Source organism: Phascolarctos cinereus, unplaced genomic scaffold (assembly GCF_003287225.1).
Source record: "Phascolarctos cinereus isolate Bilbo 61053 unplaced genomic scaffold, phaCin_HiC Scaffold_3;HRSCAF=262, whole genome shotgun sequence".
Classification (NCBI taxonomy): Eukaryota; Metazoa; Chordata; class Mammalia; order Diprotodontia; family Phascolarctidae; genus Phascolarctos; species Phascolarctos cinereus.
The window spans coordinates 85,732,397-85,854,292 of record NW_027555736.1 but is presented as its reverse complement, the minus strand read 5'-3'; the positions used below and the strand labels follow the sequence as shown (position 1 = coordinate 85,854,292).

The 121,896-nt window shown below is 39.9% G+C and overlaps 1 protein-coding gene across 1 annotated transcript; it reads left to right on the top strand.

The window, feature by feature from the left end:
• The first annotated feature begins 10,438 nt into the window (after positions 1-10,438).
• On the top strand, positions 10,439-81,414 carry HTRA1 (HtrA serine peptidase 1). The gene is made up of 9 exons (XM_020979244.2): positions 10,439-11,343; positions 40,596-40,695; positions 41,198-41,402; positions 69,892-70,086; positions 72,337-72,369; positions 76,860-76,974; positions 77,230-77,287; positions 78,876-78,971; positions 80,702-81,414. Exons 1-9 carry the CDS (start codon positions 10,854-10,856, stop codon positions 80,868-80,870), a joined length of 1,461 nt encoding a protein of 486 aa, XP_020834903.1. The 5' UTR covers positions 10,439-10,853; the 3' UTR covers positions 80,871-81,414.
• Positions 81,415-121,896: the final 40,482 nt, after the last annotated feature.

Below are 121,896 nucleotides of genomic sequence, written 5' to 3'. Positions count from 1 at the left end.
TCTGGTCTTTTCATCAAGAATGCTTGAAAGTCCTCTATTTCACGGAATGTCCATTTTTTTTTCCCCTGAAGGCTTATACTCAGTTTTGCTGGGTAGGTGATTCTTGGCTGTAATCCTATCTCCTTTGACTTGTGGAATATCATATTCTAAGCCCTTCCAGTCCTTTAATGTAGAAGTTGCTAAATCCTGTGTTATCCTGATTGTGTTTCCACAATACTTGAATTGTTTCTTTCTGGCTGCTTGCAATATTTTCTCCTTGACCTGGGAACTCTGGAATTTGGCTACAATATTCCTAGGAGTTTTCCTTTGGGGATCTCTTTCAGGAGGTAATTGGTGGATTCTTTCAATTTCTATTTTGCCCTCTGGTTCTAGAATATCAGGGCAGTTTTCCTTGATAATTTCTTGAAAGATGATGTCTAGGCTCTTTTTTTGATCATGGCTTTCAGATAGTCCAATAATTTTTAAATTATCTCTCCTGGATCTATTTTCCAGGTCAGTTGTTTTTCCAATGAGATATTTCACATTGTCTTCTATTTGTTCATTCTTTTGGTTTTATTTTACAATGTCTTGATTTTTCATAAAATCACTAGTTTCCAATTGCTCCATTCTAATTTTTAAGGAAGTATTTTCTTCAGTGACCTTTTGGATTTCCTTTTCCATTTGGCCAATTCTGCTTTTGAAGGCATTCTTCTCCTCATTGGCTTTTTGGACCTCTTTTGCCATTTGGGTTAGGCTATTTTTTAAGGTGTTATTTTCTTCAGTATTTTTTTGGGTCTCCTTTAGCAAGCTGTTGACTAGTTTTTCATGATTTTCTTGCATCACTCTCATTTCTCTTCCCAGTTTTTTTCCTCTACTTCTCTTACTTCTCAAAATCCTTTTTGAGCTCTTCCATGACCTGGGACTGATTCATATTTTTCTTGGAGGCTTTAAATGTAGGAGCTTTGACTGTTATTTTCTTCTGGTTGTATGTTTTGATCTTCTTTGTCACCAAAGAAAGATTCAATGGTCTGAGGTTTTTTTTGCACATTTTGCTCATGATCCCAGCCAATTGCTTGAGTTTTAAATTGTTTGTTAAGGTAGGGGTCTGCTTCCAGTGTGGAGAATGTACTTTCCCAAGCTCCAGGGGTTTTGTGTGTTTTCAGAGATATTTCTAGGGACCTGTAAGTTTTCAGTTCTTCCAAGTTGGTACAATCAAGGGTGAGGTGTTTACTCCTTTCCTGGCCTGTGCTGTGGTCTATGAGTGACCACAAGTGCTCTTTTCTGCCGTGGAACTATGAGAAGGATTCCTTCTACATCGCCACTACAAGCTCCACCATGCCAGTGCTTCTCCTCACCCCAGCATAGCCACCCACAACTGTGACCCAGATCAAAGCATAGGCAAAGCAAGAGAATCCTGCCTCAACACCAGCAAAGAGATCCATGCAATTCCCTTCTGATCAGCACTGGATTCCCTCTCAGTCTGTGGGCCAGCAGCTCAGGAAGCAGCCACTGCCCGGGGGCTGCAGCTGGGACTGGGGCGGGGACCTAACTTCTCTCTTACTGTGGTCACAGACTTTTCCTACTGACCTTCTAAGTTGTCTTTGGCATTTGTCGGTTGAGAGGTCTAGAAACCGCCACAGCTGCCTGTGATTCAGTCCCCTGAGGCCTGCTCCAGGTTCACTGAGGCCTGGTCTTTGACTGTGCACCCTTGCTGAACTGCATTTCTCTCCCAGCCCAGCACAATAGACCTTTCTAACAACCATCCAGGTTTTCTTGGGCTGGACATTTGTTTCACTCTGTCTTTTTGTGGGTTCTGCTGCTTTAAAATTTGTTTAGAGCCATTTTTTACAGGTATTTGGAGGGGCTTGGGGGAGAGCTCAAGCAAGTCACTGTTTTTACTCTGCCATCTTGGCTCCATCCCCCCCCCCCAACTGTTAGGAAATTAAACCATATACCAAACTTAAATTTGCCTCTTTGCAACTTCCACTCATTGCTCCTACTATATAGGAGGTTATGGTTGAACCACACAAGAAGTCCGGTGAATAAAAAATAGAGCAAAATTTTACCAAAGTGTAATAAGGCCCAGAGAGTTTAAATGATTTACCTAAGATTCTAGGTACACCTAGGATCTGAACTCAGATCTTTTTGGCTCTGAATTTAGTAATGTTTCCATTATATTTTATCTACCAAGTTCTATCCTGTAGCAAAGCAGGATGGTCCCAATTTCTTCCCCACTTGATAGTTGTCTTTGAGTATTTGAAATGCTCTCATATCCTTGTCTAAGTTTTTTCTTTTCCAAGGCTAAACATTCCTAGTTCTTTCAACTCTTTGAATGGCATGGTCTCTGGGTCCCTTTGCATCCTGTCTACTCTGTTACAGTTTTTAAATGTCATTCTTAAAATGTTATGGCCTAACTAAATACCATACTACAGATGTAGTCTGAGTGAGCCAAAGGACAACAAGTCTATCACTTTTCTTATCTTGGAATTTCTGAATTTCTCTTTTTTTTTCTTTTGTGAGGCAATTAGGGTTAAGTGACTTGCCTAGGGCCACATAGCTAGTAAGTGTCAAATGTCTGGTCTGAGACCAGATTTGAACTCAGGTCTTCCTGACTCCAGGGCTGGTGCTCTATCCACTGAGCCACCTAGCTGCCCTAGAATGTCTAAATTTCAATGTAGCCTAACATTATGAGTCTTTTATTTTGCTACTAACTCATTGAGTTAGCAGCCTACTAATGTCTTTTTTTTCATACAAAACTAGCCATACTTCATCTATTTGGTACGTGTTAAGTTGATGTTTTGAGCTCAGATGCAGGTCTATATATTTATCTGTATTACATTTCATTTTATTGGATTTGGGGTCATTGTTCTAGATTAGCACAATCTTTTGGAATCTTAACTTATTCAATGTCTTAGCTATTCCTTTTGGTTTTGTGCCATTTGAAAATTTGATAAGTATTCCATTTATACTTTCATCCAGGTCATTGATAAGAATTTTGAACAGTAGAGTACCAAGGACAGCCCTGGAAAAATACTCCATTAGAGACCTCCCTCTAAGCAGACACTGATTCCTAAATGACTACTCTTTCCATTTGGTCACTCAACCAGGTCCAAATACACCTAATTGTATTATGATGCCATCCTCTAGTTGGTCCACAAAAATAATGGGAAAGATTTGTCAGATGCATAGCTGAAATCTAGGTAGACTATTTCTGTGTATTTCCTTGACCTATCTGTCAAAATGGGTCAAATGGGTCAAAAAGGAAATGAGGTTGATCTTACTCGACCTCATTTTAACAGTCACATGGCCTCTTAATCAACATTTCTCTTTCTAAATGCTCATAATTTGTTTCTTTAACAATATTGTTGTGAACATCTTGTGAAAGGTGACAATATTTGTACTTTTCTTGATACAAATTCAGTTCAACAAACATTTAAGCACATACTGTTCAATGACCCTGTAGTTGGACAAAGCTTAGATAAGACAATTTGACACTCTCATGGAGTTTACTATTTATTTGGTGGATAAAATACAAATGACTTCATTTTTTAATTAGTATATTAGGCACAAAACAAAATGCTATCAGGTCCCAGAGAGGGAAAATGTTGTGAGAGGGCAGAGAGGAGATGAATCATAGAAGGATTAATGGAGGAGGAAGTGGTATTTCAGCTGTGATTTAAAGAGATAAGGAGGAGATTCCAGTCTCTGGAAACAGCATGAACAAAAGCAGAGTTGAAAATGGTTACTGGGTTGGTTTTAGGGACAGAGAGTCTTTCCATTTGGCCAGAGTCTAGAGTATGTAGAGAGAAGTAATATGAGAGAAGGCTAGAAAGGTGAATGACAGGAAATGGGCAAGCTTCAGTTGGGAGTGCTGGTTCAGTTGGCCGATAGTATCATGTGAGCTTCTGTCTCTTCCAGTGGACCAGCTGTGAGCCAACCTTTTTGATTAGTGACAATGAAGAACATGAATCATTTCTGCAGCAGATGTCAGTGGGGAGGTTGTCTTTAAATAAGAACCCAAAGCTCTTATAAACTTGCTCAAGTAGTCATGTTGGAAGTAAAAGATGGCAGAGAAAAGAAGTTATGGAATTGGGAGGGGAAGAGAGAGAAGGGTAAAAACAAGGGGAGGCTTAACACAAGTAAGCAAAGGGCTGACTTTATAGAGGTCCCCAGAGAGCTCTCTATTTAATGAATTGAGAAGGATGGTTTGTGGTTTAAGTATTACAAATAGAAATTGGGGTGGGGGCAGCTAGGTGGCACAGTGGATAGAGCACTGGTCCTGAAGTTAGCAGGACTTGAGTTCAAATCTGTCCTCTGGCATTTACTAGCTGTGTGATCCTGTGCAAGTCACAAAGATTCCTGATTGTCTCCCTCCCCACTCCCTACCTCTCAAATACAAATAAGACATAATAGAACATTGTCAATAGACCTGACTTTCAAGTCTCAGCTCTGATGCTTACAAACTGAGAACCTTGGGCAAATTAGTTTAATCATATATCAAATAAGGTCAGTTAGATCTGCCAGTAGATCCTACTTCACAAGGTTGTTAATAGGATTTAAATGTAGAAAGGGATCCCTAGCTATCAGCTAGTCTAACCCTCTCATTTTAGGGATAGGGAAATCAAGGACCCTGAAGTAAAGTCACATAATCTTGCAAGGAATTAAATCCAGGTCCTCTCATACCAAATCCATTGGTTTTTTCCCGCCTATACACCCCACTGCAATCAACCTAATGTATGTGAAGTGCTTTGTAACTGCACTATTAGCCAAAAGTAATTTATTATAATTTCCAAAATGCTTTAAAATTGTCCTCTCAAGCACTTTGTATATTGCCATTATAATATTAATTTGCACTATCTTTCAATAGTCCTGCTCCAATGCCTCATTATGGTGTGGAGGTGACTGGGTTTTTCTAGGTCATGCCAAGCAATGTAAAAGCTCGGATATGCCGGGTCAAGGTCGAAAGATTTTAAGGTGCAGTCTGTTGCAGAGCTTGTCACTCAGTTGAGAAAGATCTAGTCACTAACAGGTTGGCCATCATATGAAGAATTTTTATCTTTAAATTTTACTACAGCAGTTCTTGAAGACAGTCTACTAGGGCTAGGAGGGGTTTAAATCAGCACCGATGGGAGGAATACTCATGTTGATAAATCTCAAATCATTTAAGTATCCCAGTGAGTTGTCATTATTATTCAAAGATACCTATATTTATATAATTAATCCCGCTACAGGTTACGAAGTGGTTTCTTGTTTCTTCCTACCCAATTCCCAAAGATCGTTATCCTTTTTTGACCAAGGCTCAGACAGGTGAAATGCCAAGGCCACCTGACGGTAAGATGCTGAAGTAAATTAAGAAATGCCTTTTTGAAATTAAGCAATGAAACAAAGTTAACTTTCATTTTTGTGCCCACCATTTTACAATATGGTATCAAAGACATCACAATTTATTTTTATTCCCCCCAATAGGATACATCTCTTAGCATTTTTCTAATTCTACAAGAGATACGTTAGAGTGGGCTAACAACTAGTACAGAGGCAAACAGTGCTGGACAGAGTTAGAACACATGATACCCACTCTTTGTGTGGCCTTGTAGTTGCTTCTTGTCTTCTGGGCTTCTATATCCTCATCTGAAAAATGAAAAAGTTGAGCTAAATGATCTCTAAGCCCCTTCCAGCTCCATAATTCTAAATTCCGAGACTACTTTATCTCCCTCCATCCTTCTTTCTTCCCCACCCATTCTTTGCAGCTCTAGATTATACTCCCTTCTCTCCTCTGACATTGCATCCATCCCTCTGGGGCAGGCCCTCATCACCTCAAGTCTGGACCATTGCAATACCTGCTGCGGGGAGCGGTCTGCCACAATTCTCTCTAATCCACCTTTGATTCAGCTGCCAAAAGTTATTTTCCTAAAGTGGAGGTTTGACCATATCACCTTGGTGCTCGGTAAAACTCCAGTAGCTCCCTATCACCTCCAGGATCAAATAAAAAATACTGTATTTGGCATCAAAAAGTCCTTCATAACACCCCCACCTTTCCAGTCGTCTTATACCTTGTTGACAAGTCATGTCCAACTCTTTGTGACCTCATGGACCATACTGTCCATGGGGCTTTCTTGGCAAAGATACTGGAGTGGTTGGCCATTTCCTTCTCCAGTGGATTGAGGCAAACAGGTTAAGTAACTTGACCAAGGTAATACAGCTAGTGATTGAGGCTGTATTTGAACTCAGGCCCAGCTCTCTATTCACTGAATTAGCTAGCTGCCTCTCCTCTTAACCCCACAATGTATTCTTTGATCTAGTGACACTTGCCTCCTTGCTGGTCCATTACATTTTCTCTCGCTATCTCTGCTTACTGGCTTCCTTTGCTTTCCTTCAAATTCCAATTAAAATCCCAACTTCTACAGGAAGTCTTTCCCAATCCTTCTTAATTTTAGTGCTTTCCTTCTGTTAATTATTTCCTATTTGTCTTGTTTACAGCTTGTTTATACATATTTGTTGCTTGTCATCTCTCTCATTAGGTTGCAAGCTCCGTCAGGGCAGGGACTGTCTTTTGCCTTTTTGTACCTTCAGTGCTTAGCATAGTGCCTGACACATTGCATGTGCCTAATAAATGTTTATTAACTAGCTTGTTATGTTTGACCTTCAGTAGGCCATGTACCTTTTCTATCATTATTTCCCCATGGGTATGACAGCATAAATCTTTGAAGTACTATATAATTCTTGGAGGGAAAAAATATTAAATCAACATATATTATTGGTTGTGATTCTACATTGCAAAATATATAATTTCTACATACTTAATTCTCCAATAGTTTCAAGGATATTCCAGAAGACTCTAGGCACTTCCCATGTCTTTGTGGGATAACCTGAATAATAACTACCATGTATACAATGCTTTAAAGATTGGCAAAACACTTTACACATATCTCATTGATCCTCACAACAATGCCATGAAGTAAGTGTTATTATTCCCATTTACAAATGAGATAATTGAGGCTGAGAGACAGTGACTTGGTGACACAGGAAGTGTTTGAGGCTGGATTTAAACTTCAGTGTTCCTGTTTCCAATTCTATTACTCTATCCACTATGCTACCTAGTTAGACTTTTTGGCCCGTTTGGAAAGCTGGGAGATAGTGAGGCATAATGGATAGAAAATTGGACTTGAAGCCAGACCTGAGGTGAAATCCCACCTATTCCATATCCTGGCAGTATGACCCTGAACAAGTCAATTTATCTTTGTTGTTGTTTACTCGTTTTCAGTTGTGTCCAACCCTTTGTGACCCATTTGGGGTTTTCTTGGTCAAGATACTACAGTGGTTGCCATTTCCTTCTCCAGCTCATATTACAGATGAGGAAACTGAGGAAAACGGGGTTACGCAACTTGCCCAGGGTCACAAAGTATGTCTAAGGCCATATTTGAACTTAGGAACCTGAGTCTGTCTGACTGCAGGCCCTGCACTCTATGGATCCACTATGGTGCCACCTAGCTGCCCCAATTAACTTTTACTTGCTACTAACCTACATTAGGAGTTTTCTCACCCCTGGAGTTCACTGTACTAGTGAAATCCCAATTCTCCTATTCAAAAGTGGAGTAAAAGCAATGGTTTCACTTAAGCCTAGATACTAACCTTACTCCACTTCATATCACCCGGACTGTCACTGTCTGTTTAATGGTGGCAATCCATTCCTGTTTACCAGTGTGTGGTGTGGAGCACTAGTTCTTACCACTAACTCTGCATAAGACCCCCTCTGGGCCTCAGTTTCTCCATTCTTGTAAAATGAAAGTGGTTGAAATAGATCACCAAAAGCCAATTTCCTTCTAACTATCTATGACAGGGGTGGGTGAGGAGGGTTTCTTGGGTTAAGTACTGTTACTTTTTTGTTTTTCATACATTTTTTTAATTATTGGTTTTTTCCCCCATTGTTTCAAAACATTTCCCTCATACCACCACTCTGGGAAAAAAAGAAATACAAAACCTTCTTAACAAATAAAGGTAGTAAAATAAAACACATTTCCGTACTGACAACATCCAAAAATGTCTCATTCTGCATACTAGTTGATCTTCTCTCTGTTATGAGTAGGGCAGCATTCTTCATCATAAATCTTTTGAAATCATGGTCATTCATATCACTGATCAGGGTTCTTAAGACTTTCAGAATTGTTCCCTTTTACGATGTTGATGTTATGGTATAAATTGTTCTCTTGATTTTGTTTACTTCACTCTGCATCAGTTCATATGAGTCTTCCCAGGTTTCTCTGAAACCAACTCTTCATTTTGTACAGCAGAACACTATTCCATTACATTCATACAACATAGTATCTTTATACTATTTAAATCCTGCTCCTTTCCAGATCTGGGAATCTTACCCTATGACTTTTGTTGAATAGACTAAAGTAGTTTATATCTGTTATAGATTAGCCCAACAGCATGTCAGCATGCTGAGGCCCAGGGGACTTCAGATTGTTATACAACTAATATTGTCTGTGTTCAACTTACTCAATATTTATTAGGCACCTACTTTGTTCAAGGTGTATTACACCCACCTTTCTCCTTTCACTTTGCAACACAGAATATGTTATATTGTAAATAAACATTTATTATATGGCTGTTGTGTTCCAGGCACTGCAATAAGCACATCAAGGATTTCACTTGCTTCTAATCTGAAAACCGTTTAACAGTATTCTTTAAGAGTACTCTTTAAGATGCTTAAAAGCTCATGAGCCCCCATCAGTACAATCACGTTTAACGGTCAGACAGTAGACAATTAGATCAAAGCAAAGATGACGTAAGAACTATAGCTACAAAGCATTTCCCCATAAATGTTGGAGGGGATAGAGTTCACAAATATGCAGTGTCAATGTGAAGGGGTGCATAACCTTAAAGTATATTGTTAGTGAAGCAAAGATATAAGGAACACAATGTGGACAAGGCAATTTGGTCAAGTATTGCAAGGCCCCCAATATCATCATCATACTGCTCCCTTAATGTATGGCAGCTGGGCTCCCTTGGTCTCCTCTTCCTCCTGTCTGCTTGAGCTAATTTACTCTTGGATTCCTGGTTACTTCCCTTCTCTACTACCAAACACACACTCGCTCACTCTCACTCACTACCACGTGCTCTCTCTCTCTCTCTTCCCCTCCATCCATCCATCCATCCATCGGTACCGTAGCTAGGTGTCACAGTGGATAGAGTGCCAGGTCTGGAGTCAGGAAGACTTACCTTCCAGAGTTCAAATCTGGCCTTAGGCACTTACTAGCTGTGTGACCCTGGGCAAGTCCCATAACCCTGTTTGCCTCAGTTTCCTCATCTGTAAAGTGAGCTGGAGAAGGGAATGGCAAACCACTACATTATCTTTGCCAAGAAAACCCCACATGGAGTCACAAAAAGTTGGACACAACTGAACAACAAAAATATGTTCATGTATATTTATATTTATTCTTCTCTCTGTCCTGTCACTAAATAGGTCTGATGTCAAATTCCATTGCTGATGGAGAAGCCCTCCTCTCTTCTGGTATAGGATGAGGGTTTATACTTCACAAAGATTTTGTTTTTTACCTTCATTGTATCTGATCTCACTCTCCTGGTTGGCAAGCTTGCTTCATAAGGGCCATCAAGGGTATGGCAAAGCTTCAGCTAGCCAATTGCAAGGTTGCTTCTCTAATTCCATTAGGGAGAAATGTTCACTTCGTAAAAGGGCCAACTGTGTCCTACATTTTCATGCCTGTTTTAAAGGACATGTATCTATCCAAAAAATATGGAGACTAAAACAGGAATTTTTGAGGTGGATAGTCTATTGACATTATGCCAAGGGAAAAATTAACTTTGTAAAACACAGATGTCACTTCTATTTCCCTGATTTGCTTTTCTTTAAGATTTTAGGTAAAGCATTCATTTATATACCACCACGTAACTGATCACACTCAAGCACGGCTCAATGCCGTGTATATGCTTTTAACTGAGAACGGCTGTGAGAACTTTTCTGCCTCCCCTTCTTGCCCCACCCTTCTGACCTACTCACGTTTTTCTTTGCCGAGAAAAAAAACTTAATTTTTTTTTAAGAGCCTGAGTCATGGAGAAGATGGAACTGGAACCGCTCTAGAAAGATAAATTGGAGCCGAGGTTGCAAAAGTAAAATCCAATTTCAGGTTGCATTTAAAGTGTGGCGTCCCTACCTCTTAACCCCTTTGTCTCCCCACACCTCACCGGTGCCCTTCCCCGTTTTATCATCCCCGTCTTCCCTCCCCCATTCTCTCAAGGTTCTCACAGCATCTCACTCTGGTTCAGCCCTACCAGTCTTCCCTTGCTCAGACTCGCCTGGCATCCCTTCCTCTGGCGCTCTCTCTCTCTCTCTCTCAGTCCCTCCTCTTCCTTCCCCCTCCACCCCCTCCCCCGCCTGCGGGCGCCGGGCGGTCCTCAGCCGAGCCAGGAATCTGGCCGGCCCCCTGGCCAGCGGCGCTTTAGGCTTCAGCCTCAAGTGCCCTTCCCAAATCCTAATCGTCACCGCCCACAGAAGCCAATGAGCTCGGCCCGGCTCACGCAGATATACACACGAGATTGTTTCCCCCCTTCTCTTTTCAGTCGGTTTAAAAAGCAAACGCTGTCCCGATTCGGAGAGATTTGGAGTCTTGTCCTCTCCACGACTAGTCTTCCTCTCCTCCTCCCCGGCGCGCTTGGCGCAAGCGGCTCTGCTCTTTGCAGGGGCCTCTCCTCTACTCTGGGAGAGTAGGGAAATTCTGAGTTCCCGACGTCTTGCCTGCCCAAGCCCTGGGACGCCTCGCAGATCCGTGCTCTGTGCCTCCGTCCAGCCGCTTCGCCGTGCCCCCTCTACTCGCTATCCGCAGCGCTTCGCATCTGCCTCCTTTGGGCTGACCATGCCTACCCGCGGTTTAGGGGCTGCGCTGCCGCCCTTGCTCCTGCTGCTGCTGCTGCCTCCAGTGCCCGGAGCCGCCCAGCTCTCCAGGAGCCGCTACGAGGCTGACCCCACGGTCTGCCCTGAGCGCTGCGACCGCGCGCGCTGCGCCCCGCCGCCGGACGACTGCGAAGGCGGCAAGGTTCTGGACGCCTGTGGCTGCTGCCAGGTGTGCGGAGCCAAAGAGGGCGAGGCTTGCGGTGGGGGCGCGGGAGGCGAGGGCCCGTGCGGCGAAGGGCTCCAGTGCGTGGTACCCTTTGGTGTAGCAGCTTCGGCCACAGTAAGAAGACGCGCCCAGGCCGGGCTGTGCGTCTGTGCCAGCAGCGAGCCGGTGTGCGGCAGCGACGCCAAGACCTACGGAAACCTGTGCCAGCTGAAGGCAGCGAGCTGGCGTTCCGAGAAACTCGGGCAGCCTCCAGTCATCGTAATCCAACGGGGCGCCTGTGGCCAAGGTGAGCGCACACCGGCAGACGCAGAGGTGGACCTACAGTGAGGAAGTAGGGGAGAAGGGGAGACCTGCCTCCTAGTCGCCCCCGATGTGCTAACTAGATGTGTGGTTGGTCACCTGTGGTGTGAGGCCCCTGTTTGAGACATTAATGACCCTTTTATAGAACTATAAGATTTGGGGCCCTTATTTTCGTAGGAATTACATATCTATCTAGCTCAGTTTTCTTGGCTTTACAAATGAAGAAACTGAGGCCCGCAGTGTGATTTGGTATGAAGGTACATAAATATCAGAGTTTAGATCCAAACTCTGGTTCTCTGGCTCCAAATCCAAAGCTCTTTCTGCTCCTTTATTATCAATAGCAACTTACATTTGCATGGCACTTTACAGTTTTCCCAGGCCCTTCTTATCTTTTATCTCATTTGGCAACAACCTTGGGAGGGGTAGGTGCAATGTGAATTTATGTTATCCACATTTTTCAGCTGAGATTTAGAATTCGTGTGACTTGTCCAGTCTTTACAGTTCAGTGGTAGAGTCAATACTAGAACTCAAATATCTGCTTCTGGCTCCTAATGTGATGCTCTTCATTACATTGCCTTCTCATTGGAAGGGAGCAGAAGCGTTAACTTTTGAATTGGTCCCTTGGCAGGCTATGCCAACCTCTGTGGCATCAGCCTGGTATTGGGTAATGAGGAATGAAAGGAGATCAATGGGGCAGGCTCATGGAGGAATGTGGAGGGTAAAAGAACAATTAGAATTCCCATGTTTTCATTCAAAATGTTCCTTGCTCCAAAACGGAACTCATTTTAGAGGGGACACCAATTTAAAAGTTGTGATGGTTTAACAGTGGAACTACTGTGTGCTTTGCTGTTTTTAGCCCTCACTATGTGCCCTAAAAAGAAGAGGGGAAAAACTGCCCATTTGAATATGGAGTTCTGGTTTAGAATAGCTGATGTATAGAGAATTATGGAAAAGGAGTGGGTTTAACTCCTTGTCTTCTGCCCCATTTTCAAAGTAATTTGAAACAGAAAAGTTGGAGAACAAACGTGGGGCCTGTTGAGCAGGGGGTGAGAAGGGAATTTGAGAAGAAAAAGAATTTGCATTTCCATGTGGGTCCTTAACATGAAGTGTTCTTATGGGGGGGGGAGAGGAGAATGTAAAGAAACCTCATGGAAAAAAATCCATAAGCAACATAGAGCTGGCAAGCTCTCCTCTGAAACCAGATGTTTCTAATTGAATAAAATCTGCCAGTCTAAGTACAGTTTGGCAAGAACCTTCCTGTTGTCACCCAGAACCAGATTTGCTTGTACCAACTGTCAAGAAAGGGGGATAGAGAAAGGAAATAAAAATAAGAATATTTTGTCCAAATTTTCTTTTTAGAAACATAGTTCGGTATGGTAAACCAGGAATATTTAACAGTGTGATCTACCTAAGAAATCATTTTGGGATTGGGTTTTTGAACTTCTTTAATCACTTTATAAATGAGTATAAAACAGTTCTTGCCTTCAGTGAGCTTACAGTTGTGGAGAGCGAAGATGGATTTACAACGAAGAGTAACTAACCAACTTAGTGTGGAATAGGTGGTACAGAAATTAAATATGATAGGAATTTAGATGATCAGACAAAGAGGCTGTGGGGGGGGCAGTTAAAAGAGTGGTGGATTTGAAGTCTGAAGACCAGGTTTCAGTTCTTAGCTTTGAGCCTCAGTTTCTTAATCTGTAACAACAAAGATGTCTGTAGTGCTTTAAGACTTGATCTCTAAGGTCTCTTCAAGCAGCACAGATCTATTTTAGGAGGAGATTTTAGCTGAATTAGAAGGAAAGAGAAAAAGGAAGGGTTTTCCAGAGGTAGGGAACAGCATGGACAAAGGACTGCAAGTGGGAAAACACAAGAAATGTTTGTAGACTACAGTGAGATGACTAGTTCAGTTGAGCAGAGAATAGTGAGTCATGGGGATCATTCGTGAGATCTGAGTCTGGAAAGGTCTGCAGTTTGGATTGTGGATGGCCTTGAATTCCTGGTCAAGTACAGATGTTGGACTTGATCCTGTAGGCAGCAGGGAGTTATCAAAGATTTTTGAGCTGGAGAGTGACATAATGAAAGTGATGTTAAGGATTAATCTAGCCAAGTACTTAGAAGGGCTGGGGTGGGTGGGGCTTGGTGGGACCTGTGGCCAGTCTGAAGGAAATTATAATAGTCTGAGTGTGAGGCAACAGTTTTGAAAAAGATGTTTTTAGAGAGCAAGCCAACTGTCACTGTTTGTATTTTAATTGCACCAAGGCCTTAAAAGTCTCAAGGTAGCAACAACACTCAAACTATTTCTAATTTATCCTCAGCTGGGAGTATTCACTTAACAAGCTTTGGAATTCACCTAGTTATTAACACTTGGAAGCAGAGAGCAGCCACTTGCTTACCTAATTGCCTTAGACAAACACTGGAGTCCCCTTCTGCCTGCAGCTTTGGAAAAAGAGGTGTTACAAAGAGGCTGGGGAAGTGTGGGAGAGTCAGAAAGACCTAGAAGCCCCAGGTAGTTGTCTAGACTTTAAATTCCCCAAAGGCATGGATGTGTCTGCTGTCTTGCATAGGCAGGAAGGCGGATATACCCTGTTAATTGGTGAGATAAAACAGGAGATGATTGCTTTTCCAGGAGTAATGTGATAAATGTATAGCCAAGGATACCATTTGAGCTGGGACTGGTAATCAAGTGGTAATTAGAGGAGTTCTGGTGAAGCGATATTGGTCGGGGCACTGCCATGCTGGGAATGTTCTAAGAATAAAAATAATGGCTGGAATTCATGGAGTGTTTTAAGGTTGGCCAAACACTTGACCTCCATTTTGGCCTGTGATCCTCTCAGCATCAGCTTCAGGCAAAGTTGGCTTTGTCAGTGTTCACAGAGTTTGTTTGTGTTGAAGGGAGAATTTGAACCCAGTTGTCTGGAAGAATGTAGAATTGCTGCAGGGCTCAGCATGGTTTTGTGTATTCTACACAGTCATTTAATGGAGGCGGCAAAATGATGGTGGAAAGGGGATGGAACTTGGAGTCACAAGACCTGGATTTGATTCCCAGCCCTGCCATGTATTTGGCATGTAATCTTGGAGGCAAGTCACCTAGCCTTTCCTAGCCATTTTTCTCATCAGTTAAAACAGGGACAAAAATACCTTTGCTGTCTCCCTCACAGGGTTGTGAGGACCAAATGAGATACTGAATGTCAAGGGCTTTGTCACTACAAAATGCCATATAAATGTGAGCTATGATGATGATAATTCCCAAATTTCAGTAATTCAAGGAAATTTTTTTTTAATTTCATTGGTTTGGGTACTCCCAGTCTTACTATAATTTAGCAAATGATCTTTGAGAGTTTTTAGAGCAAAAATAATTTATCACCCTGGGGCAAACCTGTTGATAAAACTTTCTACTACCTTTCTACCTTCCACATTGCCTGTGATCCAGTGAGGTTGGCTGGCCTTCTTGCAGGTCTTCAAAGAGGATACTCCCTCTCCTGAGTCCAGGAATTTTCACCGATTGTCCTCTATGCCTGAAATCCTCTACCACTGCATCTCAATCTCCTGGTTTCTTTCAATCTTCGCTAACATCCAACCTTCTACAAGAAACTTTTCCTAGTCCCTCCTAATGCCAGTGGCTCCCCTATAAGGTGATCCCCAATTTATGCTGTATATAACTTCTTTGTAGATAGTTCTTTGTATGTTGTCTCCTCCATTAGACTGTGAGCTCCTGAGAACAGAGACTGCCTTTGACCTTTTTTTGCATCCTCAGCACTTAGCGAAGATCCTGGCACGTGATAGGTGTTTAGTCACTGCTTATTGAGTTGACTCTGAACTTGGCTAATTCAGTCTCCCTACCTTGGTGTAGGAGTTGTGAGAACTTATGCCCTGCTGGCATTGCCTGCAGGAACGTTCAGAGTCACCTACTCGCCACAATGAGGCATCAGAGGAGAGCTTTAGTGAAAGATCATTGCTATTATTCCTAAATGTTTGTTGAATGAGTCTGTTCCCTGGGTGGTAGTGGATGGGGAGGTAGCATTTTGTAAAACCAGGAGAACTTCTAGCTACTTTTGACATCAGCTTGCATGCAGAGGAGCATCACTTAACTGCCTTCTATATGCCAGGCACTGGGCTAAAGTGCTGGGGATACAAAGAAAAAGTGAAAAACCAAAAACAACACACACAGTCCCTGCACTAGAGGGTCAGTATGAAGCTTTGTCTTTCTTGCTTTCCTGTCTATGTGCAAGTTTTGGTTTATTCTTGAAGGGAGAGAATATAAAAAGGTCACCCTGAATTTTACGTTAAGAATATTTTCCCTAAAAGAAATCAAAGAGAAGGAGGGGGAAAGGGAATTATGAATCCAAATGTGAGACAGATGGGGTGGAAAAAAATGGGATGAGAAGGGTCTGAGAGATCCAGACTGTATTTGGAGCCAGCATACATGCTGAGTAGTGGGAAGAGAGTTTCAGAGGAAATGATTCTGGTTAGTCTCTAGGTACATAACTCATTGGGAAGAACAGTGATGGTTAAGAATGTTTAGATGAAAAGTAGAAGCATTGACCTTAGGGGAATAAATTGTCCTGATCCATACACCTTAATGGATCTTCTTTCTGTTGCTCTCACTCAATATTAAGAGTTTTATAAATTAGTAATGGGCTTGAGAAAATATCAAGTGACATCTACTTTGTTGCTTTTGAAATAGCTACAGCAGTGCTCAAAATAACTATGTGTTCAATAAGCAATTAGAAGGCGTCAGGAGCTAATTGTGGTCAGAACTAGTGGCAGAGCCAAGGATTTGGGGCTAGGTTTTGACTCTTTTTTAGATTTATGTGATCTAGACACCTCCGGGCCTCAGATTTGGTAAATAGATTTTCCATGAGCTTATATTTCAAATGAATAAATAACCCTGATGCCCATGCTTAATATGTTTTTCTTTAACGTGACACATCTTGGTGGTGCTTGGGATTTCTTGGAGGACAGATAAATAGCAAGCAGGAGTGTTGAATGAACAGTGGGATTGTAGGATATAAATTCCAATATAATAGAAATAGTTTACACATATCTAATGCTTTCCTTCTAAGCAAACCTGTGAAGTCCAAATGAGGAATCATAGGTTGACTCTCTCAGGGTCGCACGTACCATCTAGATTGTGAGCAGCAGAGCCAAGATTTGAACCCAAGTCTACTAATTATATTCAATGTTCTGTTCATTATATCATGGTACTTGTGTGTTAAGGACTGAATTAATGCTTTCTTTCTCCATACAGATAGCTAGGGTGGTACAAGGGATAGGATGCCAGACCTGCAATCAGGAAGACCTTGGTTCAAATCTTTCCTCAAACACTTACTAGCTGTGTGACCATGGGCAAGTCAGGTGACCCTGTTTGCCTCTGTTTCCTCATCTGTAAAATGAGCTGGTGAAGGAAATTGCAAACTATACCGGCATCTTTACCAAGGAATCCCCAAATGGGGTCACAAAATGACAGACATAACTGAATAATAACCATACCAAATTCAAATCACAAATACATGTAATAAAATATAAATGTAAATATTGAAGATTTGTATAGATGCATATGTAATATTGTTATATTATACAGGTTTCATATTTATATATTTTGGAGAACGGTGTGATGTAGCCAGTAGAGAACTGGCCTTCACATCAGGGGGACCACGTAGTGGCTGTATGGCCTTGGGCAAAATTAACCTTTCAGTGCCCTGGCCTAGGGAACTCTTTAAGACTTTAGATTGCAGAGGAGATGCCAGCAGGCATTGATAGAAGGAGTTTTCTAGTCCAGGAGTTCTTTATACCAAGGAAATCGCAAGTCCAGTCCTAATCTCAATATTTTAATGTTGTTGATGGTTGAAATGACATTTAACTTTGAGTGGATATGACTCATTTCCTGCCTGATTATATTTTTAAAGATTTTTTTGCTGGCAAGATAATTTTTGATTGACATTGAAGGCTCTCTTATGCCCCATGTGTTATGGTGACCATATTTTCCAGAACAAAATCTGGACACATGGTCTGATTAAAGGATATTCCTTTTGGAAAGCCTCATTAAAAGTGCAGCTGTTTTCTTGGCCTTGGGACTCTGTCTAAGAAATCTGGGTACTTAGGATTATTGTAAACATGAAAGGAAGGGTACTGTAGCAGAAAAAAGCATTGGAGTCAAGTCAGGAGACATGAGTTCTAAACCTATTTCTGCTACTTTTTAGCTGCATGGCCTTGGACAAGTCATTTCCTCTTGATGAGCCCCCACCATTTATTTATTATCTATGAAATGGAATTAGATAGTCCAAACTAAACATTACCTATGACTTAGTCTAGCTGGAATGCTATATGATCCTAAGAGTGAGGATTCCAAGTAAACACAGGAGGGAGATGAATGAGAGGGAGATGCTCTCCTTCAGGCAGTGCATTGTGCTTTCTTTCTAAATCACAAACTGCTTGGCCCCTTGCCCCAGTTTCTCCCAAACCCTCTCTGCAGCCTCCTTCCTTGGTAATTAGTAAGATGTGGATAACTTCCCCCTACATGAGTTGGGGCTGGGATGGTGCTGAAGTCTGACAGATGAAGGCTATGGACTATTTGAGATATTGAGACTGTTTCTCAAAGAATTTCCTCCCTCCCCCTTTCCTTATAGACAAACAGCTTTGGGAATTCAGCTCTATCATATGGATTTAATAAAGACAGATGAGTAAGGTAGCCTTTGGAAACAGATGAGGGCACCCCATCAATTTAAGATACCTGGAATTAGTTGTAGAACATAGTTATTTTTTTAAAAAAAGTAATCTCTTATCACAGAGTTCCCAATCTGGGGTTCGAGAATCTATGCTTCCTTCCTTCCTTCCTTCCTTCCTTCCTTCCTTCCTTCCTTCCTTCCTTTTCCTTCCTTCCTTCCTTCCTTCCTTCCTTCCTTCCTTCCTTCCTTCCTTCCTTCCTCCTTCCCTTCCTTCCTTTCTTCCTCCCTCCCTCCCTCCCTCTCCTCCCTCCCTCCCTCCCTTCCTTCCTTCCTTCCTTCCTCCCTTCCTCCCTCTCTCCTTCCCTGCCTCCCTTCTTGCCTTCCTTCCTCCCTTCCTCCCTTCCTCCCTCCCTCCCTTCCTTCCTTCCCTTCCTCTCTTATTTCCTTTTTCCCTCTTTCCCTCCCTCCATCTCTTCCTTCTTCCCTCTCTTTCTTTCCCTCCCTCCTTCTTTCCCTCCCTCCCTTCCTTCTTTCCTTTCTCCCTCCCTCCTTCCCTTCCTTCCTTCCTTTTATCCCAAGGTTTTAATTCTATTTATAAATTAATCTCTTTTTTAGTTCTTGTATGCATACGCATAGCAAATTCCAGAACTTATTTCTTTTTATATTGAATAGCAGGACAGGAAGATTTACTTGAAGGAAGGGGGGATGGAGACTAGAAAAAGTTGGGAACTCTTATGGCCTGTGGGTGAACACAGAAATTAACAGGAAGTCATGATAATCATGATTCCCTGGTGGTCTTGGTTTACTTCTGGAATCTCTGGTAATTTCCAAGTTTAATAGTAAATTATTCAACAAGCATTTATTAAGCACCCACTGTTGTGCCAGGCATTGTGCTAGGTGCTGGGGAGATACATGCAAAGTGAAATAATACCTCCTCTGAAGGAACAATAATTGCTATTATTTATCTAGCACTTTAAGATTTTCAAAACATTTTATAAATATGATCTAAATTGATCTTAACAATGACCCTTATGAAGTAGGTGCTATTATTATCCCCCTTTTACAGATGAGGAAATTGAGACCACGTTTGCATGGCTAGTGTGTGGCTGAGACAGGATATGAACTCAGACCTTTCTGCCTCCAAGTCTAGCATTATCTGCTGTACTACCTGGCTGCCAGGAGAAGCCTGCATTCTAACCATAATGCATCAACATGTCTTGATCAGTCAGGACTTTGTGCATGATTTTCCAAGCTTTGGAAACCCTTTCTTGCTTGTTATGCAATAGAGTTCTGCAGAAAGAACAGTGATCCGCTTATAATAAGCTTCCTTTTCAGTTTTGTTATGGGGCTCATTGCATGGGAGAAGATTTGATGTGGACTTCATTTTTCTAATATTCTCCAAGAGCTGAGTCATCTTTGTTCCATGTAAATTGGAGGGCTTTCAGTAGGCTGCCAGGATATTAAATGGCTAATCAATTCTCAGTGGGGGGAGGGGAGATGATACTTACAGAAATTCCTGCCAGTTTTGATCCAACTGGAAAACGACTGCCATCTGGAGACTGTAGGAGAAAGTAGTAACATTCACTCACAATTTCTTGGCAGACAGGGAACCCCAAAGAGGAGATCCTTATTCTATCACACATCTCCCCAGCAGTAAATTCCTCATGGCAAGGTGTGGCAATAAGATGAGTAACATGTCAGGATTCCTACCATGAAGCATATGTGAATCAAAAGGTTAAATTATAAAATATTCCTGTTACTGGTGTGTCTTAGTGTCCTGGGGTTTTTTTCTTTCTTTCTTCTTCTGGATAGTGTGAGGTTTAATAGCCTGTGAGAGTCCTTGCTTTGTTGATTTGTCATTAGGTTGTCTCTCTCACATATGCTCAAAACTAGGAGTAGAATTAACCACGGTCATCCAGAAAGAGCCGTGATCAAAAAAGTTCATGAATCATTTATTATATTATATATATGGTATAGAGTTAAGGAGTTAGATCTGGGATCCAGCTTTAGGCTGGTTGACTTTGAGCAAGTCACTGTGGTATGAGAGGTTTGAACAAGAGAAATCTGAGGTCCCTTTTCAGCTCTAAAAATCCATGATCCAGTGAAAAGTCCCTCCATTTGACAGTAAGCTCTTGGCTGAGAATAAGTAGGGCCAAAGCCACAGACTTGTCAGCAAAAGAAGGAAGGGCATCATAGACATCATTTGGGAAGTTCCAACCTCAAAGTCCCTGAAGCTGTTTGCCTAGTGAGAGCTATGATTTTCCATGCAGTCTTTAAAAGGAGAAAAGGAGCTGAAATGGCTTTTAAAAACTTCCTTGACCTGAAAGAGTTGTAAAAAGCTATTGGTCTATGGGCCAACTCTGCCTACCCCCCACCCTTCCCCCCACTGAAAGTTCTAAGCTCAAAAAAATGTCACTGAACCATAATTACAGTGTTAGGCTGGAGAAGAACAATCAGCACAGGAATTATAATGAATGTAATAAAGTTAGTGAATCAGGGCAGAAATGTTTCAAGTTCTTCTATAACCTCATCAGCCTTTCTTTGGGACAAAATGACCAACCTCTTAAGTCACTGAAAGCCATGATGACCAATAAGAAATCAGTCTTAAACTAGAGCAACGGGTATAGGATAAAAGTCACTCTATACTCAGTTATTAAATCGTCTTCTCCAGCTTACAAGTCTTTCCAGTTAGTGGTTGTTCTTGACTTTGGAAAGACAAAATGTGGTATGATGATCTGTGGAAAGAAGAAGGCAAATCTCATTGCATGATGCTTTGGAGCAGGGTAGGGTTTGAATAGAATCAGAGAATGTTTAAACTGGAGGGGACCCTTAAGATCATTTAGTCCCACCCATTCATTTTACACATGGGGAAACTGAGGCCAGAGAAGGTGACTTGCCGAAGATCACAAAAAACTAGTGAGTGGTGGTTGTTGTTTGTCCTTCCTTTTTGAAGAGGACCAGTGACATCATGGGCAATGTCTTGAGCTGCACATGAATTGGATTTATGTGAGGCAGAGTTGCACAGTCATCAGCCCCATTCTCTCTTCCAAAGCCATCCAGTCCAGTGTCAATTGTCCAGTGAGTGGTAGAGGCAGTGTGAGAGCTTATATCTGATGGCTGCCTGTCTCCCAAGGCTTCTTCTGTTATACCAATGCAGGCATAAACTTGTTCAGAACAACTGTTTACTAAATGCAGTGGAAGAATATAGGACAAGTTTTTTTTTTCCTTCTTTCATCATCTTACCCTAAAAGTGGTTTTCCATTAAGGTCCCTGAAAGCAGTTTTTGAATTCAATGTTGCTAAGACTTTTCTCTTAAATAATTGGTTCTTATAAGGAAGAAAATGAATGTAGCATTAAAAATGAGAATATTTTAGAGAAGTGGGAATTATGCATCAGGTAGATAAAAATAACTGGACTTTTACAATTTGTTAAATCACAGAATGTTAGATATGCATGGGACTTTCAACATATTCTAAACCAATTTTTTTAAATATTTGGAAATTAATGCCTAGAGGGAGAAACAACTTGCCTATGGTCACACTAGGCAATAAAGTATGACCTTGTGTGACCTTGGGTAAGTCACTTAACTCTGTTTGCCTCAGTTTCCTCAACTACAAAATAGGGATAATAATGGCATCTACCTTGCAGGATTGTTGTCAGGATCAAAGCACTTAGCACAATGACTGACATATAGTAGGTGCTATATAAGTGGTTATCCCCTTCCCTTACCCTTAGTGGCATAGCAGGGACTAGAACCCAGATTTTCTGACCCCATTAGACTAAGGAGGTTGCTTCTACTACATCACCTTGGTTTTAATTGTTCCTGAGCTGATTACTTGAGCCAGAAATTACTTCTGGCATTTGCCTGCCTTTTGCTAACTTCCTCTTCCATTCCCTGCCTCCCCCGCCCCAGAACCTCACCTTGTTCCTTTCTAAATCTCTGTTTTCCCTGTCCTGAGGATATCTTATCAATCAAAACATTTTGCTTCCACTTGTACCTCTGGCTCCTCACCATTGCTGAGCTTCACTCTGACTCATTGGCTTTGTACTAACTGGAGAGGCAGCATGGAGGGTTCCAGGATGGGGAACAGATGACCTGGCTTTATCATTTACTACCTTGGTAACCTTTAGCAAGTCCCTTTAGCCCAATGGCTTCTGCTTTCTCATTTGTAAAATTAGTGGTTTGAATTAGATCAAGGGTTCTAAACATTTTTTGTGTATTGGACCCCATTAGCAGTCTGGGGAACCCTTCTCAGAATTGTTTTTAAGTGTATAAAATAAAATACATAGGATTAAAAAGGAAACTAATTATATTTTTTAAAAAGACTTAATTTATTTCCCATGAAAGTTCTTGGATCCCATGAAGTCAACCCACAGACCCCAAATTAAGAACCTTTGGATTAAGCAGCTTAGAAGTCTGTGCTCCTGTTATGTATCAGGCACTGATGTGAAGCCTGGTCATTCCCAGCATCACTCTGTCTGCACTGGACCCCATCCTTCGCAACACACCCCATTATCCCTAGTTTCTCCTCACCCCACTTGATCTAGGGTTCTCATTCCTTCATCCAAGTCACTGATCCTTACTTCCTCCAATCCCCTTAAGCAATTGATGTCTTTGGAGTTTAGGCATCCTACTCTGGGCCACTTCTCCTGAGGAAAGAGAATTCCAGAGGGAGGCTGTATGATTTTGGCAGAGCAGTCTCACAACAAGGAGTAGCCAGAGCAGGAAGACTGCTTAGCTGAGAAATCTGGGAAGGTCAGGAACCGAGCCAGATGCTTATCAAGGGGAAAGTTGATAGTGTTTTTGTGAACTGAGCTTTCAGCTGTTTCCCTGAAGATAATAATAGATACATCATGTTTGGCTGTTGGTGGAGATTTTTTAAAAGAACTTGTATGGGCAGACTTGATTTGAAAACTTAAAAATAATTTAGCCCAGAAAAAGGCTATTATATTAAAAGAAAACAGCAGTTCCCATCAGATACCTCCAATTACCCTGATGAGGAGAATGATATTGAAAGAGGGTCTGAGTCTTGATTTTAATTTTGCCCCTGGCTTTGGTTCTGTTCCAGTCTCTATGACTTTGGGCAAGTGTCTTCATGTCTCTTAGCCTGACTTCTTTCCTTTGTGATGTGGAGATAATGGCACCTCCTCTACCTGCCTCCAAAGACAGAGTTTCTGCAAGTACTTTTGAAGCCACAGACTGAGAAATTCAAGTTAGGTACTATGGTAATATTACTTTGGGTGCTTTAGCATCAAGGTGACAAGTAAAACTGAATGAATGAAAAAGCATTTTTTTATATACTGTGGACAGGAACTATAATAAGTGCTGAGGAAGCCAACAGAAGTGGTGTGATGGTCCTTGCTCCCAAGGAGGTCACACTCGAACTTGGGAAGAGAGGATATAAAAGAACATTCAGCTGTGTGGATGACAGAGGCTTGTAAGTCCGAAGAGCTCTGCAGCAGGGTCATTGGAAGCAAGACCCAGGGCTCCGTAGTTTTCCTCAGTATGTCACATGGGGTGAGGCAGGCCAGATGGCTTAGAGGCAAAAAGTCTTGGTGGTCCTCCATCTGACAGGAACAAGAAGAATGGGTCACTCCGGTCTCATCCAAGCCTTATGAGCAGTCAAACAGCCTAAATGGGTCCTTGGTGACTGCGGGAGGGGATGAAGGACAAAAACAAAACAAAACAAAAAACCAACCCTTTTGTGGCTGGAAAAACCAAGGGGACCGAAGAAATAGATCCAAGCTGTGGCTCATGTGTAGAGGTTTGCTGTCTGTCTGCCCAAGTTGCGTCTAGTTTTATTGATCCTGAGTTTTATTCTCAGGCTGTCCTGTTGAGTTTTTTGGTCCTCTTTCACCTGCTTTATGATCTCTTTTTTTAAGGTTTAGGCAGGGTCCCTGAATGAAGTATTCTTTTATGTCACCAAGTAAATGGTGGCAAGATTTACAGTCCAGTCCTACAGCTTGGCATGTGGCACATTTCCCTCACAGTAAGCACGCTAAGCTGTCTGTGTGACAGGACCAGAAAGAGAGATAGTCAGCACTACTTGGAGAGACCACTTTCCTCTCCTCTTTTCCCCATTTAAGTCATTGTACAGTTGTACCAAAAAAAAACCCCAAACCAAAAATCAAACAAACAAAAAAACCACTCGAGTTACCTTTTTAACCAAAATGGGTCATAAGTAGGACCAGAACAGAGTGGCCATCTTCAGCTTAATTGTAAAGATCTGTTGTCTGAAGTCCTCTGGCTGAGAGAACATCTCAGCATGGACCAGAGGTCCTATTTTTGCCATCCTCTCCCCAGGTCCCCACCCACCCCAAATCACCATGGAATTTACAGTTGCAGCCGTGATTAGGATGGGGACTGGTTTCTTGGACTTGCTTCTGTCTTTGTTTTTCTCCCTTCCCTAGACTGTTTTGGGATCAGACTTTGAATTGCAGCTGTTTTTGACCAGTTTCCTTGAAATTTAAGTCATGGGGCAGACAGATTGCAACCACTCTAGTTAAAAGTGAGGCAAAATGAGTCTTGTGGGGTGTATCCACTGGCTTGTTATTTCTGTAATGCACTAGACAAGTATTACTCCCCCCCCCCATCCCACAGCAGTAGTTTTTACACAAAAGACAATAGTATCCCCACTTCACACCTCATTATTTCTAGTGACAAATTTAAATCAGATTCTTCTGTGAGTCCCAGACTCTGTTTCCTGAGACATGACCCACAGGGAGAAGGGTGGCCAGAGCTCACTGGAGGAGGAGTTCTAGGCCAGACAACAGGTTCTATGTGCGTCTGCGCTGTTCATCTCTCCCAAAATAGCCCATTTGAAATGCAGCTTTCCTGGTTCATCATTTTCTCTTCCTCTCCCTCCCCCCATCCGATCTGGCCTTTTCTCCTTCAGCTTCTCACAATAATTCTTGTATTTAAGCACGACATCCCACAAAACAGGCTTTTCTTTTAGTAAACATCATCTTTGCTCTCACTGAATATGGCCCATTGCTTCTCTCTACCAGCTGCACAGTTAAAAGGGACCAGTGTCAGGTTGAAGTTAACATTCTAACCACTGTTCCTATTGTTCATGCATAGCCATCCCACCTCTGACCTCCTGGTTTTCATCCAGGAGGTCCATCTGCACCTCCACCTCTCCCCAGTTTCTTTCTTCATTCCCAGTTTCTCCTCCTTCTCCTTCCTTTCCTTTTCTCCAATCTCCTATTTTCTCTATCTCCTTTTATGCTCCGTATCTCAAGTCTTAGTTCCCACACTGACACAGACAGGCATTTCTTTGACCTATGAAGGCTAAGAAGGTTGCAGAACCTGAGGATTATAGCCGAGGGAGGCATTGTGGTTTAGTGAAAAGTGGAATGAACTTTGAATCAGGAAATCTGAGTCCTTGTAGTAAGGCAACGAATAAATGTTTCCGTTGAATGAGCTAACTTCTGAGAACTGTGAGGAAGTTGTATCACTCAGAGCTGAAGTTTTCTGTAAATGAAATAGGTTGAATTAGGTGATCTGAAATCTTGAGAATTACTGAATGGTAGAACTAGGAGGAGCCATAGAGCTCAGCTAGTTCAGCCTTCTTCATATTTCACTGAGGAGAAACCTGAGGGTCAGTCAGGGAAGGTCAGAGAGCCAGGAAGTGGCAGGGTTGGGACATGTCCAGTGCCTTTTGGGCTTTTTCTACTATACCGCACTGGTTAGTGAATCTCTGTTGAATGAATGAATTGAAGACAAAGATGGCAGACAAAGATGGTGTACTTACTGAGCCTGGTGTAATACAAAGAACATGAGACTTGGAGTCCAAAGTCCCCGGACTTCTAGGCTCAAGCTTGCCACTTGCTCTATGACTTTCATCTAACCAGTTTAGCTTTCTATAAACCTTGGTTTTCTCATCAACATAGTGGGATTAATAATACATTCACTGCACTGAGTGTGTCTCACAGGGTTGTTATGAGCATAAATTAGATAATATACATACATAAATCCATCCATCCATCTATGTAATGCTTTGCACCTATAAAACCATTAACTTAAATTCCTGGTAGAGTTCTAGAATATGCTATCAAAGGGATGATTAATAGACATCTAGAAAAGGAAGTAGTAATCATAAAAGGGGCAGCTATGTGGCACAATGGATAGAGTGCTGGAATCTGGAATCTGGAATCAGGAAGACTCGTATTCCTGAGTTCAAATCTGGCCTCAGATACTTACTAGCTGTGTGACAAGTGTGGGCAAGTTATTAAACCCTGTTTGCCTCAGTTTTCTCAACTGTAAAACGAGCTAGAGAGGGAAGTGGCGAACCGCTCCAGTATCTTTGTCAAGAACACCCCAAATGGGGTCGTGAAGGGTTGGATATGGCTGAAATGACTGAACAGCAATCATGAATGAGCCAGCATGAAGAACTAGTCCTACTAGTCTAATCTCCTTTTCTTTTTGGTGGGGAAGCCTAGGGAATTCAATAGAATTTACATAGATTTTAGCAAAGCACTTGATAAGCCTTTCATGCTCTGCTTTTGGAAAAGATGTTGAGATAGAGGCTAGATCAGATCCTGAAGATCTGTTTTTTTTTTTTTAATATTTTGATTACTGTATTGCCATATGGCTAATTTCCTTTGTATTTTATCTTATTCGTTTAAAAACATTGGCCTGAGATCGACAGAGTCCCTAGATTTCATCAGACTACCAGAAGGGTCTATGACACCCCAAAGAGGTTAAAAACTCTGTGCTAGGTGATAGTATAGTTTGGTGGAACTAGTTGAATAGCCAGACCCAAAGTGTAGTCATTAATAGTTTCGCATCATTAGATTTAGAACTAAGTTGCTAATTGAGTGCCCCAGGGACATGTGCTTGATCCTGTAATGTTTAAAATTTTTATCATTGAATTGGTTAAAGGCATGTATTGCATGCTTATAAACTTGCAGACGACATGAAAGTAGGAGGGATAACCATGTGTTGTGACACAGTCATGAATCCCCAAAGATCTTGACAAGCTAGAATGCTAGGTGGAATATGATATGATGAAATTAAATAAGGATAAAGATAAAGTATTGCATACAAAGTATGGAAACCATGGTGAGAGAAGAGTTATTTTGAAGAAGATCTGAGGGGTTTAGAGGACTGCAAGTTCTAGATGTTCAAAGTGTGATATGGTAGCTAAAAATCTAATGAAATTGGGTTCCATTGAAGGGGAGGCATAGTGTCCAGGACTAGGGAAGTAATAGTCTTGCTTTTCTCTGTACTTGTCTTTATCAGACTACATCTTATGTATTGTTTCTAGTTTTGGGTGCCATACTTTAAGAAAGACATTCACAAATGGGAAAATTTCTAGAGATGGACGATCAGGATTGTAAAGGCTTTTGAGGTCACAGCCACGTGAACAGGATCTGCTGAAGAAACTGGGTACATTTAACCTGGAGGACAGAAGTCTTGAGGGGAAATGATATCTCTTTTTGACTGTTTTAAGGACTGTCTTATGGGAAAGTATTAGAGCCATGCCTGGCTTCAGAAAGCAGAACTATAGGAGAAATAGAGGCAGTTTTTGGCTTCATATAAGGAAAAAACCCTTTGGAGCTCTCTAAAGTGAGTGGCTTGCCACAGGGGATGGATGAGTCCTCTCTCAATGGAGGTCTTAATGTAAAAGCTGTGAGTAGGTAGAGAAGATATAGGTAGAGAAGATTCTTTTTTAGGTATGGGTTGTACTAAGTAGATGGTCTCTGACTTATCTCCTAACTCGTGGAGTTAGTTAATATTAATAATGATGATGATAATAACTAGCATTTACACAGCACTTTACATAAGTTAACTCATTTGATCCTACAATAACCCTATAAGGTAGGTGCTATTATCATCACTCCCATTTTACAGATTAGGAAATTGAGGTACGGAGAGATCAAGTGACTTGCCTGAGGTCACACTACTATTTAAGTGTCTGAGGTAGGCTTCGGATTCAATTCTGGGCCTGAACTAGTATGGTGGTGTGAGTAGAGAAAGGGGATGGCTGTGAACCCATTTAGGAAGTAGAACTGACAACTGATTGGATGTGGCGGGTGTGAGTAAGTCTGAAAAGTGAACGTGATTCTATCTTGCAGTTTGGGTGGTTGAATGATAGGGACTTCCAAGGAGGAAGATAATGAATTTGGTTTTGGACATATTGAGATTGAGACACTAATGAAACATCTAGTTCACTTGGAGAGAAGAAATTGGATGGAGGTTAGGAGAGAGATGAAGGCTGAATACGTAAATTTGGGAGTCATTGACTAGCATTTTTTTGGGCCCTTGCTACATTCCAGGCACTGGGGGTACAAAGACAAAAATGAAATAGTCCCTGTCCTCAAGGAGCTTACATTTAATTGATCATGAAATCCATGGGAGTTTTTGGATTTCATTGAGAGAATGCAGAGCGCCTAGGACAGGGCCCCAAAGTATAAACATGTAGCAGTCGAGAAATGGATGATGATCCTTTAAAAGGAATTGAGAATTTGTCAGATGGGTAGACTGAGACCTAGTGTGACGGAGCCGTGTTGTGAAATGTCAGGGAGGAAGCAGTGTCCAGGAGTGAGGCTACCAGCAATGGGCCCTACAGAGAGGCCAAGGGCAAGGAATGAGAAAAAACACTGGATTTAGCAGCAAAATCATCGGTGGCCTTGGAGAAGGCAACTTTAGTTAAGTGGGGTGGACAGAAGCCCAAATGGAAGGGGAGAAGAGAAGTGAGTGGGAGGTGGTAAAGTGAAGTCAAGGAGGGTAGCCAGATTTTTTTTTTTTTTTTGCAGAATTTGGCTGTGAAGGGAAGGAGAGATATAGGACAAGAGCCAGAGGGGATATTAGGGTCAAGAGAAAGGTTTTTCTTCTTTTTATTTTAAAGATTGGGGAGATCCAGACATGTTTAGGAAGCAGGAAAGAATTTAGTGGATAAAATAAGATTGGAAATTAGGTCCCAACAGGGAGAGGGAACCTGGGTTGAGTGCAAGCTGAAATTGAATTGTCCAGAGTAAAAATTCCTTTAGCTGTCTGCAATACTTAGGGAGTACATAGGTCACCCTAAATTTCCCTGATGGGTCCCCGTGACCCATAGAACAATCCAAATGGATTGCTGTCCTCACTAGGACAAGCAGGTACTTTAAAAAGAAATCAAACAAACTGAAGCCTCAAAAAAGTGCGAGTTTCCTGGAAGGAATGAAAACTTTAGGTTTCTTTCAGCTTGGGACTTTTAGGCCCAGGAAGTCTTCCTTCCTTCCTTCCTTCCTTCCTTCCTCCCTCCCTCCCTCCCTTCCTCCCTCCCTCCCTCCCTTCCTCCCTTCCTCCCTTCCTCCCTTCCTCCCTTCCTTTCTTTCTTCCTTTCTTCCTTCCTTCCTTCCTTCTTTGTCAGAGACCCCTTTGGCAGGTTGGAGAAGCCTATGGGCTCCTCAGAACAATGTTTTTAAGTGTATAAAATAAAATACGTAGGATTACAAAGAGAAAACATCCTTAAGGACAAGCTACCTGGATCCATCAGGATGAAGTTTGTCATTTTTTATAACTTAATTTTATAACTTAATAATATTCTGTTTCACCTGTATACCACCATTTGCTTGCCCCAATTGATGGGCAACTACTTTAATTCTCATTCTGCTACAAAAAAGTACTGTTAAAACTAATTTGGTTCACTTGGAGACCTTCCTTTTGTCTTTGACCTTGAGGAGGTTCTGACTGACTTGGGGAGGGAAGGGAATACACATTTATATAGTTCATTGTGTTAATCATTTTTACAAATATTATCTCATTTGCTCTTCATGACAACCCTGCTATTATTATAACTCCCATTTTACAGTTGAGGAAACTGAAGCAAACAGAGGTTAAGTGACTTTCCAGGGTCACACAGCCAGTATTTGAGGTCAGATTCAAAATCAGGTCTTTTTAAGTCTGGGTCCAGCATTCTATCCACTGGGACAGGGAAGCCTCTTTTTCAGTCTCTAGAAGTTGCTGTTGAAAGGCAAATGTGTATTAGGTAGCTTGTGAAGAGATGGGGAATTAAAGGAATCTTTAGAAGGAATGAGCATGGTATAGTGAAAAGCACTGAACTGGGAGACTTGGGTTTTAGTGCTGGTGTTGGAACTACCTAGCACTGTAACCAACCAATCAATCAATAAACATTTATCAGGTATCTACTGTGTGTCAGACACTGTGCTAAGTAAGCTCTGGAGAGAACAGAAAGAGGCAAAATACAGTCTGCCCTCACGGAGCTTGCAATCTAATAAATGAGAAAGCCATTTCACTTTGGAGCCTCCCTCTCTTCCTCATCTGTAAAATGAAAGGGTTGGATTAGATTATTACACAAGTCCCTATCAATTCCAAAATCTTGTGATGGACTAAATCCTATAGGCCAGCTAGTCCAGGTCAGGAGAAAATAGTGGAGTGGTCCAAAGACCTTGAAATAGGAAGAAGGGGGTGGGATTTGAAAAGAAAAGGTACAGAAGCAGAGCTGGAAGAGTCATAGGGTAGATCCAAGATGGTGGCTCAAAAATGCACAGGCTAGAATCACCGGAGGATCAAAGTCTGTGGAGGAGCTGGTGGAAGAGTCAGGATTTCATAGGGTTGGTGCCAGGGACACTGGTGGGTTGGTGAGGGAACAGGCTATGATGTCAGAGTGGTTTGGATCAGAAGCTGAAAGAGTGGACTTGGGACCCAAACATAAAAGAATCTTGAGGACTCACTGAGAGTGATGACAGTCAGCACTTGGTTATTTAGTACTTTTAAACCTGAGCCGTCATCTGTAGCAGGAGTGGGGTGACTGAGATCTCTGAACCTCAGGTAAGAATACTACATCTGTTCTTCAACTTCCCCTTGCTAGCAACTCAGATTCCTTCAAAAGCCACCCAGTGGGGTTGTAATGGAAAACAATACAAAAAGAAGTCAGCAGGACTGGGAAGAGGCTGACAAGACAGATTTTTAAAAATCTTCCCTTAAAAGGTTGAAGGGGGGCAGGTAGGTGGCACAGTGGATGGAATAGGAGGCTTACAGTCAGGATCATCTTCCCGAGTTCAAACTGGCCTCAGACACTTCCTATTGGTGAGACCCTGGGCAAGCCACTTAACCCCATTTGCCTCAGTTTCCTCAGATGTAAAATGAGCTAGAGAAGGAAATGGCAAAGCACTCTAGTATCTTTGCCAAGAAAACCCCACATGGAGAGTTGGACATGACTAAAAAAAATGACTGAATAACAACAAAAAGGTTGAGGACTTTTGAAATACCTTTGGGCTGTGCAATTAAGAGATAATTGGCAATTTAGAGAGAGCAGTTTCATGCTAATGAGGCAAAAGTTCACTTTGCAAAGGTGCTGAAGTGAGGGAAAGGAGAGGAAGGGGAGATAAGGATTCTAGATGGATTTTTTTCCCCCAAGGAGTCTGACTGTAAAAGGGGAGACAGGTTGGGATAGGGGTAGGGTCTGGTGAGCGTTTTTTTAATGATGCCGGAGACCTAGGCAAGTTTGAAGGAAGCAGAGGAGCAAATAGAGAGAGATGAAAGATTACAGAGGAAGGGGATGATTTCGGGGTTGAAATGCCTAAAGGAATAGGAGAGAATGGGATCAGGGGAAAGTAATAGCGATATGATCAGAGAGAAACATAAAGGACCAATAAGTTCCCCCTTCCTAATTTCCTGCTTCTCTTCCAATTATTTACTTCATTCTGTAATACTTGAAAAGACTTGGTATTTCATCAGTGTGAGGACTTCTCCACACTAAGGAAGACCATCTTCATGGGTTGCCTTGGCCAAAAATCTTCTTCATTTGGACTCTGACCTTTTTGCGGAGTAAAAGTGCAGTGTGTGTGTGTGTGTGTGTGTGTGTGTGTGTGTGTGTGTTTTATTTCTTCCAGAAGCACACATTCATTTCCTGATTACCACATCACTGATTGCTTTTCCCTTATGTGCAGAATGCTTTGGGTCTCAGGCATAATGTAAGTCAATTTAGAATTCAAACATATTCCTTATAAAACTCCAGGGATAGGAGGCTTGTCCCTAGGATTGACATTGATGAATTTATGTAGTTGACTGATAATTTATAATGAGAATAGAGAATCCTCAGTGCTTTCTTCAGAATGAAAGCTAGCAATTAGTAAATTCAAAAGACTTAGATAATGTGGGCATCTTAGCTTATTATGTTGGATCATTTGAGCTCTCTCTGGCTGTGGGGAGTTTAAAATTCTGTAACCACAAACATATGTTTATGTGGTATGTGATGTGAGTTTTCCCTATCCAGAAAGTGACTTGTCTCAGTTGCTGCTTAATGTTTCATAGAACAAATTGTTAGATGCTTTCTATTAATGATAATGATGACGTTAGTCTTTTGTCTAGATTCAGAGTAATCTTAGCTCTTAATCATTGAATATTTTATCATCTCCTTTTTCTATAGGTACTTATTGTGATACCTCAAGGGATTCATGACGTAATTGTTTTAGCTACTTCTTTCTTTGGTTTAGGTTGCAAACCCATCCATGCCTCATCCTAGTCTACACTTGTCCTTCTCACAGTCTCCTATAAAGGATCCACCCAATATTCCTTTATGTTCCTCAAACAAGGTACTTTGTCTCCCAGCTCCACACCTTTTCAATGACAGTCTCCAATGCCTGGAATGCTCTCCCTCCCCAGCTCTGCCTCCAGGCTTCCCTTAAGTCTCAGCTAAAATCTCACTTGCTATAGGAAGTCTTTTTGCAGCCACCCTTAGTATTGGCTCTTTCCCTCTGAAATTGCCTTCCATCTACCTTGTATACATCTTGTATATACATAGCTGTTTACGTGTTGTCTCCCTCCTACTCAGAGCTCCTTGAAAGCAGGAACTGTTTTTGCCCATCTCTTTATCCTCAGCACTTAGCAAAGTGACTGGAAAGTAGCTGGTGTCTAATAAATACTTGTCGGCCAACCTACTGAAGCTAGAGCCTTTCCTCTGTGTGGCTACCAGTGTGACACTTGGCCTGTCCAGCCATTGTCTCCTACTTTTGCTGTCTAACTAGCACATTTCCTTTTCAAATCAATCATTGTCTTTGATGACTTTTGCAGCACCTCTGACCTTCAGGTCGTCTAGGGGCACTCAGAGATGCCGTGTGGTTTTGGAGCATTCAGAAGGTACAGTTGTTGCCCTCCAGTTGGGTGTTCCATTAATAATAACATGATGTGATATTGGCTCAGTTCTAATCAAAATGGCAGAGGAAAAGTGGGTCTCTCCCTTTATGGAGGTACCTCTGTATAACACCAAAGTGCTTCTCTTTGGCCACCCCTCCCCATGTGTGTTTTCATGTGTAAGAATGTAATGTCTTTGAGATCAGGAACTGTTCTTTTTCTCTTTATATTTGTATCTTCAGCCTTTAGCACAGTGTTTGGCACGTAGTAAATTTTTTTTTTTAAATTAATTTATTTGTTTTTAGTTTTCAACATTCACTTCCACAAGATTTTGAGTTCCAGATTTTTTTCCCCATCTCTCCCCTCCCCCCACCCCAAGACTTTGTGCATTCTGAATATCCCTTCCCCCAATCTGCCCTGTCTTCGATCCCCCCCCCCCATCTCCTTCTTCTTCTATTCTCCTGTAGGGCAGGATAGATTTCTATACTCCATTGCCTGGATATCTTATTTCCCTTGTATGTAAAAGCAATTTTTAACATTCATTTTTAAAACTTTGAGTTCTGAATTCTCACCCTTCTTTCCTCCCCATCCACCCTCATTGAGAAGGCAAGCAATTCAATATAGGTTATACATGTGTAGTCATGCAGAACACTTCCATAATAGTCATGTTATGAAAGACTATTTCCCTCCATCTTATCCTGTCCCCTGTTATTCTGTTCTCTCCTTTGACCCTGTCACTTTTCAAGTGTTTGCTTCTGATTACCCCTCCCCCAATCTTCCCTCCCTTCTATCATTCTCTCCTCTCTTACCCCTTCCCCCCCCTATTTTCCTGTAGAGTAAGATAAATTTCCATACCAATTGAGTGTGTATGTTATTCTCTCCTTAAGCCAAATCTGATGAGAGTAAGAGTCACTGATTCCCTCTCACTTCCCCCTCTTTACCTCCACTGAAAAAGCTTTTTCTTGCCTCTTTCATGTGAGATAATTTACCCCTTCTACCTTTCCCTTTCTCCTTCTCCCAGTACAATCCTCTGTCACCCCTTAATTTTATTTTTTATATATCATCCTTTCATATTCAACTCACTCTGTGCCTTCTGTCTATGTGTATATATTCCCTCCAAATACCCTAATACTTAGAAAGGTTTCATGAGTTACAAATATCATCTTTCCACGTAGGAATATGAACAATTCAACTTTAATAGGTCCCTTATGATTTCTCTTTCCTGTTTACCTTTTCATGCTTCTCTTGTCTTGTATTTGAAAGTCAAATTTTCTATTCAGCTCTGGCCTTTTCCATCAAGAATGTTTGAAAGTCCTCTATTTCATTGAATATCCATTTTTCCCCCCTGAAGGATTACATTCAGTTTTGCTGGGTAGATGATTCTTAGTTTTAATCCTAGCTCCCTTTGACCTCCGGAATATCATATTCTAAGCTCTCTGATCCCTTAATGTAGAAACTGCTAAATCTTGTGTTATCCTGATTGTGTTTCCACAGTCTTTGAATTTTTTTCTTTCTGGCTGCTTGCAATATTTTCTCCTTGACCTGGGAACTCAGGAATTTGTCTATAATATTCCTAGGAGTTTTCCTTTTGGAATCTCTTTCAGAAGGTGATTGGTGGATTCTTTCAATTTCTATGTTACCCTCTGGTTCTAGAATATCACATAGTAAACTCTTAATAAATGCCTTTTCATTCACTTATTCATGGACGACTCCTTCTTCCTCCCCACCCCTGTCCCCTTTAAAAAAAAATAGATTTCTGCTATCTTCATGAGATGGAGAAGGTAGATTTTGTTCTACTTAAAAATCTACCCCAGTTACTAAAGTTTACAAGTGGTGGAGTGCTCTTTAAGTCTGGTTAATATTATTATGATCTAAAACTGTGTTTCTTAACATTTTCTCTAACATAGACTACCTTCCTCCCTGCCTGCTCTGGCAGCCAGGGGAAACTAGGGTACCTTTCCTCAAAATAATGTTTTTAAATGCACAAAATAATAAAATATATTATAGAGGAAACCAATTATATTGAAATGGAATCATCAAAAAATTAAAAAAAAAACACTTCACCAATTCATGATTAAGAATCTCTGACCCAAACTAATGATGATAGCTGCTGTTTCATTTTATGCTTTGCAGAATACTTTCCAATATAGCAACTCTATGAGGCAGGTGAGAAAAATAAACTGGAGCTTAGAAAAAGTAGGTGACTTAAGATGTACATACTGCTAGTAGATGTTACAGCCAGAATAGGAACCCAGGTCTTCTGACTCTAGACATCCAACCAATGTTCTTTCTACCTTATCTTAAATTGATAGTAACTGTGATGAAAGATAAATTTTCCTGTACACAAGGGAAGGGAGGCATCATTAGTATTTTTTTTTTTAGTTCAGAGCAAATAGACATATATCTGCTATGCTGCTTCCCTGTAAAAGACATTGGCAACCTAGGCAAAGTGCTTAAAGGCAGGGCAAGAGCCACTGTGGGCTGTCAAAGAGACTTTCTTAAGGCACATGTCTGATTATGCAGTACTCTAACTCAATAAACCTGTTACTTCTGAGTCAGGTACAAACCCTTTTTTTAAAAAACTTTTAACAACTCAATTAAAACCTACATTTTTAGCCTGTTTTCCCTTCTTGATCTCAATCAAATCAGCCTTCTTTTTATCACCCACACAGAGGAGGCCATCTCTGGCTCTGTCCCTTCCTTTGTCCAGGTTGTCTCCCATGCCTGGAATGTACTCACTCCTTTTAGAATCTCTAGTTTTCTTCAAAGCACAGCTCAAGAGCTATCTTTTATACGAGGCAGGGTTATAGTTCTGGCAGGATATCAATCCTTGTGGAATGCCCAGTAGGTGGCTGGAATAACAAGACTGAAAATTTGGAGGGAGGAAGTATTCAGGGCTAGAGATAATAAGGACACAAGAGTCAGTTGTTTAGAGGTGATTCTTGAAGCCCTGTCCATTCACCACCCCTGAACCCTAGCATGGGCTCAGACATAGGATACTACAATTCTCTTGACACAGTTTCCAAAGGGAGAACAACCACCAGACCGTCCAAACCCACACAAGACATACATCCAGGGTGCCTCACTACAGTGAGAGTACTGTCCTGACCTGCCTCCAAGCCACATCTGACTGCTCCTTTGTTCACTCTACCCGTGTCTCTCACCCCAGCATTGGAGTGACCACTTTTGTCCAAAGATGCTTCAATAGCATTCTCTATGTCTGCTTCCCTTAAAAATCTTAGCCCTTGGAAGCAAGGGCAGGGAAGCCAGTGTGAGCTGAGCCGCCTCACCTCAGCTGCTCTCTGTCACCAGGACATGGTGGTAGAAAGCTTGCCAGGGCAGTTTCCAGTGCCTGGTTTCCTTTCTTCTTTCCTACCCTCCAAGCCTTGCTCTGCTTCCTCACCTCTCCCACTCCACTCTCCAGACTTAAGATGAGGAAACTGAATCCTGGAGATGTTAATTGACTTGTCTTCCTCTTCAGCTTTAGGAAGTTTATTTTAGACAAACAGTTACAAGTTCAGTCACAGTCAGTCTGAGCCCCCAGTTGGGAAAATTCCTAGCATGTAGGCAGAGGTTGGGCTTTCTGCCTAACTTTAACATTTATATCTATCTCTAGTTCATCCCTAGCCTCTTTGTGGTTGAGGGAAAATTCAGTTTACTGGAAACATTTGAGTAATCAAGCAGCTGATTATATTGTAGTGTCTGTGGATAGACAGATACTAGAAGGGAAGATGAGGAAAGAGGAGACATTTTCTTGGACCCTGGCCTGAGATTCTGGTACAGCCCATGATCTTCTTTGATATCTCCCTTCTCTGACACATCTCAGTCATACTTTTGCTCCTCAAAGGTGTGTTGGAAAGTCACATGCTCTAATTTATGGCATTCCTCCTCCTTCTAGCTAACTCCATGGAGTAGGACCCGTGCTGGACCCAGAGGAAGCACCCAAATCCTCCAGCTTGTTGGAATTTAGACTCTGTTTCTCTTCATCCAATGGCTTTCAGATACTTTTTCACATTTAATTTAAGGTCATTTGATTGATTGACATGTATTCTCACCTTACAGTTAAGTTATCTGAGCTAAAATGGGGGGTTGCTTTTAATCCCATCCTTAAACATATAAGCGTTATAACTGGAGTAGTTATCAAACACTGAACAAAACTGTTTCTCTAAAAAAACTTTTCATTCCAAATGATTTCAAAGTATGTCAAACTTCTTTGCTCTACTATTTTGCTATTAATTGTGTTTGAGCCTGAAACATCAGTAAATTTCCTTTTCTCAGTTCATTGATATTATGCTTTATCATCTGCTTGATAATACCTCTGCCAAGGTTTGTCAGCTACTATATAATTTTTTTTTTAATCTGTAGTTGGGCTTTTGGAAGTTTTATCATTTAGACTTTCTTTTCTGTTTGCCTGTTGTTTCTTTCTGTAATAATTTAACATTATCGTGTCCAATACTGAATTACACACTGAAGTGTGCTGATCCAGTTTGAACAGGTTCTCCAGAGCTGATTGTTAAATTTTCACTGTGAGCATTTATGTCTCAGAAATCATCAAATGCTGCAAATCAGGTCTTGATTTATTTTTTTTTAATTGTCCAGATTTAAGAAAGTGATGGAAAAAATTCAGATTAAACTTAAAAGTGTGTCTTGGTATGTACCCTTCCACCCCTAAAACCTGGTTGTTTGACATTTAACAGCATATACATGCCTCATATCCAGTAAGGAGATGGAGTGGAGGATAAACACAGGCGCAGGATGTTAGACTCTTAGAGTCTATCTGTAGAGGTCATTATCCTTAGAGGTCATCTAGTCCCAACTCTATATTTTATAGATGAGGAAAATGAGAACCACATGTTGGATCAGGATACTTACTGACCTTCTTGGGGAGTTGGGGCAGAGCTTGGCTAAGACTGGAAAGATCATACTGCCTCTCCAATTAGGGCTGTGTTTTACCCTAATTGGAGTTAATTAAGTGGATTTGGACTACAGCAGCTAGGTGGCACAGTGGATAGAGTGCTGGCCCTGGAGTCAGGAGGATCTGAGCTCAAATCCAGCCTTTGACACTTACTAGCTGTGTGACCTACAATTGGTCAAGTCATTAACCTGTTTGCCTCAGTTTTCTCATTTGTAAAATGAGCTAGAGAAGGAAATGGCAAACCACTCCATCATCTTTGCCAAGAAAATGCCAAAGTCACAAAGTACATGACTAAACAACAATTGGATTTGGAGTAGTGGGAAGTTGAGGAATCGCCTCAGTTGGAAACAAAGCTCCTGGAGACATGCTCTAGGCCTCTTTTCTGATTTGTAAATGTGTCCTAGAATCACTAAATGATCTCTATGTCCCTTCCAGCTGTATAAATTCTACAAACTTAAGGGTCCCCTCTCCCCTTTTTTGCTCCACATTGGATTCTAGTGTGGCAGTTTTACAAGTGTTAATGTAAAAACAAACAAACAAACCCAATGTGAAGTGTTTGAACTCATTCCTTGGGCAGGAAGGTCTGGATATTAGAAGGATGTGGCTCTCGGAGGTGTCTTTATCACAGAATTCCAAAAACCCTAGTGTCTTCTAGCACTCCTTCAGCCTTAGTGGAGTTAAACCTTCTTCCTTCTTTTCCCCAAAGAAGCAGGACCTAAGAAAGCCTCTAATGTATTTACTTGCAAATTTCTCTGGGTTAGTCTTTTCCAAACCTTGTTTACAGAAGGAATATTTCCATTCCCTTTATTTATATTGCCCTCCAACAGGACAACCTAAGCAGCTTGCAGACGGAATAAGTGGAAATACCTGGAAAAATAGAGAGAGAGGAAATCTAGTCAGTCACAAGGAGCAAATGTGGTAGAACTGCTGGTTTCCTGGGCCTTGTTCATCTTCCTCTTTCTACATCATCTGGGTATGAGTTGTGAGCAGTTGGGGACTAGAAACCAGGAAACTTGCAGGACCTTGGCTAGATCTCTCACTGTTCTGGGTCTCTTTTCCCATCTTTAAAATGGGAGCCATAACATTCACTCTGCCTATATTTCAGTGATCTTTTAAATGTAAAGTCCCCTAATGAGAAGAAGAATTTTGAAAGGCTAAAAAGGGTTACTTCGATTTTAACTGCTATTAATTGGACTTTTATCATAGCACTTGACTTACATGGTTTTATTTCTTTTTTTGGAGGGGGAATATACTTTTAAAAAAAGTGATTTTAAAAGTAAAAAAAAAAAGTTGAACCTTCCCTCCCCTGCAAAAGAGAGACCTGTTTTGTTCATGGAGTCAGGCAAGAGACGTCTTGCCAACAAGAAGGTAAACAAAAAAGAGATACCACTTGGGTCCCTGAGAGATGCCAGAGAAGGCTCTTCCCTGAAAAAAGGAAGATGGATGCTTCAGACCCTGGCAGCAAAGCTTTGGACAATGACTCTTTGAGGAAACAATTCCTACAAAGGTTTCTCTGTTGCTGGAAGGGACTGCTGATGTGCAGCTGGGATGACTCAGCGGCACTCCCAGATGTCCAGAGGTTTTGTAGGTATCCCAGCATCTCTGTTAATAGCTGCTCACAGCACAACAATAGGAGCAGTGACACGTGGGTGCTAGTAGGAGAAAATCCTACCCTTTCCACCCCTTTTCTCCCCAGTAAAAGTGATTGTGAAATTGAGAGTCTTCCTCGGAGGTAAGGAGGTAGGGAAGTGTCTGTCTATATCAAGGTAGAAATGCAGGGTCCTCAGTTTTTTCAGATTTTAATTAAATTTTTTTTTGATGATTTTTGTTTATTTTTCAGTCTTGTCCAACTCTTTGTGATGCCATATAGGGTTTTCTTGGCAAAGATACTGGAGCGGTTTGCCATTTCCTTCTCTAGCTTATTTTACAGATGAGGAAACTGAGGCAGAGTGAAATGACTTGTCTAAGGTCACACAGCTAGTGTCTGAGGCTGGATTTGAACTCGGGAATATGAGTCTTTCTGACTTGCGTTCTATCCACCTGCCCCAGCTTACTTATTTTCTATAAAGCATACATCATCTCTCATTGGAACCATATCAGAAGCATCACCAGCTTTCGTCGGCCTTCTGCTTATCTCTAGCTCATTTTCTTCCCCTTTTCAGAGGTCAAAGGGAGTGCATGAGGTAGGGGTTACAAAGTGAGTCTACAAAAGTCTGAAAGTTACAAGATAAGTGCTAAGGAGCTATTGGTAGATGGGCATAATTGTAGGTCAAAGTGGCTTGTGGGAACCCCAGCTATCACATTTTTGTGGAGAAAAGATAGAGAAGAAGGAAGCCCAGAATAGCAGTTAAATTTACTAGGTTCCGTTACCATATTAAAGCAGGATTCATTCCTCGAGAGTTATTTCTGTTGGGGAGAATGTTCAGGGTATTGTGCTGAGAAGTACAAAAGATTTCTTTCCTCCTTGGGAATTTCAGAGATCTCAGCTGGTAGTTTTGGCTGCTCGTGTATAACCCTTGTCTTCGGACAGCCAAAGCATGGAATTGTTAAGTGTCTCTTTCCATTTCTGTTTCCAGGGCAGGAAGATCCCAACAGCTTGCGCCATAAATACAATTTTATCGCAGATGTCGTGGAGAAGATTGCTCCCGCCGTGGTTCACATCGAGTTGTTTCGCAAGTATAGCGAGCGTTGCATTCTTATATCTCCATGGGGGCTTCCACTCAATACACACACTTCAGTTGAATGTTGTAGTTGAGTTACTTATGAGATTAGAAAAATGCTTAAACTGTCATTTAATATACATTATTATATATATGTATACACACATATCATATGTGTGTATGGATGTACGCACATACACACAAATATCCTTGAGGGAAGACAGATGAGGGTTTTCAATCAGGAAGCTTTTCTATGTGATCTCTCTAAAAAGACCCACTGTTCTAGATTTTTTTTCCCTAATAAAATTTCTAGTAGTTCTTGCCCTGGAAAGTCCCCTAAACTTTTATTGCATGGGATTTTATTTTAATCCATTAAAACATTGGTATAAAATTAGGTTGCTGCGTTTCCAAATATTTGAAATCACAGTTATAGGAAACGTATTAAAGAGCCAAGAAGTTCATGGTTGGGCAGTCTGCTTTGAGGCTCTGTGGGCATAGCCGTTTGCTTTGTGTTTCAGGCTACCCTTTTCCAAGAGGGAAGTTCCAGTGGCCAGTGGGTCCGGATTCATTGTGTCTGAAGATGGCCTGATTGTTACCAATGCCCACGTAGTGACCAATAAACATCGGGTTAAAGTAGAGTTGAAGAATGGGGCTACATATGAAGCCAAAATCAAGGATGTAGATGAAAAGACGGACATTGCGTTAATTAAAATTGACTACCAGGTGAGTCTCCTAAGCTGTAATTACTCCGTATCTGGCCCATAATACCTTTCTTTTGAGATTTAAGGGGTGAATAGGTTTGCAGAAGGGGATTTCTGCTGTCTTGCTGGCCACATTGCTAACAGCATCCATTTTCACAATTATATCTAAATTGTTTAATGAGCCGCCATGCTCAAGAAATTCATCAGTTGCTGGCCAGTTTGCTTTGGTTGTTGGGTAGCAGACCCAGTCCATTTCTCAGACCATCCTTGAAGCTTTTCAAGCTTGGTAATATCTCTGGTAGCTAATACTTCACTAGCACAGCTCTTTTTAATTCACAGTTATCTCCATATCACAATGAGTTATCGTTATAGTATCCTAGTAGAGCTGGAGTTTCTGAAAACCATTTATGCTCTAATAGTTTACATACAGTGGCAAATGAGGTAACCAGCTTTGTAATTGTGCTACATGAATGCCAGCTATCGTCATGATTTTCATTGTAGTATAAATCCCCATATAATCTTATTTATTGTTGATTTGCTTTGTTTTTTTCCATGAAAGGCAGAGATAGAGGTTAGTCAGCCCCTGCCTTGAAGGACCACAGATTCTGAATTGGTGGAGTCTGTCTTATGGAGGCAGAAAGGCTTGAGAATCAGGAGACGTAGGTCCCTAGCTGAAGGTCTTGTACTCTCTCTGAGTGAACTTAGCCTTTCTAAGAGTCATTTTCCTCATCTGTAGAGTTTGAACTGGCTCCCCTTCCAGCTCTATCAGGCTGTGATTCTGTGGCTTGATGTATTTGGGGCATACTTGCATCTCCACAGAGAGTGCATGCTATAACATTCTTTGAACAATCATAGTACATGGTGTTCTGGGCTCTGTATCAAATGGGAAATTAGGCACTTAATAATAATAGGTAGCATTTATATGCTGTCTACTAGCCTGTGCTATATACTTAACAAATATTGTCTCATTTGATCATCCTAACAACCCTGAAAGGTGGGTACTATTATTCTCTCTGTTTTCCAGTTGAGGAAACAGAGATTAAATGACATGCCCGAGGTCACACAGCTAGTGTCTGAGGTGGCATTTGAGCATAAGTCTTTCTGACACCAGGTCCAGCACTCTATTCATCATACCAACTAACTCGGGGTGGGGAACCTGAGGCTGGTCACGTATGACCCTCCCGGTCCTCGAGTGCAGTCCATACTCGAGGACCTAGAGGGCCACATGTGACCTTGAGACCACAGGTTCCCCACCTCTGACCTAACTATTCAAATTAAGCCAGTTTGAAACTAAGAGAAGATTGAGATCACTACCCGGGGAAATCATAGTCATAGGTTGGGAAGGGACCCTGACGCCTATTGCACTTGCATTCAGACTTACCCTGGATATATCAGCAGTAGAGTCTAAAACTTTCAGGAGTGTGTAGGCTTATTTAGTGCCTCCTGTAAAAAAAATAACATTGGAAACATTTCCCTCTAGGAATGACATCATGAGCTATTTGTTCAAAGGTAAAATCCTACTTGAATTGAATTATTTTTCCCAACTGCAAGTAAAAAACAATTTGTAAACATTTGAATTACACTCTTCTCCCTCCCACCCTCCCTCTTCCCCTCCTTGAGACAGCAGACAACTTGATATAGGTTACAAGTGTGCAGTCATGCAGAATGTATTTCCATATTAGTCATGTTGTGAAAGAAAACACAGACCACCTCAAAAACACCCCATGAAAAAAATAAAGAAAGTGAAAATAGTATGCTTTGATCTATGTTTGGACTCCATCAGTTGTTTCTCTGGAGCTGAATAGTGTTTTTCATCATGAGTCCTTTAGAATTCTCTAGGCTCATAATATTGCTGAGAATGGCTTAGTCGTTTAATCACAATTCAGTCTTGAGTTTTTCTGTTCTATTTACCTTAAAAAGCTGTATAGATATGAGTGGCTGTTATTTGTAAATGTTGCCGTTTCAGCAGATTGGCAAGAGATATGCACTTTTTGCCCTTTTTTAAAAAAAGAAAAAGAACAAAAACCTGTCTAAAGCAGACTCATTCTTTCTGCCACTTTCTTACCACTAGAGTGAGATAGTGATCTGGCATAGGCCTATGGACGCCTCTCAACAAAATCAATCTGTCTGTGAAGTTGCTGGTAATCAGTGAGGTGGTTATGGACGCGTATAATCGATATATTGTACATGTTGTATCTCCTTGGATGGAATATCAGATTCTTGAAAACAGGGACGCTCTAAATTTTGTCCTTGTATCACCCAGACCCTGGCACATAGTAGGAATGTTTGTTGGTTGAGTGGGTGGCAATAATTTGTAGTAACAGTGATAGGTAGTAACAGTAATAGATGGCATTTATATTAAACTTGAAGGCTTGCAAAGTACTTTTCACATGTTATCTCATTCATTTCTCACAACAACCATAGGAGGTGGGTAATATGATCATCCCCATTTTAAAGATTTAAAGGAGGGAAGTCAAGTGACTTATCCTAGATGGTTGGGTGGTGCAGACTCATCTTCCTGAGTTCAAATCTGGCTTTAGCCACTTACTAGCTGTGTGACCCTGGGCAAGTCACTTAACCGTCTTTGCCTCTGTTTCCTCATTTGTAAAATGAGCTGGAGAAGGAAATGGCAAACCTCTTCAGTGTCTCTGCCAAGAAAACCCCTAATGGGCTTATGAAAAAGTGGAATTGACTGCAGGAATGCCTAAACAAAAAGTATCTGAGGCTGGATTTGAACTCCAGCTTTCCTGTTGGTACTTTATCTACCAAGTTGCCTCTGATTACTTTTGATTAGCATTAATGTATTTTCTGTTTCTCCCCATCACAGGGAAATAAAATCTTGGCCTTTGCTCATGTGGTTTTGGGTCATTGAAGATGGTTTTTAGTGGGAGCAGATATTTAGCAATTTACTTCAGATGCAGTGAATTGTATCTCTATCATACTAAATTGTTAGGCATCTTATTGATTTCTTTCCACTTAATCAGAATTAGATTGAGAATCACTTTTGAGCTGGGAGGGGTCCTGACCTGTGATTTCATTGGTGGTGGTGAATTCCTGTGAAGATTTCCACTACTGCAACTGTTTTTCCAATATATAGGTGGGCATAAAGAATTGTCAGAGGCACTAAGAGGTTAAGCAATTTGCCTAGGGTCACAGTATATGTCAAAGGTGAGACTTGATTCCAGTCTTTCCGAATCAGAGGTGGAGTTCTCTATGCAAGGCACCATGATGCCTCTCAAGAATCACTCAGTCCTTTGAAAATATGGGTTTTTTTTCCAGGTGGAGTTAATACTCCTAAAGCATCCAGACCTAGACTACGATAGTTATTAAAAAAAAAAAAAACAAGTGCCAAGATGTCTTTAGGGCCCCTTTGAAATATTAGTTAACATTTTAATTAAATTTGTACTATGAGCACTCTACTAGGCTCTGAGGAAGGAAGATGGTAATTTCAGCCAGCCAATCAATAAGCATTTATTAAGCCCTAACTCTGTGTCAGGCAACATGCTGAATTCTGAGAAGAGATTAAATAGTCTATCATTTTCCTATTAGTCTTCCCACTTCTTTTTTTTAAAAAGTATTTACATTAGAAGCAATTACAGATTACTCCCACTTTCTGAGAGATTTCTTGTAACAAAGTAAAATAGTTAAATAAAATTAATAATACATGATATAATAATAATAATAATAATGACCTTATCTGAAAGAGCATACAACATTTCATATCCCACTTCCCTATTAAAAAATAAATAGAAATCTTTTATCTCTCTGTTCCACTCTATTGGGTGGAGGGGACAAGTTTCTCATGACACAAATGCGTAGCCAAACAAAACCAATTCCTGCAGTGGCTTTATTCAAATACACACACATATCTATCTGTCTATCTGTCTGTCTGTCTGTCTATCTATCTATCTATCTATCTAAAATTCTGTACCCTAAAACCGTCACTCCTCTAATGGATAAGATGTTTTGTTATCTTGCCCATTTCATCATTTATCCTTTGTTTTTACCTCAGTCATCTTCACTGCTAGTCCATCTGCAATATTGTACAATGTTAAAAATATTTTTGTGTAATATTGAAAAATGAGATGAGAAAACGTACCTTTTCTTTGTTGTAACCTCTTTATCTTCTAGCATCTAACTAGCATTTTTAAAGCACCTGCTATGTGCCTTGGCACATTGCTGTCTCAGATGCTTTAGATACAAAGACAAATGGAGAAAGTCTTTACCCGTAAGGACCTATCCCTCTATCAGGGAGAACAATATTCACCCACAGAGATAAATACAAATACTCGAGTGTACACACACACACACACACAGAGTAAATCCAAGGTAGAAGTAGGCGAAATGTGCCTTAGCTGGGGGACTCTGGAAGGATTTCATGTAGGAGATGGAACTTTAGCTAAGTTTTGCAGAAAGCTAGGCATTCTAAGAGGTGGAGGTGAGGAGGCAGTGCATTCTATGTAGATGGAAGATGGAATGTCATGTCTGAGGAACTCTAAGTAGGATAGTTGGGCTGGAATGTAGGAGTGACTACAGGGGAGCGATGTCTAATAAGCCTTGGAAAGGTGAGCTGGATCAGGCAGTGAGGAGCTTTAAATGCCAAACATTCTTCCATAGTTGGACCAAACTTGGATCGAGTGTCTTCTCAGAGCTCACCTCGAATGGATTCTGACACGCTAGGAGAGTGTTAGCATGAGGTTTGCCCTGTAGGTCAAGTCATTGTGTTTTGTACTTGCTGGGTGATTGTAAAGACCTCTGGGATATGTTTTGGTGGTAGACAGATGGGAGACCTGCCTGCAATGATGAAGTAATCCCAAGGCAAATATGGGAGTTTTAGAAGAAGCTGCTGACCCGTCACTTGATAATATACCTTGGAAGCTGGCCATTTGTATGGTATTTGTGATGAAGATTTGAGTGTATTTAAGTTGGAAAACGTAGTGTTTGTTTTGAGTGGTGTATAAGCAGAAAGATGAATTAGTTAGGGAACACTAGAGGAGATCAATTAATGATGGGGCTGAGTGACTATTTGTGGATGCTGGAGAAGGGATTAAACGTCTGTGTGTCTGGGTGAGGATCCCTGTGTAATTTGAGGGTGCATTTTGTGACTTAGCGCGCCCCTGGATTGTGTGTTCAGGATATGTAAGTAGTGAGTCTTGAGCTGGGGTGTGTGGAAGGAGCAGCTTCTAAGGGCAGGGATATTATGTCTCATGCTTTTATAGTAGGTCAGACAGGCTATTTGGTCCCAGGTTTTGATCCCAATTGTTCCAATTCTGAAACAGCTAGATGGCACAGTGGATAGAGAGTACTGGGCTTGGAATCAGGAAGACTTAACTTCCTGAGTTCATATCTGGCCTCAGACGTTTACTAGCTGTGTGACCCCATGGCAGGTCCCTTAACCCTGTTGGCCTCATTTTCCTCATCTGTAAAATGAGCTGGAGAAGGAAACAGCAAATCGCTCTAGTATTTCTGCCAAGAAAATCGCCCAAAAGGGATCACGGAGAGTTGGACATGACTAAAATAACTAAATAACAAGATAAAATTGATCCCAGTACAATATCTTTATTTTTGAAGGGATGATCACAAAATACCAGCAGATAGTATATATCTGATTGGCATAGTTTGGAGACCCTAGGAGGCTCTGTATGGGAAAAGGGAGTGCTTGGTGGGGAAAGGATGAAGAATGCATGTATTCAGAGACTGAGCATGAGAGTGTGTGTGTGAGAGGGTGTATGTCCTCAGGTAGCCGTCGCCTCTTTCAGTAACAACATACAAAACAAACATAAGCAAAAGTCACGTCTGAAGCATCGGGAATCCCTCTTCTTATAATCTCAAACTGCCATTTTGTCATACAAACTCCTGTTCTGGACAAGAGTAACTGAATTCACTTCAGCAAATTTTTAAGTGCCTGCTTATGTGTAAGACTCAGAGTTAGGGACTGGGATTACACAGAAGGAAATGAGAGTTGCTTTCAAGAAACTTATTTATTGGGAAAGATAAAACATATGCACGGAGAAGCAAATATGAAGTCATTTCAGAGGGGATACAGTACCATCATCTGGGGGGGAAATCCAGAAAGGCTTCCCATAGGTGATGGCAGAGGTGCTTAAGCTGGGATAGGCATTCTAAGAGGGGGAGATGAGGGAATGTGGTTCCAGTTATAAGGAGACACTCTGTGCTGAGGCCCGAAGACGAGGGTTGCAAACTGAGTTCAGGGAACAGTTAGCAAATAGACCAGTTTGACTAATGCCTAAGTGTGTAAAGGGGAATAATAGGAAATAACTCTGAAATGATAGATGAGAGCTAGATAAATGTCAGGCTGAGGAGTTTGCATTTTATCCCAGAGGAAGTAGGAAAACAGTGATGATTTCTGAGTAGGTGAGTGACACACTCAGTCCCATGTCATTTGGAATCTCTGTATAAGGGGTAGGTCAGAGAGGGGAGAGAGCCCAAGCCTGGAGACCAGTTAGGGGCTGTTTCAGTAGTACCAGGTGATGAGGGTCTGAACTAGGGTGGTAATTGTGTAAGAGTAAGTAATTTATCACAGGTACTAGAAAAACAAATGCTCATCCTTATTGGTGGCTGTTTTAAAATCTCATTTCTAGAGAGTGAGCAGCCCTGTTTAGGAAGACACTGTTTATTCCAAAGAACCAGAAAAAAAAATGGTGCTGTAAATATGGTTTGCCTCACTCATCCAAGTTAACCACATCCTGTACATGGGAACTGTGTGGTTGGTTGCATATCAGTTTTTTTTTTCAGCCTCCCTTCCCAGATGCATGAAGTGAGCAGTGTTTTTTTTTTTAAATTAGCAGTATGTTTATGGACGTATATGCAGTGTGCTTATTATGGGTCTCGTGCATTAAGAAATGTCCTTTCTGTATCTCTAGTGAGTTTCCTCACGCTGCAGTCAGTGTAAATAGAATCTTGACACCCACTTGCTGGGAATATTGTAGAGGACATTTCCAAATGGGAAGGTGTTAAGACCAGAATCAATCAAGCAGATATTTATTAAGCACATATTAAGTGCCAGGCACTGTGCTAGGCAAAAGTGAACTGATCTCTGCCTTCAAGGATTTTATAGTCTAGTCGGGGAGACAGCATGTACATCCATGGGTATGTACAAAGTAGACATAGGATAATGGCCTCAAGGACCCCTTCCAGGTACAGTGTTCTGCTAATCCGGCTTCTCTTTTTGCTGCTGCTCATTATATGTTGGAGAGGCAGTTTGGGTTTTTTTTTTTCCAGTTTGAAGCCCAAGTGAAAACTCGATGCTGGTACCTGCCCTGGCGTGTCCAGTCAGGGCCTGGAAGAGCTTAGCAGATGAGGCTTCATGTCATATTTCCGACCCGCCTCTTGCTACCCATAAAGGTTTAGTTATTCCAGCAGCATGCACGCTATTGACATGTGCTTCGGGCCAAAAAAAAAAAAAGAGTGCCTAAAATAATGTGGCTTTTCAAAATGGAATAGGAAATGAAAGAGGATATTGAAGCGTAGGCACCTACACAAAGGACTGCTTTCCACTGACTAAACTGCTTTTCTGCTGATAGTGCTTGGAAGTAGGAGGGCAAAAAGACCTCATCCAGATTTTTCCTTTTGTTCTCTTGCTTGGGTAATGGACTTTTCTTGATGGGCTTGAAATTATTTTGCATTCTTTGTGGGCAGGAAGATCCCACCTTGGTAAATAGGGATTGACACTGAATTTGTGGCTTCACGGGCAGAGAGAGCCCCTAGGGGATGAGACTTCCTCCACCAATTCAAATCAATACCTTTTCTGTAAGTTATAGTGTTGAAACAATGGTGGAGAGCAAGGTCACAGAGCCAGTAGGTGTCAGAGGTAAGGTTCAACACCCCCCCCCCCCCCCCCCCCCCGTCTTCTGGCTTCCACACCAGCTCTTTATCCATTATGCCACAGTGCCCTGTTGATAAATACAAGCACAAATGTAAAGTGAGACAGAACATACCAAATAGAAGATGGTGAATTGAGTATGACCTCGTGGGGTATCTCACAAACAACAAAAACAGATGAATTGGGTAGGTGGGCCCGAAAGTTACTACTGCTGCTGTCAGTCATGCCCAACTCTTTGTGGGGTTTTCTTGGTAAAGATACTGGAGTGGTTTGCCATTTCCTTCTCCAGCTCATTTATAGATGAGGAAACTGAGGCAAACAGAGTTAAGTGACTTGGCCAGGGTCACACAGCTAGTAGGTGTCTGAGACCAGATTCAAACTCATGAAGAAGAAGGACTCCAGGCCCCTACATTCTCCACTATGTCAGCCAGGTGCCCCATAAATGGTTGCATTTAGCAAAGAAGTGTTTAGGGTAAATAATGAGGTTCCCTTCTAAATTGTGCGCTGTGATGTGAGAAGCAGAGTCAAGGGACACCGTAATATCAGTCAATTAGTCAATAATCAGTCAACAGGCATTTATTAAGATTCAGGGCACTGTGCTAAGTGCTGGGGATACCCAAAAAGGCCAAAAACAGTCCTGGATCTCAAGGAGCTCCCAGTCTAATGGGGGAGAGAATTAAGGGTCATGTGAACATTAATGAGACAGAAGTGGAAACTACAACACAGACGTTTTTCTTTTACTGCCAGATGGGGTCTGGATGGTGAATGCATTGCTCCCAGCTCTTCTGTCCTCCGTTTCCCTTATGGACGCTGCTCTTCCAAATAACTCCTCTGAATTAGAGATGATTTGTATTTATCACTCTGTGTGTGTGCTTTTCCCTGTTGTCCTGCATTCATTTTTCCAAGCCCAAGTACTTTAGGAGAAGCTTATCTTTTGAGGCTGTTTACACTTGAGGCTAACATTCTGCTGCTGTCTGTCTGGGCTTGTGGAAGGAAACAGGATGTGTTTAGGCTCCTTCTCCTCGCCTTTAGTCACAGAATAGTCACCTTCCTCTCTCGGGCTAGGGTAGGAAGTGTCATTCACTGTGTGTAGCCAAGTCCCGCCCCAGGATACAAAACACATGTCCCTCTCATGCCTCAGCGGACAAGGACCTGGGGGCAAGATTTTTGCCTAACTTTGAGAACTGGAGCTGCAGGAAGCAGAGGCAGCATTTCTGGTGTGCATGTCAACATTTTAATGGGCAGCAGCTTTGAGAGCAAACAAATTCATCTTCAAATGCACCCTGCTTGCAAATGTGCCTAACAGAAACCACTTGTGGAATTGGCAGGTTATTAGCATTCATTCAAAGCCTTCCAGTGGAGACTTTTCCTTTTCTTTCTTTCTTTTTTTTTTTTTGGTGGTAGGCCATTAAGGAGAGATTAAAAAAGGGGGAAAATGTGTTCCAAATGAATGGAGAGGCATTGTTCCCCCAGGAATGCAATCTGAAGTGCTAGGGAGGTTCTGAAGGAGATAGGAGAGAAAATTTAGTGCAGGGCTTCCCAAACTTTTTAAATTTTTGTTTCTCTGGGCTTTAAGTAAGCCTTCATGTATCCCCTGTTCAATAATAAAAGAAATGAATTCTAAATTTTGTCATGTATATGAATGTAAGATAAATCTTCCTTTATCCCTCTTCAATACAAAAAGAAATACATTCTAGAGTTACCACACATATGAACACAAGATAAACCTTCTTATACCCCCATCCAATATGAAAGGAAATAAAAGACAAACTTTTTGTACCTCCATTCAATATGAAAGGAAATAAAAAACAAACCTCGTATCGCCATTCAATACAAAAGGAAATCAGTTCTAGGATTTACCATGCATATGCATGTAAGAAATACGACAGAGATGCATTTCAGTGGGATAATATAGTTATTTACCACGTATTCCCTCCCTGACAAACTTGTCATAGCCAATAGGAGGGAGGAGAGAGAATAATATGTACCTTCAGGTTGGGAACTCCTGAATTAGAGTAATTAGGATGGACTGTCTTATTCTGACTCAGTGACTTACTAACCGTTGGCTCTACTCAATTTTATTAGGTAATGTTACTGCTAGGTAGGGAGCAGGTGCACCGTAAACATTCTTCCACTTTGCCCTTGGAATACATACCTCTGCAAGGATTCCATTGGACTTTCTAAACTCATCCATTTTAGAAGAGAGGAATTCTTCAAATCTTAGAGCCGATCTATTTTAGCAGCATCTTATCCAACCTCCTTGATTTTCAGAAGGGGATACTGAGGTCCAGACACGTGAAGACTCCCTCAAGGATACACACTGAGAGAGGTATAGATACTGGATTAGAACCAGGGATTTCTGACTCTCTTCCCCGTGTTCTTTCCATGACGTGGCGGTCATGGGGATTGATCATGGATGTGGCTTTGCCCAGAAATGCAACAAGATTCCTGGTGTTTGTAGCTCCATCAGTCCCACATGGTGGTGTCATTTCCTGTGGGTATTCTGTCCAGGTGCCATCTTCGATGAGATTAGCATTTGACAAATAGCTGGATTGAGGCTTGTGTATTTTTCTCTTGGTGCGCATAAACTATGGCCCCTTCAGCTCTAGTGCCACCCATAGGTCTGTTTGAAGTGGCTGCTGAGAGGTAACCTCCAAGGTGGCATGTGGTATTTTTTCCAGAGGGCTGTTTCACTGCTGAGTCTGCTGGCAGCAACAAGGTGAATTGCCTCAAGCAGGCACTGAAAGTTGTGGGGAAAAAAAGGGAAATGAGGAAGGGGGAGAAAAGAAATCAAGGTAGAAGAGGGAAAATAAAGGAACCTCTGCCGTATGTTTGTGAAATGAACTGGAGATGGCTTATGGCTAGTGCTCACCAGTGAGAGTGGCTGTGTCCTCTTAGGATTGACCCTCTAGAGAGATCACTAACAATGTATATTGGCATGGGGGAGGGAGACTGTATTAAAAAGCCCGGGTGTTCAGGGTTCTGCTTATCATTATAATAACAACCTTAGTCTTTCTCTGTAAATATGATTGAGGTATGTGAGTACTGGGGACACAATAGTGACTGGTCCCTCAAATCGAAAAGCTGATATAGGCCAAGGCAGCAATTAAGTTTAGGCCCTCCTACATTGAACTTTCAGATAGCATTCCTTTAACCTTTGTAATCACAAGGGAGACATCTCTAGCCCCTCTGCTGAGTTTAACTGAAGTGGGAATCCTAAGGAAATTTGACTTTTTATAGTGCCTTTGAGGTTACTAATAACTTCCCATAAAGGAAATGTTTGTTTCAGGCGTGCTCATGGACCTTAAATCATCTTCAGTAGCTCCTTTCTGCAAGTCACCAAATCTCCCAGTGCATTCATTGGTTAGGAAACATTTTGGCTTTAGACTCCATGGTTTCACTGGTGTGGACACCCCTTTCTGTAGCGAAACTTACAGCCTCTCTATGCCTCTCGTCTTGTGTGATTCTAGTCCACATCTTTCTGTAAATGCTCCCCAGGATCTGCCCAGTGGACTGGAGGGCTACTTTGGGGGATATGTACCAGGGCAATGCTTCAGCTGCCTATCTACCATCCCTCACTTGTGACACACAACTGCCTCGTCTTTTCCTTTAAATTAAATTTTATGGATGTCTCATTTTTATATCACAGACTTTCCCAAGCATCCTCCTTTGTCCCCTTTTTTGAGAGCTGTCCTTTATAATAAAGAAAACAATGAGAAGATAAAAGTTCAGCAAAACTAACCAAAATATAAAAAATGTCTGATAGTATGCATTCTTACATGCTCATAGCCCCTCACTTCTGCAAAGAAAGGGGAGAATACATTCTCATATTTCTTCTTTGGGGTCAGGCTAGGTCATTTGTTCTGCCTTTTCTGGTCAAATTCTTTCTTGATGATGTCTGCCTTTTATACCAATTCTTGAAGGAAAGTTATCATTGGAAATATGTGCTGGGGTACTTTCATTACTCTTTGGGTCACTTATGTGACCTGGAGTTAGGAAGACCTGAATTCAAATGCAGCCTGAGACACTTACTAGCTGTGTGGTCTTTCATAAGTCACAGAAAACATTTTTTTTAGCTTCAGTTTCCTCATCTGTAAAATGGGAATAATAATAATAATAATAATACTTAAGACCCAGGGTTATTGTGAGGATAAAATGAGATACTATTTGTTGAGCAGCTTGAAGCACTATATAAATTCTAAGCATTATTGTTATTATTGTTATTATGGTTGTGATTGTCTGTGTAATGTTGAAATGGTCTTGTTGAATTATTCTCTTGATGACCCAGAAGATTTCTTGGATCTCTTTTGAGATGAAGATTCATTTATTTATTCAGTATTTGTTGGTCACATTTGCTAAGCATTGAGAGGGGTATAAGGCAGAATTCCCATTACTGTAAATATCTGGAATTACATGTGGAGGGGGATGGTATAGGGAAGACATTATTAGGTAGTTGCACTCTGGAAAAAGGTAGGTAAATACTGGCTGACTACAGAGATAAGCTTCCTATCAATTAAGAGTTGTCCATAAATGGAAAGTGTTGCCTCAGGGAGTACAGTATTCCAGCCCTGGAAGGCTTCAAGCAGAGGTGAATGACTTTGTCAGGGGGCAGGATTTAGCTGAACCGGTATCCCTTCAAACTATACAAATCAGTGATGAATTTCCCAGGAAGGGAAAGGTCATGCTGTTGCCCAAGGGGCCATTTGCTAGGATCCTAAACCAGGCTTTCTATTCTTGTGTGGGCTTGTTCCAGCTGCCCTGGGGGAGGCGGGTGGTGGTGACGAGGATGCTTGCTTAGCAGCCCAGAACTGTTTGTAGATATGGGAGGCTGACTGGAAGAAACAACAGGGAACGAAACCTGGGTGATGGCTCTTGGTTAAGTGTGATTCATCTAACAGCACATAGCACAGTCAGAGAGTTGTCCTTTGTGAATTTTATTTTCAAAGGGAGCTGATTAAAGCGGGGGAGGAGGTGCACATGGGAAATTGTTTCTAAGCAGATTTCTAAAATCAGTTGACGTGTAATGTAAACATTTCTATTCAGATCTGTTTTCCAGCTTCTCCAGAGCTGGTCAGGCATTCTTGTGGAACAAGAAGATGATTTTCAGTGAGTTGCTTCTAACTGTTTTTATTTTGGAACTGTGTTTCTTGCCTTTTGGCAATTCTTTCTCATTCGCTTCTTTCATTTCATTTTCATTTTTAATCTCCCATGTGTTTTCGGTCTCTGCTTTTCTTTGGGAATAGTTCCTAGTCAGTGATACTGCTGGCTGCTCAACTCCTCCAAGGCCTGGACCTTTTGCAACAGCAGACTGCGTGAATGGAGTTATATTTCTATTTCAGTATGGGTTTCTTAGCATTTTTAGGGGGAAAATCAATATTTCATTAGATAATGTAAATCCAGACATCGAGCAGAGGTGAAAACAGCTTTCATTGCTCTGAGTAAGCCATTCGTCCAGAAGATATAGTTTAATGAGGTCTTGTTGGGGAGGGTTCTGAATGCAGTTTCTTTTGGAATGTGAAAATATCATAGTTGTCCTAAACTATCAAGACTGGAAACCCTTTTGTGTTCTCTGGCACCATTTTAATAACTTTGTTGATTGTTAAAGGACATTCTTTAGCCATATTTTTTCTTAATATGGTAATACCTATTTTTTTTTTCCCTCTCAGGCACCCTCCACTATGCAGTAAGATAAAATAAGGCCATTATTTATGGTTATGGCAAAGCTGTTCCAAGGGACCAGTAGGATCACTGTGCTGTAATAAAATCCTAATTTGTGTGTTCCGGCCCCCTGACCCTGGCCTCCAGAATGCCTTCTATTCCTTTTCCTCTTCCATGAAGGATTATCACTTTAGGTCGAGTTTCATAATAAACCAAAATCAGAACAATTTCTCTCTGCTCTTTACTGGGTGATAGATTTATGCCACACTCTTTATGAGATTGAGCTCTGCCTCACCAGTGAGAGAAGATTCAGCCCTTCCTCCCATCTCTCCCTGATAGACATTAAAGTAATCTTCATGAATCCCTTGACTGTTTGAAAATGATTATCCATAATGTGTCAAAATTGATTGGCAATTCATATAATGTAGGGTACTGGTATGTATTTGGTGGAATTAGGTTTTTCTTTCTCTCCCTCCTTTTTGTCAAATCCATTGCTTTAGACCAATTCCAGCCAAATTCCCAACATTTTGAGACCAGGTTGTCATGGACCTCCAGGATAATAATAGTATTTACATTTGCATTTCAGTTTTACGTTGAGTTTTCCTCATGATGACCCTGGGAAACAGGTAATGCAAATATTATTAGTCCCATTTTACAGATAAGGCAACTGAGGCTCAGATAGTTTAAGTAACTTATCTGTGGTCATGAAGCCATTGTGTCAGCCAGGATTCAAATTCAAGCATTCTGACTGAAAAAATGTAGGGGTGTTTTTTTCTATTCTACATGATAATGCATGTAGATAAATGCATGTGCTTATGTTCACACACACACACATATATATATATATGTACATAAACACATGCGTAACCCTTTGCTTTGAAAAATAATAGTTCATATGTAAGGCAAGTTTCTCTTGTGTATAGATACCTAGCTTGTGCTTAATTTTTCTTAAGATCTTAAACTGCTAGAGCTGAAGTAGAAGCTTAAAGATAATTAGACATGGAATAACTTACCCAGAGTTCACAAATTGAGCACTCTTTCCACTATTCTACACTGAAATTGTGTTTATTTTTGTTTTTGTTTTTATTTTCATTTATAGAGGGAAGGGAAGGGAACAGAATGGAACAAGCATGTAAGCACCTAATGTGTGACAGGCACTGTGCTAAGTATTTCACAAATATTATCTTATTTGGTCTTTGAAACTACCCTGGGAAGTAAGTGCTCTTATTATCCCTATTTTACAGTTAACAAAGCTAAGGCAGTCAGAGGTTAAATGACTTGCCCAGGGTCACACCGAAGTAAATGTTTGAAGCCTGATTAGAACTCAGGTCTACCTGACTCTAGGTCTAGCAATCTATCTACCATGCCATTGTCTTTGGACAGAACCTTCCTGTTCTGCTTCTACTATAGTGAACTAAGGTCCTTCTTCCTCTTTTCCCCCCTGCATCTCTTTATGCAGTGGTTCTTAAGTTGGAGTCCATAGACCCCCGAGGGATCTTTGAACTTGGATGAAAAAAAATTGCTCTCCTTTATTTTCACTAACTTCGAATTGAAATTTAGTATTTTTTTTTAAATGAATGTAGGTAACAAACAGTATTCTGATGAGGGGTCTATAGGCTTCACTAGACTGCCAAAGCAGGTCTATGATAAAAAATGTTAAGAACCCTTGATTTATAGGATATTTGAACTAGAATGATTAATTTTTATGAAGGTGCTATAAACAGCGGAGAAACATGCATCTTCTTTTTTTGTTTCTATTCATTTATTGCCAGAGATTGATTATATTTAACTTTTCTATTCAGGTCCTTCACTTCTTATTTGTCTAGGGATGAAAGACACACAATAAGATCCCCAACTATAATAGTTTTGGTTTGTTTCTTCCTGTAATTCAATTAGCCTTTCCTTTAAATACCTAAATGCCATTCCATTTGGTGCATAGGTTTATGGGTGAATTCATCCCATTAGTGTTTGCTGTTATGGTTGTTAATTTTATATTTTCCCTTCATCATATCTTTTACACTTTTCCCCTCCCAGTTCCCTCTTTTTAAGTTTTTGGTTTTGTTATTCTGAACTTGAAAAACACTAAGAAAAGGGAACATTTTCTAACACATAAATCAGAAAAGGAAAATTGCATACAAAATGCAAGTCTCTCAAGTCTAGTTTGTTTCTTATTTTAGTGTGTGTAATCCCACACATTAGTTTCAGAGTCTGTCTCTCTGTCTCCTTCTCTTCTATGCATTATTTTAAATGTTTCATTGATGCCCGTCTCATCACTATCACTAGCCTTCTCTCCCCACCCCAAAATACCTTCCTCTCATGTAAAGGGGAGGAGGAGTAAACAAAACAAGCGGACACATTGGCCATGTCCAAATATGTATCTAATAATGTACCTCTGATCCATCATCTCTTTGTCAGGGAATGGGAAGCATACTGGCATCATCGGCCCTCTTGCATTGTAATTGCTCATTTCATTGGTAAGAGTTCTTAAGTCTATTAAAATTGTTTTTATTTATAATTTTGTAGTCATTGTATAAATTGTTCTCCTGGTTCTGCTCTCTTTACTTGGCATTAGTTCATACAAGTCTTCTCGGGTTTCTCTGCATCCATGCCCTTTGCAGTACAAGAGCATTGTATTTTATTAATATACCATAATTTTTTAGTCATTCTGCAATCACTGGCACTCCCTTAATTTCAAGTTCTCTCACATTTGCATTTCAAAATTTCTCCTCAGCTCTGATCTTTTCACCAGTAAGTTCTCCATTTTGTCAAAAGTCTGCTTTCCTCACTGCAGTGTTAAGCTGCAGTTTGCAAGGTAAATTATATCTTTCATTTTATAATATTGTATCTTAAGATTTTCTCTCAGTAATCAGCTGCCAAGTCTTCTATGATCTTGACTGATTCCTTGGTAATTGAACTCTTTCTTTCTGGCTACTTATTAGTATTTTTTCCTTGACTTAGAATTACTGGATTTTAGTGATGACATTTCTAGGTGATTTTAGTCTGGGTTTATTTCAGGAAATTTTTTTGTTGTTGTTTTTAGGTTCTAGTAGATATGGGGAGTTTTATTTTATGATTTCTTGAAATATGGTGGGTTTTTTTTGGTTTGATTGTGATTTTCGAAGAGTCCAATCATTCTTAAATTATCTTTCCATTTTCAGAAACTACTCTGTTAGTTTGTTTGATAGTATTTTACATCTTCTATTTTTCCCTTCAATCTTTTTACTTCATTCTAATATTTCTCATTTTTTCATAAAATCATTGATTTCTACTTGTGCCATTCTACTTTTCAGGGAGGTCACTATTTGGGTGGGGTTTTCTATGTTCTGTCTACAGCTATTTATTCTCCTTTCAGTTTTCTTTTCCTCAGTTCTCATTTTACTCCCCATTCATTTTTAATTTCTTTCTTCATTTTTTTTTCATCCTTGTAGTCCTTATGTGCCAAAGCCGTTTTGGTGTTTTCTTCTGATGACTCATTTTTAGCCTTGGTTCTTGGTTTGAGATTTTGTGCTCAGGCAGTACCCTCTGGCACTCTTGAGTGGATTAAGTACAATGTGTTTGGTCCCCTCTGTAGTCTGAATATTACTTCTACTGAGGATCTGGAGGGGATGGTTGATATTAGGTCCCCTTTCTGCCTTGGTCCCTGGCTTTTGTTTGTTTTCTGGTAGTCCACTGTGGGTTCAGATCTCAGCTGTTATTTCTCATTCTTTGTGCATAGAGCAGGGAGAGTGGGTCTCCCTACCTCATCCAGGCTGAAGAGCAGTGGCCAACTCATGGCCTGACCCCACTGTTGATTGGCACATAAGATTTGACTTGTTCTGTTTTCAATCTGGGCTGTTTCCATGTCTTAGGTAGCCTGGCTCCTCCCACCTCCACTGTAGGGGTGGAACTCACCATATTGATATTGGAACTTATTTCAGATACTCAATTGGCTTTAGCCTTCCCTCCCCCTTCCCTACCCTCTCCTCCTCCCCCTTCCCTTTCCTTCTTCCCTCCTTTCCTCCTTCCCCACTTCTGTCTTCTCTCTTTTCTAAGGCCTTATCTGACAAGACTGCCTCTGGGGGATGTTTAGTCTGAAGAAGAAAAGATTTAGAAGGGGGAGGCATAATATCTTTCTTCAAGTATTTGAAGGACTGTCCTATAGAAAAAAGGATCACACTTATTTTGTTATGTCTCAGAGGGCAGAAGTAGAAGCATAGCAGATGGGCAGATTCCAGTCGACTATAAGGAAAAACTCCCTGACAGAACCATCCAAAAGGTGGACTGTGGGCTGCCTTCGAAGGCAGCGAGGTCATCCTCACAGGAATTCTTCAGATGCAGGCCAGGTGACTTTTTGCTGGGTACTTTGTCCATGACATTCTTGCTCAGGTTGTACTAAATGGCCTTGGAAGAAGTCCCTTCCAGCCCTGAGGCTTTGTGACAATAGCATCACATCAATAAAAGGAAAGGAGCTGAAGGGCTAAAGTGTGATGACAGACAAATGGTTTGGCTTTTGTTAACTGTACATTTTTTCTTGTCTGGATGCCATGAAATATATACAGTTACTAGCCACCAAGATTTTATTTAGGAATATTTACATTCTGTCGTTGAAATAATAACAATAAGGAGCAATTTCAGATGCTAAGCTTTTTCTTCTGCTCCCTCCCTCCTACACCACCACCATATTTTGGCATCTTAAGAGGCCTGTAAGCATTTCTTCTCGGAATTTAAGGAGGAGGCAAGTATTGCTAGAGCTTGTAGTTGGTAAATTGAGGGTCAGTTTCAGTCAGGCAGAATTTTTTCCTTCAGCATTCATTAAAAAACAACAACAACTTTTCTGAGGCATGTGTGCACAGCATGGCTATATTATTTTGTCCGTGTATAGGCAGTTTTCTTTGTTTAATTTTTTTTTAATTTAAAGAAAATGAGAGGCTAGCATAACTATTTCCAGAAGACATATTGAGTCACACAGATAAACTGCAGCCAACTTGTGTAACTTTAGCCTTTGAAGCAAACGTTAACCAGCACAGGACCCAGCTGGAAAACTCGGCACAATGAAAATTCAGGGTGCCAGCCAACAGCTGGACTGGGTGCCTCCTCCTCCAGTGGCCAAATGCAGATTCAGCAACAACAAGGTTTTTTTTGTGACATAGGAGCACTTAGGACTTTTCGCTGGCCAGAAAATAAGTGACTTCAATTACTGAAGGAAGATGTTGCCTCACAGGAATTCTTCAGATGTTTTGGCTGTTAGCTTACTCATTTTCCCATTTCCTCTTCCTTCTCCAGAACCTGGGTAATGGAAGTTACCAGGGAAAGGTGCCATGAAGGGTGATAGTGATGACACATAGGAGTCTGAGTAAATTGAATTCTCCAAAAATGATCCACTTCAGTAGGAGCTGAAATACTGATTGGTCCATTGTCTTATGTGGTCACCTCAGCTGATTTACTGGTTTAGTCAGTGGCTGCTGGATTTTGGGCAAATCTCCTATCTCTTGAGGCTCCAGAAGTTGTTAGAAATCTTACTATGTTTGGGGAGTTGCACAAAAACAGTATGTTACTTTGAGAAGACCTTTGATCCTACTTGAACTGCATTGAGATAAGGCCCCAGACACATCATTTATTAGATTGTACTAATGTGGCCAGATCTGGTTAAAATATCCTTTGAAAGGTTTGCTTGGGAATAGGAGAGGATGAAGTCCTTTGGGCTATGATCATGAACTCATACACCCATAGAGTTGGAAGAGACCTTTTGGATTATCTAGTTTCAACATTCTTGTTGGCCCAGATTGAAAGACTTATCCAAGGACATACAGCTAGTAAGTGGCAGAACCAGACTGCAAATTCAGTGTTCTTGATTCTGGTTGAAAGCTTTTTTCGTTGTCATGTTCCTCCAAAATTGGAGATGTTTTTCTATATTTCTGTTACTCTTCACCAGCCTTCCCTACCTCTTGCTATGGCCTTATGAGATTGATGAGTATCTTAGAGTAAGGGATAGGAAGTATTGGATTTGTGATTTTACTGGATTAAGAATTATCTGGGTGAGGAAATTAAATTCCCTGCACTAATGCAGGCTGTCATGTTCACTGCAAATTCTAGTCTTAGGGAAGAGCCTAGAAGAATGAGAAGTTAAATGACTTGCGCAGGACCGCATAGCCCATATATATCAGAATATACTCAGGTCTTCCTGTCTAACCACCTCTCTCTTTGGGGCCATAATGTCTCTCTCCTACTCTCTTAGCATAAACCTAAATCTAATTATGTTGTTGGACCTATCTGACTTCAGCTAAAAGCTAGGGAGAACAGATTTTTAGTGTGTGCATAGTCTAAATCCCTATAGTATCTGAACACAGATGTCACATTTTACTATCTTCCCATCCACGTCAAATCTTTCAGGTGTCCATACTCCCCAAACATCACTCAGTCATCCCTCTCAGAAGTCCCATCTTAGTTGTTATTTACTATCATATACAGTCATTAAGAAATATATTGTCTATGGGCAAATGTTAGCTTCCTGTTGGTGTTTGTTATTTCTGAATTCACATGTAGGTCCTTCTGTCCTTTATCATTGACCATCTTTCTCTATAATCTCATTTCCCTACTCTTTTCTAGGCCAACCTCAATAACCAGTCCTGACTCCTTAGATTACAAGGGTTCCTAATATAGGATGTGTGAAATTTTAAGAAAAGTTGATAACTGTGTTTTAATATAATTGGTTTCCTTTGTAATCCCATTTTATTTTATGCATTTAAAAACATTATTCTGCGAAGGGGTCCATAGACTGCCAAAGTCATCCAGCCTGTTTTAGAATATAGTCACATCTCTGACCAAGCAAGGATTAGGAAGAGAAGCCTTCACAGATTCCTCTAAGCCACCAGGTACATTTTTAGACTTTGTGTTTTTTAGCATCACAACCAGTCCTTGCCCAGGACTGGAGCACTCTAGCCTTCAGTCAGTTTAAACCCTTGGCCACCATAACATTCACAGGATCGTAGAATCTTAGATTTGGGAGGGATTTCAGAGGCCGCCTTCTCTAACTTGTATCTGACCTCTATAAGATGCCTGCTCACCCAGCCATTGGTCTAAGAGCCCAGTCTTTAAGAAAAGCCCATGGGCTCCCTTCACATGATAGCTCTGCTAGTTGCTCCCTGCTGACTGCTTGGAAGCTACCAGAGAGCATTTTGAAGGTTAGTCACTCACTACTTTTTGGCACAGTGTCAAGGGTAAAAAAACAAAATAAAAACAAAAACAAAAATATAAACCAAAAACAAAACAGAAAAAAACTCTGCCTTTTAAGGAGTTCAAAACCATGAGGGGAGAGGAGGCCCAAATTCAGCTGTAGGGATTTCTTAATTTCAGAGGGCTTCTGAAACATTGATCTGTTTGGTAGAATCATCCTTACAAGGAAATCTGTAGGCTCAGAGGAAGGGCAGTATTTTTTTCTAGGCTCCCAGCCTATGTTTGCATACCCAGGCCTCTGCAGAGCCTTTGATGGAACCCACAGCCTGCCAGTTCTCACCTTCTCCCAGTTAACTCTGAATTATCACTCTTTTGCATCAGCAACACATGGCTCCAACAGGCCGGTCCTGTAAGTCTGCACAGTATTTTCAAGTATTTCTTGCTGGTATGGCCAGCATTCATATTTGGCTCCAAAGGAGCCTAGCTATTGGGAATTTTAATTTTAAAATAACAGTTGGTGTTTGTATCATCCTGAAAACTCTTCCAGAACAGCTTCATGCTATTTCATCTTATTCTCATAGCAATCTGTGGTAGAAAGAATTTTGTGCATTTAGTGGATGAAGATAATGGGGATATTGTCAGGATCTCTTGACAGTGACGTAGGTAAGCCTCAGAAAACAAGTAAAAGAGGCCCAGGAGTTGTCAAGGAGGCGGTAGAGGGTCATTGTTGCCCAGCTTTCAATGTCTTCTGTTCCCAAGATCTTAAGTAGCGTAGTGTCATTCAGTCATTCAGTTGTGTCTGACTCACATGACCTCATGGACCACACTGCCCATGGGGTTTTCTTGTCAAAGATACTGGCGTGATTTGTCATTTCCTTCTCCAGTGGATTAAGGCAAACAGAAGTTAAAGTTGCTCATACAAAAGCTCATTACATTTTTCTAGGGGCACACACAACCTAGGAATAGAGGGGGAAAGGCTTCTGGGTGTGCAGGGTTTCCTGATCTGCCCTGATTCTTACTTCTCTCTATTTCCAAAATGTCGAACTCAACCATGGTTTAAATGGGCCAGCCTAAATGACAGCCCAGAAGCTTGGATTTTCCCTGCTTTTGTCTCCTGGAAAGGCAGCCCAAAGACTGGGACAGGGAGTGGTATCTTTCTTTGTTACAGCTGTTGCTTTACTACACCAATCAACTCCTCTGACTTCCTGATCATGGTAATAGACTCATATAGGGCAAGTGTACTGCCCAAGGTTATTTCTTTGATCAGTCAGATTTCTAGCTGCTAACCTTTTCCAGCTGCCTTTCATAAGTGGAATCACAGGTTGATTTTCCTTCATTGATTGAATAAATATTTCTCGATTTGATTAGGCAGAGAGACAGAGAGAGATACAGAGATACACTTAATGTATGCAACAAGAATGCTATACTTTGATTACTTCCAATTTTTAAAATAAAAAATACAGTACACTCCATTAAAGCATTATCACTGTTACTAATGTCTTGGCATAAGATTGGTCTCTTAGCTCTAACTAGCATTTACTTATTTATACTACAACTCACTGGAAAGATAGGATTATGCCTACTGTCTTGGTGATATCTGTATCTGATTTCTTCACCTTTTTGGCAGAGTGGTGTTTGATTTAGTTTTAAGTCTCAGGAGTTACTTTTCATGCAAGGCCCCTTTCTGGGATACTGTCTTGTATTGAAATCATTAAGAAAACCCGAATCAATGATCTGTGAGATACTTAGCTTGCTTTATTTAGATATATGTGGATTTTTTCCCCTGTTGTCTTTAGATCCTTTTCCTTTGCCCCTATTAAACTACAAATGAATATGATTTGTGAAAAATGGATGGAAAATTAAATTGCATAAAACTTCCTGTGTTAAAGAATTTCCCTGACCAAATACAAGCCAAGTGTTGGTGAGACTGTCTGAGTTATTGTATATCCTTGTGGGGCCTCTTCCTTTCTAATTATTTCATTATGTGAGACATAGTCTTCATAGTTGGCCTTTTCCCCTTTTATGATGGGAGGCACTTCATATTAACTCTGCTGATTTGACTTCCTTTGCTTCTAAAACCTAACTTATGTTTTCTGTTCCCTTCAATGTTTGAGGTAACAGGCTGTGAATCTTACAGAGGGTAAAAACATGGCTGTTTAAGCAGTTTTAGTACTTTTCTGTTCTTATCCTCAGAACTTTAAAAAATGATCCGAAATATTAAGATATCACTTTATTATTTACAAAACATTCATATGTATAATATTTCATTTGATCCTCTCAAACAACAATGTGACTTAGGGAGGGCATGTATCATTATATTCATTTTACAGATGAAGAAACTGAGGCTTAGTGAGGTTATGACTTCATTTTAGATCTTCTAAGTCCAATGCTGTCTTTCTACTATATACTCACTGTATCGTGGATCCCTCCCTCCTGCTTTGGTGGTCTGGTGAAACCCATGGACCCTTTCTCAGAATAATACTTTTACATGCATAAAGTAAAATACATAAGATCACAAAGGAAACCAATTGTGTGGTTTTACCAGTTACAGTGAAATAAATACAATAAAACCAATTACAATGAAATAAATATAATTTTTCTTCCATCTAAGTTCATGGACCCTTTAATATCTATAGCTGTAGATTCTAGGTTAAGATCTCTTGGACAAAATGACCACTGGGGTCTCTAATTGTCCTAGACCTGCCATCTTAGGATCCTATAAGCTACCTGAGATTATTTATGTAGATGGTATTAAGTGCAAAGAGGAATCCACAGATATGTTGTCAATGCCTTTTAGGAGTTTATAGGCTGAGAGATGGCTCTGCTGTATGCTCTGGAGAGAACATGCAGACATTGGAACCAAACCAAATCTCAGTACGGGAATAGAGTCTAAGGGATTTTATGCTTCCAGGGCAGGAGCCAAAATTCTGCATGTAATTGCATTCACTGCCCATATCGACATTTCATTCTTTTAAAAAAAATTTTTCCCCCACAGAGTAAAACATGTGTCTAGACGTTTACTGGAAAAAAAAATGCTAATTTCCCAAAAAGCAGTTTGGCTAGTATATATATTATTGCCATAAGCAGACAGGCCTGAGGTGAGGATTAAGACTGGAAAAGATCCTGGCTTTTATCCAATAGAGATGGATCCCAACACTATTGCTACAGTCCAGCACATGCTACTTAACTAGGGTCACCTTGGCCCCATAGTGGGCTATTACCTGGTGTAATGGCCAAACAGACATGCCGGTATCATCATCTTTCCCTCATTCTGCAATGTCTTCATGCCTGTAATTGGGATTAAGGAAGGGAGGAGGATGATTCTCACACTTCCCTTAATTCTTATACTTTTATAGAAATAGACTAAATAGTTTTCATGCTAGAGGAATTGTCCCAGAGCTCTGTCCGTAGTCTTAAAATATATATGCTTAAGTTTGGGTCAGCAGTCTTTCTCAACTTTTATACGTGAGGATAATAGTTTTTAAGTTTTTGTTCAGTTTGACAATATTAACTGAGCACATCCTGTATGCCTAACGCTGTGTGAGTTTTATGCTACCTGAGAGCCAACTGTTCATTGTGAACATTACACTTCAGAAATCAGCCAATAATAAAAATCAGGGTTTGATTTATTGTTTTGTTGTCTACTTTAGAGTTAAGAAACTGATGAAGAAATGTTAATGCAGATTAAGTTGAAAAGTGTATCATGCATACTTTTAAAGAGCTGGTTGTTAAACATTTACCAGTGCACACCTGGTTGTAATACTCTAAGGCATTTGTCAGATCATGAGTATAGGAACTGTCTTTAATGATGCAGGAAAACACTCATCCATACCTGCCCATTTTGTCCAGCCTCTGGTTATGTCTTTCCATGAATCAGTCATAGGGAGTCCGCCCAGTGGTGGATTTCCTTATATTCTCTTGATGTTACGTGGACACCAGTGGAGCACAGAGAGTGTCCATTGTTTATCTGCTTCCTTCGGGAGGCATTGTAAAAAATATACTTGAGGACATATATGAGCAGAAGAGGGAGGTAGTATGGTGGAGAGTGAGGAATGAGAAATGTAGAGCTCAAATACTGCCCTACTATCTTTTATGTATTTGGAGAACCTCTGGCATATTGGGTAGTTAGCTATTTAATGCTTGATTAGATGGTCCTTTTTATTGGTGTGAATGCTCCCTGCACTAGTTTAGACTGCCATCCATCCATGCCTTTTACCCTGTGCAGACCTTATCCTTGCTATAAATTCTCTATAGAAGGAGTATAGCTGCAAAACATTTTTACACATATACCTTCATTAGAGAGACAGTGCAGAGCAGAGGAAAGAGTACTGTGCTCCAGAGTAAAGAAAGACCTGAAATCAAATTTCATGTTTGACACTGCCTGTGTCATGTGGGCAAGTCACTGTCCTGTCACTGAACCTCAATTTTCTCATCTGTAAAATGGGGATAATATTGCCTGTAGTATCCATCATCACTGGCAGATTCCCAGCAATCAGCAGTGAACCACTTCTTTCAGAGCAAAGACTTGAGAAGTGACAGTAGATATAACAACAAGTCTGAGCTCTACCCAGAAATCAGGAATAGGAACACAAAATAAAGCCTATATAGCAGTTCATGCACCTTAAAACACTAACTGTATACCAACATTTCTTCTTCTTCTATATTATTACATCTAAAGAGGCAAAAGACTAATTTTTACTCAGTCCTAGAGAGCTGAAGTGGTAGAAGTTACAAAGACGCCAGTTTCCGTAATATAGGGGAAAAAATTGTCAAACCAGAGCTGCTGCAGAGTGGAACTAGCTGCCTTAGTGAATGATTTCTCCATCACTTGATGCCTTCAAGAGGAGACTTGTTTGGGATGGTATAAAAAGTCTACCCCATGTATGGGGTAGACTAGCTGATCCCCAGAGATCCCTTCCAACTCAGAAATTCTGTTACTATTGTTGTTACTAGGAATAGGGATTGGACTTGTGATTTCATTGGGTTTCCTGGGTGAGGAAACTCCCTCTACTGGTGTATGTTGGCACCTACTCTGCAAATTATACTTTATTCTGGAAGAGTTGCTGGGGTATTGAGAGGTTAAAGAACTTGCCTGAGGTCAGGGAGTAAATGTCAGAGGTGAGACTTAAACCCAAGTCTTCATGGCTTTGAGGCCAGTTCCCTAAATGATGTGTTGCCTCCTCAATAATGATCATAATAGGGATGACAGCCAACATTTATAGAGCTCTAATGTTTGCAGTGTTTTACATCCATCATCTCATTTGATTCTCCTAATGACTTTATGTGGTAGGTGCAATTATTTTCATCTCTGTATTCTATGACTAAGAGATTAAATGATATGCCCAGGGCAGGCAATGAGGCAGGAATCCAGCTCAGATCTTTCTGACTCCCAAGCCCAGTCTCACTACCTTACCGCCTAACTGTCTGTACCCCCATTCCTGATTTATCTCCAGAGCTCAGGGCCTGCTGTTATGTCTGCTGTCACTTCTCCTCAAGTCTTTGCTCTGAAAGAAGTGGTTCACTGCTGATGGCTTCCCTTCATCCCCTAACTCCTCAAAGTCTCAGACCACCTCCAGCCAGTCTCAGGTCCTCAAAACCCCAGTGGTTTCCCAAGAAGGGCTCATTCCAAGAAGCAGGCGGCTGAGCACACATTTGCAAGGCCTCTATCTAACAAAGTGCTGTGCTGACTCCTAACCTGCTGTGATTACTGGAGAAAGTCATTCCTTGGCAGGGGTCATTGGCCTCCGTCCATTGTAAATATTCAGTTTTAAGAAATCTCTGGAGTGCTGTTGGACTCAAATGATCTCCAAGAGCACATCAGACTATGTAGGGAATGTTGTGTGTGCTCTCACTTCTGGGGAGGCGGGAAGTACCCAGGCGGCAACTTCCCTTTGTTGGAAGGGACTTATTGTAGCGTAAACCTGGGATTTTCAGCCATGAGCCCCAGGCTGACACCAGGTTTCTTGGCAGCCTTTCTATGGGTAATGGTTCCCATTTTTCTGTTCTGCATGTAGAGGAGGCAACACAGCGTGGTGAAACACCCTCTTTCCCTTCCCCCAAGAACGCTGGGTTTATAGTCAAGAGGACCTGGGTTTGAATTGCCCGTCTCCTCCCCACTACCCATTTGACTTTTGGTCAGTGCTTTTAACCTGTAGGTACTTCACTTCGCTCATGTGTACAGTGAGGGAATTAGTCCAAAGTCCTTCCAGCTCTAACTCCTATGATCCCCTGCAGAAGTTAATACTCCTACTCCTCCTGTCTCAAAAGCAATTTTTTTTCTTGAAGTAATTTTTTTCTCTGTACCCTTCCCTTCCCCTCCCTGTTGTGTCCTTTGTCATGTATTTTCTTTTGATTCTTTCTGTCCCCGGTGCCTAGCCCAGTTCCTGGCATGTTATAGGAGCTTATTGAATTAATCTCCCCAGTTACCCCTCTGGCACTTGGCTTTCGTGCCCAGCTCTTGCACCTTGTCGGGGCAAGGAGATCAGCCCTTTTCTGAGGTTGTGATGTGCACAGAACAGACATTTTCCTAGTGCCAGTTGGCCTAAAGGTCTGGGACAAACCTCCCTGTTTTGGAAAACATCTATGTCCAGGCAGCTGCTTGCTTTAATTAACTGAGTAGAGTGAAATCACTTAGGAGACTTGTTTGGCTCAGCACTGTGACTAAGGATGAAGTTGTCCTCAGGTGTTCTTGTACTCTCGTCTTAAGGCTGCAGCATATTCTCTTCTGTGAGGGAGAATTGATACTCGCTGTCCTGCTAAGATACATGGTAAGCCCAGATTATGAGGGAATGGTTTAATTTTGTCATGCTTCACACCTAAAAATAGTAATTTGTAGGTCACAGATATATCTTGCCCTCATGGAGTCATTTAGCAGAGTCCCAGGTCCCTTGGTGGGTCAGCCATCCTGGACTGGGGAATAGCAAAATCATACATTATTTGGCCACTTCATATAGCTCTCTCCACCATGGTTTCCTCTGTCTGGGTGTTGTCAGTGAAGGGAGAGGACTAGAGAATTTGACCACTTTCTTTTTCTGATTTGTAAGTTGTGACCTGAACTGGGGTAGGGTAGCTGGTGTTTTTGGCTTCCTTCTCAGTTATACAGTTATTTTAAAAGGAGAAAAAGTAAACCAGTTTAACATTGGCCATGAGCTTAATCATCTCAGGCACAGCTGAATCCCCCAATAGTACGGGGTTATATTATTAACAAGGATATGTTTTCTATCACTTGGCACCTTTGCCAGGCAGCCACCTGAGAGAGTGAGACTTTTTTCATGTTCATATCACCTGCCTTGATCACTGTGGAGATGATGGATAAATGGTTGGGGGATGATTAGGGAAACCTTAACAAGCTCAAAATCTGCCTTTCCCCCCAGGGTTGGAGTCTGGTGATTCTGTGATGCTTAATCACTAAAACCTCCTGCTCACTTTTCCTTGACAAAGATGTGAAATCCATTGTCTTTTTGCCTTGTCTGCTAATCTCTCCCCTGGCCCTGAAACAACCATAGCAAGTGTGTATTAATCATTTCAAGATGCTATCAGAAACAGAAATGCACTATAGCCCTAAGACATTTTCCTTGGCAGGCAGAACACAAATATTCATGTGTTTTATAACAGCTTATGATTTATTGGGTACAGTTTGTGGAAAAGGAAGTTTTATTCTCTTTTGTGTACCTCTCCTGGAAAACACTGGGAATATGGTTACCATTTGTAACTACCAGAAATGCCTAGTCTGGACCCAGTGGTCTGCCATTTCCTTTGTGTAGTGTGATATCTAGGAGTGTAGTCTTTGGGTAGGCCATCTTGGTTTTTAGAGGAAAGGCACATGCTGTTTGTTAAAAAGAAAGGTGATTGTTTACAGGGAAAGCTGCCAGTCCTGCTTCTTGGTCGATCCTCAGAACTGAGGCCTGGAGAGTTTGTGGTTGCAATTGGAAGCCCATTTTCACTTCAAAATACAGTAACTACTGGGATTGTTAGTACCACCCAACGAGGAGGAAAAGAGCTCGGGCTGCGGAATTCGGACATGGACTACATTCAGACAGATGCCATCATCAATGTAAGTCTTGGCACTAGTTCTCCTGATTCTGGGTAAGCCTGTGGGGCCAGAGTTGGTTGTGATGATATTGCATTTTCCAAAAAAAGAAATGAAAAAAAAAAGGTCATGATTAGGAGTTCAGAGTGCCTCCTCTTGAATCTAAGGTCTTGGGTTCAAATCCCAACCCTTCTACTTATTTACTTGTTTGACACTGGGCAAATCACTTTAGTTCAGGGGATGTGGTTATTTTTTGGGTCATGAATCTCTTTGACAGTTTGTCGAAGCCTATGGATCCCCTCTCAGAATAATGTTTTTTAATGAATAAAATAAAAGAAGATTATAAAGGTAAACAATCATATTGAAATACAGTTATCAAAATATTTTTAAAAATCTCAAAGACTTTGAGTTAAGAACTTCTGTTCAGGTTTCTCATCTATACAATTAAAGAATTAAGCTAATTCTCTTCTAAGGTTCATCCCAATTCAAAATTTATCAGGTGGAAGCAATCATTTTGGAAAATGATTAAGTTTATTAGCATTTTTTTTAACCTCTGAAACAGTCACCAAAGATAATCACCGTAGCCCATCAGTTGAACTGCAGAGTTGTTCATTTAAAAGTGACTACGCTATATGCTAGCAGTGGGCAGATTTCCTCTAATGGAATCTTCCTGGTCTTTGACAGCAAGGGTTTGCATGTATATAACACTTTAAATTATCAAAAACACTTTTCTCATGATCAGCTTTTTGAGGTAGATAGTGCAAGTATTACAGATAAGGAAACTGAATCTTAGAGAAGTTTACTGGCTTGCCTAATGTCATACTGCTAGTTAGTGTTGGAACAGGTTCAACAACAGTGTCCAACAGAGGACTTTATGTATGTTCTCCTAGTTGGTTCTCACAACATCGTCATGAGACTCAGCTAGAGGTAGTATGGTAGAGTGGAGAGAGAGCCAACCTTGTACTTGGTAAGTTAGTAAGGGTTCAAGTCCCAACACTGACACATACTGGATGAGTGTCCTGGGGCAAGTCTTAGTAATATCTCAGTGACTCTAAGGAACCTTACCAAACTTTAAGTTGCAGAGAAGAAATGCTGACCTACATTCATAGTTCTTCTCCAACAGCTCCCTATACCAATGAAATCATAGGTCTAGTCCTACTCACCCCCAACAAACACAAAAACAACAAAAAATGCCTTGACATAACCCTGGGAAGAATGTATTACAAGTATTATTTTTTCCATCTTACAAATGGGGATACTGACACTCAGAGAGTTTAAGAAATTTTTTTATGGTTCTAAGACTAGTAAGCATCAGAGGCTGGGTTTGCATTCAAGTCCACTTACCCCAAGAACCAGCACTCTTTCCATTAATAACATGCCAACTCAAAAACCCAGGTGTCCCCTCACCCCAAGTCTATTGTCCTTTCTAGGAAGACTAACCCTTCAATTCTCCTTGGAGCCCCTTCCAAACAATTGATGATATTATTTTGGCAGCATTCTGTAGTAGCCCCCAATTTTGGCAATAACTGACAAGTTTTGAAGGCTGGGAGAGGGGGTGGGCTAAATTGGTATAATTTTCTCTATTTTTTCTCCAGAATGTTATCACTCCTTTCCTAATAGGCACAGCATGAAGTTTTGACCCAACCCATTAGACTTGTCTCGCTAGAATGAGGCCAGAGATTTTTCCGGTCCTTCTTTTTCCCAAGCAATCTTTAAGAAATCATATTTTCCCCCTTCAAATGTCTCCTTATAGGATTGGTTTTCTGAAAGCCATTTTTCACGTTGGACCAATTTCTAAGAAATATGATGCGCTCTCAGGCACTCTTTGCTTCCAACCAGCAGGCTCTATTCCCAAGCTTTCCTGACATCAGGGTTGTTGAGACATGAAGTAATGGAAATAAAATGGAGCCAGGTTAACTCTACGCTCCCACAGTAGGGCAGAGGTAAAACAAATGAGTGTTCTTTGGATTTTAAATAAAGTAACATCTTATTTCCTTCTAGAAAGTGGGGAAAAAATGTGTTCGTTACTTCATAGGGTAGACTCTTGAACTTTGTTAGTTTTCAAAAGTGACCTGAACCTTTCCATTACTTTCAGTGAGAAGTTAGATGATTGACAAGGTCCAAGTCTAAGGAAAGAACCATAGCTCAGACTTAGCCAAGTCAGTAATGAATCTGGGTTTTGTATATTGAAAATTGCCAGGCTGTAGATGCAAGAGGCAGACTGTGAGTGCATTGACAGAAGTAATCCTAATCCTTTAATTTTTTTCATTTTAGTATGGAAACTCCGGAGGCCCCTTAGTAAATCTGGTAAGTCTTTTTTAAAAATATTAATTTTACAATATTTGTTTAGCACTTGATAAACTTTTTTTTAAAAGAAATTTGTGCAATTCCAGTTAGCAGTTGCTCTGTGAACATCCTAGGTCCTGACTTCTTGCCGTTATGAATTTACATAGGCAGCTAGGTGACACAGTCGGGAAAACCTGAGTTCAAATCCAGCCTGAGATGTTTATTAACACTGTGATCCTGAGCAAACACTTAATCTCTGCTTACATTTTCCCCATTTATGAATGGGGATAACAATAGCACTTACCTCCTAGAGGCAGGTTGTGAGGGCAAAATGAGATAATGTTTGTAAAGCACTTTGCAAAACTTTAAAGTGCTATAGAAATGCTAGCTGTTATTATTATTAGTAATAAAATTTTTGGATAAATCATTATAAGTTCCTGTGATGTGCAGAACATTGTGGCACAGACTGATACAGAATTTAGATAATACGTGGTCCTGCATATCTTGGAACTTAAAATCTTTGAGGGGGATATGATAAAATGACAATAAATATAGTATATTACACAGTGACATATATCATATTTTACATGACATTACATAAGAGGCAGCATGGTATAGTGGATAGAGAGCCTGCCTAAAAGTCAAGAAGAGTTGCCTTTGAGTTTAACTTGTGACACTGGCTATGTGACCTAGGGCAAGTCACTTAACCTTTGCCTCAGTTTCCTCATCTGTCAATGGGGATAATACTAGCACCTACCTCCCAGGATGGTTGTGAGGATCAGATGAGATGCTATTTATAAAGCACTTAGCACATTTCCTGGAACCTAGTAGGTGCTTAATAAATGTTTGTTCCCTTCCTTCGAGTTTTTTCTCTAGTAGTAGTGATACATATCTGCACTCACCATCCTCAATGACCCTGAAGACCAGGAGCTGAGTTTAGGACTGAAGTCAATGGAATAGAATCACAAAATCTCAGAATTGGGAGGGAACTCCCTGATGAGCTCTGACAGAGGTCACTGTAGACTGCATTCCTGCCCACAGCTCTCCTGACTGCAGCCTAACCAGATTAAAATGTCATTGGGAAATATTTAACAAAATAATTAAAAATAGAGTAGAACTCAGATAAGGTGAATATGTGGTTTTCTAAGTCAAATCATGGCCCACAGGGATCCTCATGTATAGTTTAGTGGCCCCATTTCTATTGAAGTTTATTACCTCTGATCTCGGCCAACCTGTACCTGACAAAGAATTCTCTTTACTGTACACCTGACAAGGAGGCCTTGAGTCTTTGTTGTGAGACCTCCAGTTATGAGGAAACCAACAACTCTCAAAGAGTTCGTTCGCCTTTGGATAGCTCTTAAGTCAAGATAAGTAGCATTTATTAAATATCTACTATGTACCATGTACAAGGGCAGCTAGGTGGCACAGGGGATAGAATGCCAGGCCTGGAGTCAAGAAGACTTGTCTTCCTGAGTTCAAATTTGGCTTCAGATACTCACTAGCTGGGTGATCCTGGGCAAGTCATTTAATCCAGTTTGCCTCAGTTTCCTCATCTGTAAAATGAACTGGAGAAGGAAATGGCAAACCACTCCAGTATCTCTGCCAAGAAAACCCCCAATGGGGTCACAGACACAACTGAAAAGCAAACTATGCACTCTAAGTGCTAGGGATTCAATGAAAGGCGAAAAAAACCAGACTTTGCTCTCAAGGAAGTCACAATCTAACATGAGGACATTTTCCCTTAGTATAGATCCAGCCAATTTGTCTCTGCAACCTCTCCCCGTTGTTGCTGTATCTCGCTTTCTTTTCTGTCAAAAGAACAAACTTACTCCCTTTATCCATGCTGACAAGACGTGTCTTCTTCATTATTGATTCTTTCAATTAATCCTCCTAGGATGACTTTGAGGCCCTTCGCCAATCTTGGTTGCCCTTTTCTGGATGTCCTCTAGTTTAGGATTAGCCTTCCTAAAATGTACAAAACTTAGGAGTCCATATGGATTAAAGCTACAACCCTGGTCTCATCCATAAGTTAACTGGCTGCAGATAAGGAATTAATTGCCTAAGGGCTCAGAGAAATTTCAAATGTCCATAGGTCTGCCTGACCAAAAGTCATAGGATTATAGAATGTTAAATTTAGAATGGATTTTAAAGATCATACAGTCCAACAACCTATATTTACTTGTAAGGGAACTGAGGTCCAAAGAGGTTTGTCTCTAATCTGAAATTTACAGCACAAATGAATAATGGAAGCAGGACCAGATAGAACCCAGTTTTCTAACTCCTATTTCGATATTTTTTCCACTATTTTAAAGACCTGGAAGTCCTTTATGGAACTTCCATTTTAAAGAGAAAAGCATTTGCCAATTGTGGTTTCTGAAGTTGGCAGTTTGCTTTTGTAATCCCATGTTTGACAAACATTAATCAGTGGTATTAAGACTAATGTTTTAATGGCATATCTCCTGCCCCTCCACTGGGGAAAAAGAAGAAAACCATTGTAATAAATATGCGTAGCTGAGCAAAATAAATTTCCCCTACTCTGTCAGGAGGTGGGTAGCAGGCTTCATCATCCTCTGGAATCATGGCCAGTATTTAATAAATGTTTATTGAATGAATGAATGAAAAGGTAGTGAGTTTGGGGAAAAGATAATGAGTTAATGTTTGGAGATACTGAGTTTGAGAGGTGCCTGTAGTTTGAAATGTAGTTTAAAATGTCCAAAAGGTAATTGGTTATGTGGAACTAGACTTCAGAAAAGAAAGGGAGGTACTAGTTAGTAAGTTGGAGTTATAATTTTATTGAATTACCTCTCCTTACTGAATTTCTGCCAACAGAAACTGACCTAATACATTCTTTGAGGTTACTAGCAAAAAAGTTTCCATTTTCTACTTTTTAAAAAAAAATACATTTAGTAATGGCTGTCATTGGTTATCATTATGGTTGGTCAGAGTTCTTAAGTCTTTTAAAATTGTTTGTCTTTCTAATGTTATTGTATCATTAGTACTCCTGGTTCTGCAAAGACAAAACTGAAAGTCCCTGACCTCAAGAAACTTACATTCTGTATCAGAGAGATAACATATAAACATTTAAGCATATAAAAACATAAAAATTAAATACGTATTTTTATGGGGGAAGAGCCTACCATTGGGGGAGGGAGATGATCAGTAAAGGTGCAATATAGGAGGTGCCCCTTGAATTGAAGCTTGTTGGAAACTAGAAGCAGAGGTAAGATGAGAGTGTATTGCAGGCATTGAGAACCCTGAGCAAGGTCAAGAAGACAGAAGTCAGAATGTGTATGAGGAACAGCAGGGAGACCAGTCTGATTGGATTGTAGAGCGCGTGAAAGGGAGTGACGTATAACAAGTCTGGAAAGGTAGGGCCGAGGCAGGCTGGGAATATCTTAAGTGCCTAACGAGCATGTGTATTTGACCCTAGGAGTAATAGGGAGCCATTGGAGCTTCTTGAAGAAGGGAGTGGCGCAATCAGATCTGTGCTTTAGGAATACCGCTTTTTCAGTCATGTGGAGGATGGATTGACATGTGGAAAGACACAGGGTAGGGAGAGAAATTAGGAGACTAGTATAGTCTGGTCAAGAAGTGATAAAAGCCTGAACAAAGTGGTGGCCACGTGAGCACAATCTAGGGAAGTGGAAACAGATTTGTTTATGTGGGAAAAGGGAGGGTAAAAACTAAAGGCTGTGAAACTGGATGAAAAGTATGTTGGTGATACCTTCCCCAGAAACAGATGTTCAGCACTCATCCTCCTCTTTCTAGTCTTCTTTCATCTTAACCCCCAAGCACATACTCTTTGATCTAGTGGCACTGGCTTCCTGGCTGTTCTACTAACAAAACACTCCATCTCTGGCCATTTGCTCTGGCTGTCTCCCATGCCAGGAACACTTACCTTTCTCTGCTGTAACTGCTGACCTCCCTGGCTTCCTTTTAAGCCCCGACTAAAATCCTGCTTTCTACATTCCATGCCTTCCCTAACCCCTCTTATTTCCAGTGCCATACCTCTTTTAATTACATCCTATTTATCTCGTATATAGCTTGCTTTGTATATATTTGTTTGCATGTTGTCTCCTTCATTAGACTGTAAGCTCCTTGAGGGTAAGGATTGTCTTGCCTCTTTTTGTATCCCTAGTGTTTACCGCAGTGCCTGGCACAAAGTAAGTGTTTAATAAATGTTTATTGAATGAATGAATGAAAAGGTAGTGAGTTTGGGGAAAAGATAATGAGTTAATGTTTGGAGATACTGAGTTTGAGAGGTGCCTGTAGTTTGAAATGTAGTTTAAAATGTCCAAAAGGTAATTGGTTATGTGGGACTAGACTTCAGAAAAGAAAGGGAGGTACTAGTTAGTAAGTTGGAGTTACAATTCAATTGAATTACCTCTTCCTACTGAATTTCTGCTACCAGGAACTGACCTAATACATTCTTTGAGGTTACTAGCAAAAAAGTTTTCATTTTCTATTTTTTAAAAAATACATTTAGTAAACTACTTATTTTTCAATTTCAGGATGGTGAAGTGATTGGAATTAATACTTTGAAAGTGACTGCTGGGATCTCCTTTGCAATCCCATCTGATAAAATTAAGAAGTTCTTAACTGAGTCCCATGACAGACAGGCTAAAGGTATGATATCACCAAGACACTCATGGAGAGCCAGTGTATAGTCTGAAGTCAGAACTCCAGCCTCCCTTGCATGAATCACAGTTGTTGTCAACATCATGGTACCTTTCACATACACCATTGCCTAACCTCTTAGTAAGCTCCATAGAACCCTCTGAATCTAACTTCAAAACAGAGAATATGGTGCCAGGGCACTTAACTTGTTCTCCGTGAACAACTAACCAGGATTGTTTTATATTTTACCTTTTACTTTCATAGGAAAAGCTGTCACCAAGAAGAAATACATTGGAATTCGAATGATGTCACTTACATCTAGGTGAATACACAGGCTTTTATTTTATTTCATTTTTTTTTAAATGACACTGAGAGTTAACTTCAAAGTTCACAGTGGTGTCCCTAAATGCCAGTGAAACTTTGTCTGAATTTCTCTAAATGTGTAAGACTAATGATGATATATCATAGAATAATAATTCACATTTATGTAGCACTTTGAGCTTTTACCAGCTGTTTCCTTTACAATAAGCCTGTATGGTAGGTAGTACAAGTAGTATTAACCTCATTTTATAGATAACTGAGGCACCAGAAGGTTACATGATGTGATTACAGTCATTATGAGCATGTGAAGTATTTGCACCACTCCTCAAATAAAGTTCTGATTCCAAGACCCGATGCTCTTTCCATGACCTTGTGTTGCCTAATTTCCTAAAGACATCTCTTTAAAATGAGATCTCCTGGGGCAGCTAGGTGGTGCAGTGGATAGAGCACTGGCCCCGAAGTCAGGAGGACCTGAATTCAAATTTGGCCTCAGACTAAACACTAGACATTTACTAGCTATGTGACCCTGGGCAAGTCACTTAACTCCAATTGCCTAAAAAAAAAAATGAGATCTTCTCCCATCATGATGGCACATACATTTTTCAATGGGAATTTTCATAAAACTGCTCTTAAAAATCTCAGGGCTTCAGTACCAGGTTAAAATGAGGAAGTCTCAGCAGTGAGTTGAAGGCCCAGAAATGCTGGCCAGGAGTTTAAACTGGCTCTCATATTTTGTAACTTATTCTTTTAACCAAAAGAATTTTATCCCATTCTTTGAAAGCTAGAGAGCCTTTGTTTTTTCTTTCATTCTTGTTTGTTTCATGTAAATTTCATTGAAATATACATCCCTAGAAAACTCTGAACACTGTCTTTCCCACCCCAAGCAGAATACTTTGCCTTTGAGATATTAAATTTTGCAGGGTAAAGTATGTGGGAGTTCGCTTGTAGGAATGCTAGGTCAAGCACATTATTATATGATTGAAATGACTAGTGATTCTTCCCTCCCCCTATCTCTACCCTTATCTTGAGCAACTTCATTTTAATTTTTACATGTCATGACAAGTTCATAAAAAACTTTATGGAGAAACCTGGTATACTACCATGAGGGATGGGTTCTACCTATTGTTGCTTGACAAGGGCATTGGCTAAACCTATGATAGCTTTTTTATGGGCTTAAATACAAATGGCTGCACATTTCACACCATTTCCTAGAGGTTTAATGATTTTGCAAGGACTAAACATGGTGAGTATTTTTTGTTTTTGGAGGGAGAATGGCACACTGGTGGAGGGAGAGGTTGCATTTGGGAATATTACCAGCAAAAAAGTTTGCATTTCAGATCAAAACTCTAGTGGTTGCAGAATCTGGAATTTGTAATTTAGCAAAACATTTAAAAAATGTTAAATTGTCTTGTTGAGGGCTCTAACCTAGGAAACTGAGTAGGCACATCCTATTCTGACAATAAGGTGAGGAATAATAATAATAATAATAACAACACACAGCCATAATGTTCCTTAAGATTTATAAAGTGGGCTGAATTGAAATCTACACAGCTGGATTGATATGGATGATGTGTTTTCTTCCTCCATAGTAAAGCTAAAGAGCTGAAGGATCGTCATCGAGACTTCCCTGATGTCCTTTCTGGAGCTTATATCATAGAAGTAATTCCAGACACTCCAGCTGAAGCGTAAGTTAGAATTTTCCTGCCTCTCCCCATGACTGACCCATCAGCATAGTTCCTTACCAGTAGACAGCACAAATGGTTGTTGTTTGCCTCGTTGTGTGACAGAAGTGTGAGATTTCTGGTCTGTTCCTGCTGTGGGATCTGGCTTAGGATGAGGCTCAACTTGAGCTGCCTCAGACAGAGAAGAGGAAGGAGGCCTCCTGTTCTCTAAAGGGATGACTTAACTTTTCTAACAGATGTGTAGGAATTCATTATGAGCATGTGATGGATCTATGATTTTGTCAGCATGGGGAGTCCCCCATCTCAGAATTCCTTCTACCAAAGCAGCTTGAAATTCCATCTATTGCTCATAAGATTAAATCCTGGGGAATTGCCTGAAAAACAGATTGATTATGTGAGTTATGTAGGATCATATGGTTAGTCAATTTCAGAGATGGAATTTGAACTCGGGTCTTCCTGACTCCAGACCACCCTCTATCCACCATGACATTCTTTCTCTATAATGGATATACAAGATTAAATCCTTTGGGAATCTCTGGGGTGAAGCTGGAAAGGGAAAAGAAGTTCATTTTTTAAGGTTCACGTGAAAAGTAGTGGCTCATCTGACAATCAACATATATCGTATCTCTAAGAAAAGTGGCATCAGTATTACCTGTGCTGATGGTGTTAGGAGTGGAGAGCCACCATCTTATGTTAAAGTTAGAGGACCACCAAGCGGAAAGAGTATTGTGAAGGCAAAATGTGCTCTAGTATAGTGAAAAGAATACTAGCTTCGGAGTCAGAAAACCTGGGCTTCTCTATTTAATACCATTGTGACATTGGGTAAGTTGGGACATCACTTTCCACATTTCTAAAAACAAGGGGCTTAAGCAAGGTAATACTCAAGGTCCCACCTAGCTCTGAAGCCTAAGATCTCATAACACTGAGCAAATTACTTAACCTCTCTCTGCCTTAGTTTGCTTATCTGTAAACAGAGGACAATAATTGTACCACTAACCCCACAGGGTTGTTGTGGGTAAATGGGTTTGTAAAGCTACTGCTTTTTTTTTTTTCTGCTTCTAGAGATACAGTTTTCCTAGCATGGTTGGAAATGGGCCTATAGTTACTTCACCCTGTTACAAATTACTTGGCTGAAATAAATTTGTCATGCTTGCATTAGCCTTGTAAATTATTAGCACTTTTGTATAAAATCAACTATTTAGCTTTAGCCAGAAGAGTTCAGGAGGCACTTCAAAATGACAGTGATAGATAGTTTTGTATTTATTTCCTTTGGAGATTTTTAGGGTACTTCCTACTAGGAAGTATTAGGTATGAATCTTTACAACTCCCTCTCGTAAACCTACCCCCAGCCCTATATATTAGCCTTGTGGGTTCTGGTCTGTGCTTTTCTTGGGAGGAAGAGGAGAAAGGGACCTAGGGGGAACGTGCATTTCTACCTGGCAGGTTCCTAGCATTCATCCTGCCCAGGATAGGGAATGGAAATGATGCTAGACCTTAGAGTCAGGAGAACTGAGTTGGAGGCTCAGCTCAAGCATTCACTAGCTACTTGACATTGGTCAAACCTCTTGGAATGTCAGCTTGCTCAATAGGATGGTGTTGGATTAGCTCCTCTCTATGTCTCTCCCTTCTGCTCTAAATCCCCTTCAGTAGCACTCTCAGTGGTCAACCTAGAGGCGTCAAATTGAAGCAATGCCATGAATGATATACTCATCTTTTTTTTTTTTATGTTGCAGTGGAGGCCTTAAAGAAAATGATGTGATAATTAGCATAAATGGAAAATCTGTGGTCTCTGCCAGTGACGTCAGTGATGTCATTAAAAAAGAAAGTACCCTGAATATGGTTGTCCGCAGAGGCAATGAAGACATTATGATCACAGTGATTCCCGAAGAAATCGATCCTTAGATAGAAACACGAGCTGGATTCCGTGTTTTCTCTGAAGCCATTCCCAATCGACTGCTTATAATGACTCTGTGCTGGTACAGGAAACATTATTAGACTTTTGACCAACATTTTGCTTGTTCATCAGAACAGCACTGGCCAACAAAATAACTTTTAATAGGTTTAAGGTAAAACAAATGTAATGTTACAGATACTCAGACAATAATTATTTCCTTCTGTATCTTATGTACACAGCATTTTCTCTTCTGCCAACTTCGTCTGTTCCTGCTTAGAGGGTCAGCATTTGTTTCTTTCTTTCTGCTGAGCCTTCATCTTAGCCTGACTAATGAAATTGATCAAATAACCAGTAAGAAGGGTGCCAAGTGGATTTCATAATGGCACTCGGAGAGTTGGTTGGAAACACCACTGCAGTGAGATCGACTTTTGAAGATCAGGAGTGGGTGAATGCTGGCTTAGGAACAGAATTTAGGCAGCTTCCTTTCAGAAGCCATGACCCATTGGGAGTACTATGGCCTTTGAGTTAGAGCTATTAAAATACTTGTACATATTTTCTTCCCTGTGTCATTTATTTATCAACAGATGGATATATTTTTTTCTGAAATGGTTGTTATTGAAGGTCATCTCATTAAACTAAATCTGTACATATAGAGCTGAACTCTTAGGGTTACATATCAACTATTTTAAGCCATCCTGTGTCAGAGAGGGGATTAAACTAGATGATCTCTGAAGTGCTTCCCAATTCTTATCAATGAATCAATCAGTGAACATTTATTAAGAACCTACGAAGGCACTGTGCTAAGTAAGTACTGGGGATACTGAAAGAGACAACAGACAGTCCCTGTCCTCAAGGAACTTACAATCTAATGAAGACAACATGCAAACAAATATATACAAAGCAAGTTATATCCAGGATAAATAGAAAATAATTAGCAGAGGGAAGGCACTAGAATTAAAAGGTATTTCGATGTATTGATTCTACAAATGTAATAGTTGCTATCCAAAAGTTGTGGGACCAGAGCTCATCAAATTAAAAACATCCTACCATAACTCAAAGGGTCAAGAAGTTTTGGGGCAAGGGCAGAATACAAGCAAGGCATCCTTGGTGTTGTCTCGATGTAAGGCGTCCAAAAATTGATTATAACTGCCGTTGTGGGGCTTGGGATAATGAACAGAGAATTTAGTGCATTTAAGTGAGGATCTTAGGTGATTCAGAGAAAATAAAAAGTCCAGTGAAGTCTTAGACTCTCCAGGGTGTTTAAGTAGCTGATAGCAACTCTCTGAGTCAGTGAAAGCTTCTAAAGGGTCTGGAAAATTAACTTTTGAAAAATGACTGTTCCAAAACCCTAGCTGACCTTTGAGGTTCCAGCTCTAATATTCTGTGTGACCTCATGAAAGTTACTTAGCTTCTCCAGCATTGCAAAATCCTAGGCTGCAAATTATCCAGGCCTAGCCTAAATCTTTGTGCTGTGGCCCAAAAGAGAAAAATGATTATTTATGCCAAGAAAAGAGACTTTGAGTCTGCTTTATTTTGAGCAGTCAGAACTTGGACAAGCGCAGGACACCCTCAAAAAATGCCTGCTATGATCCTTTGCTGTTTAGACCTGTCTGGGTTAATGTTTATCTGCTAAAATACCTTCTGAAAGCAACCTCCCGTTCATGAACACCAAATTGATACAGCTAAACGAAAGATGTTAGTCATTGGTTTTACTTAACATACTCTCCATGAATGTTAAATTTGGCAAAATGCAATAAGGGATTAGTCACCCAGTTAAATGATCAATAGACATTTATGAGCCTGCTGTGTGTGCCAGGTAAGTATATCTATTAAAAGATGAATATCCTATCTAGCAAAGCAGTATTGGAGAGTCCAGGATGGTGACTGAAAGGACTTCAGAAATAGAAACACATGCTCTGTTCCTGAGAGTTGATGATGGTGGTAGTGACTGACTTTTCTCCCTTTGTTCCCTGCATGTGTTTATTTCATTAATTCATTAATTATCTGATTATTTAATTCATTAATATTTGATGACACCCAATAAACGATGTCCTCAGGGCTCCACTGCCAAGGAATCAGCATCTGCACTTTTTCTCGGTGGTCTTGTGTCCCCAAGGATGGCCACAAGTTCAGAGAGCCCTGGTTCTGTTTGTGTCAAGGCTGTATTTCTAAATATATTTTGGAGTACAGGTGTGCCTATATTCAGCTTATTGCTTTGTGAGCAGATGATCAACCATGGAGAAAACTACCTTGGTGGATGGTGAGGCTGAGTGCTTTGTCAACACTCAATAACATCTCTGTGCAAGTATTGTGGTGGGGGCAGGGCTAGGGCACTCTGAATTAAAATGCCACCTGGCAAAAATTGAGAGGCACTAAAGTTTTTAATTTTTTCCCTCCCAGGTCTACACCTAACTCGCCCTTTACCCACTTTCTTCTTTTACTAAATATTTCTTTATCCCTTAGTCTCTCCTCCCTACCCCACCTACCTTGTCTTTGACTTGGTGCAGTTTTCCATATAGTCTGAAATTGCTATGGGAATACACTTCCCAGGATTATTCTCTTTGTCCCGTGAATTCTAGCACACTGGAGATTCTCCCACTGCACTGGATAAATTGGCTTTTAGGATAGCTCCCATTCCAGGATTTCTTCGTCTATGTGCTCTGTGCCGCGGTGGAAATGTTTGCAAGCTGTTTCGATTAGAAAACTTTCTGTTCCTACCACATAGCTACAATATTACAGGCCTTGATTTTTTTTTTGCTTGGTGGTGGTGGGAGGAACTTCACAATCTGCAGGGTGTCTGCCTGACACCTTCTACCTCCCCTCTCCTTCCCCCTGCATTTAAAAATTTTGTTTCTGCAAGGTTTTCCTTTAGCTGCTTGACAGTCCTAGCAAGCCCTACCATTTCAGTATCTCCAGACTGTTTCCCAACTGAGCCCTCGTCTGTCTGATGATTCTTTCTATTTCTAAGCCTAGTTAGCCAAGGAATAACTTTTATTCTACTCCCTTCCCTGGCTTGCCTTGTGTGTATCCGCTCTCCCTTTAGCTATGTGGCAGCAAGCTTTTCTAGATGCTCCCTCCAACTTCTGTTAAAATTCTTTTTTCCAGCATTTGCAACATAATGAGCAATGCCCGTTACCAGAGCCCTTACCCTGGGTGCCCACTGGTCCCTGCCAATAAATTTGTAATGCTTGATTTATGTCAAGTCTTGCAAAACACACATTTTAAATTCCCAGCCGTCCAGTCAAAACCACAGTTGAAAAGTGCTCTTCCTAATTTAGAGGCAGAAATATCACTTATACAGCCACCAGATCTGTATAGAAGAATAGTATAATGCCTAGGGAATGTGAAACATTGGACTTATTTGGGCTGCTACTTCAACTTCGAAACATAGGTATTGAACTAAATGGTTTCAGGGAGATAGATGGTACAGTGGATCATCAGACCTGAGTTCAAATCCTGCCTCGGAAAATAACTGACTAGGCAAGTTACTTAATTTGTCTCAGCCTCGGTTTTCTAATCTATGAAATGGGTGGGTGGGGGACACTAAGCTCCTCTCCTATACCCACCACAGGGTATTTTTTGACTTGGTGTCATGTCCAAAGTTTACATTTTGAGATTGGCTCTGGGATCAGGGAGTTTCTGATGCAAGTGATCTTCATGTGGCATTATCTTCAGTAATAGCCACTGCAACATTATAGTAGTGCTTCTCTTGGATTTCTATGGATTGTTCATGAGCATTTATCCAAGCGAAAAAACTGACACTGAGACCCTTTCCCTGTAGGGGTGTGAACTCTCTTACTTCTCTGAGAAGAGAACTCTGTTTTCTCTGGGCTGTAATATTTCTTATCACTCCACTTGACCACAGAAGTGAACAAATCCTTTGTAAATTGTAAAGGGCAATATAGGTATGATCTTTTGCCCCTAGTGAATTTGCTGGAAATATAGAGACTAAAATATTCTGCCTTCCCAAATCACATTGTCTCTTTGGTAATCTTCAAGTTGGGAGGGTTAAGAGAAGAAGGTCTAGCTGAGGTGGGGGAAGGGGTGGTCCTAGACTGTTATGGGCCCTCCACTCCGGTTTCCTATTTGCTGTTACTTGAATAAAAATAAATTCCTTTTTTTTTTTTCTGGAAGGAAAGGAAGACTTTAACCAGTTCCTTCTGAAGTCTCTTAAGAGTGTTCGGGACATAGTAACAATGAACGAAATGCCTTTGTCACAACCCCAAAGAGCACAGACTCATGGAATCTCATGGAGACTCATCAATGAGTATAATGTCATGCCAAAGAATAGACTGCCTCTTGCCAGAAACCTACTATGTTAAGATAGAAGGAGTTCATTAGGACACTTTATTAGAGTCACCATTCATGTCATTTTGAAACCATGTCATATTATTGCCTAAAACTTCATAGCACACTTTTTCCTCAAAGTGTATGACAAGAAAAAGTTACTGAGTTCCAATGTATTGGATTTGAAGAATTTTGTAACACTCCACAATCCTCCCCCTCTACCGTGCCGGATCACCGGAAATGCTGCAATGGTGTTGAAATAGCAGAGCTGGACATCATTATGCCAGAAACTGGAGAAGTGTTTGTGTTCACTGATGCAATGGGAGGGGACCATGCCGATGCTGCAGGAACTTCAGAATGTTCTTGGAGGGCAGGGACGACGTCCTCCTGGCCTTTATACTGCAGGCCACAGAGGAAATGCTTAATCACAGTGTGTCGAACTGAATTGTTGCTATGATTTCACCAGAGCCCAGTACAGTGCTTCGTACGTAATTGGCTCCTTGGTCTCTGCACGGATGTAGCCATTTTAATTTAATTCAGGAATGTGAGAAACAAATATTAAGGAAAGATGTGGGGTGTGAACAGACATCTTCATAAAGGTTGGAAGTAACTGGAAATAAAGGCGCAATAATTAAAGGGAAGCCGGCTGGGTTTGTTGGATCCAGACAAGAGGCTGCAGGGATTTGAGCAGGGATTTTAGGCCAAGGGTGACAAGGAAAGTGTTTGAGACCAAAGATCAGAGCTAGGAGGATCTACATATTTTTAAAAATTAATTAATTTATTTTTAGTTTTCAACATTCACTTTTATAAGATTTTGAATTCTAAATTTTCATTCCTTCCCTCCACTCCCCCATCGCCAAGATAGTATGCAATCTGATATAGGCTATACATGTATGATCATATTAAACATTAGTTTAATTGCACATTAGTCATGTGAAAGAAGAATCAGAACAAAAGGGAAAAAACTATGGGAAAGAAAAAAAGAGAAAATAGTATGCTTCTATCTGCATTTAGACTCCATAGTTCTTTCTCTGGATGTGGATAGCATTTTCCATCAAATCTTTTGGAATTGTCTTAAATCATTGCATTGCTCAGAGGGGCTAAGTCTAACAAAGTCAGCTGTCACACACATGTTTCTGGGATCTGAATATTAATAAGAGCTATAGTCTCAGATTCTGTAACCCTAGAAAACTGGAAAAGTTATTGTGTTTAATAATATGGGAAATCTCACATTTTAGCTCTTCCTGGTGGAGTAGAAAGAGTGCTGAATTTAGAGTCAAGTCCTGGGTTCAAATCGAGGTCTGCTACTTACTGGCTGTGACTTCAGGTAAGACTCTTAACCTCTCTGGGACTTGGTTTCTTATCTGTGAAAATAAGGTTGGATTTAGATGGCCTCTAAGGTGACTTTCAGCTCTAAATCTATGATCCTGTGTTATTCATTATGACCATTTTACATCTGTAAAGGGAAATAAATTAGTCTATCATAGATACAGGTAGTTGGTACGCCATATGTGGGAACAGACCCATATGATGGCCCCAAGGGTATAGCATAGTACCCAAGCCCCTAGAACTCTCAGAGTAGAGCTGAAAGTGACTGGTGTAGAGCAGCAAGAAGCCCAACATGGTAGCCATGTATGAAGAAGGTGATGGGGAAGAGAATTCCAGGAAAAGCCAAATGCAAGGCCAGGTTTGGTATGTATGGACTAGGGTTCCAGCTTCTGAAACAGGCATGGACTCTAACATCCATACATTCTATAATATATTTTCTCTAAATTATCGTATCATAGAATCTCAGAGTTGGAAGGAACCAGAAAGGCCATCTGGTTCATTCTCTTTCCATGTATGTATATGCATTTCTTCTACTGAGTCCTTAAGAAGTGGTCACCTCCAATGGCAGAGAACTCACTCTTTCATTCCATTGTTGAACAACTTGGATTCATTCCTCATTAAACTGGATCAAAATCTGCCTTCCTAAAATCCTCTCCCCCCAACACTTTACCTAGCTCTGCCCTCTTTAGCCCCATAGATCACTTTTAATGCCTCTTCAACATGCTATTCTTTCAAACAATTAAAATTAGTCCTCATACTTTTTTTCTCGGCTAAATATCCCCATTAAAAAAAAAAACCAACTGATCTTCATGTGTCATGATTTCAAATCTCACCCTCCTTGTTGCTGTCTTCTAGATGGGTGCCATCTTGTCAGTGTTTCTTAAAATAATGGTGCCCAGAATGAAAGACAGCACTTCATAATGCGGTCAGACCAGCACAGAGCAGAAGACGACTAGCTCCTTCCTCAAACAGGTCATCCTTCTTCTACCACTGCAACCTAAGGCATTATTAAATATTTTTAATCATATAAAACTACTGACTCACATGGAGATGGACACATGATTAAATTAAAAGAAATTAAAAGAACACTTTTACCCATTCACTAATTTATTGGACATTTACCAAGCATCAAGTATTGTACGTAGTAGGCTGGTGGGGGAGAGGAGAGTGCCAGACAACAGGAGAATCAGTAGGTGAGCAAGCATTTTTTAAAAATAAGCACTTAACAGCATGTCAGATACTGTGCTAGGTGCTGGGGATGCAAGGAAAGGCAAAAAACAGAGTCCCTTCCTTTCAAGAGTTCACAATCCTGACTTAGCATGCTATGGTTTAGGTGTGGCAGAGCTATTCTGGAGAGGTTCTGGTTCATTGCCTCAATATTCCAAAGTGATTTTTCTTCCTTTTATCAATCAGGCATTTATTAAGCCCCTACTCTGTACCAGGCCCCGTGTCCCCTTTGCAGAAAGTAGGCAATGTAAAATAATAATTTTACCTCAAATACTAAATAGAGTTTCTCAAGCACCCTGTGAAATACCAGAGATTTTATCCCCATCTTATAGATAAGGAAACAGATTTTCAGAAGTTGTGGTTTGCTCATGGTCACACAGTGACTGTTAAAAACAGGATTTGAACCCACGTTGTCCTGATTCCAAGTCTGATACACTATCTTAGAATGTCATGCTGCTGTTTGTAAACCGTCAGGGCATCCCTTGCCTGACGAGAGTAGTATTGTTCCTTCTTGAATGCATTCCCTATGAAAGTCGGTTTCCAGAACTAAGAGCCCTCCTCCCCAATTTAATTCTTCTATGTTGGTTCTTCCTCTCGCACCTCATTTGTATACATAATTACTCTTTTTAGCTGTTCTTAAATGGTTTTACTTTTTAAAATCATGTCATCCTCAGGTCTACCCCAATCTTTCTTAAGAACTACTCAATTACTAACGACAGTCTTAGACATATGTTTCACATTTCTTCATATAGAGGGTGAACAGTCTGTCCTTTTTGAGTGCCTTGTAATTAGCCAGTTAGTTATTTGAATGGATTCTGAGGGTGCCCCTGACCTGGATCTGGAGCAATTCAAACAGAAGGTCCTAGGTATACAAGACAATTCCACTCCCACTTGGGGAACTTGGAGAAATGCTTTTCTGATAACATCACTTGATCACAGCTTACATAAAGGTTGTTGGGTGCCAAGAAATTGTACCAATTTTTGGAGTCAAATAATGCCCTGATGTTGGAAAAACGTCATCAGATGAATGAATGCTGCATGGCACCAAGTGTCTGAGCAGACACCAGACTTCCCTGGACATCTGCCAGGTCTCTGCAGCATTTATGGGGCTTGGAGAGAACTTATCTGTTTATTAACGGAAATGTTGATTCACCAGAAGCACCGGGCTAAGAAAGAGACTTGGGGCTGTGCTTGAGCCTAAGCAAGTCCCACTTGCTCCCTGGTTTGTGGATCAAAATGAGGGCGGAGCAGGCAAGAAGGAAAATCCATTTGTGCTACTAAGTAATTGCTTTATTTAGGACATTTTAAAGAAGTTTGCTCAATCTAAGCAAGAGCAAATAAAACAATGAGTTTTAAGGTTTTTTTTGAAAGATAAGGCAAAACAATTTTCTAATTGAATCTTCTTTATCTTAAAGGCTCTGACTTACAGAATTTGGAACTAGAAGAGACCTTAGATATGGTGCAGTTGAATCTCTTGGTTTAACAGAAGAGGACAATGATGCTCAGAGAGGGGAAGCTACTTGTCCAAGGTCACATAGCCAGTGACGGAGTCAGGCCTTGAGCCCAGAAGTGCCGCCTTCAGGGTGTTCCTTCCATTATATCATGCTTCCTCTACATGTCAGCATGTAGGCTTTTTATGTTTTATTTTTAGTTTTGCAGTTGGTTTTTGTTTTCATACTGTAATCATTTCCCTGTAAGTCCCATCCAACATGGAGCCCTTCCTGGTCACAAAAACATTTCATCTAAGCCAGCTGACGGGATGGACTGCCTTTGCTAGTGTTTCTCACACTCCACATCCATAACCCCCCACCTTTTTCCTGGGCAGTCCTCAGGCTGACGACTGAGCTGGTTCAGTAGAAGTCATCAGAATCCAATTGTTTTTGTTTGTTTTTAGCAATGCTATCTTTATGTAGTCATGTATCACTTTGTTCTCCTGGTTCCACTTTTGTCTAACTTCATACAAGTCCTCCATACCAATCACGGAGTCCTCATGAAATTCCTCTTAGTGTCTTACCTTGGTGTGTCTAGGTTACTCTTGGTATGTCTCTTGACCTGAGTTCAAATCCTGCCCCTGTTTCCTTACCTATAAAATGGAGTAAAAATAGCACCTATCTCACAGGGCTATTTTGAGTATCAAATGAAATTTATACACACACGCACACATATGTATACATACATGCATATATATACACATACACACATTATATACATGTGTGTAGGTATATATGTATATAGGTATGTATATATGTATGTATTTATAGACAGATATAGTATATTATATATGCAGACATAAATGTATGTGTTTATAAAATATATGTATGTGTATATATATGTGTATATATATACATATACATATATATGTATATACATATCATTTTACAAACCTTAAAGGGCTATATAAATGTTAGTTATTATCAAAGAATCATAAATTTGGATCTGAAATGGACCTCGGAGGTAATCTTGTCCAACCCTCTCATTTTACGGATCAGGATACTGAGGCTCAGAAAGGTCAAATGCCCTGCCAAAATTCAGAATCATTGGGTACATCACTTCTCTTCTGTCTCCCCAGGTTTCCCAAATATAAAATGAGGGGGTTGGATCAGATCTCAAAACACTCCTCCAGCTGTGACATATGGTGTCTGAGAACTGCTTTCAGATCTGGCATTGTATCATGATCTATGCATCTACCTAGGGATGTGCTAACTGTTTCACAACTGACTCTTCAGGGAAAAAATGTATGTGTGACACACTTTAAAGTTTAATTTGCATTATTAACATTTTTTCCATGACTTCCCAAAACCTTGACAATCAGCAAAACAATCATTCAAGCCCTGGTTTGTAGCACTTGCTGATTTCTGATGTGTAAATGCTCACAATGAAAATTTAACAACCAGCTTTTGTGAGCTGGCATAAACTGGCTCTGGTGCAGCCCTGTATATATACCCCAATCCAATTATCTTTATTCTGGTTACACATCCAAGAAGGGCATTCTAATGGCCACAGAAAAGGGAAGGAAAAAGAACTCTTTAGGGAAGTACAGAAAATCACAGAATAACAGAACTTTAGAATCAGAAGAGACCTCAGTGGCCATCTTGTTCCACCCATACCCAAGAAGTAATCCCCAAGACTAACGTACCCAAGAGGTGGTCATTCAGCCTTTCTTTGAAAACTTTCAGTGAAGGAGAGCCCATTACTCTCTTTGGGCATCTATCTCTATTTGCTGTTTTTTCCTGACATCAAACCTAAATTCACCTCTTTGCCACTTCCACTCACTGCACCCTGTTCCCCTTCCAAGAGCCAAAGATAACATGTCTTAACCCCTTTTCACATAAGAGTCCTTCAGAAGCTTGTATAAGGGTGTAGCAACTAACTTTTCCTTTTCAAGATGTTCACTAATCAGCTCTTTAATTATTAGTTCTACAGTTTCCCCAGGAATCAAAGTAAAAATCACTAGCCTATAATTCACAGGTTCTATTTTCTTTCCTTTTTTTTTTTTTTAAAATCAGCACAACATATGCCCTTTCCCAATTTTACAATGCCTACTCAATTTTCCATATTTAAAGTATTACCTATAGTGCCTCAGCGATCATATACAGCAGGTCTCCAGGACACAGTTTGCATGGGCTGGGGATGTGAATTCATCCAATGAAACCAGGGGCTTTCTTATTATCTTGATACTTAATTTTGGAGCCAGAGGACCTAGATTTAAATACTGGCTCTGCCATTTAGGACCTCTGTGACCTTTGCCAAGTCATTTGGCCTCTCTAATACTCAATGTGCCCATCTGTAAAATGAAGGAGTTGGATTCAATGTTTCTATCCCTTCCAGCTCTACATAGAAGATCCTATGAACCCCCTATTAGTAATGTTTGTTCTATCATTTCCAGGGAAAGGTTATTTTTTCATGATGGAGAAAAGCAAAATGAAAATTTAGTGGCTTTGTCTATTGTCATTTTTCATCATCTCATCCATCCCAAGCAGTTCTTCAAACCACTTCTTTAAACTTCTTGCCTTCCCCAATAAAGCTTTTAAAACCGTTATGTTCTCCTTAGCATTCTTTGCCAGCCTTGGCTCATTCTAAGCTTTAGTATTTTTTCCCCAGTTAAAAAAATTATTATTTATTTTGCAACTTTTTTTTCTTTTTAAATTTTGAGTTCCAGATTCTCCCCCTCCCTCCCATTCCTCCTCCACCCATTGAGAAAGCAAACAAGATGATTAAGCTTGAGTATTTTTGACATTCTTTAAAGTAATGTGCCACATTCTTACAATCATTCTCATTTGTCTGCCCTGGATTTCATTTTCTACATATGTATTATTGAAAAATGTAAGCTGGAGGATGAATTCCCTAATATTTCACAAGAGTCTTGTCAGACAACTCCCCCTTTTCCTACTCAACAGAACTAGTGAACATATGTGTATGTATAGATATAGATATAGATGTATACACACAACACATATATATGTACATATTTGCTTAAATATGTATATACGTATGTATACACACATACATATGTAATTAAACACACATATATTCTATGTTTAGATGGACAATTTTCTTCCTCCTCAATCCTTTTAAGACCAATTTGATTAGATTTGCAAGACAACAGGTAAATACATTCTCATCAGCCATTGTTAAGTGCGCTCAACCCTTAGCCAGGAGCCTGTGTTCAAACCGTGTTTCAGAAATCCAAATCCCATTCTCAGAAATCATCTTCTTAGCCAGATGTTTACTTCCTAAATCATTTTTTCTTTTTTGCATCTTGCTTTCAATGATTGCCAATGAGGAAAACAGGATCTGTACTCCTGTAGTCTTCAGTTTCTTGCCCAAGACTTTGTAATCTTTGGCAAAACTTGGTAGTTTTCTGGCAATATCCTTTGTGCCTGGGTGAATCGCTAGAACTGGGCAGTAGGCATTCATTCAGACAAATGTTGGAAGGTTTTCTATTGTATCTTGGATAAGGACCCATGATGGATTACAGATCTTTCTATTCTTGTTATCAGGGTGACAAATAGTCGTTTCAATACCCATCGACAGTACTCTTTCCTGGTTCTCCTCAGATCTGTCTGACAACTCTTTCTCAGACTCCTTTGCTGGATTTTTATCCAAGTCATGTCCACTAACTTGGGTGTCTTCCAAGACTCAGTCCTGGGCACTTTTCTCACTCTTCACAGTTTTCCTTGGTGACCTCATCCGCTCCCATAGATTCATCATCATCTCTATGCAGATGATTCTTTTTTCTATTTATACAGCCTTAACTCCTCTCCTGACCTCTAGTCTTACATCTCCTATTGCCTTTTAAACATCTTGAACTGGATATCCTAAAGATATCTTGAACTTTACTTGTCTAAAACTGAGCTCATTAGCTTTCTCCTCAAGCCCTTTCGACTTCCTGACTTTGCTCTCACTATCCAGGGCGACGCTCTCCTCCCACTCCCCCAGCCTTGCTGCCTAAGGATCGTCCTTGGTTTCTTACTCTCTCTCACTTCCCATGCACAAGCTGTTGCTAAGTCCTGTTGATTCCGCCTTTGCGCCGTTTTTGACAGGTGGCCTTTTCTCTCCTCTGACGCTGCCACCACGCTGCTGCAGGCTCTCATAACCTCTTGCTGGACTACTGCAATAGCTGCTGGTTGTCTCTGCCTACTTCAGTCCAATTCCCACTCAGTTATTTAAAGGGATCTTCCTAAAGCTCAGGTCTAGCTATGTTTCACTCTACTTTCCTTTCCCGGTCATTCAATAAATTCCAATGGCTCCCTATTACCTCCAGGAATAAATATAAAATCACTATTTGACTTTTACAGTTGTTTATAACATGTACCCTTCCTGCTTTTCCAGTCTCACACTTTACGCCCTTCCATGTACTTGGCAGCTCAGTGATACTGGCCTCCTTTCTTCTGGCACAAAACATTGCATTTTTCAACTCTACTCACACTGACTGACCCCCATGCCAGAAATTCTATCCTTCCATACTTCCACTTCCTGGCTTCCTTCAAGTATCACCTAAAACCCCACCTTCTGCAACAAGCCTTTGCTGGTCCCCTATAGCATGTCAATCCTGAAAACAAATGACCAGAGTCGCAGAGGTTTTGCAACCGCTTTTAACTTTAAAAATACCAAAGAGCTCACATAGGTTATCACAATTATAGTTAACTCTGAAAAACGAAACAAAGAGCTGACAGGGGGCATAAGCAAAAAGCTTTATTTATTCCATTACAGGAGTGAAATTAGATCCATGTGCCCCAGCCCCCTCTAGAAGGATATCTGCTTTAGTGTGGGCAAATCTCAATACATGTACTAGTGGCTATTCTGTGAGCTATAGCCCTGATAATAGTGGGGGGGATGGTGGAGTGGGTAAGGGGGGTGGGAGGGGCAGCAGCAACTATGAGACAAGTTTGATTCATAGCAGGACTTCATGACTGGAACATGGGTACTGCAGGTCCTTGTCTGGGCTCAGAGACTACCTGGTGCTGGTATGAAACAATTCTAGGATTTTTTTTTGGTGGCTGTGGTCGTCTAGAGGGTGAGTGCCGAGGATTGTTGTTATGCCAAGCTCAGGGCACAGCTTGCTTGCTGGGCCTTAGCTCTGGAAAATAGGGTGTCTTTTAACAGAGGTAAAAAGAGAGGAGTATAAAGAGAGAGGTGGTCTTGGCATGGGAATCTTGACAAACAGTGGTGCTTTCCCTTGGAGATTACTTCCAATTTATCTTCTATGTATCTTGTTTCTTCATGGATGTTTTACACCATCTCCTCATTAGATTATAAGCTCCTTGAAGTCAAAGACTTTCTTTTTAAACCTTTCTTTGTATCCCTAGAACTTAAAGCAGTGCTTAGCACATAGTAGGTCCTTTATAAATGCTTGTTGACCTGACTTAACTGAGTAGGGATCCTATACTATTCTCTTCTTCCCTCACTCCTACTGGAAGATATCTCCCCTAATATCTTCTGTACCTTGACTTTATTATTCTTTAGAAGACCACAGCAGCTTCTTCTTCAGGGAACCTAGTTCTCTACTCTTCAGGAAGAGTCTCTTTTTTTTTTTCTTTTTAACTCCCAGTATTCAGTTGTTCTTTTTCTTCCTTTTGCCTGTATGGCATTTTTCTATTCTCCACTGTCTTGACAACCTCACTTTCTTCTTTATTTCTTCAGATCTCTTTTTCCTTCATTGAAGCCCATAGTTTATTTTTTTTTCTTATTTGAGGAAAACTCCATTGTCCCTGTTTCACCTGAGTATGGAGAGTTAGTCCTTGGATTAATTCACCTCCCCTTTTAGGAACAAGACCACCTGGCTTTTGAAAAAGAGCTGATAGTGTCTTGTCTATGGAAGAAATACAGACAGAACAACTAGTGTAGATCATTGCGAAAGCTACCCTGCTTTCCAAACAGATTGTGTTTTTCAGCTTTATTCTTTGACCTACTTGTGACTGTTTACAGCTTATGTCCTAAGCACCTCCTTGAGATCTTTACAATTTTTAGTATCTTTTAACAAAGACTTGTTTCTTTTCACAACTTTTCAGCCACACCCTACTTCCTTTCCCTTTTCTCACCAACCTCTTATTTGTGCCATCAGTTTGTTTTATTTACCAGTTTATTTTGCATACCTTGCCATATCAACTCCTCTCTCCATTTTCTTCTCCTTGAATCCTTTTTTTAGGTCTTTACTCTTTAATTTTCTTCCTTCAAATTAAGCCCTTACCCTTCTTTGGTTCTCCTTCCAGCTATTCTTCAATTTATTCCCAAATTCTTCCAAATTTCTTTTCCTCCAAATTCAATCTTTTGACAAATCCAACTCCTTAAAAACAACCTTCACAATTTCTCCTTATTCAGTTTAAATCCATCTCTCACAGAAACTCAGAATAAAATATAGATCCTCAGATTATTCTCTCATGTCACACACACCCACCCAATTACATCAGAAATCCAAATCCTTCTGAATCAATCACCGTTACAATTTGTCTGCTTTTTATTCAACTCTATTCTCTCCTTCTCCCACCACTTTCTCCTCTAGAATTTGGTAATAGAACAGGGTTCCCAGAATTTACTTAGAGAATAAAATGTATTTCTGCACCCAACTGTGGGTGTGTATTTTTCTTTCTTTTGACCAGTTCAGAAGAGAGTGAGGTTCAAGTATAAGCTACTCTCTCTCCTCCTTCTTGTTTTTATAGATGTCTACACTCTGATTCTGTGAGATTATTTTCCCAAACCTTCCTCCTCTTCGAATGTGTTCCTCTTCTCCTTTTTTTTTTTCTATTCTTTTCTTAAAATCATCAAGACGTAAGGGGCAGGTAGGTGGTGCAGTGGATAGAATACTGGCCCTGAAGTCGGGAGGACCTGAATTCAAATCCGGCCTCAGACCAAACACTTGGCACAAGCTGTGTGGCCCTGGGCAAGTCACTTAACCCCAACTGACTAAAAAAAATCAAGATATAACAGAATCACTCCCAGACCTTGTCAAATTGGACTCCCTTTATTATTTTTGATTATAGGACTCCAAGGGGACTTCTCCTCATATTTGTGTAAGCAGTTTATCCTTGTTTAGTCCTTTATCATTGTTCATTCGTGTTTACCTTTTTATGTTTCTCTTCACTCTTGCATGTACTTCATGTTTCTTCATGTACTTCAAAGTTTCTATGCAGCTTGGGTCTTTTCACCAAGAATGCTTGGAAATTCTCTATTTCATTAAAAACTCATCCCCTCTACCTCCATATCATTATACTCAGTTTTGCTGGGTAAGTTATTCTTGGTTATAAGCTCATATCCTTTGCCTTCTGGAATATTGTATTCCGAGCTCTCCACTCTTTTATGGTGGTGGCTGCTAAATCATGTGTGATCCTGACTGGTGACTTCTTGGTACTTTAATTCTTTCTTTCTGGATGTTTGCAGCATTTTTTTTCTTTGCCCCAGAAGCTCTAGAATTTGACTCCAGATGATTATGTTCCTGGGGATTTTCATTTCGAGTTTTTTTTTTCTTTCAGGAGGTGACCAGTAGAAACTTTCTAATTTCCTTTTCCTTCCTGTCTTTACCCTTTCAATTTTAAGCAATATGGGAAGTTTTCTTTGAAGAATTTCTTAAAATATCATGTCAATGCTTTTTTAAACTTTTGGTCATGGCATACAGATAGTCCAATGCTCCTTAAATATTTTCTCCTCAATCTGTTTTTCAGTTCAGTTGTCCCTGCTATGAGATTAAATTTTCTTATATTTTTCAGCCTTCTGAATTTGTTTTTAATATTCCTTGTTGCCTTGTGGAGTTACTGGCTTTTATTTTATCCATTCTATTTTCAGGGAGATTGTTACTTAGGCAAGATTTTGTATGTCTTGTGCCAAGCTGTTAATTCCCTTTCCAAATCTTTCTTCCATAGCTCTAATTTCCTTTCCTTCCCCCCCCCAAGCATTTATTTCATTTATAAAAACATTTTAGACCCTTTTAAAAACTCTTGGTTTATCTCTACCAGGAATTCTAGTTAAACATTATCCAGGCTATGTTTTTCTCTGAGACATGCTTATAGACATGTTGGAGTCATTCTTTTCTTTTGGATTGGAGTCACGAACTTCTCCGCCACTATAATAGCTCATTATGGTAGGGTTCTTTCAGCCTACTACCTGACTTTGGACTTTATGTTAGGGCTGGGTCCCGTGACACTTCTGGAGGAAAGGTCTGTGCTGGTCCTATTGCTGTTTTCTTGAGGGTATTGAGTGTTGTGTTATTTTAGGATCTTAGGGACTGGCTAAGGACCTGCAAGCTATCAGTGCCCTCATAATGGTTTGATTCAGGACAAAGTCTGATTTCTCTGTCTCCCATTTACCTTCCCTGTCTTGGCTCTACAAATTCTTGATCTAGGTTTTGAACTTAACAGGAGTAGACTGTTGCTGGATTAAGCTTTTATCAGCCAGCTGGAAATCTCTAGCTGTTGAGAAGGGCGGAATTATACCTTCCCATCTGGTCTGGGATTCCTACCTTGGTTATTCATCTACAAGCTGGGCTAGATGCTGGAAGTGAGAGCCTGCTCTGTGCATAAGGTCTGAACCACACTGCTGCTGCTGCTCTTGGCTTTTGAACTTCCCCCTTTATTAGTACACTGTTCAGGGTTTTCCCATCTGAGAATGTCACTCCCATGCACAGATTCCTTTCTCAATCTGCCCTGGATAGTGGGTAACAAAGCCACCAGTTCACACTTGTCCCTGTTACAGTTCTCCAGTATGGATCTGACTGAGTCCTGGTTTGGGTCTGGGATCTCTTCTTGTCCAAGTGCACAGCCTCTCCCTGGGCACTGAAATCCTGGCTCAGTTCCAGTTCCAAGTGTCCATAGACCTTCCTGTCTTTCTCCCTGTGCCGAGATGGTCTGGAGAAATAATCACTGTGACTTTTTCTGGATTTCCTCATCGAGATTAGGTTTGATACATTTTCTATATCTGTTTAAAGGAGTTTTGTGGAGGGATGTTCCACTGTACTAGTTCGTACCATGCTTCCATCTTTCTCCACCTCCAACAATATAGATTTTTTCAACAACTTTTTTAAGGAAAAAAAGATGAAGCCCTTGAAAGAGAAAGATGACATAATTGAGAACAGGGACTATTTTCCATTTTGTCTTTGTATCTGCAGTGCCTAATTTGATATAACAAATCATTCCTTGAATTCCTTTGCATTCTCATCTAGGAAGGAGATTGCCCAACTTTTTTCCTTTAAAAACTTTTTTTCCCCCTTTGCTCGGACCTTGGATTTCATTAGTTAGAGGAACTTCTAGCGTGGAAGCCACCTCCACTGATGCAGATGAAGATGTATAGTATTAGAAAGTTTCTGAGGGTGGGGCTCTAAAAGGTAAGTGGTCTGCTTATATGATCATCATCAACATCATTATCATTTATACAGTGCTTTAAGGTTTGAAAACTGCTTTTTTATGTGTAAAAGAGGTAGGACTTGAACTCAGATCTTCTAGACTTCAAGGTCTGTCTGTTATCCACTATGCCTTGCACATGTAGCAGGTGATTAATAAATGTTTGTTTGAGTGGATGAAAGGTGGATTATTTGGGAGGCTCAGTGGCAAGAATGAGTATGTCCTAAGCTGATGGGGAAGATATTGGGTCAACAAAGATAGGATTCAGCATCTGTTAAAATTGGACCGGGAATAGTTTCAGACTGATACAGAGCCCAGGGCATATTTTGTGGTTTCCCTTTTCCTTCTTTACCTGGGCGGTAATGATGCTGCTGGTGCAGCTTAAAAATAATAACAGGATTCATAATAATAGCTCCTGTTTAAACTTTAAGGATTCCAAAATACTTTCTCTATAACAACCCAGTAAAGAGTGAACTTCAAGTTTCTCTCATTTCTGATGTGGTGATCCAGACTCGGAAAATCCCAGACCTAGGAACAGGATCACCCTTAAAGAAGCTTTGGAGTCAGAAGGTTATCATAGCAAGAACCATAGACTGTGTTAACTAAGTTAATGTAGTTAAAGAGGTAACCCAGGCTTGAGGGGCAGCATGGTACTGGGGAAAGAATACAGGTTTGGGAGTCAGAACATCTGATTTCAGATCCTGGTCAATGGTCACATAGATAGTGTCAAAGGTGGGATTTAAACCTAGGTGTCTTCTGTTTTCAAGTCTAGCACCTTCTAATATATCATCCTGTCTACTCTAAATAGATGTATGGTTCTGATCATATTAGTCATATTTTATTCCCATACCTTTTCACATTTTTAACATAAATCAGTGCCCTATTTTGTCAAAGACCTTTTGTAGCTATATTAATGTGATTTAAAAATATATGCTAGTAGTTTTCCTAAGGTTGAATAATACACATATTCCTGGCATAAATTCAACCTGGTCATAGTGAATAATTTTTGACTATGTTACTATAGCTTTCTTGCTAATATTAATATTTTGTAGCAATCTTAATTAGTGATAGCATTACTTTATTTTCTTTCTCTGCTTTATTTCTCCCTGGTATGAATATTAGGACCATATTTACTTTATTAGAAAGATTTCAGTAGTACCTTTCTCTTTTTGAAAACAGGTTATACAGAATAGAGAGTATTGTTTCTTTGAATGTTTGATAAAATAAATTTATTAATCCTTCTGGCCAGGATTTTAAAAATTTTCCTTTGGGATTTCATTTGGGATTTGCTAAATTTCTCTTCCTGAGATGGGATTGTTAAGATTCTCCAAATGCCTTTTAAAACTTGTTCAAAGAATAAGAGTAACTTTGCAGATGATATGATGGTATACTTAGAGAATCCTAGAAAATCAACTAAAAAACTACTCAAAATAATTAACACTTTTAGCAAAGTTGCAGGATATAAAACAAACCCACATAAACCATCAGCATTTCCATACCTTACTAACAAAGCCCAGCAGCAAGAGATAAAGAAATTTTGTTTAAAGTATCTGTGGACAATATAAAACATTTATGAGTCTACCTGCCAAGACACAATCATAAAATACTTTTTGCACAAATAAAGTCAGATCTAAATGATTGGGAAAATATCAGTTGCTCATGGGTAGCCCAAGTTAATATAATTAAAATGACAATTCTACTTAAATTAATGTACTTATTCAAAGCCATACCAATCAAACTACCAAAAAGTATTTTATAGAGCTAGAAAAAATAATAAAAAAATTAATCTGGAAGGACAAAAGGTCCAGAATGTCAAGGGAATTAATGAAAAGAAATGCAAGGGAAGGTGGTCTAGCTCTACCAGATCTCAAATGGTATTCTAAGCAGCAATCATCAAAACTACTTGGTATTGGCTAAGAAATAGAGTGGTGGATCAGTGGAATAGGTTAGGTACACAAGACACAATAGTCAATGACTATAGTAATCTACTGTTCTATAAATCCAAAGACTTCAGCTTCTGGGAAAAAAATTCTCTATTTGACAAAAACTGCTGGGAAAACTGGAAAAGAGTATGGCAGAAATTAGGCATAGGCCAACATCTTACACCGTATACTAAGGTAAGGTCAAAATGGGTACATGATTTAGATATAAAAGTTGATACTATAAGCAAATTAGGAGAGCAAGGAATAGTTAACTTCTCAGATCTATAGAGAATGGAAGAATTTATGACCAAACAAGAGATAGAGATCATTGTGAAATGGAAAATGAATAATTTTGATTACATTAAATTAAAAAGGTTTTGTACAAACAAAGGCGATACAACCAAGATGAGAAGGGAAGCAGAAAGCTGGAAACAATTTTTACAGTCAGTGTTTCTGATAAAGTCCTCATTTCTCAAATATATAGAGAACGGAGTCAAATTTATAAGAATACAAGTCATTCCCAACTTACAAATTGTCAAAGGATATGAACAGGTAGTTTTCAGATGAAGAAATTAAAGCTATGTATAGCCATATAAAAATGCTCTAAATCAATATTGATTAGAGGAATACAAATTAAAACAACTCTGACGCATCCATCAGATTGACTAACATGACAAAACAGGAAAATGATAAATGCTGGAGAAGATGTGGGAAAATTGGTACACTCATGCATTATGGTAGAGTTGTGAACTCATCCAACCATTCTGGAGAGCAACTTGGAACTATGCCCAAAGGGCTATAAAACTGTGCATACCCTTTGATCCAGTAATACCACCACTAGGTCTATATCCCAAAGAGATCATAAAAAAGGAAAAGGACATGTACAAAATATTTATAGCAGCTCTTTTTGTGGTGGCCAAGAATTGGAAATTGAAGGGATGCCATCAGTTGGGGCATGGCTGAACAAGTTTTGGTATATGGATATAATGGAATACTATTGTTCCATAAGGAATGATGAGCAGACAGTCTTCAGAAAAACCTGGAAAGGCTCACATGAACTGATGCTGAGTGAAGTGAGCAGAACCAGGAGAACATTGTACACAGTAACAGCAACATTGTATGATGTTCAACTATGATAGACTTAGCTCTTCTCAGCAATACAATGATCTAAGACAGTTCCAAGACTCGTGATGGAAAATGCTATCCACATCCAGAGAAAGAACCATGGAGTCTGAATGCAGATCAAAGTATACTATTTTCTATCTCTCTTTTTTTCTTCCTTGGTGTTTTTCCCCTTTTGTTCTGATTCTTCTTTCACAACATGACTAAGGTAGAAATATGTTTAATATGATTGTACGTGTATAGCCTATATCAGATTGCATGCCATCTTGAGGAGGGAGGAGGAGAGGGAGGGGGAAAAATTTTAGAACTCAAAATCCTATAAAAAGTGAATGTTGAAAACTAAAAAATAAAAGATAAGAGTAAGCTGTGAGTTAAACGCAAATACTATTCTGCTCCTTTTTTAATCATTGTATTTCTTTCTTCTGGCTGTGAGTATTTGGGTTTTTAATGTATTTTTGGTTTCAAATATTTCATTGGTTTATATCAAAAGTAAAAAGTGTAGTAGAAAGATTGTTGCTCATAAGAGCTGGGATGGAGTCTTGACTCTACCAGGGATTGTAACATCTTGGGCATGTCATGCCTCCCTTTCTGAGCATCACTTTCTACCTCTATAAAATAAAGGTTTTATATTTGATGACCTCTAAGACACTTTCCATCTTTAACATTACAGAGTAGTAGCATATTTTACACATGCATACGTATATATTTATTTTATTGTCCTTTATCTGTTGAATTGACGTAATAAACATCAGGAAGGAGTCTTTTATAGTCTTTTTTCCTGTTACTACTGCTGCTGAGTAGTTGGCACTAGCTGGCCAGATTAAGAAAGTATCAAATCTTTATTGGGCACTGAGTTCTAGTGTAGAACAGGAGAATGTTAAGACTGTGAGGAGGTCAAGTTAACCAAAGGTTCCCTCTGCTTACGTAGTATAGTGTGCCACTGTTTAAAGTTTGATTGTTTGCTATGGCTAAAGATCCAGGTCAAGGGCACTTAGGCTTAACATACGCCTGTACATATCCAGTTAATGGAGGACCATAAGGACAATATCGCTCTTACTCTTTTATTTTGGTGTTCTCAAGTGTGGTCCTGTGCTACCGATAGGCATCTCTGCCTCAGGTTCTTGCTGGTGGACTTTCACTCCTCAATTCATCCTGTATTTCAAGGATAGTGAATCTACAAATGATAGATTTGTAGCTGATAGGAGCCTTTTGAGGTCATTCAATTCAACCCTCTCATTTCACAAGTGAGAAAACCTAGGCCCAAAGAGCTGAAGTGAATTTCCTGAAGACATACAAATAGCAAATAGCAGAGCTAAGGCTTTAACCCAGCTTCCTGGCTCCAGAACTTAACAAATGTTTGTTGAATTGAATTGAATTTGAGAAGGTACAGTGAAAAGTATGTGTGTGTGTGTGTGTGTGTGTGTGTGTGTGTGTGTGTGTGTGTGTGTGTTAATGAAAAGCACATAGCTACACTAAGTTTGGTGTCCTTGGACAAATAATTTGGACCTCATATTCATTATCTGTAAAATGATGGGGTTGGATTAATGGTCCCTTCTAATTGATTGATCAAGTCAATAAACATTTACTGAGCACCTATTATGCATCAGGCACTGTGTTAAGTGTTGGAGATATAAAAAGAGGCAAAGCAGAGTCTCTGCCTTTAAAGAGCTTACAATGCAATGGGGGAGACAACATGCAAACAAATATGTACAAAGCAAGCTGTAGACAGGATAAATAGAATGTGATTAAAAGAAGGAAGGCACTGGAATTCAGAGGGATTGGGGAAGGGGGGACTTGAAGTTAGGACTGAAAGGAAGTCATAAAGGTCAGTAGTTGGAGTTGGAAAGGGAGAAGATTCCAGGCATGGGGGACAGCTAGAGAATATGCCTGAAGCCAAGAGATGGAGTGTCTTGTTGGAGAACTAGCCAGGAGACCAAGGTACATAATGGGGAATAAGGTGTAAGAAAACTGGAAAGGTACCAAGGGGATGGGTTTATGAAGGGCTTTGAATGCCAAACAGAGCATTCTATATTTGCTCCTAGGCAATGGGAAACCACTGAAATTTATTGAGTGGAGAGAGGTGGAGGGGTAGGGCAGCACACGATCAGACCTGTGCTTTTCACTTTAGTGGCTGAATAGAAAACGAATTGGAGTGAAGAGAGACAAGACAAGCACACTCACTAGAATAGAAGGCTATTGCAATTACATAGGAGGGAGGAGATGTTGGCTTGGACTAAAGTGGTAGCAGTGTCACAGGAGAGAAGGGAGCACATTTGAGAGACGTTGCAAAAATGAAATCTGCAGGCCTTGGCAACAGTTTGGATATGGGTGGTGAGAGATGGCTGACTGACTCCTAGGTTGTGAGACTGAAGAACTGTGAGGATAGTGTTACTGTTTATAATAATAGAGAAGAGGAGGGGTGGGGTATGGGGTTTAGGGGAAAACATTTTCTGATTTTATTTTCTGCTGCCATACATTAGGCTTTCATTTTCAAAAAGAGCATAATCTTACCAAGAATTCATAGAATTACATATCTACTCTAAGGGTAGCCTTTGGCAAAATTATGTATTCCACAAAGCTTGTCTTCAATCCTTCATATTCCCTTTTCGTAGCTGGGTTCCTCTTCTGGGATATTACATTCTGTTCCTATTCACTATACCCAATAACTTTACCCTTTCATTAAAACCTGTTTCCCCCCAAATCTCTGACAGTCATTAATACTTTAGTATGAAAGCAAGTCCCTGTGTCACCTCTTCAAGTAGTATTTGTCTTGTAAGCCCTATAGATAATTGGGGCAATGAAAAGCTTTACAGGCACCATGGGAAGAGGGGTTTGGGAGGCAGAAGCTTTGTGGGTGGTCATTTTTACTGTAGTTAATAGAGTCAATGCTAGAATATAGGAGGCCTGAAAATTAGGTGAAAAATTTTTGCTTCAGTTTAGTCCTGGGGAGAAGCTTAGCTCTCGTGGTGAAATGGTTTTCTTTTTCTTATCTGAACACTAAACTATGTAACCCCAAGTGTTTTTCTTTTGGCCTTAGATTCCAGAAAGATTATAGTCAAATTCATTGCCCAAATGTGGTAATCCCCTTAAATTGGAAGACTGAAAGCATCTGCTCCTTCATCTGAAGCCACATCCTGCCTCTTTTTATTGAATGACCTTGGGAAAGTCCCTCGCACCGCAGTTTCTACCTCTGTAAAAATGAAGATAATACCTGCCTTATCTATTTCACAAGGTGGTTGGGAAGGCCAAATCAGATAAAGCATCTGAAAGTACTTTGTCCTCAGATGACACAATATTCCTTGCTCGTAACGTCTTCACTGGTTCACAGGGTGAGGAGAAGGGATAGACATTCTCCTGGCTCTCCACTGATAATTTCAGGTGACTCCTCTGCTACATTCCCACAGTCACATTTTGTGGCTGAGTCTCCTGCCATGTAACTTAATCTGGTTCTTCCCCTAAAAGATAAGGAAACTGTCCTCAATACTAGGTTGGTCAAGGGGACTAAGGTTTAAATTATGTAACCATTGATGGGACTTCTTGGTCATTTAATGACATGAAAGAGGCCATCTCACATGGAGTCAGTGCCTTTCAGACGTGGCAGATGTCCCATGCTTCAGTCAACATGTTCTCCTCTGCTCAACAAGTTCATTCCTTTGAGGCGGGGGAAGCATGTTTACCTGAATCAGTGCTCTGTCCTTAGTGATCATCTTTTCCATGCAATGGGTAAGTAAACTTCCTTTTGTTAACTATTGAATTATCTACTACAGTGTTTCCTTCTTGAACTCGAGTTACTAACCCAGCCTGAGGTAAGCTCAGCTTCTGGCCTTTCCTCTTTTGATATCCATACGTTGCTTCTCAAAACCCTCTCTCCATCCTGATTACTCTCATCTACTGACTTCCAGGTCATTTCCTTAAATTTTTCAATGATTTCAGTACTTGGTTCATAGCCTTCTTCTCCACAATATCTTCTTCCATTATCCTTGGGAGTTTCAAGCTGCACATTGACAACCTTATCATAAAATTCCTTAAGCTACTCAACTCCAATGACTTCCTTCAACCACATCCTTATCTCGTATCCCACCATCTCTCAGAATTATACTTTAATCTTCAGCTACCATTTCCTCTCCTACCTTATATTTCATATGCAATCAATTACTAGGTGCTGTTGATTCCATTAGAGCTACATCTCTCCAATTCACCCTCTCCAGACTACTTCCACGGCTAACATAGTACCAGGAAAGTGTTATCACTCACCTGGACTATTGCAAGAACCTTCTCATTTTTTCCTTTCTCCACCTTTCCAATCCATCCTTTATAATCCCAAAATATTATATTATCCCAGAATAATCTTTTGTGTATTAAGATCTAGTCATGTCACTCCTTTCCTCAAAAATCTTTCGTAACTGCCTATTGAATTCTAAGTAAAGTTCAAATTATTCAGCTTGGCTTCCAAGTCCTTTCCTAACCTACCGTGGACTTTTCCAGCCTGCTCTCATCATCTCCCCTTGAGCTGGTCTGTGCTCCAGCCAAACTAGGCAACCCTCTGTCTCAGCTTTTTTCCCCTTCACACTCTGGCCTCTCAAGGTTCTCTGATATTGTGCAGATGGTTCCCTATGCTTGACATGCCCATCCTCCCTCTCCCTGTTTGTTTAATGCCTACTCATCCTTTAAAACCCAACACAAATGCTACCTCCTCAATGTAGCCTTTCCTGATTTTTCCTCAATGACCTTTGCTCTCATATTGCACTTTGTTCTTGTTAAAGCACAGATATAGAGCTAGGCCACATAATTCAATCTTATATTTTATAGTTGAGAAAACAGTAAAACCACAAGAGGTTAAGGAATTAGCCCAAGGTCACGCAATCATCAGAGATGGGATATAAATTGTGACTCAGTAGATAGAGTACTAGGCCTGGAGTACAGAAGATGAATCTTCCTGAGTTTAAATATGGCCTCAGACACTTACTAGTTGTAATGACTGTTTGCCTCAGTTGCCTCTTCTATAGAATGAGCTGGAGAAGGAAATGGCAAACCACTCCAGTATCTTTGCCAAGAAAACCCCACATGGGATCACAAAGGGTTGAACACAACTGAAATTGACTAAACAACAATAACTCCTATTCAAGCATCAGATCTCTTTTTATTTATTTTTTCTTTTTGGGTGAGGCAATTGGGGTTAAGTGATTTGCCCAGAGTCACACAGCTAGTGAGTGTTATGTGTATTTGGTCAGATTTGAGCTTAGGTCCTCCTGACTCCAGGGCCAGTACTCTATCCATTGCATCACCTAGCTGCCCCACCAGAGCTCTTTTTTATTGTACTATGCATATTTTTTTGTGCAATATTGTATGATTTGTGTCTTATGTGAATTTTCTGTCTCCCTATGATCTCTACCCTAGGGATCTGAATCCAATAGACATTTGATAAATATTTAAGGTGTTCCATTATGAATTGTAGATACAATGTGAGAGTTTGAGCTATTGTGGTCATTACTCCGAGTGTGTACTTTGCAAAGGACACTGGTTATACAAATGTAAAGGTGTATTATTTTAGCTCTGTTCCCTCTTTAAAGTTGGCAGCTGTGACCTCAGTAAAATGTTCTCTTTGTACCCTTTCTATTAGTCAGTTACAGTTACTTCCTTAGGAATGTTGACACCCATTTGGGATTTATGAATTCCCTTAGTTTTATTATGGCTCCAAGGGGAGGGGTTGCCACTCATAGATGGACTCTATAGGCTACAAGAATGTTTCCTGGTGAGGCGATGACAGCACTGAATTGACACTCACTGGTATTTAGGCACCACTTTTCCAAATCACAATTGGTGAAGCATGGCAGAAAATCGTCATTACCCAGGACCAGCATTAATGATCATCTGCATGAATGTTTCAGTAATCAAGTATTCAAAAGGGAAAACTTGGTGAAAGAATCTTGTAAAAGGAGCTTTTCCCCAACTCTATTGAGAACAGAAACTGCTCAGAGTGGGTCTGAGGTGGCAGCTGCCCAGCAGTGGAATGGTGCAGGGTTTCTATGGAAATGCTTTCCTGATTTGGATACAGGGCATTTCCTCTGGCTTGGTTACAAATCTAATTTTAGTTTATTGTGGTGGAAAGTAACAACCAAATAATTTGGCAGTGCTCCTGGCTGAGTAGAAGTGTCAGAGATGACTTCTCTTGGGATGGGGAGCTAGGTTGTATCTCTTTCTCTGTCTCTGTCTCTCTCTCTCTCTCTGTCTCTCTCCATTTATATACATATATACATACATATATATGTATGTATATATGTATATATATATATAATATCTGTATGTATGTGTATACACATATGTATATGTATATACATATTAAGATCATTTTGTTGGTATCTAAAAAGACATTGTATACATTTTATCTGACTTTCAATGACTATCCATATTCTATATCACAGCAACCCATCTCTCACAGTTTCCTATAAAATTTAAAACAAGCAGTCCATAAAATGGAAATAGTCTCTCCAAGTTAGATACTACAGAGAGTAGAAGAACAAGAGAAGAATAATTGTAGAGTGGGCCAATAATTTGAGGAAGACAATACCCTAGAAGAAGAGTTCAAGTAAAAGAAAAGCTATGATAATATCTATTCACAAATAAATGAATATAATAAACAAGGTGAGCCAGAGAATCATGAAAGTAGAGATTCTTTTATCTTTGCATATTCAGATGCTTAATAATTGTTTAATTTAATTCAATTTGTTGTTGAATCTCAGTAGAAGGAGGCAAATTTGACCTCATGGGTAAGACTTGGTGGAATGGGATTCAAGGCTGGAATGTAGCTTTGAAAACATATGTACATCTTCTGCTTCTGGGAGCCAAGATGGTGGAGTGAAAAGGTAGTTGCTCTCATTCTCCCCTATCAACTTCTGAAAACCCAGAAAATATCCCAGAAAAAAACCCTGGAACAACTGAACTAGAAGAAAGACAGGGAGCAGCAGTGAAGCAGCCCAGTAAACGGGTCTCCCAGTGCCTCAGCAAAAATAAGGGAGGCAGAACTACAAGGGTCCCCAGGCAGATAAGAACACTGTGGCATTCATCTGAAAGGAGGTGAAGAAAACAACCTAAAGGCTTCCTAAAGTCCCGGCCTTGCTGATTCCAACCCAACACCAGGTGAGCTGTCGGAGCCGTGCAGCCTCCAATTGTGAAGAAATCCTGAAGCCCAGGTGGTAGAGGCAAACACCAACACCTGGACCTCCGAGTGCCTCAGTGAGGTGGGAGAACCGGTGGAAACCAGCTCAGAAAACCACCAGGTGCCTCAGCACTCTCCCAGTGCATTAGCAGAAAAGGGAGACAACACTGCAGGGGGCCCCAGGCAGATAAAACCCTGCAGCCCATCTAAAAGGAGCTGAAGAAAGCTAAAGGAAAGGAAAAGCAGGCAACCTAGAATTGCCTGAAAGTTCCAGCCTTGCTGATTCCAGCCCAACACGAGGTAAGCTGCCAGAAACCTACAGCCTCCAATTGCCACATAAGAGGCCCCAGCACACAAAGCCAGTGACCAAGACCTAGGCTCCCAACACAAGAAGCTTGGGTCAGTCCCTCTGTTCCCAGCAGGAGAGCTCAATCTCTTTAAAGGCCAGGGAATAAAGAAACACCATGAGTAAAAAGAAACGTACCATAGATTCATATTATGAGAAGAGTGAAGATCAAGACAGAAATTCTGAAGAGGACAACATTGTCAACAAACCCACATCTGCAACAACAAAAGGGAATATGAACTGGTCTGAAGCCCAAAAAGCCTTCTTAGAAGAGCTCAAGAAGGATTTTAATAGTCAAATGAGAGAGGTAGAAGAGTCCTTCAAAAATACAATTGGCCAATTGGAAAAAAAATACACTGAAGAAAACAAGTCCCTAAAAAACACAATTGGCCAATTGAAGAAGGAAGTACAAAAACTAACAGAAGAAAACAATCTGTTAAAAACTAGAATTGGACAAATGGAAACTAATGTCTCTATGAGAGAGCAAGAATCAGTCAAACAGAAACAAAAAAATGAAAAAATAGATGAAAAATGTAAAATACCTCATCAGTAAAACAACCGACCTGGAAAATCGATTCAGGAGAGACAATTTAAAAATTATTGGACTACCTGAAAATCATGATGAAAAAAAGAGCCTGGACAGTATCTTTCAGGAAATCATAAAGGAAAACTGCCCAGAAGTCCTAGAACCAGAAGGGAAAATAACCATAGAAAGAATCCACGATCACCACCTGAAAGAGATCCCAAATTGACAACCAAGGAATATAATAGCAAAATTCCAAAATTACCAGATGAAAGAGAAGGTGCTGCAAGCAGCCAGAAAGAAACAATTTAAATATCATGAACCACAAGTCAGGATTAACAGGACCTTGCAGCTTCTACATTAAAAGACCAGGGCATGGAACATGATATTCCTAAGGCAAAGGAGCTTGGAATGCAGCCAAGGATTAATTACCCAGCAAAAATGAGCATCATTTTTCAAGGGAGGAGGTGGATATTCAACGAAATAGGAGACTTCCAAACTTTCCTGATAAAAAGACCAGAGCTCAACAAAAAATTTGATCTTCAAGTACAGGACTCAAGAAGGACTTAAAAAGGTAAATGGGACAGAAAGATACAATATGTTGTTAATAAGGGGCTGTTTAAACCCCTACAAGGGAATATGACACTTGCAACCCTTGAGAACTGTATTGTTATTACACCTTGTTAAAGGAGTATACATAAAGAGGGTGGATATTAGTTGACTTTGATGTAATGATAAAAAAAATCTAATCAAGTGGGTTAAATGGATCCAAATAAGTGGATCAATCTGATCTTAGAAAATGTACTGAGAAAGGAGGAGGCAGACAAGGGTAAATTACATTACAGGAAAAGACACAAAATCCTATTACAGCAGAGGGAAAGAAGGGGGGGGAGCATTGTTTGAACCTTACTCTCATCAGATTTGGCTCAAGAAGGGCATAATATAATCAGTTAGGTATAGAAATCTAACTTGCCCTATAGGCAGTAGGAGGAAAAGGGGAAAGAAAAGGGGGGGGAAAGAAAAGGGAGGGGGAAAGAAGGAGGGAAGAGCAGTAAGACTAAAGGGGAAGAAAAGGGAAAGGGATAATAAAAGGGGGAAGGGACTGAAGGAGGCGTGGTCAAAAGCAAAACACTAGTGAAGGGGGAAAGGAAAAAGGAGAAAGAAAAGCATAAATGGGGGAAAAGGATGGAGAAAAAGACACAGATAGTAATCATAACTGTGAATGTGAATGGGATGAACTCTCCCATAAAAGGAAACGATTGCAGAATGGATTAAAAACCATAATCCTACAATATGTTGTTTACAGGAAACACATTTGAAAAAGAGTGACACATACAGGGTAAAGGTAAAAGGCTGGAGCAGAATATATTATGCTGTCAGCTGAAGTAAAAAAAGCAGGGGTAGCAATCCTGATCTCAGACAAAGCAAAAGCAAAAATAGATCTAATCAAAAGAGATAAGGAAGGAAACTACATCCTGCTAAAAGGCACCATAGACAATGAAGTAATATCATTACTAAACATATATGCACCAAATGGTATAGCATCCAAATCCTTACAGGAGAAGTTCAGGGAGTTACAGGAAGAAATAGACAAGCAAAACTATACTAGTGGGGGACCTGAACCTCCCCTCTCGGCACTAGATAAGTCTAACCACAAAATAAACAAGAAAGAAGTTAAGGAGGTGAATAGAACATTAGAAAAGTTAGGTATGATAGACCTCTGGAGAAAACTGAATGGGGATAGAAAGGAATATACTTTTTTCTGCAGTACATGGCACATACACAAAAATTGACCATGTACTAGGGCATAAAAACCTCACAATCCAATGCAGAAAGGCAGAAATACTAAATGCATCCTTTTCAGATCATGATGCAATAAAAATCATATGTAATAAAGGGCCATGGAAAGATAGACTAAAAAATAATTGGAAACTAAATAATCTAATCCTAAAAAATGATTGGGTCAAACAACAAATCATAGAAACAATCAATAATTTCATTCAAGAGAATGACAATAATGAGACAACATACCAAAACCTATGGGATGCAGGAAAGCAGTTCTTAGGGGAAGTTTTATATCTCTAAATGCTTACATAAATAAAATAGAAAAAGAGGAGATTAATGAATTGGGCATACAACTAAAAAAACTAGAAAAAGAACAATTAAAAATCCTCAACTAAACACCAAATTAGAAATATTGAAAACCAAAGGAAAAATTAATAAAATTGAAATTAAGAAAACTATTGAACTAATAAATAAAACTAAGAGCTGGTTTTATGAAAAAACCAATAAAATAGATAACCTTTGGTTAATTTAATTAAAAAAAAAAGAAGAAAACCAAATTACTAGTATCAAGAATGAAAAGGGAAGCTACCACCAAGGAAGAGGAAATTAAAACAATAATTAGGAATTATTTTGCCCAACTATATGCCAACAAATTTGACAATCTTAGTGAAATGGATACATATTTACAAAAATATAAATTGCCCAGATTAACGAAGAGGAAGTAAAATACTTAAATAACCCCATCTCAGAAAAAGAAATTGAACAAGCCATTGATGAACTCCCTAGGAAAAAATCTCCAGGGCCAGATGGATTTACATGTGAATTCTATCAAACATTTAAAGAACAATTAATTCCAATACTATATAGACTATTTGGGAAAATAGGTGAAGAAGCAGTCTTACCAAATTCTTTTTATGATACAAATATGGTGTTGATACCTAAACCAGGAAGAGTCAAAATAGAGAAAGAAAATTATAGACCAATTTCTCTAATGAATATAGATGCAAAAATTTTAAACAAAATACTAGCAATAGATTGCAGCAACTTATCACAAGAATAATACACTATGACCAGGTAGGATTTATACCAGGAATGCAGGGTTGGTTCAATATTAGGAAAACTATCAGCATCATTGAGCATATCAACACAAAACCAACAGAAACCACATGATCATCTCAATCGATGCAGAAAAAGCTTTTGATAAAATACAACACCCATTCCTATTAAAAACACTAGAAAGCATAGGTATAAATGGAGTCTTCCTTAAAATAATAAATAGTATCTATTTAAACCTTCAGCAAGCATTATATGTAATGGGGACAGCCTGGAAGCATTTCCAATAAGATCGGGGTGAAACAAGGATGTCCATTATCACCACTGTTATTCAATATTGTACTGGAAACTTAGCTTTAGCAATAAGAGAAGAAAAAGAAATTGAAGGCATTAGAATAGGCAAAGAAGAAACAAAGCTATCACTCTTTGCAGATGACATGATGATATACTTAGAGAATCCTAGAGAATCAAGTAAAAAACTACTTGAAATAATAAACAACTTTAGCAAAGTTGCAGGCTATAAAATAAACCCACATAAATCATCAGCATTTCTATATATTACCAACAAAGCCCAACAGCAGAGATAGAAAGAGAAATTCCATTTAAACTTACTGTAGACATTATAAAATATTTAGGAGTCTACCTCCAAAACAAACCCAGGAACTCTATGAACACAATTACAAAACACTTTTCACACAAATAAAATCAGATCTAAATAATTGGAAAAACATCAGTTGCTCATGGGTAGGCCGAGCTAATATAATAAAAATGACAATCCTACCTAAGCTAACTTACTTATTCAGTGCCATACCAATCAAACTACCAAAAATTATTTTAAAGAGCTAGAAAAAAATAACAAGATTCATTTGGAATAACAAAAGGTCCAGAATATCAAAGGAACTAATGAAAAGAAATGCAGGGGAAGGTGGCCTAGCAATTCCAGATCTTAAATTGTATTATAAAGCAGCAATCATCAAAACTGCTTGGTACTGGCTAAGAAATAGGGAGGTGGATCAGTGGAATAGGTTAAATATGCAAGACACAGTAGTCAATGACTATAGTAATCTATTATTTGATAAACCCAAAGACCCCAGCTTCTGGGATAAGAACCCACTCTTTGAAAAAAACTGCTGGGAAAACTGGAAAAGAGTATGGCAGAAACTAGGTAAAGACCCAAATCTCACACCATATACCAAAATAAAGTCAAAATGGGTTCATGACTTAGATATAAAGGCTGATACCATAAGTAAACTGGGAGAACAAGGAATAGTTTACCTATCAGATCTATGGAGAACAGAAGAATTCATGACCAAACAGGAGATAGAGAACATTATGAAAAGCAAAATGGATAATTTTGATTACATTAAATTGAAAAGTTTTTGCACAAACAAAGCCAATGCAACTAAGATTAGAAGGAAGGTAGAAAATTGGGAAAGAATTTTTACAACCAGTCTCTCTGATAAAGGCCTCATTTCTAAAATATAAAAATTTATAAGAACACAAGCCATTCCCCAATTGATAAATGGTCAAAGGATATGAACAGACAGTTCTCAGATAATTAAAGCCATCTATAGTCATATGAAAAAATGCTCTAAATCGTTATTGATTAGAGAAATGCAAATCAAAACAACTCTGAGGTACCACATCACACCTATCAGATTGGCCAACATGACAAAACAGGAAAAGGATAAATGTTGGAGAGATGTGGGAAAATTGGAACGCTAATACATTGTTGGTGGAGTTGTGAAAATCCAACCATTTTGGAGAACAATTTGGAACTTCCCAAAGGGCTATAAAAATGTGCATACCCTTTGATGCAGCAATAGCACTTCTAGGGCTATATCCCAAAGAGATCAAACAAATAGGAAAAGGACCCACCTGCAGAAAAATATTCATAGCAGCTCTTTTTGTGGTGGCAAAGAATTGGAAATTGAGAGGATGCCCATCAATTGGGGAATGGCTGAGCAAGTTGTGATATATGAATGTAATGGAATACTATTGTGCTATCAGAAATGATGAACAGGCTGACTTCAGAAAAACCTGGAAAGACTTATATGGCCTGATGCTGAGTGCAGTGAGCAGAACCAAGAGGACTTTGTACACAATAACAGCCACGTTATGCAATGACTAAGATTGTTAAACTGAACCCTTCTCAGCATTATGAGGATCTAAGACATCTCCAGAGGCCTCGTAATGGAAAATGTGAACTATGGAAGTCGAATCGCCATAACTTATTTTTACCTTCTGTTGAGTTTTGTTTCATCTTTCTGATGGTTCCACTTATTGGTTTTAATTTTTACTTACAACTTCACTAATGTGAAAATGTTTAATCTGTATGTAAATGTAAAGCCTATGTCAGATTGTGCACTGTCTTGGGGAGAGTGGGGGGGAGAAAGGGGGAGAAAAATTTTCAACTCAAAAGAATGTGGAAGTGATTGTTGATAAATCAAAATAAATTAATAAAACTTAAAAAAAGAAAAAAGAAAAAAATCTAAAAAAAAAAGAAAAGAAAAGAAAACAAAGGTACAAAAATTTTTATAGTAGCTCTTTTTTGTAGTGGCAAAAAAGCCAGGAAACTAAGAGGGGGGGAGTTTGCTCATTAGTTGTGGAATGCCTCAATAACTTATGCTACATGAAGCTTTTCTTTAAAGTTTGATTTGTATTTTTAGTTTTAAATTCTCTCCCTCCTTCCAACCTCTTTTCTACTTGTTGAGAAGGCAAGAAATATGATACCTATTATATACAGTCAAGGAAAACTTATTTGTGCAGTATATGCTAAATTAATATAATGGACCATCATTGCTTTACAAAAATGATGAAAGGGATTGTTTTGGAGAGACTTAGCAAGATTTTTATGATTCATAATGAAGTGAGGAACTCCGAGAGAAAAATTTATTCAATAATAGCAATATTGTAAAGATGAATAACTTTGGATAACTTAAGGACTCTAGTCAATAAATGCAATTACCAACCATGATTTCAGAGGACTGGTGATGAAGAAGAGAGGTGATGGACTCAATGTACGGATTCAGACATTCATTTTTACATGGACAAAATAGAAATTTGTTTTGCTTCACTATGGGTAATTCTTATAAGGGTTTTCTTTTTCTTTTTTCTTAGTGGGGTAAGGGAGCTGGAGAGAGAAAGTAACTGTCAATTGAAATAAAAATGAAATAAAAAGAGAAAATGTACATGAGGAATGCTCTTAAGGATAATATAGTATCTTGCAAAATAACCTGTAATGTGTTTTATTGGTGTCTTTTGTTTCCTATTATATCCCACCAACCCCTCCCAAAACCCATTTTTATAACAATGAATAAAAAAGGAAAAAAAAGTAGATGAACAAAACTTTCCAACACACCATCAAACAAGTCCAATAGCATATACAGGTTCCATATCCATGCAAAGAAAGAGGGGGTATTCTTCAGGATCGAATTTGATTATCATACTTTCACTGCAATTGGTTTTGATTTTTTGTTGATTGTTAGGCTTTCCATTACCTTGTTATAGATTATATGTATGTATGTGTGTGTGTGTGTGTGTGTGTGTGTGTGTGTGTGTGTATACACATCTATCTATCTATCTATCTATCTATCTATCTATCTATCTATCCATCTATCTATCTCTTTCCTGGTTCTGCTTATTTTACTTTGTTTCAGGCATATGTCTTTTCATCTATATTCTTAGTGTTCATTTTCTTCTTACAACCTAGTAATATTCCATTATATTCATGTAACCACAATCTATTTAGCCATTCCCCAACACCTACACTGATGAAATCACAGAAGCATTGAAAAAATATTCTCTGTCAAAAGAGAATGATCTTGGACTAGAAGATGCTTTTTAACAGGTAAGGTTAGTAGGAAGTTTAAACTCCAAATAATTGCACGATGTGCTTGCAATTCTTTGATACTATAAAAATGCTTCTATGAATTTTTAATATATACAGGACCTTGATATTTATTATGGACCTCATTGGAGTATATGTCTAGTAGTGAGGTTTATGAATCAGAAGTTATGGACATTTTAGTCACTTAAAAAAAGCATAATTTCAAATTGCTTTCCAGAGTCATTGGACTAATTCACAATTCTGCCAGTAGTATATAAATGTATCTGAATCTCCATAACCCCTTCAACACTGCATGTTTCCAACTTTAGTCCTCTTTACTTATTTTCTGTGTGTGAAAGTGAAATTTAAGATTTCTTTTGATTTGCATTTCTCTTATGTAATAGGGACTGGTGAGTAGGGAGAAGGGCAATCCCTATGGTAAGAGCTGGAGAGGCTGCTTCTGGAAGGGACTCACTTTTGCTGGGCAAGGTCTTCTGAATGCATTTTAGTTCTGGCTATACAGGCAATCAGTAATTCCTTTGTTCACAACAGGATTAACATACTTGAACTAGTCATAGAATGTCTGCATGTTCTCTAATTCAAGGAACAAGATTCCATTAAATGTCATCATGACTTTCTAGAAGCAGGCTACCCAGGCTTCTGTGTAGGAAATTGTCTGTTGCATCTGTTCAGCAGATCCCTCCTCCCTCCCACTGCAATACATTCATTATTAGTGACTTGAAGCATTTTCATCTGGTTAGTAGTAGTTTATGATTCTTATTTTGAGAGCTGCACATCCGTATCCTTTGATTATTTATACATCGGGGAATAGCTTTTGCTCATATATTTGTGTTAGTTTCCCATATATATTTAATATCAGGCCATTATCAGAGATATTTGATGCTAATATTTCCCCCAATCTACTGCTTTCCTTCTTATCCTAGTTGCATTGATTTTGTCTATGCAAAAGTTAAAATAAAATTTAAAAAGCACCTTAGTATTTAATAATAATAGCTAGCATTTATATAGTGCCTTAATATTTGCAAAGCCCTTTAAACACTCTATCTCATTTGATCCTGGCAATGACCTGGGGAGGTAGGTGCTATTACTCCCATTTTTCACATGAAAAAATTGAAGCTAAGGGAGGAGAAATGATTTACCCAACATCACATGGCTAGTAAGTATCTGAGGTAGAATTTGAACTCAGGTGTTCCCTATTTAAAGTCTAACATTCTATTTCCTGCTCTATTGAACTTCCTTTTTTTCTAATTCTCCCCTAACGCACAAATGTTTGTTTTAGTTCTCTTCCACTGGAGAAAATTCATAATTCTTATTTGTCTTCCATTAGCTACTCTTATGTCTACCTTCTATATATGCTTTTTGAAAATAAAAAATAAAATAATAAAATAATAAATTAAATAAAATTTATTTAAAAAATTTAAGTAAACTTTAATAAATAATAAATAATAAAATAGTAAATAAATAATAAATAATAAAAAAATAGTTCATTTAGTTTCATGTAAATTTAGATAGTTTTCTCCTTTATTTCCTAATTGGAATTGTTGTCAAAACTTAATTATTTAAAGCAACTCAGAAGTGCTACTTAACAAATTAGCAAAATTGACCCTCTTCTACTGGAAGAACCCTAGAATTCTCATAACAAACAAATATGCATAAAAAATAAAATCAAATACCCACATTGTCCATGATCAGAAAAGTATGTCCCACCTTTCCTTCAGGAGATGAGTGGTATTCTTTATCTTCAGTCCTCTAGTCTCATGAGTTGTCAGTTAATTAATGAGAGTTCTTAAGACTTTCAAAGTTGTTTGTCTTTATAAAGTTGTTATAGGGGCAGATAGGTGGCACAGTGAATAGAACACCGGACCTGAAGTCAAGAAGAGATGAGTTCAAATATGGCCTCAGACCAGACACTTGACACTAGCTGTGTGACCCTGGGAAAGTCACTTAACCCTGATTTCTTCACCAAAAAAAAAAATGTGATGTTGTTATGATTGTATAAACTGTTATCCTGGTTTTCCCCATTTTACTTTGCATCACTTCATACAGATCTTCCCAGATTTCTCTAAAACCATCCCTTTTTTTATTTCATAAGGCACAATAGTATTCAATTAGATTAATATAATATAATTTGTTGAGCCATCTTCTAATTGATGGGTACCCCCTTAGTTTCCAGTTCTTTGTCACCACAGAAAGAGTTGCTATAAACCAAAAACCAAAAACCAAAAAAACCTCAAAAACTTTTGTACATATTTTTACCTCTTGCCTTGATCTCTTTGGGGTATAGGTATAGTAGTGGTATCTCTGGGACAAAAGGAATACATTATTTACTAAATTTTGGGGCATAGTTCCAAATCATTCTCTAAAATAGCTATACCAATTTGCAGATCTACCAAAATGCATTACTATACTTACTTCCCTACAGTCCCTCTGACATTTGTAATTTTCCTTTTTTAGTCAACTTTGCCAATTTGATGAGTATGAAGTAGCACTTCTGAGTTACTTTAAATAATTGAGTTTTGTTAATAATTCCAATTAGGGAAAAAGGAGAAAACTGCCTAAAGAGATTAATTATTATGAATTATGAATTTACATGGAACTAAATGAACTATTTTTTTATTTTCAAAAAACATATATAGAAGGTAGAAGTAAGAGTGGCTAATGAAAGACAAATGTAAATGAACAATATGATTTTTTTAAGGGTAATTCTAGAATCACCCAATTCAAAAGAAGTTGAGGCTAAGGACAACAAAAAGAACTCTTAAAACTATATTTAGGACCAGAGAAAGGCCAAAGAAGAAATGGATAATGGAAAGAAAGCATCATTATACAATTCTTAATTGCTTCTTTTGGGAGGGGGTCCTATAGTATGACTTGTGTGCTCCAAAGGTGTTGGGGTTATGCTTCTAATTCAGGAAATGTTAATGTAAAGAAGAGGATCAGTCACGTAGTAGAAGTGGGGGAAAACAGATGGACAGTCCACAAACTGCAATGGTACCAAACAAATGTTAGAAGACCTAGAGAAAGACCTTCAGCATGTTGGGGAAGAACATGAACAATAACAGCACAGGAAGAGAAGACAGGAAGGGCTTGCAACTTGTACTCCTTTTGTGGGGTCCACGTTGATGAGATCACTAATCATTAATTAATTAGTTAACTAATTTAAAACATTGGCATCAAATTCAAATAGAACGGGATCCCTGTAGACCACTTATTGATTTAGACAAATTAACATCATCTGTGTTATATTGTATTTTTATTTATTTTATTAACCATTTTCCGATTACACTTTAATCTGGCTCCCATCTTATTTGGGAGTTTTGCAGGCTATTTGCAGTCAGCAGATGGAGAGTTTAATACCTCTGTATTAAAGCATTGGAGAAGTAAACTCTTTCTACAAGGATGATCTTTGGACAGTGCAGAAAAAAAATAATAAGAGCAAACTCCAAGTTAAGTGCGACAATAGAAAGAACTATCAATGAGTTAAGTCCCCAAGCTTGGGCAAACTGTATTTCAGGGTTGTAGGAGAATCAATAGATGCAATTCTTGACCTGGCTGTTGGTGGTTTTTGGGAATTCAGGTAGAAAAAAAAATCATGGCGAATGAGAGAGTTGCTGTTGGACTCAAAAAAAATTAATGCCTGAATTTTCATTTTTTTGAGGGTCATAAGTCAGAATTTATTATTTAAGTTGAAGAACAGTTATAAAGGGGGTGGGGGGCACTTTTGTAACAGAGAGTCCAAGGTGAAGCCCTAGGGGAGACGGAAGAAGGGAGGAGACAGGGAGACAAGAGCCTCTCCTCTGTGTCTACTCTAGACAGGATTGATCCTGATTTCTGAGCCTTGGTCCAGGGCACATAATGAAACATATGATAAGATGAGGTTCCAGGGGCTACAGGTTTAGGACACATCAAGAGGTGGCTAAAGTTACACATGCAACCAGAGGGGAGGCCTGGGATTCTCCTTGGATGAGCAGCACTGCTTCCTTTTAGGAATTGAAGCACAGTGATAAGTTCCATCCCACTTATTTCAGCTCTTAGGAAATATTCTTGTAGTTAAAAGTCTTTGTGCTAGAGAATTTTTTCATCGCTTCTTGTACTTTGCTTCTGGTTTCTTTGAATGTGCATCCAACTTGTAAGCTGCCTGCTCAAGAGCTGCTACTTCCTCCTCAATTAAAGTGATCTGATCCAGATAAAGCTGGAGTGCTTCATATTTCTGGTTTAAGTCCCTTAGGTTTCTACTTAGGTTTAGTGCAGTATCTTTGATTTCTAGATGCTGCAAGGTAGTCAGTTTGTTCATGTTTTCCAGAAGTTTATAGTCTTCACTGGCGGCTCATCCTAGATCCTCTTGCTGGGCTGCAGGGATGCCCTTGGCCGTGGCCAACATGCTTAAGCCTTCTCAAGCCCCATAAGTGAGACATAGGCCTCCTGAATTTTCAAAAACAGGGAAGAAGGTAGAGCCTGAAAGCCTTAGTGACCTTGGCTTCAATTCCTGACAAAATTCTAAAACATGTCATTAGAAAGAGAAACTGTGATGACTAATAGCAAACATTTCTCCATTGTAAACTGGTCATGCTAGACAGATCTCATTTCCTTCTTGGACAGGGGTATCTATCAGGATTGTAAAACACGGCATTGTTGGAAGTGCAACATACCTGGATTTCAGCATGATATTTGAGCAAGACTATCATGTTAGTAGCTCTCTTGCCAAGATAGAGACATGTGGAGTAGATGAGTAGGTGGATTTGGAACTGGTTGAGTGAATGGACTTTGAAGGTAGTTATGAATGTGTAGTCAGTCAATAAACATTATTAAGCACTTACTGCATTCCAGTCATTGTGCTTAGCCTTGGGGATACAATGAAATGAAAAAGACAGTCCCCATCCTCAAGAAGCTCACAGTCTAATGGGGGAGAGAAAATGTGAAAAACTATGAACAACCCATATATAGGATAAATTGGAGATAATCTTAGTGGGAAGCACCAGAATTATTAAGGGCCATTGGGAAAGCTTTTTCCTGTAGAAAGTGGGATTTTAGTTGGGACTTGAAGAAAACCTGTTAAGCCAGGAGACAAAGATGAAAAGGGAGAGATTCCAGTCATGGGAGACAGCAGTGAAAATGTTGGAGTCCAAAGATGGAGTGTCTCCTATGAGGAACAGAAAGAAGACCAGAGTTACTGAATTTCTCTTCTCCCCTCTCCCACACTTCATTTTGATGGGTTCAAGAAGAGATTATATAAACACTTGTTGCAGATGTTTTAGAGGGAATTCCAGTAGAGATATGGTTTAACATAGCTAACCTCTGAGGTCCCTTCCAACTCTGAAATGCTGTGATTTCCTAATATTTTTCTGAAATGAGGAAGAAAGGGGAATTGTTTTGGTTTGCTCTCATAATCCAAGGTCTGAGGTGGGTATTTGAGTGCTTATAAGTCATGAATTATTGGACTAGCATGGAAACCAGCATCTTTTGATGTGAGGGAACCATAAGGGAAACTAAAGAGGACAGAGGGCAGAGGGAAGTGACACTATTTTTGTTGAATGTTCTACTTTTCCACTAGACTCCTTTCCTAGTATAATCCTTCCTGGTCACCCAGTTACCACAGTGATGGTAT

Bases quoted from the DNA above. Each gene is read 5' to 3' on its own strand.
- HTRA1 (XM_020979244.2), top strand. From the start codon at position 10,854: ATGCCTACCCGCGGTTTAGGGGCTGCGCTGCCGCCCTTGCTCCTGCTG. The intron at 40,696-41,197 runs GTATAGCGAGCG...TTTGTGTTTCAG, and splicing joins CACATCGAGTTGTTTCGCAA to GCTACCCTTTTCCAAGAGGG. The intron at 70,087-72,336 runs GTAAGTCTTGGC...TTTTCATTTTAG, and splicing joins AGACAGATGCCATCATCAAT to TATGGAAACTCCGGAGGCCC.